The following is a 120,450-nucleotide window of genomic DNA, read 5'->3' on the forward strand; positions in this document are numbered from 1 at the left end:
AGTTATTATGGATCTAAGAGGGGTGGAGGATGTAAAATAGCTTGTGAACACTTCTCCTATATGGCTTATCTGATAGATTTGAAACTTTGATTATGCCTCATTGTCATTTGTAGATGTGCATATTATTGGGACAGAAGGATCCAATTATTTTCCTAAAAGTTATAGTGGATCTAAGAGGGGTGGAGGATGTTAACATAGCTTGTGAACATTTTTCCGATATGGCTTATGCGATAGACTTGGGACTTTGTACAATACTTCAATGCCATTTACAGATGTGCATATTGTAGGGACAGGAGTATCCAATTGTTATCCTTAAAGTTATAGTGGATCTGAGGGGTGGAGGGTGTAAAATAGTTTGTGAACACTTTTATATAGCTTATTGGAGTTCATAATGTCTATGTTCCTGTACATGTTTTTACCTCCTCCCAACAAAGTTTTATGTGGATTTCTATCTCCTCCCAACAAAGTTTTATGTAGGTTTTTATCCCCTCCCAACAAAGTTTTACATGGATTTTTATCCCCTCCCAACAAAGTTTTATGTGGATTTTCATTCCCTCCCAACAAAGTGTTATGTGGATTTTTATCCCCTTCCAACAAAGTGTTATGTGGGTTTTTATCCCCTCCCAACAAAGTTTTACATGGATTTTTATCCCCTCCCAACAAAGTTTTATGTGGATTTTTATTCCCTCCAAACAAAGTTTTATGTGGATTTTCATTCCCTCCCAACAAAGTGTTATGTGGATTTTTATCCCCTTCCAACAAAGTTTTATGTGGGTTTTTATCCCCTCCCAACAAAGTTTTACATGGATTTTTATCTCCTCCCACTAAAGTTTTATGTGGATTTTTATCCCCTCCCAGCAAAGTTTTACATTGATTTTAATCCCCTCCCAACAACTTTTTATGTGGATTTTTATTCTCTCCCAACAAAGTTTCACATGGATTTTTATCTCCTCCCAACAAAGTTTTATGTGGGTTTTAATACCCTCCCATCAAAATTTTACATGGCTTTTTATCCCCTCCCAGCAAAGTTTTATGTAGGTTTTTATCCCCTCTCAACAAAGTTTTACATGGATTTTATCCCCTCCCAACAAAGTTTCACATGGATTTTTATCTCCTCCCAACAATGTTTCACATGGATTTTTACACACACACACCCCTCCCCCAACCAAGTTTTATGTGGATTTTTATCCCCTCCCAGTAATGTTTTATGTGGGTTTTATTTCTACCAACAGTATTTCACAGGATTTTTATTCCCTTCCTCTAACAGTTTCATGTGGGTTATTCCCCCTTCCATTGAAATTTTCCATGGGTTCATGCCCCTACCAACATTTTAGCTTTACTAGGTTTTATCCACCCCCACCCCCCAACAAAGTTTGATGAAGGATTTATTTTCCTAAGCAACAAAATATAAGACTTATGTCAAAGGTTATTTGTCAAAAGTAAGTGATATGTAGAAAATTATATTATTATTAGATTATTCATGAATATCATAAGTGCTATTGTGAAGAAGGACCTTCAGTTCTAAGTGTAGAGGTCAATGGTCAGGCCACAGTAATCAAAATGCTAACTTGCAATATAAAATTTAAGTTGAATGAATGATGCCATGTTCATGATGTTGCATAAGAAATTCTGTGCTGCCCTCGGCATTGAGAATGTACTTCACCAAACTGAAAAAGCTCCCAGAGGTAAATAAAATCTACTGGTGGGAGAATTGCTTGTAAAGATAAGAACTTTTGATATCAGCAAAATGAACTGAAATCATGATTTCTTAATGTTCAAATATATCCAGAATCAATGAAAATTATTCAATCTATTCATCATCGTTTTTCAGCAGTGTTTGCAGGTTCCTAAACATGACATTTAATAACATAGAATAAGAATTCAGGATTTTTAGGTGGGTTTTACAATTCACAGAGTGTGGTTTTACAAAACACAGAGTGTGTGGGTTGAGTATAAAGCAGCATGGAATCTGCAAATCAACACCGCTGAGTCAGATAAGCTTGACAATAAATAATGGTTGTAAAGGTTGCATGCACATTGTGTACAATATTTTCAAAGTTGACTCATCAACAGAGTCCTCAGGTTAGGTAATCTTGTAGAGGAGGTATATATCAAAGGTCGGTAGGACATTTGTTCCTCCAGACCACAAACAAAAGTATTCCAACCATCACCATGAATTGGAATACTGTATTCATCCTATTAAGCACCAGAAAGCGGGTGGATAACTTAGTACTGTTCAAATATTTGTAGGGAAATTTTGACTTTATACTTTCCTTTATGATGATATAATCCACCCAGGTCTTGTATGTTATTTGAAATCGTCAAAACAACATAGTAGAGGCACAAAGATATAGTAATTATTACTGATATAAAGTAAGTTGTACTGTATTTAAATAGGGGGCTCTTCAATTTTGAGAATTGAAAATGTCCCAAGGCCACCTTGGTTGATCATATATTGTTTAACGTCCCACTCAAGAATTTTTCACTCGTATGGAGACATCACCATTGACGGCAAAAGGCTGAAAAATTTAGGCCTATGCTTGGCGCTTATGGCCTTTAAGCAGGGAGGGATCTTTATTGTGCCACACCTGCTATGACACGGGGCCTCGGTTTTTGCGGTCTTATCCAAAGGACTGCCCCATTTAGTTACCTTTTACGATAAGCAAGGGGTACAAAGGACCTATTCTAACCTTGGAGCAGACATCTTCAATGATGGACATCATGCTCATTTTCTCCTTACTCGCCTCAAAAATGCAACCAGTGCAGCCATTTTGAATGAACTTAGCAACAGTCTTAAAAAGTTAAGACAGCTCAAAGGCAGTCTTAAAATTTAAGACAAAATACCAATCTTAACTCTTAAATGATTTCTTTGTGATCCACTTTAAGATCAGTCTTAAAATTTAAGTGCAACTTTATTGATTTAAGACAATCTTAAAGTTTAAACAGTTTCATGATCACTACCCTGATTTTGACATCAAAGCAAATTCCAGAATGCTAGATGTGTTTAGAGTTTTTCTTGCATTCTGTAATGACCACCAAAGCACAGCTGTAACAAAAGTCTCATTTGGAGCCCTATTTAAAGGGTCCCCACAGTCCTGTTGAGATTACCAAATTGTCCTTTGGCTCCAGTAAATTCTCATATGAAAGGCACCAACCCATTTAGGCATAATTTTTTTATCTTTTGAAAATTTGACACCTTTTGATTTAGGATACAATATGTCACCTAAGCTGAGAGCTCAATTGAAATTTTATAATCTAGAACTGAGAGGGCAATTTCAACCATTCTTGGCACAAGCATTCTTAGATGAAGGGAATTTAAATTTGTTTAAATGAAAAGATGGGCAAGGGAAGATGATTAAAAAATTGTTAAAACAGGGTGGTTGACCAAATTTAATAATCTCAAGAATTACAGAAGTAGGAAGGTCAAAGCTTCCTTATATAATGTAGCTTTATATTTATTTCACATAAGCTTACCACCATACAGTGTTACACACTAACAAATACAGCAGAGGAAGAACATGAAGAATGTCATAACTTCAGAGGATTTTTTTTCCTAATTACCATGTGGAAACCATAATTTTGGGAGACATGAGTGCTAATTGACATTGACAGTGACTATACTGTAACAGAGACCATTATGGGAAGAAAAGGGTTGGAGTAATGAATTGTGACAGAGCTTTTTGCAAATTATTGTGCTCACCATGATATGGTTAATAGATGGAACCTTTTCCCCACATAAGACCTTCCATAAAACAACTTGGGTATCACCAGATGGACTGAATAGAAATCAGATTGCGGTATTACCATTATATATAGTTAGAAAATGGAGGAAGACCCTATGAGACACAAGGATGTACATGATTGGACATATATTGGTTCAGAACTTGTCACCAATCTAAAGATCAAAATAGCCTTTGTGAAGGATACAGAAACCTGATTCAACATTATATAAAGCTTCGTGCAGCTAAAGGCAAATTCAATGTAAAATTAGCTAGACATGCCAGGCTGATTGCTTGTAAAAATTGTAAGCCCTAGTTGCCAAAGACCTACTAGCCCTGGGAAAATAACTGCCAATTTTAAAATTACTTTCATTAATAACCATGTTCTAATTAAAGCGATATGTAACTATTCTGCATCTTGTACATTCATGCGCACGGTTATTTCAAACACGATATAAAGCTACAAAATTATTTTCAAGTCCTAGCAACTATGGATGATGGCTTAATTAGGGATGCAAGGATGGGAAAGAGTAAAAATAACATGTATTGATAAAACATGTGAGGAAGACCTTGTCCACACAAGGAGAAAATACAAGATCTGGCTATGTGGAGGAACAATAATTAAGCTATTGAAGAATGCAGAAATAGAAAAGAGAAGCAAAGTTGGACAAAGACAAGGTTAGACAAAGACTAGAACATTGACACAAAAATTAGAATGAGTATTTGAAACTGCTTAAAGAAGTTAAGGAAGTATGCTAGGTACCAGAGAAATTTGATATGGATGAAAAGTGGAGGATATTTACAACAATATTTTGAAATTGAAAACTTTAAAATTTACTTTATTTAGTCAAGAAATGCAGTTTTAGTAGAAAGCAATCTGAAAAAAATTTAAAACCCCTGCTGGACTCAAACCCGCGATCTACAGTTCAGTAATCGACGTGCTAACCTACGGAGCCACTCAGCTAGGCGATAAAACTTCAATCCAACTCCTTCCACTTCCTAACAAAGTTGTCTCAAGAATGACATTGGAAGGAACTAAAACTGCTTAAGAGATGAAAAGCATGTGGGCATTTATGCAATCAGATTGGCAGTTATGCACAGATCAAATATAACCACTCTTAAATGAACAGTCACTAGTGGCTGTCTCCACTGTATAGCAATATTTTGTTGACTTTAGAAAAGTATTCAACACAATAGACGATCCAAAATCTGGAGAATAGTAATATTGTAAAAGTAATCCACTAGTTGTATAATAACAAACAAAAAATGCCAAGTAATCTACAATGCAGCACTGTCACCACCAAAGGTAAAGGCATTGGGGCATGCCAAGGGTGTCTCCCACGGGCACTGGAAGTAATGTAAATATATTATATATAATTGTATAAAATTTTTATACATACACATACTATATATTTACATTAACTTCCAGTGCCCGTGGTGTCTCCTATCTCCAGTCATGACCAAACTCGAATCTATATAACATAGGGATGCTTCAATGTCAATATTACTAACCTAGCCTTGCTGTTCTAGAAAAGGAGTAATCTCGGTTGAGATGCGGCTTGGCTGAATATTTGGACTGACGCCGGTGAAGTCGTCAGTCCAAATATTCAGCCAAGCCGAATCTCAGCCGAGATTAGAAAAGGAGATTTTTTTTCCCTATATTGAAATGTCATGAAAAATTTATACCCCAGAGTCCATCATTTGAGGGGGGGGGGGGATTGAATCCACACACAACTTGGGAATGTTTGCATATCAATGATTTAGTTATCCCTGCTACTCTTGTACAGATTTTTTTTTTTTAATTTCCTACTTATTCTCATGTGAAACTTTAAATCCCTATTTTAACCCCACCATAAACTCATGGTTGGTTGGTCGTTTGTTTTGCGTCCTGTCGAGAATTTTTCACTCATATTGAAACGTCACCAGTAGTAGTGAAGTACCACAGATCTATTGCTTAGTGTTTCCGGCTGTAGAAGTGATTGTTATTAAGGTGGTACTCTGCATCGTCATAATGGCTCACTTCCTTTTAAAACATGGAGGAAAATATAAATATCAGCAATATTTGTTTATTCATTTAAAATACCATTGCCTAGCTGAATAGCTCAGTGTTGTTAGCACGTCAACTGCTGAACTGTAGATCGCGGATTGGAGTCCAGCAGGGGTTTTAATTTTTTTTCAGATTGCTATCTACTAAAACTGCATTTTTTGACTAAATAAAGTAAATTTGAAAGTTTTCAATTTCAAAATATTGTTGTACATATCCTCGACTTTTCATCCATATCAAATTTCTCTGGTGTAGCATACCTCCTTAAATAATGTTCCAACGCCTTTCTCCGTTAAAAAAAAGTCATTTCGAAAGACCCGTGATTCTCACTTCTAAATGCCGAGCGTTTAGCGAAGGAACAATTTTAGCACTACCTATGTATGATTACGTCTTCGGTTTGACGCGGCCATGGCACGAACGGGGCTCGAACTCGCAATATCCCGGTTACGAAGTGAACGCTAGAGACCACTGATCTACCACGACAGATTCCCTATTCATCTGAGCCATGATTTAATCAAATACGAATATGACTAATCATGACCAGTGGTTCTTTTAAAGATATTTTTTAGATATCTAATCCCATCTTGAGGCCTCTGTCAACCTCCAAGATCCATGTTCAAACAAACTGAGGATATTACATACTAAACTTGACCCTGTTCTTGAGAAAAAGATTCTGAGATTTTCTCCCCATATTCTCATAAAAAAAACTTACTGTGGTTCAAACCTACAACAAAGATATTGATTTTAACAAGCTAATCTACACTACCTGAGGATGCTTGAATAAATCCTGGCCCAGTTCCTCTTGAGAATAAGATTTTCTCCCGTAGAATATTATGTAGATCTTTGATCCTCTTTTGCGGCCCCAGCCTAACATATATACCCTCCCGGACATAATTTGAACAAACTTGAATCTACCTGCGGATGCTTGCATATATATTAATGTGACTAATCATAGTCCTTCTGTTCTTGAAAAGAAAATTTTTTCCTATATATTCCCATGTAAAGCTTTGACTCTCTATTGTGGACCCACGTACCCTACCCCTGTGGCTATGATTTGAATAAACTTGAATCTGCACTACCTCAGGACGCTTGCATACTAATATGACTAGTCATGTCTTGCTGTTCTTGAGGAGACAAATTTTAAGAATCATTTCCTAATATATTTTATGTAACACATTGATATCCTATTGCGACCCCATCTATCATCAGACCATGATTTGAACAATTTGGAATATACAGTATGTCATAAATATTTCACAAGTTTCTTTGGAAGATTTTTTAATTGCTCCATCTATCTTTTTTTTCTCATCTTTTCTTCATTATTTTCTATTAGAAGGGGACATGCTTCTTCATTTGAACAATTTTGAATAAGGATGATCTGTAACAAGATTGGTTAAAATAGACCCGCGGTTCTAGAGAAGTCGAAAATTTGTTGAGTTTTCAGACGAATGGAAATACGGACAATGGGTGATCAGAGGAAAAAAATCACTTGAGGTTATAGCTCAGGTTGGCTAAAAAGAAAATGCCCTGCAAGTCAATATGCAACAAGACTCCCCTCTCATTTTGGAAACCAGGTACATTTTGGTAGTAGACAAATTCACTCATCTGGGAAACAGCACTGATATTTCGAAATGGAGACGAAGAATATAGAGCGCCAAATTAACATAAACTCAAATAATTGAAGATATCTTCAATTATTTGAAGATAACATCAATTCATTTGATGCGCGCAACAATTTAATTAAAGATCTCTTCAAATAATTAATGATATCTTCAATTCTGAATTATTACGCGCATTAATTGAATTCATGATAGCATTAGTTCTTCAGCTGAATTGATGCGCGCTTTGATTGAATTAATCATCTCTTTAATTAAATGAATTAATGATATCAACAATTGAATGCGCGCTACAATTCAATTGAAGAAAGCAATAATTGATATTATGCGCGCATTAAATCAATTGATGAGAGCAATCATTGAATTGATGCGCACATTAATTCATTTGATGAGAGCAATAATTGATTTAATGCACGCATTAATTCAATTATTGCTCTCATCAATTGAATTAATGACATCTTTAATTCATTTGAAGAGAGCAATAATTCTTTTAGAGAGAGCAACTAAATAATTAAAGATATCTTCAATTCAACATATCCACAATTGAATTAATGATCTCTTTAATTAAATTGTTGCTCCCTATAAAAGAATTGATGCGCGCATGAATTCCTTATACAAAATCATTGTAAATAATTAAAGATATCTTATTATTCATACCGAGCTCTATATCAATTATTGCGAGCAATATTTCTACGAAAGTGATGCTCTCATCAATTGAATTGAAGAGAGAAATAATTGAATTAATGCGTGCATCAAATCTATTATTGCTCTCATTAATTCAATTAATGCGCGCATCAATTGAATTGATGCGCGTGAATTAAAGCGCGCATTACATCAATTATTGCTCTCACTAATTCAATTGATGCGCGCATTAATTCAATTGATGCGCACATTAATTCAATTGATGAGAGCAATAATTGAATTGATGCGCGCATTAATTCATTTGATGAGAGAAATAATTGATTTAATGCGCACATTAATTCAATTAAAGAGAGCAATGATTGAATTGATGATATCTTAAAATAATAGAAGATATCTTCAATTATTTGAGTTTATGTTAATTTGGCGCTCCATAGAAGAAGAGATCAAGAATAGAAATTCCATGCATTTGTCAAAGACCAATCTGGGAAAATAGAAATATCAGCTTAAAGACTAAACTAAGATTTTTCCAAGATAAACGTAGGATCGATCCTTCTTTATTGGTCAGAAACATGAAAACAAACCAAACTGACAGAGAACTATGGAGCGCCAATTTAGCAAACTCAAATAATTGAAGAATATTTGAAGATAACATCAATTTATTTGATGTGCGCAACAATTCAATTAAAGGTCGATTCAAATAATTAATTATATCTTCAATTCTGAAATGTACTGGAAGGGCTGGAAGTTTCAAGCACGCAGCCCAAAGCCAAAAAATGGATGGCTGTTGCCAAGGTCATGTGTGCCACCGGGAATGAGCAAGTGAAATGGAAGTAGCATCTCACGAGTTGTCATGTGAGTAAGTTTGCTTTTGTCGCTGTTCTTAACATTATGTGTGTCTAAATGAAAAATTTGTATGAAATTGATCAACTTTATATAACACAATGCATGAAAATCTTTATCACTCTCCGGGCGCTTCAATTGTATCAAAATTTGGTTGAAGGCTTACAGAACACGTTATTTTTATGTACACAGAGATACGTTATGAAATCAGAAATAACACGTTTTCAGTAGATGACCCATACAGCCTAGCCATTGAACCTGAATATGGTCCAGAAGCCACGAATTTCACAATGTCGGTAGAGGTTTGGTTCGCCCGAATATAACCCAATTACATTTTAACAAATATGTAAAAGTAGATATAACTATGTTAAGATCAGTCCAAATTCTTCTCCTCCCGCTTCCAATCTGATTTCCATATAGGAATCAAAATCCTGAACCGGGAATGTTGCGCCACATAACGTGTTAGAAAACCTATTCGAATACCCTAACACACAAGATTGCAGGCACGTAAAACCGGTGCCCCACCTGTTGTGACAACGTTCGTATTTTGTTATTTGTGAACAAAAAAGTTAGATGTTTTCACATGCAAAGTATGGCGTATTGGTTGAGTGCCCTCTCCCTAGCTGCAATAATGTAGCCCTATCTGATTTTTTTATTCTGACGTTCGGAGAGGGCTACATTATTACAGCTACCCCTCCCCCCAACATTTTTTATAGTAATGGTAAGATTGAACCTACGTAGTGAAGGGGTGGGGGTCCCCTATTTTGATTTTAAATTTCGAACAAAAGAAAATCTGTGAGTTTTTGTTTTTAGCCTTGTCCTCTGCCCTCACGATTTATTTTTTATATTTGCTTGTCTAGAATTTATACAATTGTGACATACATCAACTCCCCCCCCCCCTGTCCCGTGGAGATTCGGGTTAGAATATATCCCCAGTACCCCTTGCTTGTCGTAAGAGGCGACTAAATGGGACAGTCCTTCGGATGAGACTGCAAAAACGGAGTCCCCCGTGTCACAGCAGGTGTGGCACGATTAAAATCCCTCCCTGCTCTAATGCCATTTGCAGCCCTCCACCGGCATTGGTGACGTCTCCATATGAGTGAAATATTCTCGAGAGGGGCGTTAACAATATACAATCAATCAATCTTCTCTCCCACTCTCCGAAAAACGATGTTACATGCCTGAATCAGTTTGTTTTCTCTTTATTCGGGATCTGAGAGAATCATTATGAATTGTATACCAATTTCATAGATTTCACCCATAAATTTTTTTCCCCATTCCCCCAGTGAAGCTAAATCTTAAAAATCTCCAATATTGAAAAGGTCAAACAGGCAGATGAAATCTGACCAGAAAAGTTCATTTGAGCTTTGGCTAAGCCGAGCGAAACATTCCCGTCCTCTTACAAATACCTAAAATAACGACAGCTTTCAAGACATGTTGCTGGCATGGAAAAATATTTGGGAGAAAATAATGAGCATATGATGGAATCATTACACAACCAGAGATATTATCTCTCAAAAAATGCCTCGATGAATCGGTACTCCCAACAAATTTCGGGGGAAAATAAACGCGTTCCGCAGCGGAATGGAGAGACGGTAGACTGCGAAGTGAGCAGGCGACTAGGGAGAAGAGAATACTGCTAACGAACGTTGAGTGGGAAGCCCTTTGTGCTTCGGTCACCGTGGAATGTTTTCATTGAAAAGTGGATGACCAGTGTAAATACAGGCGATAAACACAAGATATCGACCCATGGAGTACTATTGACCAATATAAACTTTGGAACCCTTATCCTTGGAGTTTGATTTTCCCCCAATTAATATAATCAACGGAATGGCTTAAATATATCAAGTGGTATATTTTGTATTGAACAAGTGTATAGTGTGATAATATGGATTCCATTCAATAAAGCTATGTAGAACGCCGTGACATCGAGACATGGAGGGGACAAGGATTTATAAGAACTTCCATCAGTGGCTGCTGCCCCCCAGGGCTGTGGTGGGCATACTGGGACTGGCCTCTGTCTTCGTGTTCGTGGGCATTGTACTGTTGGCCATTGGAAGGTAACGAAGAAGTTTGAATTCATCTTCATACACGATAAATCCTATTAATTTACATGTTATATTAATAATGGTGTACATTCCTGCTATAAGACTGCTATGTGCGAGATATCGATTCAGTCTCTGTTTGGTATGGTCACCGTCTTGTTGCCTTATATAAAATGCCTGTATCAAATTTCCTTCAATGTACAAGAAGACTCCACCCGAAATTCGATGCGCAATAAATGACAATGGCTAGCAAAAGTAATCGTGTTTGTATATTTGGTCAGAAGTTCCAAATTAAGAACCAATTACTTTAATTGCCCACAGGATCCATATTCTTTAAACAAACCAAGGCGGAACGGCGAGAGTATACAATAAAAATAGGTCAATTACTCGTGGTCAATCGGTCTGCTCATCTGCCAAGTTTGTAATGAGGGTCAGGAAAAGGTAGAAATCATCTGCTTAGGGTCAGATTTAAATAAACAAAGGAAACGGACAATTTACACAATGTGTTACTATACAAGTGTATGTTTAAAATAAAATAAATACAAAATTGAAATAATATGCGACAGGCAGAGATTCTCGATATGTCTGTATGTGTTTGATAATCTGACATCATTTAATACTATAATGCTTCATATTAATTTTATCTCTGAACATTCTTCGCCGTTAACAGTTATCACGGGATAACATTTGGTGAACACTACATGCCAATTATTTGATCTATTTCCAGATGCATAATATCACTAGCAATTCGTGAGAGCTTTCTGTGAGGCTAGCAGTTTTTCTTTGGATAACTAATTGCTTTTTCTAATGTTCTCGCTGGTTGTGTCTAATAAGTTTTAAGTAAAATAATTGTTTCATTGACTTCTTCGATCCACGGAGCAAACGCTTTCCACAAGAACCGACTTCATTCTTATTAAATTATTATTATAACCGAGTTCAGTTGCTAAAAGTAAACAATTGGGTCGAACGCGGACGTCTTTGAAGTCTACGTTACGACGATAACGGACGTCGTAATAGAAGTCATCCATCGCCGGCAATATTGGATCGCACAACGTCATTCCCTCTGCATTTTGTCTTGCCATAAGCATATTTGTTATCATGCCAATTAACATGTGTTACTTGTTACAAAGTCACTACCAGTCTTGTGCTACAACTCAGCTGTACACAAATAAAGACAATGATACTGTGTGCCAATGTACATATATTATCACAAAGTACATGCACCTTTAATTTGTCGTTTCATTGTTTTCAGGAAAAGCTTGGAAACATCCCGTAGAGTTTTGCAACAGATACATATTACACGTATGCAGAGTACTAACATTGAACGTAATAGCCAATGAAAGAAGTCGATCTTAAATGAATTAACACAGTAAAGATTTATTTTAAGTTGATTGGAATTCCAGATATAAATGGATTTTACGAAAAATATATAATGTTGCCGATGAATTTTAAGACAAGAAATATGTTCAGCTAGATTAAGTTTAATAAAGCCTGCACCTGTTAATTCTGAATATTTTACTAAACATTCTTTCAAAATATCTGGCTTATCAGGAGATAAATTTTAGATTTAACATAAAATATAAGCTCTGCTTCCTGGAACTATAGATGCAAGAAATTAAGCCCAACGCTCAGAAAGAGGAAATAAGGAATATGTGTGATCTGTCAGACCAATTCGTAGTCAAATAGAGTGCCTTCCATGAATACTTCAGGAGACATTACGCATTAGTAGAACCGTGCAGGATGACACAAGATCTAAAACAAAAGCTGTTTTCCAAGCTAAACATACCTGATCGTTCAAAGAGCTAAAAACACGTGCAAGTAATTTGTGCATGTGGTTCGTTAAGAAATCATTAACTTTTTAGTTCAATTCTTTATTTTATGGAGAATCTGACATCTGCTGAAAAATATAGATTGAGAATGTTGACTGTAAAGTAAGCACGTCGTTCCCTGCTGTATCATCTGTTCTTTACTCCGAGTCTATAGGCCATTCTAGAGATGCCACATGGTATTAACATTAATTCATCTTTTCGGGGGAAACGTCGATTGTTAGTGGATTTCTATGAATGGATGTATTTATTCATCTGTTTAAGAATAAATCATAACACTTGAATTTAATTAAACATACGGTAACTAAATCTATAGGATGTTTAGGAGAGAGAAAAAACTATATGATAAACAATAGTTGATATTGCTAAAAAGACAATTTGAAAATCAAATTGAATCACCATGGAAACCAATTAACTTCATTTCCGTTCTCCTGCGACGAAAAATATATTAAGGTTTATGAGCTAGTTGATTATTTGAAAAGATTATATACATGTATGACGGTTGCCCGTTAAATCTTAGTGGCAAAATGAAAAGAGCGGGATCCTTGTTTCTCAATCATTGAAAGATTAGATTTGTAATGCAAAATAAGCACGAATCCGCATAAAATGTTCCGCGTTAGAAATCGGCTAAGTGTAAAATACTGACCCTGGAATTTGGAGGGTGGAGTAACTGTCAAAACTCAATCACAACCCTGTTTTCCCGTCTTATTCTCTGCGAAAGAGGGACTTATCTTAATTTACATATAAGTTTTACAACACATACGTTGCATATTTGAATTTTGATGAATTTTCAAATCAGGACGTGTTATAGGAATGTTGTCAATTTATCTAGAACTATTAAAGTTTGTTCAAACTTGTGAGTTTTTTTTAGATTATTAATTTGATGGGGGAAAATACAACTGTAATCGTTTTTACACACACAAGTGTTTTCTCTTTTGACATGATTAAATTGTGATAATTAATGTATATATATATGAAAAGTAAAATACATCTGAGCTATAACTGAATCCAACATAGTCTCCATCCCTACATAACTTGAACTTAGTAAAGCATACAGTGACTGCGACTGAATTTTGACAATAACTCTGCCTCTCCATAACGCCAGACTCCAAAATCCATGGTCATGATTTTACACTAAGCCCTAGTAATCAACGGAGCTGCATGAGGAAATCGATTCTAACATCAGAATTTTTTGTAATTCTACAGTGATATCAACGAAGAGAGAGAAGGGGGAGAGAGAGAATTGCTATTCACCGCTATCATTAGTGTTCATTTAAGACTTGACGTGTGGTATGTTCAGTAATACATTGAAATCTCAGTCAATGACCACTGTTTATCTGTTTGTTAAATTTTTCAGCTCTGGTTTGACAGTTGGAGGAGCTTTATTCTTCGGCATTGGCCTGATCCTCATTCTGATTTGTCTGCTGCTGTGCATGCACGCCTGTTTCGTTTTGTATGTCAAAGACCAAGGCACGCAAACCCAAGCAGTAAGTTTTGTAAGTCCCTTCAAAGCAAGCGTAATTGCTTTTTAAGCATGCTAACGAAAGTTTGAAAGGGTGAGGCCCTTAAGCAAAGGTTGTGTTCATCTAGCGTAGAAAACATATATCGCATCATTATTTTGAACAGGCAATATATTATTTCTTTTTCAGAATGCTAACATTACTTCGTCTGACAACAAAAGGGAATCAGATTTTATACCAACATACGCTGTTATTGACAAAAAACCGCCACCCTCTCCGTCCAGTGTTCGAAACGGCCGAATTGGTGGGGGAGCGGGGGCACCGAAAAAGTTTGTGACCCTTAGTGGGGATACCCCTCAGAGCGCGACTGTAAGTTATCAGGAGAGAGGAAATACAGTGCAATATCAGCCACACATGACGTATTCCCCGACGCAGGAAGGAAGTAATTTTAAGTACTCGTCATACAATGCCGGACAGTCTCCATACGAATATCAACAGCAGCAACATTATCAACAGCAACACAGAATTGCACAGCAGCAATACGCATTTCCGATCAATTCAGCGCAGCCGACTCCTTATAGCACCTTAAGTTCTAAACAGATACAAAATCCGAGTGCCATTCAAGTTTATCCAGGATTCCGTCCGCGTTATGACGAAGATTATGACAATCCTGGGGAATCTACGCCAATTATGAACCATCAGCAGCACTCTTCTCAGTGGACAACGAACAAATCTTTAGCAGACGAAACCCCTGAACCTACACCTTTAGTGCACCCGTCTGCTAAGCGACCTATGACATTTGATCAGGTCTCATCATCAAAGATGAGTATTTATGACAATGTACAATTTGGTCTGAATAAACTCGATGAAGAAGAATGATTGACTTTGTCCAAAATATTATGAATATCCAAGAATTGTTATTACTTTTTGTTGTGTGTAATGTAGCATTGTGTTTTGCATTTATTTTTGTTATGTTGTACTACAATATTTTCATGTGACATGCTTTAAAAATGAGATATATGTATTTTTTAAGTATGAAACATTTAGCTTTGAAACTGAAATAAAATGTACCGAGCCAATGACATTATTGATAATTAAAAAAACCACCAAAACATATGCTGTTGTTGATATTTAGTAGCTGGCTGCTCTCCAATGATCAAAGATTCTACCACGGTTATTACAATGATCAAAGGAATGCCGCGGTCATTATTCTGCGATTTACATCCATACGTAATAACTGATTGGGAGAAAATTGATACTCATCTCGCTTGCACTTCGTATTTTGCTGATACAATAATAAAGTCCATAACTGATAATTCAACTTTATAATCATAAAATTCAATCCATATATGTTGTAAAACAAACTTGTAAATGTATGTTGTCCGGATAGGGCCATTTGCAAACGCGTGACTGTGCGTTAGTCACGACACGCCGTCACGCCAACAAGCAACGCACCTTCGAGCTCTCACGCCAACAAGCAACGCGCCGTCACGCCAACAAGCTTCGCGCCGACAAACAACGCGCCGTCACGCTAACACAACTCGCCTTCGTGTAGTCACGCTAACACAACTTTACACAGCTCGCCTTCGCGCCAACAAGCAATGCGCAGTCACGCTAACACAACTTGCCTTCGCGCAGACAAGCGTGACTGCGCGTTGCTTGGTGGCGCGAAAGCGCGTTGCTTGTTGGCGTGAGAGCGCGAAGGTGCGTTGCTTGTTGGCGTGACGGCGTGTTGTGACTAACGCGCAGTCACGCTTTTGCAAATGGCCCTATCCGGACACCATATAAATGACTGAAGAGCATTAATCAATCGTCTGCATTCCGAGATCGATACAGATGTAAACATGTTGGTGCACAAACAGGAATACCATCGTTGCAAACCACGGTTTTGAGTCCACACATGCTCCCTCAATGCTTGATGATGGAGAGAATCGACGAGAAACACCCGTGGGTGACCGACGATGCAGGATAACCTCATGGGTTTCGAAGTGTTGTTTGAAATATAAAAGTCTCGGCTTTTACATTTCAAAACAACATTTCGAGACTCGGATAGCGGTTCGGCTTTTACTTTTCAAAACAACATTTTGAGAGCAAGGGGTTATCTTGCAACATACACGAAAACGCGATCATTATTTCTTAAATAAATACCCCCAACAACAACAAACAAGAGACCCATGGGCCACATCGTTCATCTGAGTCACTTTGGCCCATATCTAATGATTTTCCATATACATGTATATTTGTATGTAAAACCCCTATTGTGGTTCCACACTACCCCCGGGGGCTATGGTTTTTATAAACTTTAATCTGCACTACGTCAAGAAGCTTTCATGTAAATATAAACTTTTCTGGCCCAATGGTTCTTGAAAAAAGAATTTTAAAGATTTTTCCTATATATTTGTAAGTAAAACTGTGATCCCTTATAGTGGCCCCACCTTACCCCCGGGGGCCATGATTTTAACAAACATGAATCTGTACTATGTCAGGAAGGTTTCATGTAAATTTGTACTTTCCTAGCCTAGTGGTTCTTGAGAAGATTTTTAAAGATTTCCCTATATATTTGTATGTAAAACTGTGATCCCCTATAGTGGCCCCACCTTACCCCCGTGGACCATGGTTTTAACAAACTTGAATCTGCACTTTATCGGAAAGCTTTCATGTAAATGTAAACTTTTGTGGCTCAGTGGTTCTTGGGAAGAAGATTTTTAAAGATTTTCCCTATAATTATATTCCCAAGTAAATCTTTGATCCCCTATTGTGGCCCCACCTTACCCCGGGGGCCATGGTATTAAGAAACTTGAATCTGTACAATTTCAGGAAGCTTTCATGTTCATATAAACTTTTCTAGTTTATTGGTTCTTGAGAAGAATATATTTAAAGATGTCCCTATATATTTGAATGTAAAACTTTGATCCCCTATTGTGGCCCCACCCTACCCCCGGGGACCATGGTTTTAACAAACTTGAATCTGCACTAAGTCAGAAAGCTGTCATGTAAACACCTTTTCTGGCCCGGTGGTTCTTGAGAAGAAAATTCTTAAATGACCCCACCCTTTTTTGCATTTTTGTGATTATCTCCCTTTGAAGGGGGAATGATCCTTCATATGAACAAACTTGAATCCCCTTCATCCGAGGATGATTTGTACCAAGTGTGGTTGAAATTGGCCAATTAGTTCTGGAGAAGATGATTTTCCTATATATCAGCATGTAAAACTTTGATCCTCTAGTGTAGCTCCACCGTACCCCCGGGGGCCATGATGTGGACAAACTTAAATCTACTTTATACCAGGAAACATTCAGGCAAATCTCCACTCTTATGGACCAGTGATTCTTGGGATTTAAAGATCATCCCGATATATTCGCATGTAGAAATTTGATTCCCTAGATTTTTAAATGAATCCACCCGTATTTTTGCATTTTTGTGATTATCTCTCTTGAAAGGGGACGTGGTACTTCATTTGAACAATAATGAATTCCCTTCACCCAAGAATGATTTGTATCAAGTTTGGTTAAAATTGGGCCTGTGGTTCTGGAGAAGTTGAAAATATGTCACAGTAGGGCTGTCACAAGTAGGTCTCCAGTGTTATATTTAATATTTCAAAATACACGAGGGTATGAACTGCAACGCCTCACGCTGGCATACTTCATGGGGCATGTCAGCGCTTCACGATAGGTAAGCAAGGGTCACTATTTCATGTTACACCGGCGTGAAGAATTGCATTTCATACCCTCGTGTATTTTCATCAAAAATGAAATCTATTTCTCATATGTACATTCTATCGGAAATTCCAGCCAATAGAATTGACGAACTATATCTGTATTCATAGAAACATTGTTTACCACTGATATTGTGTTCATGAGGAAATGGCTATCATTACAATTTGTAGAGATACCAAAGGCAACAACATTCAAAATGTAAATATTGGAAATGATTACCTCCACTATACATTAGATAACTAATTTTATATATAGATAGTGTCTTTTCTATCCTTACAAAAAGACGAGCAAATACGTTTGCTGACTAGCCCAGGATGCATACAGCTGACTAGCCCAGGAGCATATAGCTGACTAGCCCAGGAGCATATAGCTAAGTAGCACAGGAAGCATGTAGCTGACTAGCCCAGGAAACATGTAGCTGACTAGCCCAGGAGCATATAGCTGACTAGCCCAGGAAGCACATAGCTGACTAGCCCAGGAAACACGTAGCTGACTAGTCCAGGAAGCATGTAGCTGACTAGCCCAGGAAACATGTAGCTGACTAGCCCAGGAAACATGTAGCTGACTAGCCCAGGAAGCATGTAGCTGACTAGTCCAGGAAGCATGTAGCTGACTAGCCCAGGAAGCATGTAGCTGACTAGCCCAGGAGCATATAGCTGACTAGCCCAGGAGCATATAGCTAAGTAGCACAGGAAGCATGTAGCTGACTAGCCCAGGAAACATGTAGCTGACTAGCCCAGGAAACATGTAGCTGACTAGCCCAGGAGCATATAGCTGACTAGCCCAGGAGCATATAGCTGACTAGCCCAGGAAACATGTAGCTGACTAGCCCAGGAAACATGTAGCTGACTAGCCCAGGAAGCATGTAGCTGACTAGCCCAGGAAGCATGTAGTTGACTAGCCCAGGAAACATGTAGCTGACTAGCCCAGGAAGCATGTAGCTGACTAGCCCAGGAGCATATAGTTGACTAGGCCAGGAGCATATAGCTGACTAGCCCAGGAAACATGTAGCTGACTAGCCCAGGAGCATATAGGGAAGTCAGGAGTTTATTATACCGGCACGAAATTCGTAACAATGTAACTGAACCAAAAACAAAATGTTTTTAATGTTTAAAATCAAAAATGCTAATTTTTTCTTCTTCAAAAATCGTGAACCAGACCCTTTCTTAACATGCCATATTGATACAGACATCCATTTGATGTAGTATTTATATCAAGAAGAAAAATTAGTCCATTCCAGACTATCACATCGCACTTGTTAGAGCGATATAAAGAATAGAAATTTTCAAATACTTAGGTTTTTAATTTTTGAACTGACATTATTGTGGACGCTTACTGGGGTGACATCAATGATTGTTGGTTTTTTTAAATCTGATTTCACCAAACATGTTGGCAAACAATCATAAGAACACAGAATTACAAACAGAAATACATAATCAGACTAAGAAGTTTACAAGTTGTAACAATTACAAGTATACCACTAATATTGCAATATTAATGCAATATTGAGCTACAAGTTCAAATGTAGCCTTTTATCATAGACTATTTCTCCAGAGAAAAGGGCCTGCTTAATAATTTAGTCAGTGTATTTAATAGTATATCTGAGCTATTTTCGATAAACTCGTTAAGTAGGAAGTCATTGCCTGTGATGTACTAGCGTTTCAAGTTTTCACTTCACTGCAACGTACTGGAGTGATACTACGACTTTCAGATGAATCAACCCTTTATAGAGAAGTTATCTGAACTAAATTCAAAGCTAAATCCTGGTATTTCTACAGAGTAAAGCACCCGATTGAATTTAGTCCGTATCTTTAGTAGCATGTATCTGAATTACAATCGATCAATTCATCGACTATTATGTCATTGCCTGGTTATATTGCCGCATTTCAAGTTTTCTGAGTGTGACGTCACTGCAAGTAAAAGGACATCTCAAAAGAGTACTATAATTAGTACATTAATAAAAAAAAATATATAGTGATTTCAACTTACAAACATTCAATTGCATATAGCCGAAAATCTAACAGACTGCAGGAAACTCTCTAATTTGAATAATTCAATACATTGCACGAGGCATGCCAGTGTAGCATTAAATAGTGACCCCGTTGAAAAACGACCTCAAGGGTCATTTTTCAACGGATGTTTGGTCAGTCTTCAACGTTGAAAATTGATTCAGACCCTCCCAAGCGTGAAATGTTGACCCTTGTTACAAAAAGACCGCTAGAGATAATTTCAGGTGGGGATTAAATGATCCTCAATAACCCTCAATGTACAAAATGCTTTCTGTACAGTATATCTCGGACAAGTGGTGGGGGTTATATTTCAGCATTGGAAATTACCCCAAATATACACAATGTTTCTGTGCAATATCTCAGTCAGGTAGTAGGGGGGGGGGGGTCATACTTCAACATTAAAAGAATGCTCCTTGGAAATAAACGAAAGGGTCTCCGTACAGTCTATATTTAAGTGGTGGGGGTCATATTTCAACATTGAAAAATGACCCCAGATATACAAGATGTTTCTCAAATACAGTATAAAGAATTCAGTTTGTATCAATAATTCATTCCTTCACCGAATCTCGGAGAAATAATTCATGTTCCTAATTCCTTAAAACAATTTACTGTCTTTTCCTTCATCTCTTCTCTAGGCTATGATTTTATCAAAATAAGAAAAGGGCATTACACTGTACAAGTAAAGAAATTTTCAATTCAATATTCAAATTCATATGTACATTTATGAAATTGCAAAAATCTTTGCTCGAAAGAAAAACGAATATGCAAAAGATGTGGAGAGGTAAATCACTTTATGCATTATGTACAGAGCGGTGAAATACAGGAAATCATGAATTTTTTTTCATGAATTATAGCATTTAGATGTATTAGACAAAATATTAGAAATTCACGCCCCCCCCCCCCCCACACTCCTCTGCTCCAACGCCCATGGTCTAGCATAGAAATTCATTGGTCTGGTATGATAATGATAATCAAAATGTCAAAATCCCCTAAAATTTACTTATGACTGCATCATTTTGTACTTCATTTCTCGATAATTTTCTGGGAGAGGACCCCATACCCTCCTCGACTTATTTCAGACAGTGATAAAATACATGTACCCCCCCCCTCCCTCCCACGTCGACTCCCCAACCGAAGTCATTACAATATGATCGTTTTTATGTTGCCGGTCAAGCGACAAGTGGGGATCACTAATGGAGGCTTCAAAACATTTTGGGTACATGCCTAAAGCGTGCCCCATCCCTCTAACGTGAATTTTCTTAAAGCTGACATGAATTAATAGATATAGTATAATTCTATATGTCCGCCATATTTCTTTGCTAATCCGCCATATTAGTTGGATATTCTATTGTTATATGTATCAGGGTTCGCATGGTATATAAGGGGGCGAGTTTTGCTACGCTTCACTTCACATCAGTGTCTTCGATTTACCTATGCGGGTAGCTTCGACAGGTTACACGTACATCTCCGATACTAATTTATAGGACATCAAGAAGAAATGAAATCACGTTTTGAAAAACCATGCAGTGCTCAAAATTACAATAAACATATCGCACAGTAGTAAATCATTCTAAAAGCTTTGGATAAATAAATATAGAATGCCTTTTCTTTACGTGAATGTGCGTACATTTGCAATGAATATGTCAAAACTATACAAAAACGCGGAGAAATATTTCATTTATTATCTAGATCTATTGATGAAATGGAATAAGCAAAGGGTATAAAATCTATACCATTCACACTTACTTCAAGCAAAATGCAAATACAATGTACATAAATGCTACTGTACGTATAAAGAAGACATGGTCATGTATGCTCGCCATGAAAAAGCATCGAATGCGGATGACTATTTACCTGGGTCTACTCGTAATATCAGTAAAGGACCGAAGATGTACGTGTACACTTGTCGAAAATACTCAAAGTAGTAGTAAAAATCCCTTTATTAGCATAATCCATGAAACAAAACGATACACACCATTTGTATTCCAACAGTAAACAACATTGTCCATTGTACAGACTGCGACACACTTAGCCCGTGCCGATCAACTATCTTCAATCAGGGGAAGTATCAGAGTATAATATTTACCCTGTATTGTGCATGAATCCTTATACAGTATAATTTACTTGTCAGAGTATTGCAGATTTATAAATCAGGAAACCATTTAGGTACATAAATTGTTTGTGCATAGATAATTTGCACATACAACACTGCGCGAGTGTATGGGAAGAGAGAGAGAGAGAGAGAGAGAGAGAGAGAGAGAGAGAGAGAGAAGGGGATTCAAACGATGATCTTGTAATAATCGCGCTCTTATTAAGACAAATGATATCTTTAATTCAATATAAGAGAACAGTAACTCAATATTGCTCTCATTAATTAATAATACAGATTTATTTGATTCATTTAAAGCACGCAATAATTAAAAATTAAACATATCTTTAAATAATGTTATTTTCAATTACTTCATTTTATGCTAATTCGGCGCTCAATAGATTTTATATATCTATGCCATTTTGCTTTATTACATTCTGCGTTGAACTCGACGCAATTGTAGTAATGCAAAATGTAATAACTGAGTTTATCATATGCGTAGTTATCAAGCACATAGAATTTTTTTTATTTAAACATATTTTATTGAGAAACTCAACAGGATTGGGCAACAGGCATAGCCTATGTAGGCCCTAGCTCTCCCAAATACAAAGATCAAGTACAATGGTACATAGAATCAAGGAGAGGGGACAAGAGTGTCTGTCCCCCACCTTTGATAACAATATCCATTTTGTTGTTGTTGTTATTTTGTTTGTTTGTTTTTTGATGTTTTCCGCCACACTCAACCAATTTTTCAGTTATCTGGTGGCGCCCAGTTTTTGTTGGTGGAAGAGAGAAACCAGATACAATGTACTTGGAAAGAGACCACCGACCTTCCGAAAGTAAACTGGGAAACTTTCTCACTTACCGGCGCGAGCGGGTTTCGAACCCGCGCCGACAGAAGTGAGAGGCCGTTATTTTGTAATGCAAGTAAAAAATATATTGGGTGACACCCCCCCCCCCCAAATTTAACCCCAGCTTGAAAGTTCTGATATAATAGTAGAAGACACACACCACCACCAATTAAGAAAATGAAGATATTATGAGGCACTCATAGTAGAGGACTCTAACCACCCCATCCTACCCCCAACGATGGAAGAAAATGAAGTGTAGGGGGAAATTATTGAGACAGTCAAAGTAAAAGACTCTTTTAACCCTTCACCCCCACATGACTTTGAACATCGGATAAAACATCTTGGTTTGTTTGGGTTTTTTGTTTTATTTTATTGCTGTTTTCATTCATCTTTTTTAATTATTATTTTGAATGGCAAGAAATTTTTAAGAATCCAATTTTCCATTTTTTTTCTTCCTGTTGTACCCCCCCCCCCCCCCCCCCCACATGAAAAATGACGATACATGTCTGGTTATTACATGTACATTTTGCTTTTCAACAGATGCATGCATACTAATTGTATGGTGTAGAATTGCACCCTTTACCAAGTTTTCCTTCATTTACACAGTGTAAGGAATGGTAAACCAAAATCACAAAACAAAATGCATAAAGGCCAAGATAGTTTTAAGCGTAGGAACTTCATTCACGAATACATAAATACATGTATTAAAAAAAAAATCGCATGCATGCATTGCAGGACTATAGCATATGTGTGTTTTAACGTTTCTGTAACATGCCATAAGGATTATTTTCATTTCGTAGATCTGGCGCAATGGATATATTCTGAAAATAGACATACCGCTGTACGTCTAAATTTCAAATTCAAATGTATTCGATAAGATGTTAGTATTCATAAATCAGTAAAATTCGTGTTGAGGTTTTATTTGATATGATACAGTGTCAATCTACTGTAATGCATTAGTAGGATATGCAAAAGGCAAGAGCATAAACATTTTCTAGTATCGATATCTATATGACCACGAAAAAACACTATATAATTTATATCCGGATTCATATGCCGATTTAGATATCAATAAAAACAAAGCTGCATAGTTTGGGGGGTTGGGTTCTAATGAGTCTGATGAAATTAAAAGAAGGAACCCCACATTTGCATTGAAACTAGATGTACTTCAAAATGAATTCATTTCTGCTCTGACTGAAAGCATGATTCTAAATTCGGGAACGAATCTTGCATACAAAATAATTAATAGGGGAACACATAAATTCGAGCTCCTTTGGGATTTAATGAAAAGCAGATATGCACCTTTCTTTCAACACGAATTGATATGTTGTTTCAGGCACGTACACAGGGGGTTGGGGTGGGCAGGGAGGCTGGGCTGGTCTGCTCTCCCCACTTTTTTGACAATTTACTTTTTTCCGTTATTCTAACATACAAAGTCAGTATTTTCTACATGCACAGTTTAAACTGATATTTTTTTTCCATTTGTAATGAATTCAATTATAAACATCAACTCCTGTAAGTTTTTAATATATTGTCAATAACAAATTTTTAAATAGCTGGAATGTTTTAATGCTTGTAAGCTTACCATTATATCAGTGATCAATTTTCTTTCCTTCTGTGAAATACTCTCTCTCTCTCTCTCTCTCTCTCTCTCTCTCTCTCTCTCTCTCATGGAATGACAACGTGTTGTAAAGTTCTAACGAGATACAAATGGAGTTTATCATTTTGTTTCGTGGATTTATCAGAATAAAGAGAATCTAATATTTTCGGTAAGTGCACATCTCCGATACCTGTTGAATAGACGTCCGTATTTGATACGGTTTTTTGTTTTTTTTGGCGAATACGCCATGTGCATTACATATAATGCATATGGCATGGACCTGTATTTTGCAAGAATTGATATAAATAATATATTTTATGCTCTTTGCTTATTCCATTTTATCAGTATGTAATTGGCAAATGATTTCTCCGCATTTATTTCATAAGAAACTGCAAATACTTGCATGCACTTGCAAGTATACAAGAAAAGTTTGGGTTTTTTTGCATTTTTTTTTTTTTGGCATTTTTTCCCTAAATTATCTAAACTTTCGGAATGTTGCATTGGTATACAATAAATATTTTGTAATTTTGAGCAAAGCATAATGTTTTAAAATGTGATTTTATTTGTTTCGCATTCCCTATATATTACTATCGGAGATGTGCACTGGTCGAGTCCACCTAGAAAAATCACTCAGGTGTGACAATCACATTTGGGGTATATACGGGTTGAGTAAATTACGCTACCCGAGAGAAATATGGCGGAAAAGATAAGGTGTACGTATTTATTAATTCATGTCAGCTTTAAGGAGGTATAGTATATCACCACAATAGGCGACTTCCCTTTAAAAGAAGTTAAAATTTAAATATCGATGTTTGTTTAATCGAAACGGATTCGTATAATTGTTAAAAAGCAGCACAAGATATCTACATGTATGCTAAGGTTACATATGTATATACGATAGATACATCATAAACCAAAAAAAAAAATCAGTTTTAAATACCGAGGAGAATCGTTAACCCTTTTAAACACTGACGCAAAATTGAGAAATTCTCTTGTATTCTACATATTCTTTACAATGAAAAAGTTTAAAAGATGCGACTACTAGAATACATGGCATAATGTAATGTCATTAGGTATTCACCCATCCTTACAAATTCTAAGAAACCGAGTGGTACTTCAGGCTTATTCGCCTCGAAACTCTTGCCGAGTAACAAGTATACAAATGTTTGGTTTATGGAAATTTTATTTTTCAAAGCATAGAAGTTTTTGAAAGCACTACAAAGGGTCAATGATTTGTTATGAATTGTCATTTTCACACGGTTTGGATATCACAGGTCGATACTCCGTACATGATACGGTCTAGGCGTCTGTGTCATCAACATTCCCCGTTGAATTCGGTGCATCTACCCTTGGAACGTTCGTTATCGGTATTTTTGTTCCCTATTTGTCCCATTTCCATGCTGTTGTGGGTAGTCCCAGTATTGAGGAATTCAAAAATGGATTGCAAATACTGGAGTTGATGCGGTGCTGCAATTGTATGTATAGTCAAAGCTTCATATTTCCTCAATCAAACTAAGCTCAATATATTATGCATAGTAGTATACAGCTTTATTCAAATCCTTACCGAGAAATTGGGACATGAAATTCGTGATGTCGGCCGTATTTCCGCTGGTCACGTGGTTCTCCACTTGTTCGAAGTGCAATATGGCCAATTTGACGTAGTCTTTGTACATTTGTAGGATGGCAGTAATGGCGGGGGTGGCGTCTGTAGTCATGTATGTGGGTAGGACTTTCTTTAGCCAAGCCTCCGTCTCAGCGAATGGTTTGATTTCGGATAACCTGTTTCAAATTTAGGCTATTTTAAGTTACATTTTCAAAAACATTCAACGGAACCGGTACATTCATATAGGAAGTCGGTTTTACCAGTGAATCGGAAATTTAGCAATAGAGAAAAATGTAATATTAAGACGAAAATTGTATACTTTAATCTTTACCTATCTTGAAAACGGCTAACAATTGTTTGGTGGAATTCCCATAGATCATGCACAGTCGGACATTGGAAGACAAAATCAAAGTCCGTCAGAAGTTGATTCAGTTTCTCATGGAACACGACTGGTGTCCATTTATCCTGTTCAGCTTTCCCGATGAACATTTTCATTTTTGCAAGGAATTCTACGATATCTGAAACATTGTAACAATGATAGTAAAACCACGCTTACCTAAACATATCTGTATATAGTATCCAATTAGCAAAGATTTACAAATACCATTAAGTTTGAAATATTCAATGTGCTCCATAATGTCCCCGTAGGCATTTCTATGCGCTGCCACAATTTTCTGGGCGACTTTGTCCACAACGGCAGTATCCGTTATCAAATTCCCCAAAACTTTCCCCACGCTAGTGTTCATTTTCCAGTCATCTTTGGCCATTGCACGTATTTGATCCTTGAAAACATCTGGATAAATCAAATTTATACAATAGTTCTTAAATACGTTTTTGTAACAAAACATAGGATTTAAAGCGAAAGGACAAAAGGCAATGCATCATTCGATGTTTTTTTTTTCACTACGTATTTCATTAAACGCCCGATATAATTCAGGAATTAAAATGAATGTAATAAAATGTTTGCATTAAAACTTTTTCTAATCAGTTGTTGAAAAATAAACATTCAAACTCCAATGTGTAGAGTATGGTTCGTCATTTTATTGTGGACTTAAATTGCAAATTAAAAAAGCAACCATGAAATGCTTACATGTTTGCATCTTGTATTTCTAAGAATTGAACCAAAATTAACTTTTTAATGCGTTTTTTTCGATGAAATTTTGAAAATCAAAATGTCGCAATATTTTTCCTCTTACTGTAGCATGAAAGACATTTACAAAGTACATATAACATTTCTTTCATACGAGTATCACGCACTTATCAAATTACAGCTGCCAAAATTTTAGAGAAAGCATTTCGGTTTAGGTCAGGTCAAATATCAATACACTACAGCTATACTCACAGAAAACTATTTGGTTGATTCTTGTCGTTGCACACTGGAAATGGGCATCCAAGAGCTCTCTGGCAACGTTAAAGAAGGTTTGTTCTTTGGTCATCGTTTGGTCATCGTTGCTATACCATGCATTCAGCATTGCAACAACATTACGTGGTGTTAACTGCATCTCCGCTGAAAATCCAAGGAACGTCAATGAAATGTCGAAATGTAATACACTGTAAATCAACAATTACCTATAATTTGAAAGCATTTCATGCTGACTTGTATTTTGAACATTGCACTTACATGTATACAGTCCTCTTGGGAAACTGCTAAAGTATGGCTTCAGAAGCTTTCCGAACATTTTGTATGTTGGAGAGGAGGGGTCAAGTTCATTATCGAGCCCCCAAGGCACGAGTGGTCTGGTACCAGGGATTGGGAATTCTGACATATACCCGCTCAGTGGCACATCGCTCATAGAATTCTCGGGCCTACTACCGCCAACTACATACCGTCTTAAGCTTGCTGAGAGTCTCTCTAGTTTTCCGACGATGTCGCGTAGTTCGCCCTCCGTACTCACTGGGTTTGATAGGGAACCTGTGTAAAAATAAGATACACAGTTCAAGTAAACACAGAAATCTTCTGCATGTTATTCAAATAGATTAGCAATACGTGCACTCCATTTTGTGTGTGTTCGAATGGTTTACTGGTTATCCCTTACAAGAGCTCGAAAATACTTGCCAATACATTTCGATCTCGATGTTCACCGTGGAAAGGTTAAGACAAAACATTTCCATGAAAAAGTCTTACCGTGCGAAACTACGATCAAAACCACTAGGACTTTCAAGAACTCCATGCTTTGTTTCTGGGATGTGATTCCAATTATACCTGTCGTCTCGAAGTACACGCACTCACCCGCTCTGTCCTTATATACCTACCCGACGTCGTGCTGTTTAGCAATTGGCTGTTAAAATTTGATGACACACGTATTTTGGCTGAAAGTATGGTGTCTGATTTGTGCCATTTTACAATTTGTCGTCTTTTCATTATTTCGAGGCAAAAAAAATGAAAAGACGACAAAACGATAATTAGCGACTTTTCGCCCCGAAATAACGAAAAGTCGACAAAACGAAAAGTCGTAAAGACGACAAAATTCCAAGCGAAAAGACGACAACTTATGTCGCTAATTTGCGGGTTTAATTTTATTGTCGTCTTTTCGCCTCGAAATTACAAAAAGACGACAAATTGTAAAGTGGCACAAATCAGCCACCATATGAAAGGGATTTCAAAGAATTGACTTATTTATTCGTCTGATTCAAGTTTTAATACAGCTCATAGCTTACTACAGATAGTATGAATATAACACTTGCAATAGTTTAGATGACAGTGTATATATATATATATATATATTGTAATAGTATTATATGAAAGGAGGCACGTGGGCCATAACGCTCACACGAATTTCCTTGGATCTGTTGAAAATTTAAAAAGATTTTCCTCTCTTTATTCCCACCAAACATATTGAGGTACTGACTGAACCAGAAGTGAATCTACACAACATAGGAATGCTTCAATATCAAATATCATTAACATAACCTTGTAATACTAGAGGATAAGGTTTTGAAATAGTTTCTCCCCGATATTCATGTATTATGTAAAAGTTGATCCCCGATTTTAACCCCCATCCTAACCTCAGGTTAAAGAAAACAAAAACAGCCTGAATCCACATAACTTGGAATGATTGCATGATTCTGTGATTTATTATGAAATGAGCAGGAATTTAATGCTCTCCGGTTGGTCCAGACGTTCTTTTCTGGTGCGTACATCACCGAGTTCACCTCACTATTAACTTTGGGAGGTTTATCAGGGATTTCCCTCTTCACCAACTATAGATTTGCTGACATTTTATCGACCAATCAGATTGCGCGTTTTAAAGGGGCATGGACACGATTTGAGCTTAAAATTTTCAAATTTTATTTTTCTATTTTTATTGTTTACATTGCTTAACTAAAGTATTCCTAATGGTCAACCAAAATTTGAATAGCAGGTGCTGAGTTACAAGTGAGATACAGCACTCACAATTCTTTGTTATGTAAACAAGGCTCCTGTCATGTTTTGTTTACATTTAAATTGCTTAATAGAAAATAGCATGTTTACAACAAAATGAGAAGTGCCAACACTAGAAACTATTTAAATGTGTTCAGAATTTATTTGTAATTTGAAAAATTCTGCTTTAAATGAAACTTTTGGTGGTATATTCAATTTATGTAGACAAAAAACATGGCACGGGCCCTGTTTACATAACCAAGAATTGTGAGCTCTGTACCCCGCGCATCAATTGAATTAATGAGAGCAATAATAGATTTGATGCGCACATTAATTCAATTATTGCTCTCTTCAATTCAATTGATGAGAACATCAATTTCGTAGAAACTCAATTCTTTTAAAGAGAGCAACAATTCAATTAAAGAGATCATTAATTCAATTGTGGATATGTTGAATTGAAGATATCTTTCATTATATAGTTGCTCTCTCTAAAAGAATTATTGCTTTCTTCAAATGAATTAAATATATCATTAATTCAATTGAAGAGAGCAATAATTGAATTCATGTGCGCATTAAATCAATGATTGTTCTCATCAAATGAATTAATGCACGCATCAATTCAATTATTGCTCTCATCAATTGATTTAATGCGCGCATTATATCAATTATTGCTCTCTTCAATTGAATTGTAGCGCGCATTAATTCAATTGTTGATATCATTAATTCATTTGAAGAGAACATTAATTCAATTAAAGCGAGCATCAATTCAGCTGAAGAATTAATGCTATCATCAATTCAATTAATGCGCGTAATAATTCAGAATTGAAGATATCATTAATTATTTGAAGATATCTTTAATTAAATTGTTGCACGCATCAAATGAATTGATGATATCTTCAAATAATTGAAGATATCTTCAATTATTTGCGTTTATGTTAATTTTGGCGCTCCATAGAGATGGAATCAGGTGCCTAGGAGGAGTAAACATCCCCTGTCGACCGGTCACACCCGCTGAGAGCCCTATATCTCGATCAGATAAACGGAGTTATCCGGCCTAACAATCGGTATGAAACAAGTCAGACAGTATATGATCCAATGGTAGGTTGCATTGGCAAACTATCAAATTATTAAAGATGTGTTTATTTAGTTAAATTCTGGTCTCTATCCTTCAAGTTATGGCCTACATGATATGCCATTTTTATTTTCAATGATTGAAATCCATACTCCATGCAAAACCTACATGTAAGTTTTGCAATTTTATTCACAGCTGAATACTTCATTTGTTATTTTTAATTACATGTTTAAATATTAAAAATTTTCAAAGGTCCAGTATTTTATTGCGAATTGTCTCTAGTATATTCAAATTGGACATGAAAAAAGCATGCATACAATTCAGTTTGTAAGATAGTTTAATTAAATTTTGAAATACTTTATAATATTTTTTGTTCATTGATAAAGAAATATAGCTGTCCTATCAGTATTAAAAATTAAAAAAAAGTTATTGTGAAGATAATATAAATGTGAGTCCTATTGCAATTTGCAGAAGACCCAACTCCCCAATGAATATTGACCGGTCCCTAAAAGTCCAGATTGGTACCCAAAATGGCCGAGTAGTTTGGCTAATACTCTATACTTTCACACCCCCCTTCCTTTCGGAAATCCTGGCTACATGACCATAAACTGAGAAGAATATGTATTTACATTTGCCCTGTTAAGTTAATTTTGAATCACATTTAAGATGTTATCTCAGAATGAATTTCATTGACTTATAAATGAAAGAACAGTGGTCATCTCATAATTTAACTCCCATAAGCAATACAAAATAGAGAGTTGGGCACACACGGACCCCTGGATATACCAGAGGTGGAATCAGGTGCCTAGGAGGAGTAAGCATCCCCTGCCGACCGGTCACACCCGCCGTGAGCCCTATATCTTGATCAGATAAACGGAGTTATCCGTAGTCAAAATCAGTGTGCCAAGAACGGTCTAACAATCGGTATGAAACACGTCAGACAGCATTTGACCCAGTGATAGGTTGTATTGGCAAACTAGATCGTTATAACGACCATAGAATTCGCGAAATGCCGACTTTAAACGAGACTGTTGAAACCCCTGTACCATCATCTTGTTTGTCAGTATCCTGCATCGATTTAAAAACTGACCATACGCAGAACAAGCTCTTGCGTGTCAAATCAGGTGAGAGATATATAAACACGTACAACATGCAGGTGATAATGGAATATTGCTACATAAGTATGGGAAGTTGACGACGAAGCTGAAATCATCCCGTTTGTCATAAAATTGATTTTTTTAGTTTGCCGTTAGTATCTACTTTTAATAAAATATCTAAGTATGAAGCAGAAGTGGACGACTCTGTGGTGTCCTTTATTTCAAGTTCACATGGATATCGAATGAACATATGAAAGTTATTATTGTTAATAGATAAAACGTCGTTGATATATCTAAATGTCTAATTGAAGACCACAGCAAGAGTTTTTTTCTTCTCACCTAATAGTTTTTGAATAAATTCTACTTCATAGGAACATAAAAACAGGTCAGCGAACAAAAAGGAGCCTAATTCGTGCCCATGGGGATTCCAACAGACTGTTGGAAGACCTGATCACCAAAGACCACAAAGATATTGTCAATGAGGAACTCCAGCGTATTTTTTATTTCAACTTCAGAGCACCTGTGCATGGAATCAAAGTGGTGTTTAACAAAGTAATTTTTTGGATGACTGATCACAAGATATTAATATTTGCGTTGTCCATTTAAGTTGAAGCAAATGTCAATGATGTTAAAAAGTCTACTCTTTAATTTATCGTGAGGAGAGGTCGTAGTTGATAATATCAGTATTTCATGAATAAAATGAATTGAAAATTTGACGTATTCTCAGTTTCTGGTCATGCCATGGCATCATAACAGAAACAAATTTAAAAAAAAAACCAACCGCATCAGAATATTTATACAGTTTATTGTGTAAACAGACAAAAATTTCACCAATTAATCATTAAAACAGAAACATTAAAAACACCGCTCAGTTGTTTCATTTTAAATACTGTCTACAATTACCAGAGCTAAGTCTAAAACAGCAACTCCTGCAACATAGTGAATTCATACGATGACTTTGATATTGGAAGTGAAGAAATGGAGGCAGAGTTAGATCTGTAGGACTATATGATGATGATAACCTGTTGTTTCCAAGCAACAACTATTACGGCCATGACTCGGCATGAGTGAGCTGGTTTTGAGGCTCGAAAAATGATGCCCATGTCGGGCAACGCTGCTAGTCTCCATTAAAATCCTAATATGTTCAGGATTTCTCTATATGTAAACATTTGCCAATATCACAAAGACTTTGGATCGTGTCATGTTTACCCAAATGAGATAAGCCAAGACAGTTTTTTAAAAAAAGGCGACCAATAACTCTTTAAAAGGTTTTTTTACAAATTAATTTCAGAATATAAATATTCCATTTTAAACATTTACATCATGTATGTAACATTTAAGTAGCCGTTAAAAATGACCCCTTTACTGATCAAAATTTAACGTTGGTGACTTTTCAACGACCGTTTTTGACCAAAATTTAACGTTCTTCTTCCTTTAAAGTGCAGGGCCTTGTGAAAAACTGGTTAAAAGAGTATTTTCACCTTATGTTTACTAATCTTTGCCAACCAGTCAAGGAATTGGACTCCTGTGACACTAGGAGGTAATGAGTTCCACAGGCGGATCTCAGATAGAAAAAAAAACATCCGTTGAATGTGTCTGTTCTGGCATAAGGGATATACAGTCGATATTGATGGCCACTAATAGCAGCACCAACACTTACAGGGTGGAGGAAAGATGAAGATGGAATGGTTACTAGGGAGTGTAAGGTCTTATACATCAACATGCACTGCATGCTTTTGCTGCTTGTCTGCTTTGTTGAAGTGATTCCCATCCCAGCTGCTGACATCGTCGCAAACCGTGGCCAATATGTACGACCCTCTTACATCTGTTAGGAGAGCTATATGCGGACTCCGGACCGTGGCTTGAGACGATGAGCTGTGGTCTGGTAGTCGGCTAGCATATATCTGGGACAGCATATTGATGTTGCACTGGGTATAGGAATCCCACACAGTACAAGTGTAATAGAGTGAAATTTTACATGTTTTCAAATACTTAGTTTAGGAATTTCATTTGAAATAGATTGCTTTAATTCAATTTATTTACAGAGTCTTGAAATTTGATATGAGAATAGTTTTATCTAATTGAAATAATTACTAACTATGACTTGTGTTTGTCTTGTTATTTCAATACTTATTATATCTTACTGCTTACCATGCAGAACAGGTTTTTCTTTAGAATAATTGTTACTATTTATAGATCACTCTGGTCTGGTCAAATGGTTTTTAGGAAGGAAATATTTTTTTTAAGCAGAACAACAACACACTCTATAAAGTAGGGGGATTGTTTTGTATCTGCACCGACCTTTGCACCTCATGGGAGGGTCATGCATCAATAACTTTTTAAAATTACATCGCCACAATAAAGATACAACCCACAACACCGGAGTTTATGTTATTATTCCACCCGGTTACACACGCATATTCCACTTGAGGTCTGACCATTGATGTGTAGCACGTCTCCTTGGTGTTCCGGGGACAGGATAGAAGATTCCTCCGCAGAAAGGCTGTGAAGGGGATTGCCTTCTTACACACCTGGTCTCTGTGGTGGTTCCAGCTAAGATTGTTGGTAATAGTTAAATTTTAAATTTTGATCGGGGTCAACTTTTAACGTTAAGAAATAACCTGTTGGGTGGTTTTTCAGTGGGATCACAATGTTACACCGACGTGAAGTGTTGCACTTTAAGAATCAACCTCAGAGACAACAAATCTACAATCGGAACATCACTCGGCCTATTCCGGTTTATTCTCCGGAATAGGCCGAGTGATGTTCCGATTGAACAAATCTAGTGTAGCAGGGCCCCTACTGGACAGTCTGTATCGTGGATAGGACTTCATGCATGACTGACTCCCTATTGAAAAACAAATGGAACAATAAACATCAGAAATACATTCTTTGTTCTTTAAAACTCGATCATTGAACTGCTTAGCTCAACGAGTAAAGCGTTGAGGTGAGACTAACGATCCAACTCTTGTTGCCACCTCCCCCCCCCCTCCCCTCCCCCCAAAAAACCTCCGGGGAATGGTGATTCCAAGTTCAGAAGTTACTTTCTATTTTTATTACATACAGTATACTTAAGGTAAATTCTAAAAGTTTCAATTTCAAATTATCATGTAGTATATATTCTCCAGTTTTTGTTTGTAAGAATTTGGTATAATAACCCATACTCAAAAAAAAAACCAAAAAAAAAAACCAAAAAAAAAAAAAAAACCAGTTGAAATAAAATTAATGAAAATACAGTATCTAGATATTTCGAAAATGTCACAAAAGGAAAAAAAGATGTTCTGCCCTACCCCAATATTATGAAAGAAAATGTCACAGACAAGAGAAACTATATAAAGTATTACAACCCCGTGGAGAGCAATAGGCCTATATTCCATTTATTCATTTGTACAACTTTTCCAAGAAGATATTATGCCGGTATTGTAACAAAATTAACACTGATAATGTCGACATAACAATACGATAGCAATTTTTCCTTGGATATCACTGAAACGTCAAACGATTCTCTATTTCTTATGTTTCATCATTTGTCAATCATTGATTAAAAATATTGTTTAGATGTTTTAAAAATCTAAGAACCCGAGTTCACAAAAATATGCATTCGGAAAACCACTAGAATATAGCCTAATTTACGTGAAAACCCATGAGCTTCCAGGGACCCCCTGTCCCTATCAGGGCTCTATCCTGGACCGACTGGGGTTTAGAGCAGCCCCACACTCCACCTTTTAATCTTGCTGTACACGTATTTTACTTTATGCCCATGCTGAGAGTCCCCTTTAGAACGCCATTTACAAAACACGGACAAGTCACGGACGCACGGATATAGAAAAAATAGTACAAATCACGGATTCATTTTGCACGGATAATAAAATTGTCCGTGCATTTTTTAAATTATAGAATCAATTGATTTGTGACTTCGAATATACTTGGAATTGTTTTATGTACATCCCAGGAAATAACTATGTAGCTAGAATATATCAGTCACGGAAATTTTCAGTGCATTGTGACGTCACCGTAATTGTTTCGTCACAAACATTTGTCCGTCCACGTGATTTTGTATGCAATATTTCTTCATTACATTATAATAAACATGTAAAAAACTATTGTATATTTTTTTCATAATACAAGTATTTTATTATTTCATATATATTTTTCAATTTACAGAATTTCCGTAAACTATGGTATCCGTGACTGGAAAAAAATTTGTCCGTGATTTGATAAATAATACAAATTACGGATTCATTTTGCACGGATGATAAAAATTTCCGTGAATTTAAAAGAAATGACGATTGAAATAAAATATTGTTCTTGTATTATGAAAGAAATATAGTCTTCTGTCTGTAATTGAGTTAGAGCGTGTTTGATTACAACAAAACTGGATTCGGTTTTTGAATCTGGTTTTGTAAACCAACTGCTTGTAATCAAACGCTCAAACCGAAACTGGATTTTAGCAAGATGGCTGTCAGTAATGTAGAATGCTATCCATGGCTTGAGTTTTTGTTTGAGGATGAAGGAATTGACCTTTATACGTATTATTCCCAACCTGTTGTAAATTTCTTTCGATAGCCGGACTGATTTGGGTACGGAACGACCTGTGATTTATTTCTTCTTTTTATTGAATGTTAACCCTAGCTAACGTGTAAATTTTTATGCGTTTCCATAACCAGTACACATGTATTTACAGGGAACGTCTAGGCCATGTGCGTCTTGCTTTGGTTTTCCGTCTGTTTGGTAATTATATAGGTAAAACTGTCCCAAAATAGCATTCTGTTGTTGACATTTGCACGTACGCAAACTATCTAACAATCTATAAGGATTAACAAATAACAAAACTTCAATAATGAAATGACAAAACTTATGGAACATTATCGGCCGCCATCTTGAAACCAAAAAATCCAGCCTCAGAGCAGGATTCGCGGTTTCTCGAATCTGGTTCCGGTTTTGCAGAAACAAACGACACGGTTTACGAATCCGGTTTCGGTTTGCTTGTAATCAAACGCGCTCTAAATTTCTCTAGCCTGGTACCCGAGGCCTTCCGATGTTCAAAGAACTTCGTTCTTTGAACATCGGAAGGCCTCGGGTACCAGGCTAACATATTCCCTACCTACATGCACACAAAAAAAAAATTCAATGTATGTTCGAAGTCACAAATCAATAGCATATTCTATGTTCTATGTTTTAAAAAATGCGCGGAAAATTTTATCATCCGTGCAAAATGAATCCGTGATTTGTACTATTTTTATCTATTTCCGTGCATCCGTGACTTGTCCGTGTTTTGTCAACCTCCTCTTTAGAATAACAAAATCTCCCTCTCATTCTTTTTTCTGTAGGAGGTTGAAAGTCACCGCTCCACCTCTGGGTCTAGTACATTGCTTGGGATATTTGAGATGAAATAGGAACCATCTTCGGGAAAATAGCGAAGTTAACTCATCGTGACAAGTACTTCGGAGTTACCTTTCTTTGATTACTCTCTTCTACCTACCCGGAAGTGGTCAGGTCATGAAAATATGGCGTCTGCAAGTTTACCAGCTCGAAGTAATCGAGATGACTCCATTAAAAGAACGAAACGACAGACCGCCCAAGACACATTGGTGTCAATGGGATTTCCTAGAAATCGAGCGTAAGTATTTTCGATCAGTTATGTTTCTGTCTTTCACAAATACACACACCCAACAGGTACGTGAATTCAGAGTGAATCATCAACATGAAAATGAATATAAACACAAATAAGGAAACCCTTGATATTGATATTCTTACATTCAATTAAAAGTATTTGATAATCATCCATTTGTTTAAAGCCCTAATTTATCTTAAACATACTATTCAAGTGTTTATATTGAGACCGAGGGGAACTTGGATCAGAATTTGTATTCACAAGGTCTAATGTTTTTTGTTTTAAGAAGGTGTCCGTTCAGTTATGGATGTCGAAATCACGGGCATACCTAATTGAAGACCAACGGGAAATTGAAGACCTACAGAAATGTGGGTTATATACATAAAAACTGATATGATTTTCTGTTAAGCATGTCTGAAATATCTAATAAATACAAACAATTTTGATAAAAATAAGTTTGAAAGTGTATTTCTAAAGCTCAGTATGGGGAACTAATGACTTAGTGCAAGAACGATAACTCGCGTAAATATATCATATCTTAGGGCTGAAACGATTCACCGAAATATTGATACTGTTCAACATAAACACTCCATTCAATGTTCCATTCATTACTTCGATTTTCAGTTCGATACGTTTATTACAAACGGGTTCAGTAAAATATATTAGGCTCGGTCTGTACTTATTATTTTTACCTGCATGAGGGACAAAATAGTGTCAAATAATGTTCAGACTGTTGTTTGCCTTGAGGTTGACGAAAATAATAATGAAGTTCACTTTATCAGTTTAAACTATTATAGAGGCAAAAGGCATCTTACCGTTTGGCAGTTTGGAAACATTTTGCTTTTAAAATTATGATTTTGAATCATGGTAATGATTTTCAATGTTATTATTGGTTTCTTCTGTAAATTGTATCGTATTGAAAGTATCGAATCTCGGCATAAGTATTGCAATATATATCTTATCATGAAGGGGGGCGTATCGTTTTATCCCTATCATATATACAAATCAGCTGTTCAATTGTTAATCATTACATTTTACTTTTTTTAAAATATACAATTTTGAAACATTTTCCTGATCTTTTAACAAAAGAAATGTAGGTATGACATTTAAGCGAGTTATCGTTCTTGCGCTAGATCGTCTTAGAGAGAAAAATACCGAGCTTTAAAAATACACTTTAAAACTTATTCCTATCAAACCTTTTGTGCATATTAGATATTTGAGAAATGCTGAATCAGAGAATCATATTAGTTTTGATGTATATAGGCCATATTCTTTTAAAGCTGTATGACCCGATGTTCATGTATTATTTTTGTACATAATTACTTTAAAGCAGATTAATTACTTTACAGAGTTACTAACTTTCCCTTTATTACATGCTTGAAAACATCTGCATGTAAAGGAAAACAGTGAGAATATTATTTAGAAAGTAAATATAGTGTGGTACATATATAAATCATCCGGAACACCTCGGGCCTTTCACCCAAAACACGGTGTTTTCGGTGAAAGGCCCGAGGTGTTCCAGATAACGCATAGATTATACAGTGTTAGACGTTTATAAATAGACCCACGTGCATCAGGGGAATCCCAACATGATGTATTAACTCGTACACAGCTGCCTAGTTTTAAGGCTGAAAGAGCGTAAAACAACGAAATACTAAAAGGTATTTGATATTTTTATTTCTATTAACCTTATGGCACGGTACTGTTGTAACAAAAGACACAGCTTTACACAGATAAGACTACCGATGATCTGAAAGTTTGAACTGGTCACGTGACTGTCACCTGAAATGGCAGAGTAAACATCGATTTAAAATCAAATAATTTTGGTTAAAACAGGTGGAATAATGTATGATATGTCATACAGCCTCATACCTACATACGTGCGATAGTTTAATAGCGTTTTTAAGAGATGGAAAAAAAATGTTGTAATTCGGACCATACTTTTGTTGGTCTTCATTGACCTGCAGGTCTTCAATTAGGCAGGCCACAAAATCGCCAACTTGACTGTGGATTTCATGAATCAAAATCATTTATTCTTTATATTTATATGCATATTTAATGATTTTATATTCTTTTATAACTAGGGTAATGTATCCTTTGTAATACATTGCTGGTGTTTAGAATTCTCCATTTGAAGTAATATTCACATCCATGTAGGCATAATTTACAGTCTGGTGTGTTTGTGTGTGTATTTATACAGTGCTGCCTCGATATTTTGCCAACTTTTGTTCAAGACGAATTTGGACAATAAAGCAGGGGTGGCAATATAACGAATTCACCATTATGGACAATTCACTGAGCAGTCAAAAGAAATTCAATACCATAATGTTATTTGGACTTCATTCTGTGTAAACATTTAGATTATCTTGAGTTTAATTCAGCAATTATTAGTAACCTGACCTCTTGAATACCTTGTCCAGACTGTCACACTTCACTGCACCGCTATTGAAGTACAGGTGCGATTACCGATGAATGTTAAGTAATTGGCATTATTATCCAGGGTAAACCCTTTAAAATTTGACCATTTGTTTGTGAAAATTAGTGGCGTATGGTATTATGCGGGGTTGGCATTATAACGGGGGTGTTAACATGGGAGGAAATCTGTTCTTTAGAATTTTCAGGCAATAAGTGGGGGTGGTATTTTAATGGGGGGCAATATATTGAGGGAGCACTGTATATATGTGTGTGTGTGTGTATATATATATTCACTTTTGCTAAGGTTAACATTTATTGTTGAAATAAAAATTATTAAATACTCTGCAGAGAAAAGGCAGTTGCTGCTACTGGAGACCGGGGAATTCAGTTGGCATCAGACTGGTGAGTCATTTATCATAATATCATACAAATAATGTCTGATGAGACCAGGCTGGTGAGTCATTTATCATAATATCATACAATAATGTCTGATGAGACCAGGCTGGTGAGTCATTTATCATAATATCATACAAATAATGTCTGATGAGACCCATTTACACCTGTTCTCCATCAAAGTGCCCATTTCCGTCTGAATGTTGTCGCTAGAGTTTTAGAAAAATATAGGCAAAAATATTTTGAAATTGTATGAATCTTAGATAATAAGGCCCATCGTGTCAGCTTTTACACAAAACATGATGGATGAAAAATGAACCGTTTTGAAATGACATTGAGTCATTGATGAATACACCTAATATATACGGATATAATTGTGCCCCTCAATGACATGTTAAAATTCAATTTTTGGTATTTAAAAATATCTATATTGATATAATTTTTTTAGTTCATGTGTTTTTAACCCAGAAATTTTCTAAGAAATCTGTTTGTTATTGTGTAATAGATGTAAAATACTTCTGAGTTGACTACAGTGCTTGACTACATGCATAACATCAAATTAACAATGCATAGCATGGAAATGAATTATGTTACAGGATGTGTTGTATTTCTGTTATAATACTGGATATTCTTCCTGTAAATCAGGAATCAAAGGATTTAGAAAGATCTCTCAAATGTTGATTTTTTTCTCTTCATTTAATGATTTAAATGTTCTAATAACAGTATGGGAGCCCTTCTGATTCAGGATGTAAGCTACTGTTAGACCCAGAATCCTTGTGTACTTATAACCCACAGTTATATATGAGTAATAGTTTTGATATGTAGATTTTAAAAAGTGGTCATGTTTCCTTTGATGAAGGAAAATGCTGTAGTCAACAAACTTATCACTATTTACTATATATACTGATTATCTGTGTGAATACAGAGTTTTTATACGCCCGTTAAAGACGGACGTATTATGGTATGGCAGTATACAAACTGAACTGTTGGGGCTAGAACCATCAAATTTTGTACACAAACACTTTATGCCAAGTGGAGGATGCTGTTTCCAAAGGTCAAGGTCGTAGTAGCAGGATGCAGACCGATCGTTTGGGCAAGGACCATTAAACTTGGTACTCATACATTTTATGCCAAGTGAAAATATTGCATAGAGAGTACGTGATTGTCTTGTTTTTTCGATGAAATAAAGTATGTCACACCTTGATGATTGGTGATACTACTAGAAGCCAAGTTCTACAAATCATTGTGTAAGAAAAACACCCTATTTTAGCTTTTCACGGGTGTAGTATGTACCGTTGGCGGTTCTCTTTGTTAGCTCACCTTAACTTAAAGCTCAATGAGCTTTTCTGATCGCCAGTTGTCCGTCGTCTGTCTGTCTGTAAACTTTTTACATTTTCAACTTCTTCAGAACCACTTGTCCATTTTGAACTAAACTTGGCAAAAAGCATCTTTGAGTGAAGGACTTTCAAGTTTGTTTAAATGAAGAGTCATGCCCCCTTCAAAGGGGACATAATCACAAAAATGCAAAAATAGGGTGGTGTCATTTAAAAATCTTCTCAAGAACCAGTGGGCCAGAAGAGCTGAAATTTCATGAAAGCTTCCTGATGTAGTGCAGATTCAAGTTTGTTAAAATCTTGATCCCTGGAGGTAGGATGGGGCCACAATAGGGGATCAAAGTTTTACATACAAATATATAGAGGAAATCTTTAAAAATCTTTTTCTCAAGAACCAATGGGCCAGGAAAGTTTACATTTGCATGACGTAGTGCAGAATTTATGGCCCCCGGGGTTGGGGCTACAATAAGGATCGGAATTTTACATGCGAATATGTAGTGGAAATCTTTAAATATGGGCCAAGGTGACTCAGGTGAGCAATGTGGCCCAATGGCCTCTTGTTGTAGCTTACCAGAGCTCATTTTTTATCAAAATTTGTTTGCTTCCATCTTGTCTGTCATCTGTAAACTTCTCACATTTTTGTATTCTTCTCAAGGTCCTTAAGGGCTAATTTCAGCCAAATTTGGCACAAGGAATATTTAGAAGAAGGGGTTTGTTAAAATGAAGGAGCACACCATGCCCCATTCCAAGGGGAAATAATAATAATAAAAAAAAATAATAGGTGCTGTACTTTATTTCAGAAAAGTGAATTGACAGTGCAAGTAAATCAAGTGTGCCCTATAATCAAATTTATTCATACTACAATATACCATGACCCCCTGGCACATGGTGGAACCACAAGAAGGGTTAAGATTTTATTTATTCATACTACAATATACCATGACCCCCTGGCACATGGTGGAACCACAAGAAGGGTTAAGATTTTATTTATTCATAATACATGGGAAAATTCTTAAAAATCCCAATCTGAACCATCAGGGTTTTGTATGTCAGATTTATATACAAGCATTCTCATGTTGTGTAAAGTCATGTTTTAAATTCACACCTTAAACTTTGGATGTTTGGGGGGCTCACAGAAGGAGTTTTACAGAAGGAATTTAGAGGAAATTTTTTTGAAATCATCTTCCCAAGAACTACAAGAATACATTATGTAGTATAGATTCAATTTTGTTCACACTATGGGACAATCCAGGTTCCATGACCACAGCAGGGGTTCAAAATGTTACTTATGAATATACTGTAACAGGAAAATTCTTTAAAGATCTTCTCAATAACCACAAGGGTACTGTAGGGGTTGATCTGCAAGCATCATCATGTAGTGTAGATGGTTACACCATGGCCCCTGTGGTTCTGGTGGGGCCGCAAGAGTTACATAGGAAAATTCTTTAAAAATCTTTGAAAGAACCACAAGTGTACACGATGGCCTACATTTCTGCAGCTATTCCCCTGACACTGGCCTACATTTCTGCTGCTATTCCCCTGACGCTGGCCTACATTTCTGCTGCTATTCCCCTGACACTGGCCTACATTTCTGCTGCTATTCCCCTGACACTGGCCTACATTTCTGCTGCTATTCCCCTGACACTGGCCTACATTTCTGCTGCTATTCCCCTGACACTGGCCTACATTTCTGCTGCTATTCTACAGGATTAGATAGTGTCAATCCACAGGATCACCAAGTATGGAAAGAAAGACTTCAATCTTGACAGGACAGCCAGGCCTCACCCTTGCAAAGGGATTGATAAAGGGCCTGGATAATAAAAATGGATGATGAATCATAAATGTAGTCAATATATGTTGCAAAACGAATTCATAACTGACTGAAGAATCTTTTGTCATTCAATATAAATTAATCATCTGCATTTCTGAGATTGATACTCATGTAAACAACCCTCTTCCACATATGCATAGTTTTCTTGAACTAGTGTGTATTCAAAGTAGTTGATATAATCGGTCAACATCAAACTAAATACTTGAAACTCGTGACATCATGGTGACCCAATTCGTAGCTATATAGGTAAACGAATCGATTGTATATTTCTGAGTTGTAGTAGAATAGAGATATAACTTTCTTGTCTATGGATGATGCAGGCTAACCTCCTCAGTCTTGAAATGTTGTTTGAAATACATTTATAACGAATCAACATTTTCTCGACCTCAGAGGGTATCCTGCATCATCCACGAAAACGTGAATGTTATATCTTAAATAGATGTATGATTTTTGTATTTAAGAAAACGCTGGAAGCATACTAGTTTAATTTCTATAATCTGCAAAGCCAATTATACAGAAATTACCCCCATGCTCTGTATCAATGTAAACAGACTAGAAATTTATTTCTCATTTTTCTTTCGTAATACACCTTGTTTATTAGATATAGGTACATGAATTATGATGAGTTGCATAGACACCCCACTTTCTGTTAGAATTTATATGAAGGATGATAAAAAATGAAACTTCAAACATTTATGATTAATAATATAAAATGTAAATATATAGGAAATGGGAAAAATATGTATTTGTGTAATTTAAAACATCTTTTCCACAGGAACCACTATATCAGAAATTTTAGAATTAGTATGTTATAGTTCCCATATAATAGTATAGAATCAAGTTTGTTCAAATCAGAGCCCATCAGGGGCAGAGTTGGTCCAAAGTTTTAAAAAAAAAAATGAATATATAGGGAATTGTTTTAAAATCTTCTCAAGAACAAGAAAGTTACAGTTGATGCACATCCTCATGTGGCGTATATTTGAGATTGTTCAAATCATGACCTACATGGGTCAAGAGGTGCTTACATACAAGCATTCCATGTAATGCAGATTTAAGTTTGTTCAGACCGTGATCACCGGGATTGGGCCACACTAGTTTCATGTAGGAATAAATAAGAAAAGTTTTTTAAAACTCTTCCTCTCAAAGATAACAAGGCTACAATTTGTCAAAATGATATTCAAGCAACAATCTTCATGTAGACCAGTGTAGATTCAATATTTTCCAAACTATGACCCCTGTGTTGGGATCACAATTGGGTTGCAAAATTTGACATAGTTGTTGTAATGGATAATAATCCAATGCATGTAAGATACACATTTTCTAAACACGCTATAATCAGAGAATGGCATTGATCAAGTTTCATTGTGACTTTGCATAGCTTACAGCCTAAGAGTATGAATAGGACGAAGGTCTGTTTAAAAGCTTTCAAACTATTCATCTTAAATGACAGATGCTTTTGAAATTTGAGTGGGTTTTTTTATTCATCGGAATTGTCAAAGTTTTGCATTTAAATACTTTATCTATATTTAAAAGTAAATGTGGATCATTTTACACCATATGTATGCATATACATGTAAAAGGAATGAAAAATGTTGAAAACATTGACTTATACCTTTAAAATCTACACAGCTATTATAGACAGACATTACTTCCTTGTTAATATCAGATATATTATCAACTATTTACTTAACCACATATATACCAACAGTGGGCATGTTAATCATTCCATCCTTGGGGACTATGCACCTTTGCCATTTACACTTTATATGTTAATTTATCGCTTTTTCCCAATTATGGAAAGTTAATTGCTTAGCATTGTGACCGGGTGCTAGTTTTATATTGGGTAAAGCAATTATCAATACTGGGCAAACATTTCTTACCAGGTTGGATAAGACACTGCAGGGCTAGTACTCTATTTGTCAAGTACTCTGATGCTAGTGAGCTTGTCTCATATAGGCAAGCACTTCTTGTCCTCAGCCTTCATCAGATGCTAGTGAGCTTGTCTCATATAGGCAGGTTTCCTGCCCTCAGCCTGTGGTATCAGTTAGGCACATATAGAGAGTACTACAAAACTTGAGGTCGTTTTATCGATAAATAAGCTTGCTTTTGAAAAAACTATGTACAGTGACAAACAGTAAGAACACTCGAGGACAATGGATACTTGATAATTATCATAAAATGATGCAAATGAATAATCAATCGTCTGAAATTGTGATTGGAAAATTTTTACTTGACTGTAATATATACTATGGCCATTGGCTTGTACACATTGAGTTATGGAATAATATGCCAGAATGTTAAAGATATTTGAAATATTGAAATAATTTACAAATTCATCAATATAATTGAAAGTATTTAATTACATTTTCAATTCAATTGACCCTATCCCTGAGAAATATTATCATTACAATTTATAGAAAACATTTCTTTTGAATATTTTGCCATTTTCTCACAATGGTAATTAAAATGATTGACATCTTTTGAACAAAACTATAGTTATTCTTGAGCCCCTAATGATTCTGACCTTCTTAGTTGTCAATGCAGTTCCTAAGCATTAAGTACATGCAGTGGAATGGATATAAAATGCACACTCATTTGTTTTGTATGAAATTGAAAGTACCCACTTTTGTGATGATTCATTACTGAAAGGATCAATTCAGGCTAACAAAAGGAAAGACCTATAATCTGGAAAAAGTAACATTGTTATATCAAGTTTCTTTTGTTTTTTTTAAGCCATATATGTTTTTGAATTTTTCAAAGTTACAACTTGGGAAAACAATTTATTTGAAAAAGTCACTTTGTCATATCAAGTTTCTTTGTTGTTTTTTTTTGGGGGGGGGGGGGATACATATGTTTGAATTTTTCAAATTTACAATTTGAAACTAAAATTTATTATTTGCGATGCTGAAATTAACCACATAACTCTGTAATAGAGGGAAATTTGATGCTCATACATCATAAAAGGAATGACAGTGGCCTATGGTATATGTTATGACTTTGTGCCATTTGAAAAAAGTTGAAAGTGTTTGTCTCTGCCATAAATAAGTGATATGGATAAACATTGGAGATTCATACTTGGTACAAAGAATGTTTATAACAATAGTGTGAGCAAAAGTGAAGGTCCCCAAAGAATTATTTTTAGAAAGGTCCTACCTAGAAGTTTGTGATAGGCTCATATTTGGAAGACAGTGTACTTTTAGTCACAAATGATTTGTACTGACCATTAGAATACTGTATTAGATTTTTGTGCACAATGACAATGAAAATTGTTTGCAAATTTAAAGTAAAGAACATACAATCTATTATTTCAAAAAGTTTAAAAAGTTTCACAACTACAGATTTTCCTATTTAGCCTGTATCACTTATTTGGGATTGAACAGATATTTCAAAACTTTCCTATTAATTTTGGGTTCACATGGTCAAAGTTCAAGGATTAAACTGGACATAGTAATTATTGTCTCTTCAATATTTTGAGAATCAATACCAAACTTGGTACAGAGTAGCTGACCCCTATTTATTTTGAAGTCACATGGTCAAGGGTCAATCCACTCTGGACATAGGAAGATATTGTCTGCTCAATATCTTGAATTGTTTTGGCACTACTTTGAATTAAGTGATACATGATGTGTATAACCCTTTTCAATTTTGCACCACAGGGGCATGCATGTTTCTGAAACATTTCTTGTTTTAAAAAATGCAATGTCTGTTAGGATTGTCAGTTACCTAACTACAACATTTCATGCATGTGATTAATTGGTCAGCACACAGAAGCATTTAGTACACACTGCAATTATCATATTGATATAAAACTATATTTTACAGGCTTCTATCACATGTAGAAGACCCCACCCTAGACGATGGAACCCGTAGAGAATATGTGCTGTACCTTTGTCCTAATGGTAAATTACAGGATGAACTGAACAAGTTCTGGGAGAAAAGCTTGTCTCAGTGTGGATGGAATGGGGCCCATTCCTACTTCCCACACATCACAATGTGTCCCTTCTTTACAGTGAGTTCTGAACCTTTTGATATGTTCATATTCATACCCACCATTACTCATTCTCTCTGAATATTTTTTCCTCTGCATCTTTTGTAAGATGTAGCCATATATTATCCATGTTCCCAACTTTTAATGTATTGGTGACATTTTCATTGTAGGCTGATGATAAAAGTGCAGGATTTTAATGTATTGGTGACATTTTCTTTGTAGGCTGATGATAAAAGTGCAGGATTTTAATGTATTGGTGACATTTTCTTTGTAGGCTGATGATAAAAGTGCAGGATTTTAATGTATTGATGTCACTTTCTTTGTAGGCTGATGATAAAAGTGCAGGATTTTTGAGTGATAGCTTCCTAAAGTTAGAAAGCAAACTTCGACAGGCCCCAGACCACCTGAAGTTGGATTTCTTTAGTCAGATGAATTTTGTTGGTTTATTTGTGAAGGATAACATGTATGATTTCCTACAAGAATGTGTCTCAGTGTTCTGCAAAGAACTAGCTAAAGGAGGTACGGTGTATTAAACAATTATTTTATTGGGGGGTTCTGAAAATTAGCTGGGCTCTTCAGTAATGAATATCTGTTTGTTTGTCTGTTCACAAACTCCTTACAATTATCATGTAGTATTCAAATTTGGTATGGTGTATCAGCAGCAAGAAAGACCTTAGTTTTTAGCTCACCTGAGCTGAAAGCTCAAGTGAGCTTTTCTGATCACCCGTTGTCCGTCCATTTGTCTGTTCGTCTGTCTACAAACTTTTCATACTTTCAGCTTCTTCTCCAGAATCACTTGACCAATTTCAACCAAACTTGGTACAAATCACCCTGTGGTGAAGGGGATTCAAGTTTGTTCAAATGAAGGACCATGCCCCCTTCAAAGGGGAGATAATCACAAAAATGCAAAAGTAGGGTGGGATCATTTAAAAACCTTCTTTTCAAGAACCACTGGACCAAAAAAGCTGAAAATTTCATGAAAGCTTCTTGACATAGTGTAGATTCAAGTTTGTCAAAACCATGATCCCCGGATGTAGGATAGGGCCACAATAGGGAATCAAATTTCTACATGCGAATGTATAGGGAAAATCTTTAAAAATCTTCTCAAGAACCACTTGGCCATAAAAGTGGAGATTTACCTGAAAGCTTCCTGGTATAAAGTAGGTTCAAGTTAGTTCAGATCATGGCCCCTGGGGTAGGATAGGGCCACAATAGGGGATCAAAGTTTAAATAGAAATATAAAGGGAAAATCTTCTCAAGAACCACTGGACCAGAAATGTTTATTTTTACATGAAAGCTTCCTGACATTATGCAGATGTTTGTGAAAACCATGATCCCGGGGGTAGGATGGGGCCACAATAGGAGATCAAAGATTTGCATGGGAATATATAAGGAAAATCTTCAAGAACCACTGAGCCAGAAAAGTTTACATTTACATGAAAGCTTCCTGACATATTGCAGATTCAAGTTTGTTAAAACCATGGTCCCTGGGGGTAGGGTGGAACCACTATAGGAGGGTCAAAGTTTTACATACAAATATATAGGGAAAATCTTTAAAAATCTTCTTCTCAAGGGCCATTGGGCCAGAAAAGTTTACATTTACATAAAAGCTTCCTGACATATTACAGATTCAAGTTTATTAAAACCATGGTCCCTGGAGGTAGGGTGGAACCACAATAGGGGATCAAAGTTTTACATTCAAATATATAGGGAAAATCTTTAAAAATCTTCTTATAAGAACCACTAGACCAGAATAGTTTACATTTACATAAATGCTTCCAGACTTAGTGCAGATTCAAGTTTGTTAAAACCATGATGCCCAGGGGTAGGTTGGGGCAACATTAGGGATCGAAGACTCATATACAAATATATAGAGAAAATCTTTTGGGCCAAGGTGATTCAGGTGAGCGATGTGGCCCATGAGCCTCTTGTTCTGTCATTATTGTCTGCCAAAAGAGCTATGCTGATCATGCAGCTATAAAATTACTACATCATGATGATAATTCTTGAATGGGTTAAAGTGGCCAGTCAGATTTATAAATACAAGGGTGGGATATTACAATATAATTCATCAATGACATTCCAGCATATAAAATCAGTAAGAAAAGTTTAAATATGTAGATGTCTTCTAAATAAATTTTATGATGAATGATTCCAACCTGTGCTCACCATTCCCTGCTATGCAGCCTTAATCAGGGTCCTTTTTACTAGTTTTATTCAGGAAGAGTTTATGCTATTTTTTTCACCAATACATGTTTGATATTGCTTACAAAATTCTTGTAAGTAAATCATTATGAATTATCATACACGCCGCAAATGAAGTTGAGGGGGTATACTGGAATCACCTAGTCCATCTGTAATTTGTTCAGAGTATATTTTTAACACTGATGAACAGATTTGATTAAAGACTTTGTATATATGATATCTTGTATGGATAATGAAGTTGTGCACTTGTTATTTTGATTTTGATTTTTTTTTAACATTTAAGGAAGTTGTGCATATTTTTGGACTTAATTAACTATTTGCATTTTTTAATGTCCTCTTACAGATATTACTGCATAAGTTAAGGGTACAATTCTGTCTGTAGGCGTGATTTTGTCAGGACATATTCTGAGAGACAAACACAATGATTTTTCTGAAAATATACACTCTTTATTCACCATAATTATAAAGATGTGCATTTCAAATTTTATCATGACAGGGCTATTTTTCTTCAACTTTATGGACTTTGTCATTTTAAATAGTTTTAAATTTTGGAATGACATGTTCTCTCATAGACTACTGTATAAGTTCATAAGGATAGTGTATAATGAAATCATTGTGTCAGTTTGTCTGTTAGTCTGTGGATATGATTTTGTCCAGATATTTTCTAAGAGGCTAGTGCATGGATTTCTCTGACAATTTTCACTCTTTATGATCATTGATAAATATTTAGATCAAAGGAATTTAGTGTATTCTGTAACTTGTATTCAAATGAAACATGAATAATAATAATATTGTAAATCATGTTTTTCTGGCCTTCAGCTATACAATATTTCAAATATACCCCTATTTCGATGGGGGTAATAGTACCGTACGTTAGGACAGTTCTAGTTTTCATTAGGCCAAAAATGAAAAATGCTGTGTTTCCATTAACGGTGTCAAGGTATGTTGCAATAATTTTAAATCTTATTTCACCTTAGTTGTACTGCTTTTCCATTAGTAGAATGTAAAGAAAATGCACTGCAAATGCTTTCACTAATGCTCTCCTCTTTTATCTCACTTGAGCTGAAAGCTAAAAGCTCAAGTGAACTTTTCTGATCACCAATTGTCCATCGTCTGTCCGTCTATCCTGCCATCCGTCTGTCTGTCTGTAAACTTTTACATTTTCGACTTCATCTCCAGAACCACTTGGCCAATTTCAACCAAACTTGGCAAAAATCATCCTTGGGTGAAGGGTATTCAATTTTTTTTCAAATGAAGGGCAATGCCCTCCAAGGGGAGATAATAGCAAAAATACACTGACAAATTTTAGAAATAAACTCCAGAACTAGCAGGCCAACTTCAACAAAACTTTACACAAAGCATACCTAGGTAAAGGGGATTCAAGTTTGTTCAAATGAAAGGCCATGCTCTTTTCAAAGAGATAATCATAAAAATGTAAAAACAGGGTGGGGTCATTTTAAAATCTTCTTAAGAACCACTGGGCTAGAAAAGTTGAAATTTATATGAAAGCTTCCTGGCATAGTACAGATTCAAATGTGTTCAAATCATGGCCCCTGGGGGTAGGGTGGTGTCACAATATGGGATCAAAGTTTTACATGCGAATAAATAGGGAAAATATTTTAAAAATCTTCTTCTCAAGAACCACTGGGCCAGAAAAGTTGAAATTTATATGAAAGCTTCCTGGCATAGTGCAGATTCAAATGTGTTCAAATCATGGCCCCTGGGGGTAGGGTGGTGTCACAATATGGGATCAAAGTTTTACATGCGAATAAATAGGGAAAATATTTTAAAAATCTTCTTCTCAAGAACCACTGGGCCAGAAAAGTTGAAATTTACATGAAAGCTTCCTGACATAGTGCAGGCTCAAGTGTGTTCAAATCATAGCCCCTTGGGGCCACAATAGGGGATTTTATGCTTTTATATGCTTATATAAATAGGAAATATCTTTAGAAATATCTCTTGAACTATTTATGCTAGGGCTTTCATATTTTGTATATACAATATTTATGGCAAGGCCTTTTATGTGATCCAATGGTGTGTGTTCTTGTGACTCAGACCTGGAAGTTTGGCCTACTTTTAATAAAAATCTTACCTATTCAATATGTCCTGAACTATCTAAGGTATATCTTTTATCTCCTGTATGTAAATTTCTTGAGGCAAGGCCTTTCATTTCATATCATGTCCTTTGACAGTGAACTCTGAGTTTGACATACTTTTAAGAAATACCTGTTAAGTGTATCAGAAACTATTTTAGGTAGGGCTTTTATATTTGTATAGAGATTCTGTATGACAAGACATTGTAACACAATTATTTAAGGTAGGGCTTTCATATTTTGTATATCGATTCTTTATGGCGAAACTTTGTTATACTTTGGTGTTGACCTTGAACAACGGCAGGGCCAAGGTGACTCAGGTGAGCAATATGGCCCATGGGCCTCTTGTTTCAAATGAAGTATTTGCTGATCAAAACCACAAATATACTGATTAAAACTGTAGATAAACATAAAATCTTTAGGGTTGGTACTTAAAATAGGGTAGGTTGGGTTAAAGGAAACACAGCAGTTTTTGTACGCCTGTCTTCAGATGGGATGTAGTATGAATCAGGGGTGTCTGTCTATCCATCACTTTAGGGTTTTCTATTTCTTTTTAGCTCTTCTGAGCCGAAGGCTCAAAGAGCTAATCATATGGCCATATGTCTGGCGTGTGGTGTGCGTCAACTTTTTGGAAAAAGGGCTATATCTCAAGAACCCCTTGGCCAATTTTTGTCAAATTTGTTACAGGGTATCTTTGGCCCAAGGGCTTTCATTTGTACTAAAACTAGGGTTGTGACCCTTTAACAAGGGGAGATAATTAGGAAAATGTAAACAAAAGTAGTGGTTGCTAAAAAATCTTCTTCTCAAGAACCACAGGGCAAATTATCACCAAACTTATGCATAAGGATGAGGATAGGTTGTAGATAAAAAATTGTTCAAGGCATTATCCTGGGGCAAAGGGTGTGATCTCAAGGTCAAAGTTGATCTTAAATTTTGTTTTGTTAAAACTTTGATATTTTGCTTAGTATAAGGACTAGGATCATCAAATTTTGTCAGTTGATGCATCTTAGGACCTAATATCATGTTGTCTCAAAAGTAGGTCATGGTGACCTACTTCATGAATTTCTCAGGTAATTATTATTAAATGGATTTTGATGCATATCTTGGACACTTTTGAGCCTATCATCATCAAAAGTTGTCAGTTGATGGATCATGGGATCTTGAACTGCGTCATGTGAAAAGTATGTCACCATGACCTACTTTCTGAATTTTATGGCTTATCATTTATGAATACATTTTAGGTTGTTATTTCAGATACCGAGAGGTTTAGAATCATCAAACCTTGTAAGTTGATGCGTCTAGGGGTCCTCGAAACATATTTATAAAAAAAAAGTAGATCACAATGACCTACTTTTTGAACTTTGCAGACATTCAAATTTCACATTTTCAATTTTAGATGCATATTTTGGACACTATGAAAGCTAGGATCATCAAACTTTGTCAGTTGATGCATCTTGAGTCTTTATAGTTTGTTGACGGCTATATTTTAATATTTCAGATACTATTTGACTTACAATTATGAAACTTTGTCAGTTGATGCATGTTGAGTCTTCAGAGTGTGTTGACTAAAAATTAGGTCACCGTGACCTATTTTTGGATTTTGACAGCTATATTTGAATATTTCAGATACTATTTGACTTACAATCATCAAACTTTGTCAGTTGATGGGTCTTGAGTCTTCAGAGTGTGTCGACCAAAGAGTAGGTCACTGTGACCTACTTTTGGAATTTGACGTTTATATCTGAATATTTCAGATACTATTTGACTTCAATTATCAAACTTTGTCAGTTGATGCATCTTGAGTCTTTGGAGTGTGTCGACCAAAAAGTAGGTCACTGTGGCCTTCTTTTGGAATTTGACGGCTATATTTGAATACTATTTGACTTGTCAGTTGATGCATCTTGAGTCTTCAGTGTGTCGACCAAAAGTAGGTCACCGTGACCTACTTTTGGACAGTTACATTTTAATTTCCATGTACTATTTGACTTAACATCATCAAACTTTGTTAATTGATGAATCTTGATTAGTGAGAATTTTTGCCTGTTCTACAATGTATCAGAAGAGCAATTCTAGGCCCATGGGCCTCTTGTTTTTCATTTCTCAGTCACACAGCTGAAACTTGCTGCATAGATTCTGTCTGAGATACTCTAGATTTGTTTGCAGTTTTGATCCATTGCTACCTCTTTTGTAAGAGTTTTGTCCCATTATTTTAAATTTAATGTTATGTGGATGGTTTGTCCATCTAACTCCTCCCACATTCTTCTTATTCTACAAAGTGTTTGTAATAATATTGAAAAGGTGCATGTGGCAAGGATTTTGATTTTCTTGAATTTTTTAAAGAAAATTACATATTGTTGGATTTAGTCAGTTGTGTGAAAAAATTAGCGGATTTTTCCTGTGAGGTGATAATTTTGGTTTATTTTAGTGGTTTGGTGTCATACTGACAAATTTTTGATAGTTAAATGCATCCAAATGTGCAAGAAAGGAAATAGAGTGAAATTCATAGTTACTTTTGGTAATATAGATTATGTGTCAATTGAACCATTCAATTGCAGACCTGTGACAGAATTGTCATGCCACAACTGGAGATTTGAAAATTTTCAGCTTGAGTTTTGGTCTGATAACTGGAGATTTTTTATCGACATTTTTTTTTACCGTTTTTGTGTGTTCATTGGCTAATGAAATCATGCTACTAGTAGGTTTTTTTTGTGTTACAAGTGTCTGAGTTCATAATCATCAGATCCTTTTTGTGTTGAGAACATTGATAATTCCTCTTTTGTGTTAAGAACATTGATAATTCTTAAGTCAATACCTTAAAAACCACAATTAAAAGAAAAAAACTTGTTATATTTATATATTTATTACAGAGATAACAAGTTATAACAATTATCACTTTTCAGAAAAGTTGACCAACATATTAGTTCTAGGCCTACTAACAAATTTAAGCTCACTTGAGATTTCAGCACTGGTGAGCTAAATAATATAAAGAACATGTTCTCACGTAAAAGAACTACATTGCATATATCTGAAAACGTTTTTTCAGTGAAACGTGTAGTGAACAAATATATGTTACAAGACTTGGCCACGTACTATTTATACATGTATGTGTAAATAAATATTGAGAAAATTCGAACTGTACACACCCCATCGTCGTCTTGCCGTATCCATCTTTGAATATACAGTTCAGTTAGAGATAATCCATTCTAATACAATTGTGTCATTCTGTCCACACATTTTACGAACATCTTCAGTGCCCACTTTCTTTTCCCACCTGCACCTTACCAAGTTTTCAACAGCATCAAAGATCGTCCGACTTGATGTTTTTATAACAACTTCAACTGTCAGTATCACTTCCTAATCACCAGAGCGTGTGCCAAAAACAATCTTTTTAATCATCCACTAATTGTTTATTATCACTAATTGCTATGTAATCATAAATAAACTCCTCAAATGGCTTCAGTAATTACTGTACCCTCGTTAATTGACATTTACCTGTTTACCTGTGCAGTCCTGTGACAGAAAAATAGATGACTTTCGATTGTCTCGGGGTTTTTCCTTATCAATATCGAAAAATGGCGCTCAGAAAATTTTTGTTGTTGAAAATTTGAAATGACGGAAGATTTTACATTTGAACGGAAGGGGGGCTCAAATTCGGGAGATTTTGTCTTCCGACGGAAGAATCACAGGTCTGCAATTGGACTTATATTACTAAAACAAAAAATACTACTCTGGAGATGGGGGATGTTTGGGGAACATCTTTAACACCCCTGTTACAGTTAGCCTTAGTTTTCACTATCATTACAGACATTCTAGATTTAAATTTAGTATCACCCACACAAGGGGTATATGGCATATATGTTTCTAAAACATCTCTTGTTGACTTTTGATATTCTCTTTTCTTTCAAGGAATCAAAATAGAGCCTCACAAGAAACAGCTCCACCTTACTCTAGCATACCAGTACCCACCAGAGCAGCATGACAAGCTCCTTAAATTTGCCAAAGAAATTGACCTCACGGTTGATGTACGATGGGATCTTCGCTTATATTCACGAGATCCCAGGGCAGGCAAATGTGAGGTAAAAATATATATCGTAGTTTTTCATTGCAGTCTGTTTAATTTACAGCAGTTATAATTTTATCAATGTGTAAGCTTCAAAACCCAAAGTCTTCCCAGAAACTGACCATCTATATTAATCATGTTCCCCTTTAAGCACACTTTATTCAACATTCCTACAACACAGTTTTTATTTCTGTTCTGTTGGAGTACTGATAAGTTTAGTAACATCTGTAGTATTTATGTCTCCTCCCTTTCATGGGGAGACATATTGTTTTTGTACTTTCTGTCTGTCCGTCCGTCCATCTGTCTGTCACAAAATCTTGTGAACGCTTCTCCTCCTATATGGCTTATCGGATAGACTTGAAACTTTGTACAATGCTTCATTGCTATTTGTAGATGTGCATATTGGTGGGACAGGAGGATACAATTATTTTCCTAAAAGTTATAATGGATCTAAGAGGGGTGGAGGATGTTAAAATAGCTTTCGAATGCTTCTCCTCCTATATGGCTTATCCGATAGACTTGAAATTTTGTACAATACTTCAATGCCATTGCAGATGTGCATATTGCAGGGACAGGAGGATCCAATAGTTGTCCTTTAAGTAATAGTGGATATGAGGGATGGAGATTGTAAAATAGTTTGCGAACACTTCTCCTATGTGGCTTATCAGAGTTCATAATATCGATGTTCCTGCTCATGTATTCTCCTCCATGCCATGCAGTACATGAAGGGGAGGAGTTTCATTTTGGAGCACTTCCAATTTGGGGAGCTGGAGAGACATTTGTTTTTCATAAAAACAATCTCTAGTTCTACTCTATGATAATGATTTTGGTATCATCCGTAAAATTATTCTTTAACAATTTTTAATTCTATTCTATGAGAGGGATTTTGGTAGCATCTTTTCTGTGATAGTACTTTTGGTAACATCTGTACAGCTATTCTGTAAGAGAATGAAAAGCATTAAGGGTACATAGTATACGAGTGACTTTATTTGACATTAAAAAGTTGCAGAGTTAACAGTATATGCATTTTTTAGCTATATTTATGCAATGTGGTAAAATTGTACAATGTGATAGAATTTATTATGGCGGTGGGCTGGGTTTGATCACTGGTGGCCAGATAGTTTTGTTATTTGAGCACTTGACCAGAGAATCAGGGGGCCAGAGTTCAAATCCCGGTCTGGTTCATTGCATTTTCTCTCTTCCTGTTACATTTGTTTCATTATGATATGTTTATTTTTTTATTATTAGATTCGGAAAGTGGTAAAAGCCTACACTCCTCAAGTTGGAGATGAACTGGAGCTCATTGATGGAGATTACATTTTTCTTGATCCTAAAGAACTTACTAAAACCAAAGATGGCTGGTATCCTGGAGTGTCATGGCTGACTGGGGTACTAGGAATGTTCCCTGGAGTCTACACCCAGAAAACAGCAGAAACATGGACCTGGGCACTTCACAGGTAAAGTCATGGAAATTTTCAATAAGGCCAGTTTTTTAAATTTTTACTTTTATGAAATATTAAAAATTTGGATAGGAGGAGGGTAAAAAATATAATAAAATCTTAAAAATTCTCTGTTGAATAAAACCAAAAAAAAACAACCCCAAATTTTCAATTACTTCCGTTCTATTTTGTTTTCTGGTTCCCCCCCCCCCAGACATTTCTAGTCACAACAGCTTTTCCTGCTTGTATGCAGGTTCATTCAAGTGTCCTGACCAGTCTCCATAAGATGCCCCCCACCAAATCTTTTCTTTGGACTTTTACGAATTGTTTTGTAATTCATACCTCTGATCAAGACATCTAAAATTAATTTTATAAAAACATGAAACATGCAGATGTCCTGACACAGCCATTTATGCTAGCTTCATATACATGCACGTGTATTTTAAGTGCACATTTAATGTGACATAATGGTTATAGGTTATATTGACAAGGATTTTATTTTTTCCAGCAAGAAAATTATTGGGTCGATCAGTGCAAATTTTGAAAATAAAAACAAATTTGGCCACTTTTATTCTTATTTTGATTTTCAAAAAATAAGATTGGCGGGTTTGTAAACTGAAAAAGCAAAAGATGGCGGGTTTGTAAACTGAAAAATCAAAAGATGCTTGATTTGTAAAGCTTTGATGATAACATGTACATTTGGAATATTTTAACATGAATGTTTTCGAAATATACTGAAAGTTTTCAAGCATGTCTCTGCAACTAATCAAAATTATTGTCAGTATATAGAACATGTATATAGTCCCAAATGATCAAATGTAAGGATGGAATATTGTCATCGGGCAGAATAGATGATATGTGCCACAGTACTATTTGCATGATATTCTGAACTTTCTATCCCTCTTACAGCAATTTTAAATGCCCTACCCCAAATCCTTTCTGCCCTAAGCATTTTGACCTTGAACTCTTGAGTTTTTTAAGGTAGATTTTTTTTGTACATAAATTTCTTATGGCAAGACCTTTCATATCATGTCCTTTGACCTTGTGACCTTGAACTTGAAGATTGACTTATTTATATGAAAACACAAACTATTAAGTATATCCAGAGCTGTTTTATGTAAGGCTTTTATATTTTCTCTATTATAGATTCTTTATGGCAAGATCTTGTGATAAAATGCTGTTTGATCTTTTGACCTTGGAGTTTGACCTACTTTTAAAAAAAAAACACCCTGACCTATTCAATATCTCCTGCACTATTTAAGGTAGGGGTTTCATATTTTGTATATATATTCTTTATGGCAAGTCCTTGTTATATTTTGGTGTTTGACACCCTGTGACTTTGACCTGGAAGTTTGACCAACATTTAGTGAAAATCTGACCTATTCAATATCTCCTGAACTATTTAAGATAGAGCTTTCATGTTTTGTATATATATATTTTTTATGGCAAGGTCTTTCATATCATACCATGATCTATGACCATAAGACATCCAGAAAAGCAAGATCATGTTAGTCATATTGATGTTGAGGCATCTCGGTATTCTCTGAATTCATTTTCAAGTAATGTGTGATCCTTTAGGGCCACAGTATGGGGTCAAAAATTTTTATGGGAATAAAAATTGATAAAAAATCTTTTAAAAATCACGACAGATGGACAACGGTAGGGCCAAAGTGACCCGTGTGAGTGATGCGGCCATGGGCCTCTCGTTGTAATTGCAATTGGTCATCGCCCATCATCATGCGTTAACAATTGAACATTTTTGTCTTTGTAGCTGCTTCATACCAAATTTGAAAAGAATTGGATTCTTTTCAAATTAGGTATGAAGCATCTTTGGGATAAGGGGGACTTCAATTGTAAATTTCAGGACTGCACCCCTGGGACATTAGGGGTGGGGCAGAAATTGATCAATTTTCAAAAATTATCTCTACAACCACACATCTGTCAGAAGAACTAAATGCATAGTGATGTAGAGCAGGAAGGCCTTTATCAAAATTATAAATTTCATGATCCCAGGGGTAGGGGTTGTGGTATCAGGGTGGGACCAAAATGGTCAGTGATTAAATGTGTAAACAATTGAACATTTTTAACTTCTTGATAACTACTCTTTCAATTCTTTTCATATTTGGTATGAAGCATCTTTATTACAAGGGTGACATAAGATGTAAATTTCAGGACTTCTGCACCCACAGAGCCTTGGGGGAGGGATAAAAACTGTCAGACATTGACCAATATTTAAAAAAATATTCTTCTCAGAATCTCTACAACTGCACATGTGTAAGAAAAACTAAATGCATAATCATGTAGAGCAGGAATGCCTCTACCAAAATTGTAAATTTCATTATTCCCTTGGTAGAGGTTCTGACTCTAGGGCAGGGCCAAACTTGACTTATAGTTTTTATGTGTGAAACATTTAAATATCTTCTCTAATGCTATTGATATTTAGAAGGAGCAGGTAGTCCTTACCAAAATTGTAAATTTCATGATCCCAGGGGTAGGGGATTTGGTTCCAGGGTGGGGCCAAAATTATCATAGTGATTTTGAAGTCAGTCTTTAATTTTGCTGATACTTTATAAAAACTAAATGCATATGTAGGAAAAGCAGAAAAGAATGTACCAAATATGTGAATTTTGTAACCCCAGGGTTTTGACTCTAGGACAGGTCCAAATTAGTCATATTGTGTTAATGTTACCTATATATTATGAGAAGTCTTTCATGAGTATTGACACTTTTGGGGGATTTAAGTTTTAAGAACACATCTTGTTTTATACTGTTGCTGAATATCAGAATTTAGCTTGGATATGCAGAACAGGAATTTTTTTTCTAGATTTCATAGCCCTTGGGGGTAGTGGTACTTTTAAATATTTTAAAATACTCAGGGGACTGATAAGGCCTTTTGGCCTCTTGTTGAACTTAGTCAATTTTGGGGAAATATTTTACATACAGAACTCTTGGTTTGTCTGTCTATACCTTTATCAAGTTTTTAAGTTAAAACCTTTTATTAAAAAAATGCAAAAGAAAGTATGTCACAACTTGATGATGATACTACCTCAAGTAAAGTTCTACAACTCATTGCTTTTAAAGAAAAAAAAACATTCTACAGAAGCTTGTGATGGACATACTATGTACAGTTTCCAGTACTCTTGTGATGGACATACAAGGTACAATTCCCAGTACTCTTGTGATGGACATACTATGTACAGTTCCCAGTACTCTTGTGGTGGACATACAATGTACAGTTTCCAGTACTCTTGTGATGGACATACTATGTACAGTTTCCAGTACTCTTGTGATGGACATACAAGGTACAATTCCCAGTACTCTTGTGATGGACATACTATGTATAGTTCCCAGTACTCTTGTGGTGGACATACAATGTACAGTTTCCAGTACTCTTGTGATGGACATACTATGTACAGTTTCCAGTACTCTTGTGATGGACATACTATGTACAGTTTCCAGTACTCTTGTGATGGACATAATATGTACAGTTTCCAGTACTCTTGTGATGGACATACTATGTACAGTTTCCAGTACTCTTGTGATGGACATACTATGTACAGTTTCCAGTACTCTTGTGATGGACATACAAGGTACAATTCCCAGTACTCTTGTGATGGACATACTATGTATAGTTCCCAGTACTCTTGTGGTGGACATACAATGTACAGTTTCCAGTACTCTTGTGATGGACATACTATGTACAGTTTCCAGTACTCTTGTGATGGACATACTATGTACAGTTTCCAGTACTCTTGTGATGGACATAATATGTACAGTTTCCAGTACTCTTGTGATGGACATACTATGTACAGTTTCCAGTACTCTTGTGATGGACATACTATGTACAGTTTCCAGTACTCTTGTGATGGACATACTATGTACAGTTTCCAGTACTCTTCTTATATAGGTTCAGGGCTGTCACTGTCCTTTTTGGTACAGGGTCTGGGTCCCATTAGATTGGGAAAATTATTGACGTTTTGGGTCAAATTGGGAAATTTTACATTGTCTAAAATGCGCCAAAAGTCATAAGTAAAAACGAAACTAACACGATTTAATTTTTAGCTCACCTGAGCTGAAAGCTCGTGAGCTTTTCTGATCGCTTTTTGTCCGTCGTCTGTCCGTCTATCTGTTAAACTTTTCACATTTTCGACTTCTTCTCCAGAACCACTGGGCCAATTTCAACCAAACATGGCCAAAAGCATCCTTGGGTGAAGGGCTTTCAAGTTTGTTCAAATGAAGGGCCATGTCCCTTTCAAAGGGGAGATAATCACAAAAATGCAAAAATAGGGTGGGGTCATTTCAAAATCTTCTTCTCAAGAACCACTGGGCCAGAAGAGCTGAAATTTACCTGAAAGCTTGCTGACATATTGCAGATTCAAGTTTGTTCAAATCATGGCCCCCGGTGGTAGGATGGGGCCACAAGGGGGGGGGGGTGTCAAAGTTTTACATACAAATATATAGGAAAAACTTTAAAAATCTTCTCAAGAAGCACTAAGCCAGAAAAGCTGAGATTTACATGAAAACTTTCTGACATAGTGCAGATTCAAGGTTGTTCAAATCATGGCCCCCGGGGGTAGGATGGGGCCACAAGGGGGATCAAAGTTTTACATACAAATATATAGGGAAAAACTTTAAAAATCTTCTTCTCAAGAACCACTAAGCCAGAAAAGCTGAGATTTACATGAAAGCTTCCTGACATAATGCAGATTCAAGTTTGTTCAAATCATGGGCTCCAGGGGTTGGATGGGGCCACAATAGGGGATCAAAGTTTTACATACAAATATATAGGAAAAATCTTCTTCTCAAGAACCACTGAGCCAGAAAAGCTGATTTTTACATGAAAACTTTCTGACATAGTGCAGATTCAAGTTTATTCAAATCATGGGCCCCGGGGGTAGGATGGGGCCACAAGGGGGATCAAAGTTTTACATACAAATATATAGTTAAAATCTTTTTCTCAATAACCACTGAGTCAGAAAAGCTGATATTTACAAGAAAATTTTCTGACATAGTGCAGATTCAAGTTTGTTCAAATCATGGCCCCCGGGGGGTAGGATGGGGCCACAAGTAGTGGGGGGGGGGGGGGGGGGGGTCAAAGTTTTACATACAAACATAGGAAAAAGCTTTAAAAATCTTCTTCTCAAGAACCATTGGGCCAAAGAAGTTGACATTTACATGAAAGCTTTCTGACATAGTGTAGATTCAAGTTTGCAAAGGTTAGTTTGGGCCATAATAGGGACTAAGGTTTTACATGCAAATATAAATGGAAAGTCTTCAGATATGGGCCAAGGTGACTCAGGTGAGCGATGTGTCCCATGGGCCTCTTGTTTTTATAAACACAATGTAACAGTTTGTGATATTGGGAATTTCTAGATAAGTAAATTGGGAATTTTGGTTTTTTTCCCCAATTGGAAGGGTCCATTTATCGGACCCAATTCAAAGAGATAGACGACCCTGAGGTTCTACAGATTTTTTAGATCTACTTATTACTGTAAGAAAGTTTTAATTAGATAATGTTCTGCTTACACACTAGATCTTTACCATTACAAGTAAGGCCAAAGTCAATGGCCATCACCAATGGAATCATTGTAGAGGAAGATTATGATGCAATATGGCACGATGACAAGGATTATGCTAAGGTAAGATTCAGTTATTCGTGTTTCTATAGCCACCACTAAGTATACAGTTATGTATTCTCTTGAACGTGATACTGTATAAGTGGAATATTTAGGAGTCACAAATTTGGCAATTTTCCCATAACAATGAGTATATATATTCAGTGAGAGCTAATTTTAGCGACTTTAGAATTCCAGGAAAAAGTACTATTACCTATGATACGGAATTAATTGTTAGCGATATTCAATTTTAGCGATCTCAACACCCTGACAAATAATGCCAAAATTAAATCCTCGCTAAAAAGTCTGCTTATACAGTATTGTAACTTTATTGCAAATACTGGATTTATAATATAGGTCAATAAAGTCTTCATAAAAGAGAAAAAACATCGCATTACTCCTGAGGAAAAGCGAGAGCAAAGAAAATTGATTATCTGTCGCCATGGAGAAAGGACTGACTTTGCAATGGGTAAAGGATGGTACGACATGTGCTTTGATGATGATGGTAAGAAATTCTTTATTTTATGTTTTTGTCAAGTTGTTTGGTCGTTCTTAGTCAGTCAGGTGACCTTTTACTATTGGTCTGTGTCAGTCATCATGTGTCGTTTATCATCTGTTACAGACCCTGAAGCGTACTCTACACCACTTGCACGAAATGGTGCGAAACGATTCTTGCACAGAATGGCGAACGGTTTGCATGAAACGCTGAATGATCTGCATGGAACGGTTTGCATGAAACGCTTCACACGAAATGCTGACCACTTTGTAGGCGTGGCTTGCACGCTTTGTGAACGGTCTGCATGAAACAGTAGGCGTGCGTTGTATGCTTAGATTTTTTCGGTATTATTTGTTTCATCATGGGATTAGTTTAAACAAGGAATAGTTTCAATACAATAGCAGTATTCTAGATATTAAAAAAGGTTTAGAAAGAAATGATAATGATTCATTTCAAAACGATTACTCATGTACAACACGATAAATTTCATTTTTGCGTCTAGACATCATATTATCCAGTCAATAAGAACCTGTCACCTTGGATTAGAAGGGAAAATTACAAAACAAAAAGAAACAATCAAAATATTATTGAAATAGATTGAGAAATAAATCAAACATATAAATGAATCGATAAAACAAATAATGACTAACTACACTTATAACAGTAATGATCAACAGATATGCGAGCGGATCTACCATCCAATTTTAATTAAATTGTTGCATTTGCCTCAATTTTATACCTATAGAAAACTGCATTCACTTTTGAGAGACAAAAGATATAAACACCTCGTTTGTCATGTTTCAATTGCCCCCTTCGACTTTCACACCTTCTGTACGAATGTTAATTTCAAATACCCGGATTAGCTGACCTCTATTGTGGTAAAAAAAAAAAAAGCACAGTGGAATTTGCATAGAAGTTATACACAGGTTGATCTTTGCATTATACTGACAGTTCCGATAAACAATCATTCAAAAAGAGAAACTTGATCATATAAGTGTAACAAGACAACAAAAATTATTCATTTATATTCATATATATATATATATATATATATATATATATATATATATATATATATATATATATATATATACACACAGTATATAATCTGTCTAAACCGGCTGTGTGTGGTTCCAAAGAAATTGGCCGGTTTACACAGAGTCTGGAGTGCAGAATGTTGAAAAGTATGAGAGTTGCTTCCCTTGTATTCGCTGTCAATTATGCATACGTGTGTAACGAATGCTAATGTTTTATTATATCACAAAAGAATTCAGAATGTGAAAATATAGATGTCAGTATTTTATCGTCGTGTTCTTTTGAAAAAGTTTCAATTTTTATTAAACGGTTTAAAAATCTGGGAATCATTCGCGCACTTTTCTGTGAATAAAATGTCGATTTCGTCTACATCATCGCCATCTTCAGGTGCTACATCATGTGCGTTCGTCAAGTTTGTGTTGTGTTCGTCTAAAATTTCTCTTTCCAAGTTTTCGTCTTCAATGGAAATATCGCATTTAATTGTCTCAATTTGTGGAACGGAAACTGATGTAATGCCAAGTGATCGACCGGATATGGCGAGTTGAGCTAACTTAACTGTATATCACCACTGTCTGACTCGTCGGAGAGCCCAGAGAGGTATACCCTGCTTTTGGAAAATATGACTGTGTTGTTGACGATTTTGTTTCATTCCAAGAATGTATCGAATTCATCGATTAATTGAACTTTGTCTGTTGTTGTCAGTTTTCGTCTCTGTCGTTTTGGGGGAGGCCCGTGCACCATTATCTCGTGCGTGGTGCTGTCAAAATTGAAAAGTGTATCCCCCAAAAACCAGCTTTTATTTTAAACTGATTAGGACTCGTCGCCAGTTGAACTGTTTTCCTTACCTGAGGCTTCCCTTGAGACGACACCCTTTGTGTACACCGCGTGTGATCGACCGAATACCGACAGGTTGGTCATCGTGGGGTGACTGGTTTTAATATACGATAATTAGAGCTAATTACAAGCAGTTGGGACCTCGTGTAAACCGAATACGATTTACTGTAACAATTAGGTTAGTGTATCATCGAGGGGCAGGTTTAAACAGGATAATTAGAGTTAATTAATAGCAGTTGGGACTGTGTAAGCCGGCCGATATACAGAATACGCAGTATCTGGAGTACAGGGATTTATTAATAAAGGATTTGTTAAAGAAATTTTAGGGACTCTATTTTGTGACCGGAATTGACAGAGCGCCGGAGTACTCAGAGGCCGGTTTGGACAAATTATACTGTATATATAATTAAAAACTACAGAGGGCAGAGATATACATGTCTCTGCATTTGATAGAAACTACCAAGGGTGATAAAATGGTATTGGGTTTTGCTCTGCCTGGTGGTTTTATAATAAACTGTTTTCTTTTGATTATTTGCAGATTTTCACTGTTGAAATGAAAGCCTGTCTTAGAGACATTTTGAAATAATTGCTCAAATTCCCAACAATGTTTACCTGTCCTACATCCCATTCGGAAATTACTTGCACGGTCTGTACGTTTGTAAGGGCGTGGTTTGAACGATCTTCACGTTTCTATGGGCGTGGTTTGATCATGCACGGAACGATTCTTGCAAGATTTTCACGGAATGCTGAACGGTCTGCATGAAACGCTGAACGGTTCACACGGAACGAAACAAAATGCATTGGAGGTGTAGCACGCTTCAGGGTCTGTAACAATTGAACATTACGTATAAATTGGTTGCTTTTTTCAGATTAATTTTGAAGGTTTTGTCGTTGAGCCGCTTATAAGTTGGGTCACTTTTTCACAACTGGTCTACAGATTCATACCATAAAATTACCACATTTCACCATCATTATACATTGTAATTTGTAAATTTCAGGACTCCTGAACCCTGGGGGCCTTAGAGTGGGACAAAAACTGCCAAAAATTGAAATTTTTTCAAACATCTTTTCTATAATCGCACATGTAAGAACATGCAAAGTGATGTAGAGCAGGAGGGCCTCTACTAAAATTGTAAATTTCATGATCCCCTGGGTAGAGGTTCTGACTCCAGGGCAGGGTCAAACTTGACATATAGTGTTTACATGTGAAGCATTAAATAACATCTTTAATACTATTGATACTAATAAATTTAAACTAAATAAATATTTAGAAGGAGCAGGTACATGTAGCCCTTTGCCAAAATGGTAAATTTCATGATCCTAGGAGTAGTGGCTTTGGTTTCAGGGTGGGGCCAAAGTTATAGTGATTATTGTCTTTAACATTTGAAAGACTTCTTTAATTTTGTTGATACAGTATCAACAAATTTAAAGAGTTCTGAAGTGTTGCAGTGAACAATGAAATTTGTCCAAATAACCATGTCCAAAGTAATTATGTTTGGAATTCTTACAGGTGCCACCTTTTCACATGTTTATTTTTAGGTTTTATAGTGTTTTATAACTAATATGAACAATATCTTAAAAAATTAACATGCCTTCAAGTTGCAAAAATTTCAACTTTCATATATTTGATATAAGGGAATCCATAAAATATGTGAAATACATTCATTTCTATTTTGTCATACAATTCCTGAAGTATTTTCCATAAATTTAGATTTACAGATTTACTGTGATCACAAGATTTTATAGTAAGCAGCATTGCTTCCTGTAGGATAGAGTAGTCTATAAAGCTAACAAAGACATTACACAACTAGTAATCCTAATTGTTCGCGAACAATTAGAGGGTTTTCCACCTACAATGATTCAAAAAAAAATATTTAAGATGATGTTAGAAACTCAAAAAGATCTTGAAAATAAAAATAATAATTTTCACGATGACCTTGACCTTTGACCTTGACCTCATTTTGAAGGTCAAAGGTCATCGGTCTTCATGCAAGTGATCCCATGTCTCTATCTATATTAATGTAAAAGCTATAACCTTAAAAATGTTAATCAAGGCATTCAGGGGCAATAACTTTGTTTAGGGGTTTTCGGATCCTTTCGGTTAGCTTCTCAATGCTAAAAATACTATGAAAGACCTTGAAAATGAAAAAACAATAATTTTTGATGACTTTGACCTTGACCTCATTTTAAAGGTCAAAGGTCATCGTTCTTAATGCAAGTTGTCCCATGTCTCTATCTATATTAATATAAAAGTTATAGGCTTAGATAATGATATTGGAGACTTTCAGGGGCAATAGCTATGCTTAAAAGTTTTCGTATCCCTTTGATTAATTTTTCTTTGCAAGAGGGTTTCACTGTGAATTCATTAGCGAAGGTTTCGTTTCTGATGACTTTCCGATAAGTAGGAGTAGCGATAACAAGGTTTTCAACCCGAGTCTCCAAAATTCACAGAAGGGTCAAAGTTCAAAGTTATAATGCATACTATCAAAACCAATCAAGAAGTCAATACTTACCCATATAATATTTCAAAGCTATCTTAAGCAGGAAAGAGAGTATAAAAAGTGTTATTTTTTCCTTTTTTCTGATGACCTTGACATAATTTTCAAGGTCAACGATCCTATTCCAGTTGGTCCCATGTCTCTACCACAAACCGTTCTCAAGTTCGACATGTTTTACGAATAAATCGCAAAACATAAAGAGGCGTTAACTCCCTTTAAGGGACACCGAATCCCTTCATTTGAAATTCTTCGCTTTTACTAATTGCCCTTTATGCTTTAGAAAAGGTTTCATCCTCCTATCATTTACGGTTGAAAAGTAGAAGCGATAACAATGATTTCTGCAAAAGGTCCAATAACTCCGCAAGGAGTCAAAGTTCAATTACGCAAGGTGAACTGTATTGGTTTCTCAAGAAGTACTATATGATGGACTGTAAAGTTTTTCGATAAGTCTTAAGACGAACATTTTTTTGACGGCAGGAAAATAATAATAAACAGAACAATATCAATAGGACTTTCCACAGAAAGGTGGAAAGCCCTAAAAATATCTGAATGTACAATGCTGCATATTGTTTGTTTTAAAAATACTCTTCTGAAGGAAATGCCACCCAAAGTTATAAAATATCAATCGGATACTATTATACCATCCCAAAGATACATTTTCTGACATAGAAATTGTTTTTTTTGTTGCAGGTAGATATACCAGGACTAACTTAAATTTACCAAAGAAGATGTTGATTAGGTTTAATAACCTTGAGTACATAAATGATCCACCTCTGACAGAAGTAGGAAAGTTACAAGCACAGCTGACAGGTACATTGAGCATGCAGCCATTTTCCTTTAGTTTTATACCCCCAACCCCTTCCCCACATAAAAAGCTTTGGGAATATATAGGAATCATCCTATCTGTGCTGTTTGTCTGCAAGTTTGTCCAAATCTGGGACATGATTTTGTAATCAAAAAGAAAAATAATTCTTGCACAAACTGTATCCTAAGAAAACAGAGATGCCTTTAAGCACATTTGACACAAATATTGTTCTCTACCTGATTGTAAGCCAAGGGCATTTGGACAATGTCAAGGTCATAAAAGTACACACACACACACACACACATATATATATATATATATATATGTATAGAAAGGAAACTCAAATGCTGCGCATTGCAACAAAGATTAATTTGTTAGAAAACAGACTTGTACATGTATTTTTGTTTTGCAAGATTTTCCTGTGACCAATAAGGCCAATGGGCCTTTTATCTAATTTGCATTCTGTGTTTATGTGAAATGTTTTAGTACTATTTTTTCTTTTTGTATTCATGATAAAAAGAAAAATGACAGAATTGGAATCTTTTGAAGAGACTTGTTTGATTGTGCTTAATGGTCTTTTCATAAGTCAACACATTGCAATTATATCTTGCAGCTGAAATGCTGATGGAAAACAAAGTGTTACTAACTGCAGTGTATACCTCCCCTTCTCTGCGTTGTGTTCAGACAGGAGCAGAAATTCATCAAGGTAACTACATTTTTAGCTGAGTTGCAACGAAGTTGAACTCGGCTATTGGTTTGGTGATGCGGGCGGTCAGTTGGGCGTCAACAATTGGTTTCCGGATGATAACTCGAAAAATTTACAATCTTTTTTTTTTTTTTTTTTTATAATTTTTTATTTTTGTGCACATACCGGTATATCAGATATACAATAATATTATATTATTAAAATTTACAATCTAATCAAATGAAATTTTGATATATTGTTGGGTACCCGGTAAGGAAGACCCCTATTGATTTTCGAGAAAATTGGTCAAAGGTCAAGGTCACAGTGACCAAAAATAGAATGAAAATTTCAGAAAAATTTGATTTCCGGATGATAACTCAGAAAGTTTAAATCCAAATCAAATGAAACTTTGATATATTGTTGGGTACCAAGTAAGGTAGACCCCAAAAAAATTTGGAGAAAAAAGGTCAAAGGTCAAGGTCACAGTGACCGAATATAGATTTCAAATTCCAAAAAATTTGGGTTTCCGGAGGATAACTCAATTTTTTTTAATTTGAATCAAATGAAACTTTGATATATTGTTGGGTACCAAGTAAGGTAGACCCCAAATAATTTTGGAGAACAAAGGTCAAGGTCACAGTGACCGAAAATAGATTGAAAACTTCAGACAAATATGGTTTCTGGACAGTAACTCGAACAGTTTAAAACTGAAATTAGTTCTTCACAATTATGAATATGCCACATCATTCCTGACTTTACAATGTATCCCATGCAACTCGGCTCATGCACCCCTGGGTGCATATATTGATTTTCTATTATTTGATGGTCTGGAATGAAGAATTTTGCCGATCATTTCAAATGAACAACATAAAAGACTGATCTTTACCAGCTTTTAGCTCACTAAAAAGCACCTGTTGTCTGTCGTCTGTCCGTCTGTCTGTAAACTTTTCTAATTTTCGACTTCTTCTCAAGAACTACTGGGCCTATTTCAACCAAACTTGTCAAAAAGCATCCTTGGGCAAAGGGCTTTAAAGTTTGTTCAAATGAAGGGCCATGTCTCCTTCAAAGTGGAAATAATCACAAAAATAGGGTGGGGTCATTAAAAAATCTTTTTCTCAAGAACCACTGGGTCAGAAGAGCTGAAATTTACATGAAAGCTTCTTGACATAGTGCAGGTTCAAGTTTGTTAAAATCATGGTCCTTGGGGGTAGGATGGGACCACAACAGGGGATCAAAGTTTTACATAGAAATATATAGGGAAAATCATTAAAATCTTCTGAAGAATCACTTGGCCAGAAAAGTTTACATTTACATGAAAGCTTCCTGACATAATGCAGATTCAAATTTGTTAAAATCATGGCCCCCGGAAGTAGGTTGGGTCCACAATGGGAAAAAAGTTTTACATGCGAATATAATGGGAAATCTTTAAATATGGGCCAAGGTGACTCAAGTGAGTGATGTGGCCCATGGGCCTCTTGTTTTTTGGTGTTTTTTTTTTTTGGATTGCTCATGTCGGTATGGTGTAATATCTGAATCCTTCTTAAAACTTCAAATGATTTGTGTATGGTGGTGTACACTGAATATCCTGGGCTTGTTAGCAATATTGATATATTGCAGTATAATTACAAAAATTCTCATATTGCAGTTTTCAAATGAGCATGAAACACTATGAAATCGTATAAAAAATCTTGTCTTGTACAACATCAGTCTATTAATCTGTCAATACCTACAAAATGTATAGTTGACATTATTTATGAAAAATTTAGAATTATATTTCTATCCTCCTCAGATGTCCTAATTTAATGTGTATATATCTATCCTCAGATGTCCTAATCTAATGTGTATATATCTATCCTCCTCAGATGTTCTAATTTAATGTGTATATATCTATCCTCCTCAGATGTTCTAATCTAATGTGTATATATCTATCCTCCTCAGATGTTCTAATCTAATGTGTATATATCTATCCTCCTCAGATGTTCTAATCTAATGTGTATATATCTATCCTCAGATGTCCTAATCTAATGTGTATATATTTATCCTCAGATGAACTAATCTAATGTGTATATATCTATCCTCAGATGTCCTAATCTAATGTGTATATATCTATCCTCCTCAGATGTCCTAATCTAATGTGTATATATCTATCCTCCTCTGATTTTTGTTCCTATATAGCAGTTTGAACCATTTCTCTAATTTTACTATCTATGAACTGTACATTTTATATTATTAAAAGCATGGTTTGTATAGATTGTCTCTGTACTGAGTGGAGATTGATTAAACACTGATAAGTCACAGTTTACATGACGATTCAGGAAATTCATACAAGGAAACACGGATATTACATCAGTAACCTTGAGATGTATCAATACTAAAATACTTCAACTCGACATTAGTTCCTTGAATTTTATCACTTCCTATGCATACGAAATGCAACTATGATTCCCAAGTTAGGTATTTTTCAGATAATGGGAATATATTGATTAAATTTACCTGATGCTTATTCATAAAAAATGTATGATATAAAGTACATGTCAAATGGCCCTAAAAGTACCACATTGATATTGATGTACATGCATTTATATATGACTTATATTCCTTTGTCATGCAGTGAAAATGATTTGGGGGAGGCGCAAACTTTTCTCAAAACTGTTTGGTTAATTTTCTATCCTTACAATTCATAACATCCAGTAACAATACATGTACAACACAACTGTCAGTGCATAGTTATATCCATGTAAAATCATTTAGGGCTGTTGATCAGTATATCATGTGTTGTACATTTTGAATGTCAGCTGGGTCAACCAAGACTGCAATCACTGGGGGTGTTGTTGATTATCTTTCTTACCTAGGAACTGTTTCGGGTCGTACTCTGAATAATTCTTCAAGCAGACTTTTGTTTGTCTATAATAAATGTGGATGAACTCCTTGCTGAATTATATATAGTTCTTCAACTTGGTTCAAGATGGTGGACTATCACATTTAATTAATTGTAAATTTCAAGATTTTACCTCTTCCCCATTCACCAAAAAAAAACCCTGTTTAATATATTAATTTGGAAAATAATCCCTCAATCTAGTTTATAATGTCTTAATTAAACAGCTTCCGGTATGTAAATAAAATTCTGATTATAATTAAAAGTTGTAAATTGTAATAGAATTGTGTTAAAGGAGAAATCATAATATTGGCGCAAGTGCTATTTGCAATCAGATCAATCAATTTCCATCCATGGGAAATAAAAAGTTTCATTCTGAAATGTAAATGCATCCCTCTGCCAAGAAAGCTCACAGAATTTAATTAATGTATGCAAAACAGTAATCACCAATCAGAGTCAACCTTATGAAAAAGAGGTGGGGTTTGTTACCATCAGAGTGATTTTTTCAATGTTGAGAAGGCCACCTTGTCACATATTGGAAAACATCTTCACTGAGCACAGAGATTGGAACAAATACCATACTGAAATTTCATACTCATCTGAAAACCGTAATATCACCTTGTGGATTGTTTTTTATATCCTTAACATAGATCATACTGTGAAATACATTTTTATGACAATTTTCTTTTTCTAATCCACTGAATTATTGAAATAATATTTTATTTTCATGACAACAATTTAATCTTGTAGATATCTGGCCTGGATTTCCCGAAAGAAACTTTAATCAAACTTAAATTTTACTCAAATTTTGACTGCTCAAATAAAAGAAAACTCAAACTTAAGTTTGAGATTTTTTTGAGAAATCCAAGCCAGCTAGAAATAGTCATCTTTTATTTCAATATTGATTGTATTTATTGAGTAGTGTGTCAAAATGTCTTTTCCTACATTTACTGTGCAATAGTTAGATAAATTCATCTATATTACAGCACTAAAACTCCAAAGCAAAATGAAGATTGAACCAGGCTTGTTTGAGTGGACAGGTCACACTAGTGTTGTGCCAAGATGGATATCTCCTGAAGATTTGGCCAGACAGGGTTATGCAATTGACACCACATACATCCCCCAGGTCCCACGGGACAAAATAGAGGACGGGGAATCAATCGGTAATCTGTACGCTCGGTCCACGGAAACCTCCCGACAGATCCTTAAACTGTATGAGAATAAAGGTATTGAACACAGCAATGATTAACTGGCTTGTACTTTACAAGCAGTTTTTGTGATTGTTGTTTGTTTTGAAAAATCTATAAGAGTAACGAAAATCCACTTAATTATTTTTTACTTCTGGTGTAATTTATGTTGTGGTCCTGTGGTTTAATGCTATTAATTTATTGGCAAAGTTATTGTCATTGGCAAGAATGACAAAGTACTAAGAACAATGCATACCACAGAATTTGTCAATTTATGTATAATACAGATAGTGTAAAGGATTTTATTAAAGAAATAAATTAAATTTTTGAAAATACATTAGGGTATTAACTGTGATGTTCCAAGCTGGCATACTTATTGAGGCGCTTCGTGAAAAGTATACCTATGTGATGTGCTACAGTTCATACCCTCATGTATTTTTAAAAATAAAATTCATTTTTCATATTTACATTCTACTTTCATCTCTGTAGAAATTCTCAGAGGTTAAAATAGATGAACTATATTTATCAAGATTCATACTCGCATTGTTCACAACTACAACGCATTCATGGACCCTTGGGTCCATTCATTCCTACTCACTCGTTCTCATGAATAAGTATTTAAAAATATCATCCAATCAAAGTAATTGTAATAGTAACGGAACTCTTCTGTTTTAAAGGTAGCATCAACTTAACTTTGCTATCACAATTGTATACTGAAATTGGGCTGAAAGCGTCTTGTTGATTGGACTAATCCGCTTAGGGTGTACCATGAGCGGCCAATCAAATTGCCTCATTAATTATTCATGAGAATGAGCGAGTAGGAATGAATGGACCCAAGGGTGATGGAGAGAGGAACGAAGCGTAATCAACCGTGGGTTTCCAACGATGAGGGAATGTAAATATGATAGAATGTACTGCAAGAAAAGTTTGACATGAATGATGTTATGGAACATAGCACTCATGTAAAAAGTAGATCTAAATGCTTTTTACTCGAAATTCTCACATACTTGTACAGGATATAATTTGAACAGTGAAATTTTGTCACTATATGGATAAAGTCTTTTCTTTATACAATACTAGGTGGCAATATTTTATTCGTTGGTCACTCTGGTACATTGGATTTATGCACACGAATCATCACTGGACAGACCCCACGAACTATGACCTCGTACCGAGAATTCCTACCTAAGGTGCCCTACGTGGCTATGTGTGCTGTCGAGGAGGATGTCATCACTGGAAAGTGGAAATTCATAGATCCACCTACACTGCCTATATCACATGGACGCAACATTGTGCAGAACGTCAGAGATATTCTCAATGGATGAGCTTATCTTAGTATGTAGATATTGTATGTGCCAATAATAACAGGTAGCTCACAAATGAAAAAATGCAGTTCTTGTTGATTTTTATAAATATTTGTATAGACATTGAAACTAGCTCAAGTTTTTCTCTTATCCCAGTGAAAAAATTGCCATTGATTGGACTTTTATCCAGCTGTATGTATGTTAATAGCATCAATTTTCTTGATGACAAATGTGTACCTCCACAGTTAGTTATAAGTGAAGGATGGAAACACATCATTACTTGTGCTGAGATCAGTACCACAATAGAATAAGGTAGCTCCTGTTGCAACAGGACTTTCTTAATAAGATAGCATAGTCATAGATAAGCTGGGAATTTTTTAAAGTCACAAACACACTTTTTATTATCAAGTGATTATATTCCTGAAAAAAGAAATTAAAATTTTAGACGTTTGAAATAGGATTTGTTAAAATAAGCAATATTTCTGATGTTTGATAATTCTATGCTTTTTGACTAGGAAGTCTGCATTATTAGGGCAATGCTTTGCAGATACGGATTGAAGCACGCTCCTAACTGCTGTGTCTGTTATTGTGTTTATATCCTGTATTTTTCTACCTAAAAACTTCTTATTCAATATACGAGTGTTTAATAGTCAGAAAAGCTAGAACACTCATAGATTCTAAGGCCGGAACAAGTTTATGATGCGGATTAAGGACACACACACGATGTTTCTCAATAATATATAATTTTGTGACGTTTGAGGTACAATTCACTTGCATCCTATCTTGTTTCTGAAATAAAAACTTGGGGTATATGTCCAGGTTTGTTTTAGAGTTAGCATATTTTAATAGCTCATGGTTGTGGCAATGTGAAATCATTCGTAGCACAGAAGGTTGAAAATATGAACATTACTAAGCTTTTGTAGGAAAGCAGCAGGGGACCAATCAGAAATTGAACCTGTAACCCTTACATTACTAGTTAGGTTGCAGAAAAAATTCATATGCAAATTTTTTCTGCAATGATTGCTACCTTCATCACCCAATGAAACAACAAAGAAAGACATTTTATTGTTTATATTTATATTTTTATGTATTGTTTTAAAATATAAACTACATTAAAGTACTAAAATATCATATGGTTGACCCATTTGTTACATTAAATGGAACACCTTTGACCTTGATGACACTCCATATTTAGTAATGATTACACAGACAGGTGGTACTAAAACATTGGATTGAACTAGTTTTCAAGAAACGTACTTTCATTATCGTAGATGAAAACAATGCCAATTTCAACGGAAATAAAAGAAAAAAGATTCAGTGAATGTAAATAAAACAATATAAAACCTATTTCAGGAATCTTACAAAAACTCCTCATATGGAGATGAAAAAATAGTTTTGGAAACAATGGCAGAAACATCGTGTGTGACCTTAAGTGACAAAAACTGGACTATTTTTCAATCTGAAGACTTTATTTGGTACAAAGGTAAATGTAGATGATAGAAAAAGGAAGATACATATATATTTTTGGGTCAGTCAGGCTCACAAGTCATTACAAGTCACAATGACATGGATTTGAGCTTATTGCAGGGCATAGCTTGAATTACTGGGGCACCTTTTGATTTTATTAAAAGGATTACCACCAAGTATGTACAGTGTATAACAAAGATTTAAAATTCATGAATTTAATTTCATTTATAAGACAATTTTATTGGGTTTTTTTTTTGGTCACCTGAGTCACTTGAATGACCTATTGTGATTGGTAATCTCTTACAATTTACAATGAAATAACATGACTATTTTTCATCAATATTTTGGTGTAATAGGAAGTAGATTTGTGAATTTCTTGATCACTGGAGCCTGTGGCATGGGGCCAAAACCTTACAAAATGATGCTATCTTTTAAAATCATCTTTACTCAGGGACATCTAGCAGAAAAGCTGTTGATATATCCATGACAAGCAAGGATCCCTCTACCAAAATTGTGAAAATTATGGCCCCTGAGTTAAGGGTTCTGGTGCCAGTATAGGCTCTATGGTTCATGTTTGATGAAAAGTTCAATGTTTGACAAAAAACTTAATTTGCATAGTTTTCATCAAGAGTTTTCAGGCTAGATATGATGAATATTGATTGAAATCAATTATCAAGTACAGGTATTAATAACAATATATACTTTTATACTGTGTATTTACAAATGAAAGTGTACATGTAGTCTTTAGATGTCACTTTAAAAAGTTCGTTCTTGGTGGGGAAAAAAACTCCAAAAAACAAAAACAAAACCCCAGAAAAAACCAACTACATACACATGTATGTACTTCCAAAAGTTGGGAATGTTAAAGTCAAAATGCAGTACATGAATTGTCATAAATGCTGTTCTTCTTGGACATTGGGAAAAAAAATGAATTTGGAAAGCTAAGGACAATTTATTTTCAATTATCAAAAATGACCTAGTTTGATTAAATGGTCCATGGAAGAGTTATGTTACTCTGGTGACCATTAAGGCCCTTGGTGCCTCTTGTTTGACTTTCTCAACATTCTTATATGTTGTATAAAGTGAGTTGATGTTAGGTCGTATGTACATCCTGGTAATATTGTCACAATACATTGAGCTCCTGTTTCCAGTTTGTTGTTACAATATTGCTCTGCATCGCATGAAACTCAAAATTACTCTATAATTATTTGTCAAATTACTTCAAATGTGTTTTCAAAGATTAAATTATAAAGAAAATAAAATTGTTTATCAGAAGTAGTAAACCACCTTACTTTATATGGTATGAGTCAATATTATTTTCACTCCTAAACCTCTCGAACATAAATCTTGAGGAAAATTATTTCAATGAAAGTCTAGCTGCCTTACCTTGCTGGAGATTTATCCTATCCTTGTAGAAAGGAGATGGTCCTTGTTAAGATGAAGGGTTTTTAATTGGCAGGGACCAATCTGCAGTCTCAAGTAAATTTACTAGGTATTTGATTTTTGTAAAAATATTTTCATTTGTAGGAGTATGTCATTTGTTTTTTTTTTTTTTTTTTTACTTTTGACATGATGAGTTCAACAGAATTCTTGAAAACGTTTATGCATAGCTATTAAAATTCCTTGTTATGGAATCGAGTTTTTCAGAACTGTTATATTTTTAGACTTATTGTTGTTGGTTACTGTTGAGAATCTTTATGGAATGATTTTATGAATTTGTTTACTGTATATATTCGTTTTTCAATTGTTGTCAATACTTGTATAAAAGATATTGTTATTTCTTTATAATGAAGAAGTTTATTTTGTATGATCTTTGTATGTTAATACTATATATACCCACCACTTATTAAACCAGCCAAAAAATTCTTTGTCAGCAAAATACTCCCTGCACTTTCACTTGCATTCATTAGCAAGCTTATGATCGATAATTTATTTTTCACTTGCTCATATTACATAATCATTTGTAGATATTTTCCTTTTCGAAAAAAAATATCTTAATGAAATCACTTCAGTCATACAAATACTGTAAGTAAAGTTTTATTCGCATTTTGATGTTTTTGGTTTGTCTGTCTGTTGCAACTTTAAACTACGATAACTTTTTTTAAAACTACAATATTTTTAAATTAGGATAAAGACTTCATACTTAGTGAACTAAAAGGTCAAGTTCATTCATCAAAGTCAAGGTCAAATTTATCTTAATTGAATGTGGCCTTGCTTGGGGCAATTTGTGATTGACAAATGAAAGGTGAAGATAATGAACAGTGATAAGATATAATTTGTTAACGTTATTTTTTTTTTTATTTTTTTTACAGTAATTCAGAATTTTGTTAGATTGTGACGTAGGTATTGTTTTTAGTTCCTTGGAGGATATTTTCTACTGCTTGATATCAGTCCTGTGCATATTGAAAGTAAGCCTCATAAAAGAAATGTCATGCACAGTCTGAATTTTGTCAACAGAGATTGAAGACTGATTGTTAGTGAAGTAATCCACTGTCAGCTGAAAAATGCTTAAGAAATATACAAACAAAAGGATGGAATAGACATCCCTAAAAATGATTATACGTGGTATTACTCTTGCATGAACATTCTTTTTACATTGAAATTTGTTCAATGGTTTTTGTATAAGTTCTGTTTGTCATGATATAGTTAATTATTAAATTCCTACGGGATCAGACGGCCATCTTGTGTAGTTAATTGCAATCCAGAAAATTTTAAATATGATCTGACACTTGTAGCATCATTCAATTCATTAACAAAATCAGATTTAGAATTTCAAAAATTTTATTGATTTATTGTCAGAATTAATACCTAAGAAAGCACATCCTGAACATGACATAATTAATATTTAGTAAGTTGCATATACTTCCATTCATTGTCATGCTGCCACCCAAAAGAAGCAATAGTAATTAAGCTTTATTTACATTCTAATTTTGTCTCAGCCAAGATTGGTGAATTTTATACATCATCAATATCTTTATATATTTTTATTGATACCTGTGATTGTTCAAGAATGTTCAGACTACTTTGGACAGATGCTTTGGGCTGTATGCATGTTCCTTGAAATAAAGGACTGTGATGTCACAAAAGGAATAATTTCATGCAATTTCTGAAATACAGTCAAAAGTATACAATTATCACAGCCATTCTAGAACATTTTCTCTGAGGGGCTATGACATCCCCTCTTTTGTGAAGGCTGAGGGTATTTTCTAACATAGACAGTTCCTTTAACTGTTGTCCCCAGTACATGAAGGTTATAATTTCCCCATGATAGTTATAGGGTATCCTATCCTATTATAAGTAGGTATGTACTGCACAACATTTACATACTGTCCCTAAAGACATCCTATGATCAGTAGGTGTATTCCACACAACATGTATATACTGTTCCTAAAGACATCCTATGATCAGTAGGTATGTTTCACACAACATTTACATACTGTCCCTAAAGACATCCTATGATCAGCAGGTCTATTCCACACAACATTTACATACTGTCCCTAAAGACATCCTATGATCAGTAGGTCTATTCCACACAACATGTACATACTGTTCTTAAAGACATCCTATGATCAGTAGGTCTGTTCCCTAAAGACATTAGGTGCCATAAGCATAATAATTATATTTTTAGCACACCTGAGCTGAAAGCTATTCAAGTAAGCTTTTCTGATCAAAATGTGATAGCCAGTAGTCTGTCTGTTAATCCTCTCAAGAGCCACTAAACCATAGAAAAATCTTATATGATGGTTTAATATTGATCATCGTTTAAATTTGTTCGACTCATAACCCCTGGGGTTTGAAGTTTCACATTGTGAAGAAATCGTAGAACCACGAGGTGCAGTTGTCATATTTACATGCAAGTAGTGTAGATTCAATTTTTTCAACAATGACTCTTGGAACCAAGGCAGGGCCACAATAGTCATATCAACAGTTAACCAAAGTTATGTCCCTTGCCCACCATCTTGTGGAGAGAACCTATTTTACCCATATTGACCGTTGTAGGTTTTCGTTCTGTGTCCATCTATTTTAAATGAATTGTAGATTTACACCTTGGCTATCAAACATTTTTACAAAGGGACGCACAAAAAATTCTTAAGTCTATTCACAATCTAACTAGATTGATCTTTTCAAGAACCGCAAGTGTACATATTGACAATTAATATGCAAACATCCTCATATAGTGTATATTCAAGTTTGCAATTACTTAGGTGAGCATTGTGACCCATGGGCCTTTTGTTTATTTTTTTCCTCTCTAGTCATAAACAGCTTTAGAAGATATACATATTTGAAATCATGATAAAAGTGAGATTTTAAATGAAAAGATGTAGTTATTTTTACCTATAGTTTTAATGAGCAAGACTTTGTTAATGAGTGTTACTTAAACTGATCAAAAAAGTACATTATAAGTTAACTATGTGAATATTTGATACATAGTTCAACAATGTATATATGTATATATATTTTTTATATTTCTGTTGAATTATTGTTATGTTTTATGATAAATCACAATTTCTGTCTGTTTTGTACTCAAACATTGACATAGTGTAAGTTGTACATCACTCCCTGGCTAAAATATTGTTTTCCTTGATTTGATCTTTAACAGCTAGCTATTTCCTCAGTGATGTGGCATCTATCAGAACATCCACCATTCAGTGCTTGAGGATCGTTAAAACTGGTCTTAGATCACTATACAAAATAAAATGTTATATCATGGTAATTTTGATGTTTGGTTTTTTATTGGGGAGGGGGTATTGATTTCTTTTAACTTTTTATCTCGGAGTTATTTGATAAAAGCAAGTGCAGCAAGTAGCCGCTTGTGTAGCGAGCTACTGCTCTTGTATATGTAGCTTGAAATTTCTGTTAATGCCCATCTTTTTTTTATCTCACTAAATGTCATATCTTGTCATGAAATTAGTCTAATGATCCCCTGCACAATGCAGTGAACCATTAGAGATGAGTAAGCCTAAGTATGTATAACAAAATGTTGTAGTAATGATGACAGATGTGATGTCATAGTATTCGTTTTTGATGTCATAATACATTTGATGAAGTGGCAAATCTAACTGAGGATAAAGACTGTTTTGTGCAACAGGAAAAACAAATCTCTGGTTTTTCCACATGTTAAAATAGCAACTGTTTCCAGATTCAACTCCTTGGTATGCCTGGTGATGCAACACATGGTGATAATCCCTTTTCTTCCCCTCACCCCTCCATTGCTTTAGAGTTAAGTTTAGCTTGCATACCATTTTATTTATTATGACAGAGAAACAGTACCTATGGCCATGTAAATATCACAGGCACTTGTTTCTGTGAATAAGTTATTACCTCTGTATACTAATGATAACAGGTTTTATTATTAGTATACAGAGGTCATAACTTATTTACAGAAACAAGTGCCTGTGGAAAATATGTACAACTGTAAGATTGACATTGAATAATCATGATCAGTTTGATTAATTCTAGGCCTTTAATGGATCTCAATGTATTGCTAGCAATGAAAAAGGAACGAGAGTACCGCAAATGGTACAATATATGCCCGTCGGACAGTGAAATTCAACCTGGAAGCATATGTGCACTCTGAATAAAAAAATTGAAACCACAAAAACTAATAAGAGACCCATGAACCACATTGATCATCTAAGCCAACTTGGCTCTGCCGTTGTTAAAGGTCACAATGTCAAACACTAAGCATAACAAGGTCTTGCCATAAAGAATCTCAACAAAATATGAAAGTCCTGGCATAAATTGCTCAGGAGATATCAAATAGGTCAGGTTTATTTTTAAAGTGGGTCAAACTCCAAGGTCAAAAGAACAAACGTCATTGTGCCATAAGGTCTTGCCATAAAAAAAAAATTATAAACAAAGTATAAAAGCCCTACCTGAAATAGTTCTGGATACTTAATAGGTTGTATGTTCTCTTAAAGTAGGTCTTAAAAGTAGTTTAAACTCCGAGTTCAAAGTCACAGGGTCAAAAACATGATATGAAACGAAAGGACTTGTCATAAGAAATTGATATGAAAGATCTATCTTTTAACAAGAGCACCGCAAACAGTACAATATATGTCCGTCGGACAGTGAAATTCAACCTGGAAGCATATGTGCACTCTGAATTGATACAACACGCATTCGGAATAGAAAAGCTTAAATGTGGGTCATGGTACATCAATCTATATGACATGTGAACTGATTATGTATTTCTCTGAGAGGGAGGTTGTGACAAAACGTTGGTGCAATATCTATGATGATAAAAAGTCTGGCCAGGAAACCATTTGATCTACTTTTAGCCCTGAAGTAGGTCATGGTGCACCAATTAAATTGAAATGTGAATTGATTATGTCTTTCTCCGAGAAGAAGGTTGTGACAAAATTTCAGAGCAGTACCTGTTACCATACTGGAAAACTGTTTGATCTACTTCTACCCCTAAAGTAGGTCATAGTTCACCAATCCAGCTGAAATACTAAGTGCACTTGTATTCCTCCGAGAGGAAGCCTTTGACTAAATATCAGGGCAATATCTGTATCCGAAATGAAAAAAGCCTGGAAAACTGTTTGACCTATTTTTAGCCCAAATGTAGATCAAGGATAGACCAATCCAGATGAAATGCTCACTGAACTTGTATTTCTCCAAGAGAAAGCCTTTGACTAAATTTCAGCGCAATATCTGTATTTGTAATGGGGGAAAAGCCCAGAAAACTGTTTGACCTATTTTAGCCCAAAAGTAGGTAAAGGATGGACCAATCCAGCTAAAATGCAAACTGAACTTGTATTTTTCCAAGAGGAAACCTTTGGCTTACTATCATGGCAATATCTATAATGGTAAAAAGCCCGAAAAACTGTTTGACCTATTTTTAGCCCAAACGTTGGTCAATGATGAACCAATCCAGCTGAAATGCACACTGAACTTGTATTCCTCCAAGAGGATGCATGTGACTAAATTTCAGCGCAATATCAGTATTCTTAATGAAAAAAGCCCAGAAAACTGTTTGGCCTATTTTTAGCCCAAAAGTAGGTCAAGGACAGACCAATCCAGCTGAAATGCAAACTGAATTTGTATTCCTCCGAGAGAAAGCCTTTGACTAAATATCAGGGCAATATCTATATCCGTAATGAAACAAGAGGCCCATGGGCCTAGAATCGCTCTTCTGATACATTGTAGAACAGGCAAAAATTCTCACTAATCAAGATTCATCAATTAACAAAGTTTGATGATGTTAAGTCAAATAGTACCTGAAAATTTAAATGTAACTGTCAAAAAGTAGGTCACGGTGACCTACTTTTGGTCGACACACTGAAGACTCAAGATGCATCAACTGACAAGTCAAATAGTATTCAAATATAGCCGTCAAATTCCAAAAGAAGGCCACAGTGACCTACTTTTTGGTCGACACACTCCAAAGACTCAAGATGCATCAAGTGACAAAGTTTGATAATTGAAGTCAAATAGTATCTGAAATATTCAGATATAAACGTCAAATTCCAATAGTAGGTCACAGTGACCTACTTTTTGGTCGACACACTCTGAAGACTCAAGACCCATCAACTGACAAAGTTTCATAATTGTAAGTCAAATAGTATCTGAAATATTAAAATATAGCCGGCAAACTCCAAAAGTAGGTCACTGTGACCTACTTTTTGGTCAACAAACTATGAAGACTCAAGATGCATCAACTGACAAAGTTTGATGATCCTAGCTTTCATAGTGTCCAAAATATGCATCTAAAATTGAAAATGTGAAATTTGAATGTCTGCAAAATTCAAAAAGTAGGTCACTGTGACCTACTTTTTTTGATAAATATGTTTCGAGGCCTCTAGACGCATCAATTTACAAGGTTTGATGATTCTAAACCTCTCAGTATCTGAAATAACAACCTAAAATGTATTCATAAATTATTAGCCATAAAATTCAGAAAGTAGGTCATGGTGACATACTTTTTACATGACGCAGTTCAAGGTTCCATGATCCATCAACTGACTACCTTTTATGATCATAGGCTCAAAAGTGTCCAAGATATGCATCAAAATCCATTATATAATAATTACCTGCGAAATTTAAAAAGTAGGTCACCATGACGTACTTTTGAGGCAACATGATATTAGGCCCTAAGATGCATCAACTGACAAAATTTGATGATCCTAGTCCTTATACTAAGCAAAATATCAAAGTTTTAACAAAACAAAATTTAAGGTCAACTTTGAAGTGACCTTGAGACCACACCTTTTGCACCAGGATAATGCCTTGAACAATTTTTTTTATCTACAACCTATCCTAATCCTTATGCATAAGTTTGGTGATAATTTGCCCAGTGGTTTTTGAGAAGATTGTTTAGCAAAGGGGTTCTTGAGATATAGCCCTTTTTCCAAAAAGTTGACGCACACCGCACGCCAGACATATGGCCATACGATTAGCTCTTTGAGCCTTCGGCTCAGAAGAGCTAAAAAGCTTGGCAAACTGTGACCTATTTTTAGCCCAAAAGTAGGTCAAGGACGGACCAATCCAGCTGAAATGCAACTGAACTTGTATTCCTCTGAGAGGAAGCCTTTGACTAAATATCAGCACAATATCTGTACCCATAATGAAAAAAAGACCGGAAAACTGTTTGACCTACCGTTAGTCCTAATGTAGGTCACAGACGGAAGGGCCAATCCAGCTGAAATGCAAACTGAACTTGTATTCCTCTGAGAGGAAGCTTATGTGTATATTTCAGGGCAATACCTGTATCTGTAACGAAAAAATGTTCGGTAAACTGTTTAACCTATTTATAGCCCTAAAGTAGGTCAAGGACGGACCAATCCAGCTGAAATGCAAACTCACTCTTACACTTCTTGAGGGAGAAATTGTGACCAAATTTAAAAGTCGTACATGCATCTGTTACATGTACGTAAAAACGTCCGGAAAACATGACATCGGACGGACAGCCAGACAGGCGCACGGAGAGCGCCATAACATAATAATCACGGGCGTATAAAAAAGGGGGGAGGATCTCACATATAACAATTTTTTTTATGTGCTTCAATTTGTAAAATACTAAGTCTTAGTTCCTAATATAGATTGGATTCAGGACGCCTGGAAAAATTACATTTACGGTACCCACTCCCTTTTGAATATTTTCTTAATCCGTGCATGTATATTTACCTGCACTTGCTCTAACGTTGAATGGTAGTACCGTCAGCATATTATTGAACTATGTTTGTGACAAGCTGTGCTCTGTATAGAAATGATATATACCTTTTAGTTTTTACCTCGCCTGAGCTAAAGACTCAGAGGGGGGGGGGGGGGGGGGGGGGTGGGGGGGGGGGGCGTAGCTATTCTGATCAAAGTCCATCTTTGCTGTTGTAATGGGTAAAAACTTTTCACATTTATGATTTCTTTCTGAAGAAGCACAGGGTAATTTTCAACCAAACTTGCCACAAAACATCCTAGGGTGAAACAATCTAACTAGAATTAGATCCTTTGATTCGCTCACCTACGATCACTTTGTAAATCAAAGGATCTAATTTTAATTAGATTGAGTTATCATTCAATACTATGATGGAAAAAAATATATGTGCACCATGTATGATGTTTTTCTTCTGAAACTATATGAAAATATATTTCTATCATGCGCAAAGGTTAATTTGATAAAGATTTTTGCAAAAACCTATGACATCACACGAGGATCGTGATTGATTGATTGTATGTTGTATGCTCGAGAATTTTTCACTCATAAAGGCTGCAAAATTTAGGCCTATGCTCGGCGCTTACGACCTTTGAGCAGGGAGGGATTTTTATCGTGCCACACCTGCTGTGACACGGGGTCTCGATTTTTGCGGTTTCATCCGAAGGACCGCCCCATTTAGTGGCCTTTTACGACAAGCAAGGGGTACTGAGGAACCCGGATCCCCACGGGATCCTAAAAAGAAGACAAAAATAACAAAGTTAAATTGTGATATAATTAGCACAACAAAAGTCAGTAATAGAAGGATAAAACTGTTGAATAAATGACAAAAAAAAAAAGAGGCTGGATTCTGATTCATATCATATTTATGATACGAAAGACAGACTATAGCCTATCTGTGAATTAAATTCTTTTGTTCTCCATCTGCACCTCATTTCCACTTAGCCGACACATTTGGATTTGTCTTAAGCAAAATGATAGTCTTCTTTTAAAAACTGGTAGATTTATTACGTTTTAAAGTGAATTATATATTCAATAAAACATTTTTGTAATGAAACAAAAACAATTCTGCTCTCTGTTTCACATCTTGTTTAAGGAGGTATACTACATCGTCATATAATGGCTAACTTCCTTTTAAAACAGGAGTGGAAATATTAATATCGACAATATTTGTCAATTCCGTTTCAACTTAGTTGCCTAGTTGAGTGGGTTAGCGTATCATCTGCAAAGTGGGTTCGAGTCCATTAAAAAAATCATAATATTTTCTACTAAAACTGCATTTTTTGACTAATTAAAGTAAATTTGAAAGTTTTCTATTTCAAAATATTGTACATACCTTTCGCTTTTTATCCATATCAAGTTTCTTTGGTGTAGTATTCCTCCTTAATGCAACACGACCTCTTGCCAAACCGAAGTTGATAATCGTGGAGGTTAATAGGTATGTAGTGCGATATGAAAAATATACGCTTTACATTCAAAGTATTAACAAGAAACAGAGGTGTTTTAAGTTTATAGATATACAATAAAGTTAGATACATAGATTTGTAAAATATATTCAAAATAAGACCAATGCATTAGCCACTGGGAATATTTTATATCAACGACACACTTGGCTTTCGATGTTATTCTCAATTTATTAAGGTGATATTGACGTTTCTCACTGTCAAAGATAAAGGCATGGGTTTTAAAACTTGTTTTATGTGTCGCACAATCCACCAGAAGCCACTAAAATAACACTGGGTATCATTACGTATTACAGTTTCTATGGAGATATATATTAAAGGATTTACCATGAAATATATTGAAAATATAGTTAAACTCTGCTGCTGATGTTGGATACATTTACTCTTTCAAAATCATAACAGGTTGATTTAATTTTCCAATTTTGGTAATCTAGTGGAAGGCTTTGTGACCGTTTATACTTCAATCCTTCTATAAGGGCCAAGGGCTAAAAACGATGATTTGCTATCTGCAATTAACTCAAGACATTCTCATTTCATTAGTTAATTGGCCATTCAATGAAAAAAATGCCAATCATATATTCAAGAGACATTTGATGTTAGACCCTTCGGAGTTCTCCAAACATCTTGATTGTGCACCAGTGCTTTTCTCAACGCAGGGTCGACTATTGGTTCAATCAAACGAACTCATTTGGTTGCCGGACCGTCCCTAATAACGAAGCGTTGTTTATAAGAGGCGCCTGGCACTTCTACACACACAGTTTTTTGTTGGAATGGACAAAATGATGTTTCCCGTACTTCTTGGTTTGACAGTTTTAGGCTTTGTTACGTCAGGCCTTCCGGTTAGAGAACCAAAACAGGAACTGTACCCAGGTTTACAAAAGGTGAGAATTATATGCATATTTATGTGGTTTGTCTTCTAAGGTGAGAATTATTTGCATATATACGTGGTTTGTCTTCTGAGGTGAGTTATCTCCATATTATATGTGGTTTGTCTTCCTATTTACAAAATCTTATTACAAACGAATCAATGCGTCCTTATGACAACCTCAAGGAGAAACTATGCTGACTGCATCCAGTTTTAATTTCAACTACCATGACCAATATCGGCACTCTAGTCGAATGCTAGCATTAGTAGTATTTCCAATAGTACACTTTATTTGTAGAAGTAGGATATTCCTCTTTAGGTGAGAAATCCCGAAGGATTAGGAGGGATTTTCTGTGGTTTTCGTTAAGAGTATAGTCATACATGTATTAGTGTCATACATGTATTAGTGTCATTAGCATACACGTTTCTGAGAAGTCTAAATATTCCATTATTTTTAACTGGGTACCTGTAAAGTGCGAAACGAAATCGAAACGAAACGAAACGAAATCTACCGAAACGAAACGAAACCTACCGAAACGAAACAAAACGAAACAGATTGTACAACTTTTATAATAATTAAAAATGGTATCTTAGGCCCCTGTGAAAGTTACCACATATAAATAAAATTCGCCTTATTATCATAATTTAAAAAGTTCGGTTATACATGTACAATGTTTCGTTTCGTTAGGTTTCGTTTCGTTTCGGTGGGTTTCGTTTCGTTTCGGCATATTTCGTTTCGTTTCGGTAGATTTCGTTTCGTTTAGGTAGATTTCGTTTCGCACTTTACAGGTACCCTTTTTAACTGGCCACAGAACGTACGATGTTGTACACTTATTTGTTGGTGATGCATGTAGATTATAGGAGAACCTACACCAAGTGCATTACATGAAATCGTTAAATACGCTAAATTGTAAGTTGTAAAAGGAAATCGTCACGGTTTCTTTCCAGAGGTCCAGTAACGGCAATCCACACTGGCAGGAAGTTGCTAATAACTTGTTACTTCGTTTGATGGTCGTGGTGGAGGACACTTTACAAGAGTTAGGGGCTAGTCAGACAGATCTGATGGAAGTCCAGAAGAAAAGATCTCGCATCACAGCCTGTTACTTCCAAGCCATCACGTGTTACTAATTCAAGTCTGGAATTTATGTGCCCGAATGAAAATTTATGAAATTTACTAACAACATATAACAACTTATCAATTAAATGAATCTGCCTTAATTGTCTGTTGGTTTGTTTAAGCACGGGATGTTTATTGTGCTAATAAACGCTGACGTGCGCTTTCAATATGTCTGTACATGTACACACCGCTGTGTTCTATCAGCAATGAAGTTCATTTCTGTTGGAATTTCGAGCCATGAAATGACATACTATAATATGCACAATATCAACATTTTCAATGTTCCTGATGCTGTTGCTTTCGATATCTACCAATATTAATTATAGTTATTTCCCCACGAACGCGTTGCAGTGTTAACAATGGGCTAATGAATCTTGATGAATATGTACTTTATAAAAGTGAAATTTATTTCTTAAGGTAATTCCATCCTTTTAGAATTATAGGTTCAATCTTATATTTGATTGTCGATTCTTCAAATAATATATCTTGGTAACAAATAAAAGTGATAAAATAAGTATGATGCGGTATTAATAATTTTTTTATCAATTGGCATAATATACCTGTTATCAACGTCAGAGAATTGCAATTTTCATTAAACAGCATTATCAAAATTCTCAAAAACGGATTGTAACGATATAATAGTATTCATAACAATTTCATGAAACTGTTTATTCAAAATTATACAAAATTGTTGTGAAAAATAAAGGAAATCTATAGCACAATAGACTTGATAAATAATTTAATGAAAACAGAGTTATTGCCCTTGGATTCAATATTTTGAAACATATAATTGATTATTCATATATAACTTAGACTTTTGAAATATTTTATGGTTAACAAGATTTTTTATAATAACCATTGAAAAAGACTCTGACAAAATTTACGTTTCTGTCATGCATAAATCTTGTTATATCATTGACTTTGCAAAATCTTATGACGTCACAGGAGGGTGGAAATACCTTAATTGTTGTGTCTTAGGGAGGGGGGCTAACCATTACCAACAGTTTCTTGCAAGCAAAAATGGCGGGGGGGGGGGGTGTCATACATAGAAAAAAGGGGGAGGAGCATCGTCGGATACCCACGGGTGATCTCGTTTTTTACTCATCACCCGTGGACAAACGCGCCAGAAAATCATTGTATGTAATAAAATATGCGCGGGTCATTTGATTGGCTGTTGCACAGAGTCGCGATGGCAAATCAACGAATCAAAGTTTATGTTACGTATGTATGTTCGGCAATGACAAAAACTTTTCCGTAGTTAACACACCGATTGCAAATAAATCCACTCACCGGTGCATTTCGCAGTTTGATCTGAAAGGTACTCCTATATAATTATTGACTGGTATTTGATGTAAGTGACCTGTAAGACTTGTCTTTAATCGTTTTAAAACAAAATTTGCATGTTTTAACAGGCGTCAAGATATTTAGCATAAATAGCAAACTAATAAACGTGTTCAAAATTGAAGAGTTCCAAATTTTTTGATTGGTTGTCTATAATCAACAAATTTGCATATTTTACGACGATAATTCGGGAGTTTGCCCACAGGTGATGTCAGAGTAAAAAACGAGATCACCCGTGGGTATCCGACGATGGGGGAGGAGTATATACATGGGTAACTTTCTGTTGGTATATATTCAAATTGTAACGATTTGAGCTGCAAAACAAGCAAGAAATATGCACCTAAAAACCTGAAAACATGGAACACTAACAAAGAAGACAAATAATAATGACGCATGTACGCTATGATAGGCGAAGATAAAGAACGGTGATCAATCTCACAACTCCCACAAGGAATATAAAGTAAAGAGTTGGGCAAACACAGACCACTGGACATACCAGAGGTGGGATCAGGTGTCTAGGAGGAGTAAGTACCCACTGTCGACCGGTCACACACTCTGTGATCCCTATGTCTTGAACAGGTAAACGGAGTAATCCGTAGTCAAAATCAGTTTGCCAAGAACGGCCTAACAATTGGTATGAATTAACACGTCAAACAGCATTTGACCCAGTGATAGGTTATATGGGCAAATTAGATCATTATTACGACCATAGGGGGGGGGGGGGGGGTGTCTCCGTGGCGTAGTGGTTAGAGCATCGCGCTCAAAACCACACGGCCTCTCGCCTCTGTCGGCGCGGATTCGAATCCTGCTCGCGCCGGTAAGTGAGACAGTTTCCCAGTTTACTTTCGGAAGTTCAGTGGATTGTATCTGGGTTCTCTCTTCCACCAATAAAAACTGGGCACCACCAGATAACTGAAAAATTGTTGAGTGTGGCGGAAAACATCAGTCAATCCAAAGGAGATATCTCTCAAACAGAAGATATACCTTTCCAAGAGATAGGGTTTTTTAAAAATATGAATATTATGTTAACTAAAGTTAAACTTGAAATTGCACCACTACTAGTCAGTGAAACAATTACTACTGATCTACAGGCACAATGATATTGGTACAATTTATATATTCAAGTACAATATATATAAAATTTCCTATCAGTTCCTAATAAAAATGAAGGGAATCAAAATCCTGGTGTAATTATCATACAAATTGCTAGGCTCAGCCTGACGACAACTGATTAATGCTGTCCCAACGATCTCCTCAATTCTATTTCACTTTGAGAGATATCTCTTTTACATTGACTATGAAAAATCTCTTTACGGTAAGTACAGAACAATATCTCTAAAGGATAAGAGATATCTATTTTTTTTTAAATTAAGTTAAAGAGATATCTTTAGAGGTTAAAGAAAGATCTCTCTAGCTTTACCAGATGCATATAGTAAAACAACTAAATGGGGCGGTCCTGCGGACGAGACTGCAAAAACGAGGCCCAGTGTCACAGCAGGTGTGGCAAAATAAAGATCCTTCCCCGGCTGCTCAATGGCCATAAGCACCGAGCATAGGCCGAAATTTTGCAGCCCTTCACCGGCAGTGGTGACGTCTCCATATGAGTGAAATATTCTCGAGAGGGACGTTAATCAATATTCAATCAATCAAAAACATTTCTTAAGGAATACCTCGTATTTAGAAGCTTAACATACTTAATCACGATTATATGGAGCGCCAAATTAACATACACTATCTTCAATTATTTGAAGATGTCATCAATTCAATTATTGCTCTCTTTAATTGAATTAATGCGCGCATTAAATCAATACGCAAGATCGTAAATTATACCGAGTTGGGGGACCTCTCTTGTAAAGAAGTCCGGTAAAGCGTGTCGATCTTAGGCATTTTTTGTTTATTCAAAACATGGCATCGGAAGACGATTTAACCTGCATGTGCTTTAAATGAAAGGTGTGTAAAAACGTCTGGATACAGGAAAAATGAACTTCTGAATTTAGCTCGCGAAGCTATATATTTTGACGCAAGTTCTTCTCAGCTTTGAGAATTTCCTGGCTGGCAGCAGTCGGAAAAAATCCACCACATTTCCATTAAAATATATCAGTTGTGGATATTTCTGCGTATTATGTTTCTTTCTTGAATCATTACTATAGGATACTGCAATGCAATGATAGTGCACCATTGTTAAAATCGGGTGAATCAATTACGACAAAAGTTGCAGAACTGGTATTATTTACCAACATGCTCAAATTCTCGCATACTCTGGGTCTCGCGAGACTTTGAAAGGGGAAAGTAAAATTTAAAACCAAGACGGAAAAAGTAGTCGCGATCTTGCGTAGCTGAAGAATCTTTTAAAAATGCTATCATCAATTCAATTAATGCGCGCAATAATTCAGAAATGATGATATCATTAATAAACTGAAGATATCTTTAATTGAATTGTTGCGCGCATCAAATGAATTGATGATCATATCTTCAAAGGCCAGTCCTTCGACTGAAAAAATATGCTGTAGTAGAAACACTTGTATCCCTGATCAATGAGGTACATGTACATATCCCATTTCTGACACAGTGCTCCTCTTTTGACTTTAAATAGGCCTAAAGGTTTTGTAGGAGAAGAAAAATTCTTTTTTCTGTGCTCAAAAGTCAAAAGGAGGAACTTGTTGATCCACTCCTTGCGGTCAGAACCGTGCAGAAAGAACTATATAAGATGACCCCACCTTGGGGGTAGAATCCACATCTTCTTCTTACAGCACAGTAATCATCCTGTTCAACTTCACCTGGACATCAGTGGCTGAAGTATGGTCATTGATGACCCCCCCCCCCTTCCCAGTTTATTCATACAATTTACGTAGGCCTGTACTGTACGAGTAAAGGGCGAGAGATTCGATTGCATCTGCCCTTCTAACTAGGACAACGTAACTGCCCTTTTAGCACACTCGAGAAAAAACGGACTTGATGGAAAAAGTCCATCATTTATGATTTGCACAATCTCTCATACAGAGTTGTCGATCCTTACAGTGCTCACTGTACATTTCTCAATATGACGTCATCATTCATGACGTCAAAAAAGCCATGAGATGAGGTTCGCCTTTTTGTTTGTAATCAAGGTCCTTTGCTTCTGCTGGGTTTGGGCCAGTGATAACGAATAGTAAGTATTTCTCACATTCAGGATATCAAAACGTTAGCTATCTGACATCCGAGCCAAGCCAAATGAAATTTACAGCTGATAAACTTGGCCCTGAAGAATATATCCTCGCGCCTCTTGCGCCCAAATTTTGACGGTTTAAATAAAGATATATCTACAGACTTAGAGTCCTAGATCTAATGGAAGGCACTAAACCACTAGACTATGTATACCCCCTTTTTGTATTAGTTGACCGTTCTCTTACTATAAAATTATACATACTCACCCACTGGACTTTTAGCCCCCCCCCCTCCCTGATCTATGTACAGTTTTAATATATAGATCTACATACATGTAGATCTATATAAACATGTACAATGAGTAACCGATTATGTAAATGAGTCAACTTTGTTGTTTTATGTTTTATATCTGGACAAAGTTTTAGCCTCCATATCTTGTACGAGTAAGAACAAAAACATTGAGTGTGTTCAGTTATATAAGTGCAGACGGTGTGATTAGTGTCTCATGTAGTCATCTTGCACTCTCTTTGAAAATAATGACAAAGATGACTTCTACTCTACTTTAAAATTATAAAAGTATTTCAAATCTTAAAGTAAGAAAACAGTCGACTTTTCTTGTTAGAGTGTAAAATGATTACATTGTACATAATTTGAAACATGAATCATATAAGGGGAGGATTTTCATATGCATGTAATCTTTTTAAATTATGTCACCGACATAGATTTTGATGGGGATTATACAGAGGGAGTAGGGGGATACGGTCTAGCGGTCACATGCTGGTCATTGAATATCTTCGAAACGAAGTTATCATAAATAGCCAACATTATTAATGTTTAGGAAAGTTTTACAAATTTTCCTTATCATCGTCAACTGCTGACTGAAAAATATATTAACATGTCTGTCCTCCATATTTCTCTAGATGTCAACTGATGATACTAACATGCCTGTCCTCCATATTTCTCTAGATGTTAACTGATGATACTAACAAGTGTGTCCTCCATATTTCTCTAGATGTCAACTGATGAATTTTTACGTGTACTATGTATATTGATTATTTGTTACATTATATTGTGTACCTTATGTACCATTTGGTGGTTTGGGCGAAATAAACGAATTGGAAAATACAGAAATGGGATAATAAACGGTCCAGTGGGCTTTCACTCTATTAATCACGGATCTGTAAATATTAATAAGAATTATTAATCAAACGTCGGTAACATCGGGGTACCTGTAAAATGTGAAACGAAATCTGCCGAAACGAAACAGATTGTAAAACCGAACTGTGTAATCATGATAATAAAAAAAATGGGATCTCAGGTCCCTGTGAAACATCTAAATGAAATTCTCTTCCCTGTTGATGAGATCTTACGGGTTGACTGGTAAATTTTTAAGCGGCGAATCGGTTAGCATCAAGCATTGTTCGAAGACACTGGTGTCTGAGAAAGTTGAAAGCAGGAAGAAGTTTAACCTCTTATTTTATCTCTAATTGCTGAGGTGCGAGTACTTTTAACAATGGAAAATATTAAATAGCATACTTCCCATATCTATGTAGCAATATTCCATTATCACCTGCTTATGGTGTTTATATCTCTCAACTCCCCCTTTCCAACTTTAATTTTTTTCTTTTAAAACTTTGTATCAGTCAACCCGAAAGCCTACATCAAAGGGGAGGCGAATTTTATTTATATTTGGTAACTTTCACAGGGGCATGAGATACCATTTTTAATTATTATGATTAAAAGAGTTCGGTTATACAATCTGTTTAGTTTCGGTAGGTTTTGTTTCGTTTCGGTGGTTTTCGTTTCACACTTCACAGGTACGGGTCCGTAACATTGAGGAATATTGGTATGCTTTAGTACACGTTATATACCCGTTGCCTCATCATTTGATCACAGCGTATTCAAACTTTCGTGTTTTTACGCCAAACATTTCATTGTAAAATAAATCATTCTGATCTCATTTTTTCTGTAATTTTTATGAAATCTAAAGCATTTGTTACAAAATATCAGAATGTAAATTCTATTATTTTGGAAACTTTGACCAAAATTGAAGAAATGTGACTACTTTTACATCAACTTTTCGCACTCTATTTCCTTATCTATAATCCTTTTTAAGAGTGGAACAAAGACCTTGAATGTGGTGTTCTTACAGTCTGCACCTGCTGATGGTTTCATTCCGTTTTAAACTCGCCCATATACAGTTATGAGAGAGAGAGAGAGAGAGAGAGAGAGAGAGAACAATTTCGTCCGGTATCAAATTCGCCCACTGACAACAAAGGCGAAAGGGACGATGTATGTTTGACTGTATAGGAAAAACTTACTGAGACCAGAAACTTAAGATATTTGTATTGTTAAAGGTGCAAACGATAAAGTGACGCTAGATAATTTTATGAAAATGATTTGGAAAATTAATTATATAGTAAAAATAATAAAATATGACTCCTTTAAGGCACTACGGTGTAGTTTACAAGCGGATCTAACATCTAATTTTATTTTTCTTTATTACTAAAGATTGATGAGGCTGATCAGACATCTTTTAAACAAAAAGGGTTGATTTTTTTATATTCTAATATTCTTTATTTTAAAAAAAATGTCATGCTTGTTATCATACCGTGGAAATGACTGACTATTTTACCTTTAACCTTTGTTTAACAGAATCTGCATTACATACCATTAGTGCATGTGACTGATCTGATGGGATTTTTTTCCCCATTCTAATTACTAACTCCATGACGTTTCTGTTTTCAGCAACGACTATGATGTAAATCTCTCAAATGAAATAAGATTGGAGGAGAAAAGAAACTTCAATTCCGGAAATCCTGGTAGGTTTCAGTCGAATATAATCACATTGAATGCACATTACATCTAATGAAAAAAAAATGCAAAAAAGCTTAAGTAATTCTGGCTCCAAATGTTATGGCTTGAATGGGGAGTTTTTATCGGAATCTCCAGGTTAATGGTCTGTTGATTTAACAGTATGTGGTATTTCTCGTTCCACTCAACACTTTGTTATACTTTTTATCTATTGTTTAATATTTCAACGCTGTAGCGTGTCCCCTTTTACATTTTACAGATGAATCAGAAAATGAAGATGACGAAGAAGGACCCTTTACCAATTTGTTGTCCGAGCTTGAGACCGACATTGGAGAACAATCTGACTTAAAGAAGAGGAATAATGGCGCCGGTTCCGGACTATCAGCTCAGCAAAAGACAGCTGTAATTCAAAGTCCGACTCAAGCCAATGCCACAGTCAACGGAAAGCCAGCTACACAAAATATCACAGCCAATGTTACGTCTAATTCAAGCAACAACCCGGTGGACAACAAAACAGAAAAATACAGTGATATCGAAAAGAAACAGAAAGAAGATAGTCATAAAAGCAAGCAAAATCTCAAAAAGCAGAAAAAGGTTGATGCAGTCCACAAAAAAAGCCAGAAAAAATATAATGAACCTCGCAAAATAGAGCACGCGACAGACGCTGTTAATAGACAACAAGAAGAAAAGAAATCGAATAAAAAGAACATTAAAGAAAAAAAGAAAAAGAAAAATCGGTACCAATCGGACAAAAACAAAAATGTAGATCAAGTCTCCTGTAGTAAGGCTAAGAAGTACCCCACATGTATGCAGATATACCGTGGTTGTATGCGCGAAAAAAGCCGTTGTAATCAGGTAAATTCAAAAAAGAAAAACGATCGTATTCATCAAGAGAAAAATTCAAATGAAAAAAGCACGGTAAAAGATATTAAGCGCTTGAAGACAAAAAGTGATAGAAACAGTGGAAAGAAAGAAACTCACAGGAACCATCGAACCAATGCTCAACACACCCAGTACAGAGGTAAGATTGTGAAAGGAAACCATAAAGTGTCTGATAATTCTGATTCATCCAAACTGTGGACAAATGGTGCGAAAGACAGAAAACGTCCAATCAGCAAACACCATGGAGGCAAAAAAGTGTCACCGAAGAAACCAACCGCAGAAAAAAGGAAGAAGGTAGATGATGAGATACGTGGAATGTTGAGATACCTTGGGAGAGTTAAGGGACATTTGTCTGATATCAAGCAAAACAGTGGAAAAAGAGGACACTGAAAAACAAAGAAACAGAAGCGAGATTCCATGTGATTATCCTTTGCGACCTAGTCTCCTGCTATGTTTTATAATGAAGATTAAAAACTGAAATGTCAACTTGTCAAGAGTTAGATGAAGACAATACTCCGATACAACGTTAATTCCTTCTCGACCTTCTGTACAATTAGGATTCCACTAACTCATTCAGCACTGCTTATATTCGGCTGCAGTTGATACAATATACATGTATACATTTACAAAATGTGGTATCATAAAATCGTTTGCGTTATCATTTAAAGTGCGATAAAATCACAACAATATAGACCGGAAGCTAGAGTGCTTAGCTTAGCAGATAGGAAGCCTTTTAGGGTAAAGTTCACTGAAGGCTGTAAGCGGGGTTTTCTGTTCAAAGTTTTGCCTGTCTCAGTCTAATGTAGACTTCTTTACAATCTGACTAATGTATACGTACAGACCTTTATTATAAATATATAATATAGGTCTGTACATTAGTCAGATTGGACTTCTTTACATTTATATTGACCTCTCTAGAACACATGCTTTTATTGCATAGCTATCTTTAGAACGTGTGTGGTTACATGGAACCATCCAAATTCCAACATGGCTTCTGAAAACGATGTCTTATTCATAACTGCTGGTGTGTCCTCTACCTTAAAATATTTCTCTACTCTAACATGACAGCAGAGGTTTAGAATCTTTCCTTTGGAAAAAAAAAACAACTCTTTTAAGGTATTTCAGACGTGCAAATGCTCCACCCGTACATGTAGATACCAGGTTTTGAACATATCCGTCATTGTTTATGATTTTCTTTACCAATATCGATTTCTTCTATATGTTTCTATAGCACTTTATGACAAGTCCATGGTGTGTACACCATTTTTAGCACAAGCGTTAGATTATGGAGCACCAAATTAACATAAACTCAGTTAATTGAAGATATCTTTAATTATTTGAAGATATCAGCAATTCATTTGATGCGTGCAACAGTTCAATTAAATATATCTTCGAATAATTAATGATATTACACCCGTTTCGAAATAAGAGCTTTTCCGTGTAGTTGGTGAATTTAGTGGAACTTTGAATACCTAAGTAGGACGGAGTGGAGCTACAGTCAGCGAGGAAGACGATAAAATGTATTTTGAATATATAAATGTAGGAAATACTATTGAAAAAAATATTTTACTACAGTGGAAACAAGCAATGTCATATTTTTAAGTAATATGCTGGATATGATACGTATGTACGAGCAACGAAATATCGTAATATAATAAGAATCCCATGTATCATTTACTTTGTGTATATAAGTCGAATTCTGGTGATGAAACTGCGTATGAGAAACTTACTTAGCACATTAACTTAAATGCAATGATGAATATTTTTCACACTCCCGCATGTAAACAAGTTGTTTCGCGCCTTAATATAAACGTGAGTTCTCCAAAGGGAAATAACTCGGACGTATCTCGAAACTGGCGTATTCTGAGTTACTGCGCGTACTAATTGAATTGTGAATCGATTATATCAACAATTGAATTCATGACGTGTGCTACAATTTAATGGAAAAGAGCAATAATTCAATGCGCGCATCAATTCAAATAATGTGCGCAATAATTGAATTAGAGCTCTCTTCAATGGAATTCTAGTGCACATTGATTCAATTAATGCGCACTATTATTAAAGTATTGCTGTCTTCAATTGAATTGTGTGTGTGTGTGTGTGTGTACACTGTTCGATTTGCAACCGAAAGGTCCGGCACCGCATCCAATCTATGACATTAGAATTTAGTTGTGACGTTCTATTTTTGGAACGTTTCATTACTTATAAGGGATTTTCGAGTTCTTCTGTTCAATGCGTATTTTGTGTTTTGGCATCTTCGCTAGCCAAGGGATTACGATCCGCTCCGCTTTTCTACAAACCCTTGGCAGATTTAGTGCAATTTTCGTAGCTTTGAGTGGTGCCCTCTAGCGGATGGAGAAAACAACCCTGTTTGGATTACATCATGATTATCCAATGAAAATGCGTGTTTCAGCTATTGTTTAAAAGTTGTTTAGAAATGGCTGCGCTCTTTGTTTAGAAATGGCTGCACTCAGAGAGTAGCGCAGTGTGGTATGCAAATCAATCAAAATATTAATAATAAATTCAACTATCACTTAATTGCATACTTGAAAAAGAAATCAGTGAGAATATTATTTAGAAAATAAACATGTGTGAACCCGTGAAATATATGTAGTCGTTGGGTCAACGTCTAAAAATAACCCCACGTGTATAAGGTGAATTCCAAAATGAGGAAAATAGCCCTGACGCAACTGTCTAAATCTGGGATAGATAGAACATAAAACAACGAATTACAAGAGATGTTTGATATCAAACTTATGGTACGGTACTGTAGTAAATAAAATGCACTTCTTTACGCAGATACGAGTCTGAACTGCGCACGTGGCATCATTGGTTTGGATATGTATTTGATACACGGCCGAGTGACAATTGTAGGTATTTAAATTTCTTTACTTTTTTTCACGTGATCTAACGTAACACGTTCTCTGATTGAGCAGTGGACTTTCCCTGCGTCCAATCATATGCTGAAAGTTGAGGCTACGAAAATCACACTAAATCTGCCATGGGTTTGTAGAGAGGCGGAGCCGATCGTAAACCCTTGGCTAGTGAAGATGGTGTTTTGGGGGTCTACCTAAGTCACATGATTTGGTGATTTGTTAGGCATGCTTACTTCTTTATTCCAGTTAAGCTAACAATAAGATGATTTCGTTCATTTTTTTACTTACTGGTTTCAATGCCAAAATTAAGAACTGTATTATGGGGTTGTAGCGTAGAGACTCATTCGAACCAATGACATAATTTTAATGCCTGCATGACTTTTTCAAACCATATTTGCTACCAAATCATCCGAATCATAGTAAAGCAAAAGTAAAACCATTTTCATTGAAATCTATGGAAAAACATTTGCACGCTCAATCAAGCGAAGTGTCGCATTGTTATTGAACGATAGTGCCTTTCCGTGTCATGGCAAGCGGCGACAAAGATTTTCTTACGGAATAACGAGTTCCGTGTCTTTTGTTTAGTTAAAAGCAAAACAATTTTTCAAATATCGTAAGTCCGTATACATGTAGAATCTTTCAGATACAATTTACATGTATTAGACAGTTTTGTTAAAAAATGAAACTGAATTTTCACTATCTACATAGTATGCCTGGGGTAAAGAAAAAGGTTATATCACAATAAGCGTGTCGCACTTTTATTACCTCATTACCCTTTTTATCGTCCTTCCCTAGGAACTTGGTTAAGATGGCGCTGACTTCTGTTTTATTCCGCATTGACTGCAATCGTGGTGTTGGTTCTCTTTTTTTCTGTGTTGATTGCAAACTCGTCGTTTGAAGATCCATCTGGAGGTTGCTCGGATGCCTCGTCATCCGTTCTCCGGATATTATACGTGAGCTTTTCCGATCACCCGTCGTCTGTCTGTCTGTAAACTTCTCACATTTTCTCCAGAACCGCGGGGCCAATTTCAACCAAAATTAGCGCAAAACAAAATTGAGTGAAGGGCTTTTAATTTGCTTCAAATGAAGGGCCAGACCCCTTCAAAGGACAGATAATCACGAAAATGCAAAAATAGGGTGGGGTCATTAAAAATCTTCTCAAGGACCACTTGGGCAGAAAAAACAACAACGAAATTTACATGAAAGCTTTCTGACATGGTGCAAATTCAAATTTGTTAAAATCAAAGCCCCCGGGGGTAGGATGAAGTCACAATAGGGGATCAAAGTTTTACATGCGGATATGTAGGTGGAATCTTTAAAAATCTTCTCAAGAACCACTAAGCCAGAAAAGTTGAAATTTACATGAAACCTTCCTAATATAAAGTAGATTCAAATTTCCTAAAATCATGGTCTCCGGGAGTAGGGTGGGGGCCACAATAGGGGATCAAAGCAAGATTAAAATACAGATCTCTCAAATAGCGCACATCGCAGAGAGATCTGACAACGACCCACAAAGGGTAATGTTCTGTGACGTAAACATTACCTTTGTTTTAGCTAATCAGATTTGAGCTTATCACAATCAGAAAGTTTATGATGAAAGGTGAAGATAACGAACAGTGATCAATCTCATAACTCCTATAAGCCATACAAAATAGAGAGTTGGGCAAACACGGACCCCTGGACACACCAGAGGTGGGATCAGGTGCTTAGGAGGGGTAAGCATCCCCTGTCGACCGGTCACCCCGCCGTGAGCCCTATATCCTGATCAGGCAAACGGAGTTATCCGTAGTCAAAATCAGTGTGCCAAGAACGGCCTAACAATTGGTATGAATATATATATATATGTGAATTTCTTTTAAAAATATATCTTGAATTATTTAAGCTAGGGCTTTCATAGTTTGTATATACATTTTTATGGCAAGACCTTTCATGTGATACAATGGCGTGTGACCTTGACCTGAAAGTTTGATCTACTTTGAATAAAAGTCTGACATAATCAATATGTTCTGAACTATTTTTATACGCCCGCCATTAGACGGGATTTATTATGTTATTGTTATGGCGCTGTCCGTGCGTCTGTCTGGCTAGCTAGCTGGCAGGCAGGCTGTCTGTCCGTCCGTCCGAGGTAAAGTTTTCCGGACTTTTTTCCGTAACAGATGCATGTACGACTTTGAAATTTGGTCACAATTTCTCCCTATACAAGTGTAAGAGTGAGTTTGCATTTTAGCTGGATTGGTCCGTCCTTGACCTACTTTAGGGCTTTAAGTATGACAAACAGTTTTCCGGATATTTTTTTTTTCTCGTTACAGATACTGATATTGCCGTGAAATTTACACACAAGCTTCCTCTCAGAGGAATACAATTTTAGTTTGCATTTCAGCTGGATTGGTCTGTCATTGACCTACTATGGGCTAAAAATAGGTCAAACAGTTTTCTGATCTTATTTTCATTATAGATACAGATATTGCCCTGAAATTTAGTCACAGGCTTCCTCTTGGAGGATAATTCAGCTGAATTGGTGCACTATGACCTACTTTTGGGTTAAAAATAGGTCAAACAGTTTTCCGGGCTTTTTTCATTACGAATTCAGATATTGCGCTGAAATTTAGTAACCTGCTTATTATTGGTGGAATACAAATTTAGTTTGCATTTCAGCTGGATTGGTTGATCCTTGACCTACTTTTGGACTAAGAATAGGTCAAACAGTTTTCCGGGTTTTTTTTCATTACGGATAAAGATATTGCCCTGATATTTAGTGAAAGGCTTCCTCTCGGAGGAATACAAGTGCATTTAGCATTTCAGCTGGATTGGTGCACTACGGCCTACTTTGAGGGTAGAAGTAGGTCAAATAGATTTCCAGATTTTTTTTCGGTATGGTCACAAGTATTGCTCTGAAATTTTGTCACAACCTCCCTCTCAGAGAAATATACATAATCAGTTCACATTTCAACTTAATTGGTGCACCATGACCTACTTTAGGGCTAAAAGTAGATCAAATGGTTTCCTGGACTTTTTATCATCATAGATAGATATTGCACTGAGGTTTTGTCACAACTTCCCACACCGAGAATTACATAATCAGTTCACATGTCAGATGGATTGGTGCACCATGACCCACTTTAAGGCTTTCTATTCAGAATGTGTGTTGTATCAATTCAGACTGCATAATATGCTTCCAGGTTGAATTTCACTGTCTAACGGGCATATATTGTACCGTTTGCGGTGCTCTTGTTAAAAGATAGATCTTTCATATCAATTTCTTATGACAAGTCCTTTCGTTTCATATCATGTTTTTGACCCAGTGACTTTGAACTCGGAGTTTAAACTACTTTTAAAACCTACTTTAAGAGAACATACAACCTATTAAGTATCCAAAACTATTTAAGGTAGGGCTTTTATACTTTGTATATATTTTTTTTATGGCAAGACCTTATGGCACAATGGCGTTTGTTCTTTTGACCTTGGAGTTTGACCCACTTTAAAAATAAACCTGACCTATTGATATCTCCTGAGCAATTTATGCCAGGGCTTTCATATTTTATGTTTAGATTCTTTATGGCAAGACCTTGTTATGCTTAGTGTTTGACATTGTGACCTTTAACAACGGTAGAGCCAAGTTGGCTTAGATGATCAATGTGGTTCATGGGTCTCTTATTATTTTTTGTGGTTTCATTTTCTTTTTTAATATTATTTTTTTTCCTTATAAATTTGGATCGATAATTTTGCAAATCAAAATATGGATGAGCAGACAAAAAATGCGAGAATGAAAAATTAAATAAATCCATTTATTCGATGTCAACGTAGTATTTTAACACATTTTCTTTAAAAGTAGGGTCGATCCGCAAAAAATAATAAATAATAATAATAATAAATAGAAATATAATCAATTGAATGATTTTGATATCTGCATCCTTATATTCACTATCGTTGTTATCAAGCATTTCTAAATATGCATTAGAAATAACCGAGCGGCAGTTGCTTGTAAACACCGATTTGGAACCAAATAAATTTGGTAAATCTCGTTAAAGCAGGTGAAATAATGTTTGACGTGTCGAACAACCTAATAATTACATGCGTGCGATAATTTTAGTGCTTTTACAAGGTCAACAAAATTTGTCGAAATTCGGACCGTACAATTTTAATTAATTTATATAGCTAGAGTAGTAGCATCCATAAAATATCGGATTACATATTGCTGTTTTATGTTTATCAGCTTCTATTACCCAAACTCTGCTCACCGTAGCTCGTTTTTGCTGTCATAAAAAATCTGAACAAAAGAATGATTGAGATTGAAAATTTGTCATTTATTACAATACCAAATGACGAAAGAAATCTTTAACATAAGATTTTGGGGGAAATCAGATAATACATTCTACATGAAAGTACCTGCAAAGCTAAATTACTCAAAGTCTGATTTCCCCCAAAGAAGACAAAATAACTTAAATAATGCTACGCTATAAGATGACAAATAAAAATTCATCAAAACAAACCCAGAGCAAAAAGATGGCGAACAAATAAGGTCAACCCAAATGACGAAAAAGCCTATATAAAAAGATTGCATAGCACCGGAGTAAACCTCCATATTGAGGACGGAAAGTTGGGGTGGTGGAGGGTTGAACAAAATGAAAAAACTTTGATCCGCTTTACAATTTGTATTCACTGAATCCCATGTATATGAAAAGGCTAACGTGTGCAAAACACAAGCTATCGCGTGCCTATCCAAGCCATTGATTGGCTAACAAACTTGAGGCCCCCAACGGGGTAAAGTTATACGAGGTCCCCAATAGGGCAAATGACACATATATACGCTTTAAACATAAATGCTATTATGTTCCATAATATTGATTTCATGTCAGTGTTAACTAGCGTAGCGTCCAAATGACAACTGGCTTGGGTAAATTTAAGGTAGCTCCATCCTCATGTGACTTATCAATATTAATGGTTGAAAGTGGAAAAACTGTATTTATTTCCACTCAATATAGTTAGATGGATAAGCCAGGGCAGTTGGAAAAAGGTAGAAGAGAGGCGAGTTCTAAAGGGCAAAGTAGAAAGTGCAAGATCAGAGAGATTAAGAGCTAGACTAAAAGAAAAGTATGGGGACAAAGACAAAGAGGTGAAAAGAAGTTTTAGAAAAGACAAACGACAATGGGTAGACGACATGGCGAATGAGGCACAAGAAGCAGCAAACATCGGAAACATGAAAACTGTATATGATGTAACCAAATTATTGTGCAACGAACGTCCAAAAACTGTTGAGGCAGTAAAAAACAAGGAAGGAAATCTCTTGACTAAAGAGGAAGATATAAGAAAAAGATGGATGGAACACTTCAGCGAAGTGTTAAATAGATCAGACCCTATTGATCCTGCTGAAATACTAACAGGGGAGTCCATCGAATTAGACATAGAAACAGGTCCACCAACAGAAGATGAGATAAGGAGAGCATTGAAAGAAATGAAATTAGGAAAAGCTCCAGGTGTAGATAACATCACTGTACAAATATTGAAATCAGACATAGAAACAACTGTCAAGAAACTACACAAACTATACAACATTGTCTGGACAACTGGAAAAGCTCCCAAAGATTGGAGAAGGGGACTTATAATAAAGTTAGCAAAGAAAGGTGACCTGACAAACTGTGGAAATTGGAGAGGAATCACACTAATAGCAACAACTGCCAAAAAAATGGGGAAAATAATAATAAAAAGAATTGTACTTGGTGTAGACAGACATTTGAGAATGGAACAAGCTGGATTCAGGGCAGGAAGAGGCACTACGGAACAGATATTTGTCCTACGTAATATTCTAGAACAAGCCATAGAATGGAACTCCAACCTCTATCTATGCTTCGTCGATTTTGAAAAAGCCTTCGACAGCGTACACAGGGAAATCCTTTGGGAGATCATGAAATCTTATGGAATACCAGACGTAATAATCAGTATGGTTAAATTAATGTATGAAGACAGTGAATGCGCAGTTGTTGATGGGAATGGTACAACAGAATGGTTTAATGTTAAATCTGGTGTCAAACAAGGATGCAACATGTCGGGTTTCTTGTTCCTCCTGGTAGTTGACTGGATAATGAAAAAGACAACAGCAGATAACAACTCAGGCATAAGATGGAGTATGACAAAATTAGACGATCTAGATTTTGCAGACGACATCGCTTTATTATCCAGCAGCAAAGATCAAATACAACAAAAACTGAACTCTCTAAACAGATATGCAGCTAGAACAGGTTTAAAAATCAATACAGGAAAAACCAAAGTTATGCGTCTAAATGCTGCAAACATCACACCAATAACCATCAATGGGAACAACATAAACGATGTGGATGAGTTCATTTACCTCGGAGCAACAGTAAGCAAGACAGGAGATACTAATGAAGATATAAGAAGAAGAATTGGCCATGCAAGAGTAGCATTCCATAAGCTACGCAAGATCTGGAACAATAACCAACTCAACAGAAAAACAAAAATGAAGCTTTTCAGCTCAAATGTAATAGCTGTGTTATTGTATGGCAGTGAGACCTGGAAAATGACAAAAGGGGACGAAAAACTTGTAGATACCTTCCAGCACAAATGTCTTAGGAAAATCTTAAAGATCTACTGGCCAATGAAAATATCAAATGTAGCAGTTAGAGAGATAACAGGAGTAGCAAAGATCAGCACTATGATAAAAACACGCAGATGGCAGTGGATTGGACATGTGCTACGGATGGATAAAAGAACACACCCATATGTAGCCCTTAGTTGGACACCAGAAGGAAAAAGAAAGAGAGGAAGACCGAAGGAAACGTGGAGAAGAACAATAGAAAGAGAGAGAGGAAAGAACTAGGTTTTGGGTCATGGACAGAGGCAGCAAGATCAGCCCAGGATAGAAGTGAATGGAGAGGACTTGTTCATGACCCTATTCTCCACGAGGAGAGAAGGAATTAAAAAAAAAAAAAAAAATAGTTAGATTTAATTAATAACCAAAGAAAATGTGTATGTTGCCACCTTTTTAAAGATGTCAGACATACAAAAACAAAAGTATATGTCAACATCAGAAAATCAAACATTTTTGTTATACAGAATAATAAGAATAGATAAAAATTTGTTGAAATGACAACTTTTAAAAGCGAACAGTTTAGAAAAACTGCTAATTCATAAATATGTCTAAATTAATAGTGGTATTAGGGAAATCATTGTATAATAGACATGCAGTAGAATAAATCCCAGCATAGGAGTTATTGCCCTTGACAACGTTTTTGAAATTATTGTAACGTGTAATGTGGGTTCAAACCACGGATAACAATTTTTCTTAAACGTTTCCTACGTTTCTAAATGATTGCATTAAACTATAGTTCTAAACAAATGATAATAAATCAATTTGAATCAAACACTGTGATTATTTCCTTATTGATTTATTATATGACTTTCCTCTAACTATTCCTTGCCTAGTTTAAACACTCGTGTTTCAGCCTCTGGTCTGAAACCACCGTTTCAGACGCTGTTTCAAACTACAAGTTTAAACCCTTTATTTATTTGAGCTCCAAGGCTATCTTCTGAAGGAATAATGTCTCAAATGGTCCACCCGCAGTAATTTGAGGTCCCGCATACGAGACAATAAACCTTACCTAAATTCTGGATGTGAGATACGATCTTCTCTCTTCTCCGTCTACCAGCAAACTAACTTAGATGCGCAGGTATAAAATATATATACCTTGTATTCTATTATACCGGTAGAAGGCCAATATCTAAAGCTTACAAAAAGCATGAAATAATTAAATAAATCGAAAGAGGGATGAGATAAACAGGGAATTCATAACTTTCAGAGAAATTACATCTTTGCAAGCCAAGTGTCCGATTTGCTTACTGTAAGCGAATCGGACACTTGGCTTCCGAAGATGGAGAAATTATTGCCACAAAAAAAATAAATAAATAAAAAAATGGGGGGGGGGGGGTTAAGATAGAATACAAGGTATATATATTTTATTATCTCTAAAGCTTATAAAAAGCATGAAATGATTACATAAATCGAAAGAAGGACGATAAACAGGGAATTTACACATTTCAGAGAAATTATTGCCACCATCCATACTTCAAGTGCCTGTGAATTTGATAAGTACATTAAAGTCAACAGTTGACATTAATTTCGAAAATTTGTAAATTATAACAATATTTTTGATACAAATATTATATTTTTCCCGTCATTCTTTTAAAAAAAGACTCGAGAACATAATGACATTGATTGGTGATGCATCTAATTTAAATCAGCACCTGTTTTCACTAGCCTACTGAGAGAGCGCGAGTTGGTATTTATTACATTATTTTGAATGAATAAACATTACCAAATCTAAAACTTAACCCAATTGTACAGTACAATATCAATATTTAACAGTACAGCCATACAGAGTACATACACACTGTATATGTTTTAAAAGTACATAGTATGAATTGTATTGTGCAATTGTTATGAGATACATAGTATTTTAATTTTTATAATGTTTAGTGTTATGTATTTGCTAATATGTATCAAAGTATTTTTAATACAAAACATAGTAATGCAGCATTCTTCTTTATTGCTATTGGTATGAAAGGTCATAAACTTTTATATATTAAAAAATCAAGGCAATCCAGATATGCTTCACTTATTCGGACGATTTGGCCGGGAACCAAAGCGTCCGGATAAATGAGGTTCCACTGTATAATGTAAATATAAACCTCGTAGCCTCTTGCAATGCCCTGAACGAAAAATCGTACACAAATTAACTGCACGACAAATGTAACCAGGCTTTAGAGAATCTTTGCTTATGAATATATGTTTTTATGTCACATTGAATTTGACTTGTGTCTCACAGTGCCTTCGTTGAGAAATGTAAACAATGACACATATGCTTATTACAGACACAAAATTAGTTAATGCAAGTATAGATATTTGAGAATCTTTACACCTGTTATTCTTATATCGTCGTTATCAAACAACATGCGGGTCAGCAAACTACGGTGTATATATACTCTAATAATTAGATCAGTATTGCAAAATGACAAGAGTCTTTTCTGAGGTCTGTTCTTGTTTTAACTGAAAGATGTGGTCAATATCCACTACTATTATTCTTATATTACTGACGACAATTTCAAAGCTGTCATTTGGTAAGTCATGTGAAGAAAGACTCAATAATCTTGAAGGAGTTTTAAAGGAGCTCATTTCAAGAAACGAAAAAAGCGTTGTTCTAGGTGACCTGGTAAAGAGCATCGTAGAATCTACCGTTACACAGCAGTTGGAGGCAAGATGGCAGCGCTTGGAATACATCATGAAAAGAAAGCTGGAGGATTATGGGATATCTCTAGAGGAAAGATTGGAGAGTACGCAGGACATTCTGGGAGCACGACTAAAGCGACTGGAAGATATATTGGAGGGAAAATCAAATACCGGGATCCAAAACAAACTGAAGCTTTTTGAAAAGCAGAAAACTATAAATGAGAAACTGGATGCTAGGACAACCGAATTAGATACGAACAGTAGGTCAAAAATCGTGTTTAAAGATGTAGAAGAAAATCAGAAATTTACAGCTTCACAAATAAACCTAAACCTATCAAAAACAAATATGTTGCAGAAAGGGTTTGGGAATAAGGAAATAGATTCCAAACAATTTTCTTCACAAGATGCGTTGACAAAATCAGACAGTCACTTCGGGGAAAGGTTTGCAAATAAAACCGAGAAGACAAATTCACCCGGGATTAAAACTCAAAATGGAGAAAAATCACTGGGAATATTAGTACCAAAGCGAGATTTGAGCGGTAAGATAGGCGTCTTGTCTAATTTGAATTTAAGGGCTGTTTGTTATATCTGCTTAATACATGAGCTATTTTTGTAGAATTTCCCTATGTAGCTGCTCTATATCACATTGTTCGTATTTGTCAACATTCACACATTTCCTGGTTGATTTCTGCAGAGACATTTCTCGACTCCGACACATTGCCTCCGAAACTAGTTCATTAGAAATAAAATAATTTTGAATACGCTACTGATTAAATTACTATTATGATTTTCATGTTTCGAAGAAACGTGTTTTTTCTTTCAGGAATGCACCCCACAAAACTCCCTACGAATCCCCCCGTTCCTGTTCATGAGATAGCGGCATTTTCTGCCTATATTTCCGTATATGAAACCCGGCTGACAGAGGCCGTAACTCTAAAGTTCGACAGAATTGTCACAAACATTGGAAATCATTACAACCCATACTCTGGAACATTCATCGTCCCACAACATGGCGTCTATGTTTTTACGTGGGGCCTCTACTGCCATACAGAGGGACATATATTTTCCCAGTTAGTGGTGAACTCAAATTCTGTGGGAGCCACGTATACGTCAAGCGAGGGGTCCAGAAACATTCGCATTACGACAGGGATGGTAGTGGTGGAAGTCAACGTAGGTGACGTAGTGTTCGTCCGTACCCATCCTACACGACCCAACGCAGGAAGTCTCTATAGCGGAGTTGATTTCCGGTCAACATTTAGTGGATGGAAATTATACTAATAAAGCAGTTTTTAAAGGCCTTAATTCATATTTCATTGAAAGATCCCGTGATTACGCGTAGAAACGACTTTTTAAATCGTAGAAACGATTTTCTAAATCGTAGAAACGATTTTCTAAATCGTAGGAACGACTTTTTAAATCGTTTCTACGATTTTCTAAATCGTATAGAAACGACCTTTTAAATCGTTTCTACGATTTTCTAAATCGTAGAAACGATTTATTTTTTCTGCTTGGTTAAATTGGCACGAATACGCCGTCGTAATTAGGCAAAGAAAGGCGACAAACGAGACAATGATTAAAGAAAGGTTTGTTTTTTTTTATATTCACAATGAAGTGAGAATTAGAATGAAAAAATATCATGAAGTATAAGAATATTTTCAAGTGGTTTTACAAGGGTCATTTTGAGAATACTAGTATTCTTAGCTGAGAAATTTTCAAGAGTTGATTTTCTTGTTGAGAATTCTGAGAGTTTTATGACGGCAGGGCCCTTTCAGAATATTACCTTTTGAAGATGTGTGGCATACGTTGTACAGCTATAACGATTCACTCCTACCAGTAATCAGAGCAAGAAGTAGAAATCATCTTAAATTTTAAGAGATTGCATATAAATAGCAGTTCTACACTGCATACTAAGTGCATAAAGAACAATTCGGATTTTCCCCTCCATGTTTTAGAATTCAAAATGGACTTTCTTATTGAAAAGAGTGAGGAATGTACTACGTATACAATTTGATATTTTATAAATTTTCGAGAAATTGGGTTGATATATTGTGTCCCAAACTTTTGTGAATAGAACTTTGTTGCTAAAAGTCTAAATTAGCTATTGACTAGAAAGGATATGGAAATTCAAATTCAATATTCGATTTATAGAATTTCAATCATATTGAGACATCGCCAGATGTAGGCGAAGAACCACAAATTTAGACCTACGCTTATGGCTCTAGCAGTGATGGCTCTTTAACGTACCAACATCTGCAGCTACACGGGACCTCCGTTTTTAAGGTCCTGTGATTCTCACTTCTAAATACCGAGCGTTTGGCGACCCATGTTTACAGCTTAGGTTTGACGCGGGGCTCGAACTCACGACCTCCCAGTTACAAAGCGAACACTAAACGCCACAGTTTGATTTTCCAAGATAGTAATAAGCAATGTACAAATATCGTAGTAAACGCTTTTACTCGAGTCGAATATGTTTTTCCTGCAAAGTAGAATAGAAAAAAGCACTATATTGTCAGGGATGTTTGGAGGAGAATCTTTTCAGTGTTGCTGAGGAAAACAAAAACATCCCTTTCAGCTTGATTTCTAGCTCTCTTTTTTTTTTTTTTATCATATTTTGTCCAACGTCAGTCCGTCCATACACTACATGTATTAACATTTTCGACTTCTCAAAAACTACAGGGCTAATTTCAGCCAAAACTTGCCACAAAAGCATGGTAGGGTAAAGAGAATTCAAATTTGCTGAAATGAAGTGTCAAGCCCTTTTTGAAGTGGAGATGATTAAGAATTAGTAAACATTTTGGGGATTATTTAAAAATCTTCTCAAGCACCACTGGGCCAATTTCAAACAAACTTGGAACAAATCATCCTTGGGTGAAGGGCATTCAAGTTGGTTCAAATAAATGGTCATGCTCTCTTCAAAGAGGAGATAATCATGCAAAAAAGGATGGGGAAATTAAAATTTTTCTCAAAAACCACGGGGCCAGAAAAGTCTTTTTCGTGAAAGCTTCATGACATAGTGTAGATTCAAGTTTGTTCAAATCATGGACTCCAGGAGTTGGATGCGGCCAGGAGGCATAAGTTTTAAATGGGGATATTTAGGATACATCTTTATAAGTTTTCTTCTCCAGAACAACAGGGCCATGATTTCTCATATTAATACGCAAGCATTCCCAGGTAGTGCAGATTCAAGTTTGTTCAAATCATGACCTTCGGGAATAGGGTGAGGCCATGATAGGGGATCTAAGTTTTACATGGGAATATATAGGGAAAATCTTTAAAATTATCACTCTCAATAGCAGCAAGGCCATAATTAGTCATAATAATATGCAAGCATTCCCAGGTAGTATAGATTGAAGTTTGTTCAGATCATGACCTCGGGGGTAGGAAGGGGCCACAATAGGGGATCAAATTTTATATGGGAATATATAGAGTTATGTAACATCTTTAAAAATCTTCTCAAGCATCTTCATGTAGTGTAAATTTAAGTTTGTTCAATTCAGGGGTCCCATAAGTAGGTAGGAGATCAAAGTATGATATGGGAAGATGGAAGATACAGGAAATCAAATTGAAATACAAATGTTTCTAAGTTGCCTTGATCCAATTTGTCAATTTGCCCCATGACAAAAGTCAGGGTGTATTGCTTTTGTACTGTCTGTCTGAAACTTGAACCTTGCTCATGACTATGGTGAGTGAAAAGGTTCTCATATTTCGTATCTGTATTCCTTGTGACAATACCTTTCTTTCGGTATCAAAGTTTTTGACCTTGTGATCTTGGCCTTTGACCTACTTTTAAGAAAACCTAACCTAGGCAATATCTCCTGAACTATGTAAAGTTGGGCTTTCATATTTAGCATATAGATTTCTTATGGCAAGAAATTTGATTTGATGTCATGATATTTGAACATGTGACCTTGGTCTTAAAGATTGACCCGAATTTTCAAACCATAACCGAAACTTTAACCTTGTCCATAACTTTTGAATGGTGAGTGATACATCTTTCATGCATATGAATTCTTTGTGACAAGACCTCTCTTGTTTACTGTGTTACATTGACCCTGTATTTTGACCTACTTTTAAGAAAAGTTAATCTAGGTTTTATTTATAGATTCCTTATGGCAAGACCTTATAATTTTTATCCATTTCTTTCTATTTTGTGACATTATATCATGGTTATGTCGTAAACGTTATTGGTAGCATATCAATCATGGACAAATGTCCGGGATTTACTCCCTGTTTTTAGGTTCTTATACTCCCTATACATACCCAATACAACGTGTTTGGTATTGTGGCGTTAAACATTATGTAATTGGTTTATGTATTGATCTTTGATACCTCTGTGTTTAATTTCTTGAACATCATTTTGTGCCATCAATTGTCATATAGGAGAGGGCGTTCTAAGTTTTAAGAACTTGTGCCTAATCCTCCGGACTATAAAATATGTTCAAATGAAAAATTATATTTTTGCAGGGTCCCGTTGTTCAGTTGGTTGTAAACATCAAATGATGAACTATTCTGCTAGGTAATACAATAAACCTAGACCTTGCAAGTCCCACGGCGTATTCATTTGTTTAAAAGGCCGGCATAGCTAAATTCCTGCGTCTGTATTTTCCTTGAAATATACAAAACAACAGTGTTTTCATACAGCGGAAGCTGCTTTCTATAATTACCGGTGAGGGTGCTGAAATCGCGAGGAGATACTTTCCAAAGAAATATAAGCATGATGTCACCAATCGGCGGTCTCTTTCCTTTACGTCTATGATAGCTATAAGCATTTTCTCTCCCAAGTGTTCTTTTGTATATAACCGGCTTCTTTGTGATATCGCAATTTATATGTTGTTGTTTTTTAATTGTAAATCTTTGTTGTTTGTCTTCAAGCAATCAGTCCTAATGGATAATAATATGGTCTACAACATTCACCAAAATGACATCGGGTTCGTTGAACCTGTGATAACGTTGGTGACCCATGAATAACGTTTCTAACGTTATTTGACGTGGTATAGGGAATTACTAAGAAAGACTCTAGTATGGGAACCTGGGAATATTATAAGAAATGTCACTTTTCCCTACTTCTTACATTTTGATGATGGACCGTATAAATGTATATATCTGATATAGCACAGGAATGCAAGCAGATCACAGAATTTTTACCTCATGAAGTTGATATGAGTTACAAAAAAGTGACATCTTATATGCAGTTTTGATATTGATCTGTTGTCCGTGGGACTTCGCTCCAATTAAAATGTGTCTTTCGTCTTAAAGATTTTGTTGATCATTGACATACTCTTTTTAATCTAATCTAATTGTACATTATGTTTAACAATTAGCATTTCGTATCCTCCATTTTTATAGGAATATCTACATTTCCCATGTTTTTGCCTTTGATATCTCTAAAAATTGTAATGAAAGCCATTTCCTCAAGAATGCTCGTATGCATACAAATAAAGTACGTCAATTTTAACTGTTGGGAATTCCGACAAAAATGAAAGGTGAATGAATATATATGAAATAAACTAACGCGCTTCGTGAAGGATCACTGTGTACAAGCCGATGACCGTATTATATGTTACGGTCATCTAAAAATGGCAGCTGACATCATCGGTCAGAAGTATGCCGATGTGAAGCGCCGCAGTTAATACCCTCTTGTATTAATTATATAGGAAACATACGTGCATAATAAACGTATCCATTATATGATCAACTTGGGGTATATAGAGAAAGTATTTTAGATATAGTATATGTATTTGTTGCCATAGTAACCATGCTCCAAAAATCAAGAAGGTTCTCGTTTGTTCCTTCGAATTCACTTATCTTTAGCTAAAGCGGGAAAAATTCATTATTTTTATCAAAGAACTGTTCAGAGCACGTGAATATCAACACTGTGTTTATCAGGAGCATGTGAATATCAACATTGTATTTATCATAAGCATGTGGATATCAACATTGTATTTATCAGAAGCATGTGGATATCAACATTGTATTTATCAGGAGCATGTGAATATCAACATTGTATTTATCAGAAGCATGTGGATATCAACATTGTATTTATCAGGAGCATGTGAATATCAACATTGTATTTATCAGAAGCATGTGGATATCAACATTGTATTTATCAGAAACATGTGGATATCAACATTGTATTTATCAGAAGCATGTGGATATCAACATTGTATTTATCAGGAGCATGTGAATATCAACATTGTATTTATCAAAAACATGTGAATATCAACATTGTATTTATCAGAAGCATGTGAATATCAACATTGTATTTATCAGAAGCATGTGAATATCAACATTGTATTTATCAGAAGCATGTGAATATCAACATTGTATTTAGCAGAAGCATGTGATTATCAACATTGTATTTATCAGAAGCATGTGAATATCAACATTGTATTTATCAGAAGCACGTGAATATCAACATTGTATTTATCAGAAGCATGTGAATATCAACATTGTATTTATCAAAAGCATGTGAATATTAACATTGTATTTATCAGGAGCATGTGAATATCAACATTGTATTTATCAGGAGCATGTGAATATCAATATTGTATTTATCAAAAGCATGTGAATATCAACATTGTATTTATCAGAAGCAAACATCATGTACGGTATTATCCATTTCCAACGTATATTGTGATATCTTTTGTACATGTATCATTATACTTTTAATTTCACGATTAAGACAACTATTTTACCCTACACGTAGTAAGTATACTACATTGATTTTAGCCTCTATTCAAGTGTAGTATTTTAACAAAATAATAATTACAGTTATCAGAGTTATCACTCTTTTATTTACTCATCATTAACGATTTCGGCTTAGGAATTCTGTGGAAAATAAGCAGTGAGGTGAACGACCTAGAAAGAGTAGCGACAGAAAAGGCAAAAACCTGATGCACCTAGTGGAGACAGAACGTAGAAAGAATTTGATAGACACAACAAACCTTTAAGATAAAAAAAAAAAACCTTTGAATAAAAAAAAAACAAGTATGAAAATTAGTGAATCGACTTATAAGAAGGGTCATAAAGAAAAAAATATGTATAAGTGATATATATAGCAAGCCCTTTTACTATTTATTCGTAAAATAAGAGATATCTTAAATAAGAGATATATTATCTCTTTACACTAGAGATATATCTCTATTGGTTGTAGAGATATCTCTGTAAGTTAGAGAGATATCTTTTTACGCTAGGGAGATATATCTTTAACTAAAAGAGATATCTCTTTAACTAAAAAGATACCTCTTTAAACAAAATATATCTCTTTACGTTAAGGATATATCTCTTTCTCTTTGAGATATATATCTTAAAGCATTCTTGATACCATCTTCACAAGTCAAGGGTTTATGATTCGTTACCTCGCACTAACCCTTGACATCAGTCACCATTCAAAACATGGGTTTGGGACAGATGATGACGCAATAAGCTAAAATTAGATAATCCAATGAGATCCCTTGTTTAAGACGAAAGTTTGGTAAGAGCAAAAACAGAAAGTAAACTATGGTGTTTGTGGGGTACTTTTCTCAACATCGTGAAAATTCCGTGTTCATTTTATACGTAGCTTAATTGATAATTCACATTTTCGTCCCTTAAATGTTATAGTTATTTATTAATGTAAAACTTATACGGTACCAATTTTGATGCAACAGATGCATATTTCGACAAATAATGTCTCTTCAGTGATGCTCAAGCCGAAATTTTGGAAATCCGAAATAACAATAAACTTGTAAGAGCTAAAAGGAAAAACAGAGTTCCAAAGACTGGAGCCAAATTCGTCTAAGGACTATGCATGAGGGAGATAATCCTTAGCTTTGAAATGAATTTCTAAATCTTATCACAGCAATTAAACATACATTCATATTTTCAAGCTAGTAACGAAGTACTTAGCTACTGGGCTGTAGAGACCCCCGGGAACTAACATTTATTTAAATTTTTAATAACTTGTTCAATTTGTTGAAACACATTCGACAAACATACTTGAGCAATCTGTCGTTTTCATGCGGCTCGCATTCTAAAACTTCGTCTAATTATTTCTTTTTAAAAAAAAAGTTTCCGAAAATCAATCGACGGTCACAAATTCTACATCATGTTGCCGATGTCACGCTATGCGTGTTTAGTTTCGTTTTCGATCGATTATAAAAGCCGTTGTCTGATTGGCTCCACGCTACACGCTGCAAACCAATCATATGCTCCGTCTCGAGCCAATGATTTGAATGATGACTGATGTCAACGGTTAGTGCGTGGGAAAGAATCAATAACCCTTGACTTATGAAGATGATTTATCTCCTGTAGTTTGTGTTGTATAAATGTCTTAGATATTGTATGTAGTTTTAGTTTTTTGTAATATGTTATATTTTTATTGTAGTGTTATGATATAGATCTATGTCTAGTCGGTAGATAGCTCTGTAAAGAGTGTGTTGTAAACATGTCCGACTTAAAATGAAAATTATTTGAATTTCAAGCAAAGAGTATATGGATGTATATATCCATTTAAATTCTTTGTTTACGGGAAAATGTTGACCTTTGAGTGTACATATCGCTTCTACAATAGAAATCCAATAATCAACAATGGTGAATTACATTTCTTTAAACACAGCACTGAAATTCAACATCCAGATACCTAAAAGTGTCAGATCCTCATAGTTGATAAAAGGTCGTTATTATTATTATTTTTCGATAAGTCATAGGGACAAACGAAAAAGTTTTACTAATAAAATATAAATGAAGGGTCGGGCGAACACGGACCTCTGGACGCACCAGAGGTGGGGTTAGGTGCCTAAGAGGAGTGAGCATCCCCTGCCGACCGGTCACACCCGTCGTGAATCCGATAAGATAAGTCGTCTCGTACATTGAATTTTTACCACCAAATTAGATTTGTTTAGAAATACAAAAATTACGGGCAAGAATCCGGAACAATATACAATTATGATATGATCTGAAAACTCGAGGCCGATACGAAGTTAGATGAGTTGTGCTTGAATTGCTGATTCAAAAGACGGAAATGTCATTATTTACAAAGAGTTGTCGTTCCCGCTACGCTCCACTAATACCTCTGTCTACGACTAAAAAAATATATCAAAGTGTACTAAAATTAACTTAGCATATCAAATTGTAATGACAATATCTTAGCAAATCAAACACTTGTCTGAATTTTTGAAAAGCAGAAGATGGTAAATATGAGACACCAGAGTGAATTAAAAGGTTTTATATAAATATTCATTCATTCAATAATATACTAAAATAATCATGGAATTCGTTGTTTTTGTGAACCTACTTTAAGATTTAAAGCTTAAAACTAAAACTTGTAAAATTATTGTTCATGATGCAATAGATAAAAGTAAGTTTTGCCAAGAACGTTGACAGCACAGGCACCTGAAGTGTGAATAGTTTGTATAGATCTTATGTACATAGCCCTGTTACCTCAAATCGTCGCCTGTCCTAAATCGTCGGCGGTGACGATTTGGGCACAATCTCACACCCCAAATTGTCGTCCCCCTTGCTGCAACTACATGTATTTGGAAACATCGTTCACATACAAACTGGCCCTGTTTGTTAACTCCTTCTCCTCTTTCTTCTTCTTTTGTAGTCCAGCTATAACCGCAAAAGGTTCTCTGGACCTAATGCTTTTACGTTCATTGACAGTCGTGACATCACTTTGCGTGTCGCGTTATGTAACACAAGTAGAACTACATTAGTCTGACGAGATATTCGCAGAAATTCCTTCGATATTGTTGGTTTATACCCCGTGAATTCCCTGTTTGTTTACATGATTTCTTGCACACCTTTGCATATATTAGTATCTCACAAATGGTCATCTCAAAAGCTTACAGAAGGTACAAACTGACTATTCAGAACGACTTATGAGGGTGATCAGTGGGGAAATATACGGAAGAATATTAGGGCCGCAGCAGTATCATTTTTAAGTTTGTTATAACAAATTAATAAATTGTTATAACAGATTACTAATTTGATATAACACATTACTAATTTGCCATAACAGATTAATAATTTGTTATAACACATTACTAATTTGCCATAACAGATTAATAAAAAATATGCTGCTGCGGCTCTAATATGCTTCCGTAGAAATACCATATTTTGGATAAATCATTGGTTCTGTATAAAAATAATTTCATTTTACAAGGGGGGATATGTACATAAGATATATATAAGCTATCCACACTTCAGGTGTCTGCAGGGGGTTGACAAAGGTGTTGTATATGACAAGCCCTTTTACTATTTATTCGAAAAATAAGATTCTCTTTAGATTAAAGAGATATCTCTTATTTTAAAGAGATATTTCTTCAAAATGAGAGATATCTCTTAATTTTAAGAGATATCTCTCTAAAAAGAGATATCTTTTTCACTTAGAGATATATCTCTTTCACTTAGAGCGATATCTCTTTTACTTTAAGAGATATCTCTTTCAATTAGAGAGATATCTCTTTCAATTAAAGATATTATTATTTCTTTTACTCTGAGAGATATATTTTTTACTTTGAGAGATATATCCTTCACTTAAAGATATATATCTCTAAGAATTCCTAGAGAGATATCCTAAAAGTATAAGAGATATCTCTTTAATCGTTGAAAAAGAGATATCTCTCAAAGAGAAAGAGATATCTCTTTCCAATATTTTTTATTACATGTAGTTTGAATACTTAAGGAATACTTTCTAAACCGGAAGCCCGCCAAAGGAAATCTTACCATGATGGCTGCAACCCCGGGCAAATATTTTGCTTTTACCGCATGTGAAGTGTATAACAGGTAACAAAAAAACAAACAATGAATTGATGAAATATGCGAGCGAGACTAGATTTATCCTCTCGGCAACTTGATTATGTTACCCTAACCACCTCCTCAACCTTTTCCGCCATTTGTACACTAGAAGTATTTTGATTGGTTAAAAAATAGGGTTACATCATTTCAATTTCAATGCAACAGGGAGAAGTCATTATGATCACCGGGGGTGGGTGGGTCTAAAGAGATATCTATTTAAGTTAAAGAGATATCTCTTTTTGAACATTTAAAGAGATATCTCTATCTCTTTAAGAAATATCTCTTTTTACATTGATAGAGATATATCTCCTTATGCTAGAGAGACTTCTCTCTGAGAGATATATCTCAAGCTTTAAGAGATATCTCTAAAAGAGAAAGAAATATCTCCTAAACGTAAAGAGATATCTCTTTTGTTTAAAAAGATATCTCTTTTAAAAAAAGAGATATCTCTTTTGATTAAAGATATATCTCCCTAGCGTAAAAATTTATCTCTCTAACTTACAGAGATGTCTCTTTAACCAATAGAGATATCTCTCTTATTTAAAGAGATATCTTATTTTACGAATAAATAGTAAAAGGGCTTGCCATAGTTGTAGCGTAGCGTAGTACGCCCTCTGGTAAGAGTTTGCAGAAATACATGAAAAGAATTAATGGTGATACGATTTAGAAACACAAGGTCCATACTCAAGGCCGAAACGAAGTAAACTGAGTTACACGTTCTTTCTCGTCTTCCAAAAACAGTGTTTCAACATAGGTTCAAAGCATGACTCAACAATGAAACTTAGATGCATGGTGGCCGATTTGTGCTACAAAAACGTTTAAGTGCCTTGTGTTGTTCACTAAACATCAACATGTCGATATCAAGAACTCGATTTATTATATGATTGAATAATTCCTAGCTCTCTCATTGGCTGAGATCCAACAATGTAGAAATCATACTACGTTATGTTTACCTGCACGTGACCTTCCAGGTGAACATAAGGAATTATTTTTTCCACATAGGACCAAAAATAG

The 120,450-nt window shown here is 35.5% G+C and overlaps 5 protein-coding genes across 6 annotated transcripts; 4 read left to right on the forward strand and 1 right to left on the reverse strand.

Annotated features, from left to right (window-relative positions):
• The first annotated feature begins 8,842 nt into the window (after window positions 1-8,842).
• LOC125650361 (uncharacterized) lies at window positions 8,843-15,306 on the forward strand. The gene is made up of 4 exons (XM_048878604.2): window positions 8,843-8,873; window positions 9,090-10,921; window positions 14,090-14,219; window positions 14,382-15,306. The coding sequence occupies exons 2-4, from the start codon at window positions 10,797-10,799 to the stop codon at window positions 15,069-15,071; spliced, it is 945 nt and encodes a 314-aa protein (XP_048734561.1). The 5' UTR covers window positions 8,843-8,873; window positions 9,090-10,796; the 3' UTR covers window positions 15,072-15,306.
• Window positions 15,307-25,622: 10,316 nt separating this feature from the next.
• Window positions 25,623-28,338, reverse strand: LOC125650309 (uncharacterized). Of its 2 annotated transcripts, none has more exons than XM_048878489.2 (7): window positions 28,186-28,338; window positions 27,682-27,972; window positions 27,403-27,567; window positions 26,665-26,853; window positions 26,392-26,578; window positions 26,022-26,236; window positions 25,623-25,924 (listed from the first exon to the last, which is right to left on the reverse strand). In XM_048878489.2, exons 1-7 carry the CDS (start codon window positions 28,229-28,231, stop codon window positions 25,773-25,775), a joined length of 1,245 nt encoding a protein of 414 aa, XP_048734446.2. In that variant the 5' UTR covers window positions 28,232-28,338; the 3' UTR covers window positions 25,623-25,772. The 2 variants fall into 2 exon arrangements, with proteins under 2 accessions (XP_048734446.2, XP_048734452.2); XM_048878495.2 differs by having other exon boundaries at window positions 26,392-26,569; window positions 28,186-28,316.
• Window positions 28,339-36,708: 8,370 nt separating this feature from the next.
• On the forward strand, window positions 36,709-80,477 carry LOC125650257 (ecdysteroid-phosphate phosphatase-like). Its single transcript, XM_048878387.2, has 12 exons — window positions 36,709-37,210; window positions 39,968-40,021; window positions 47,000-47,186; window positions 47,492-47,684; window positions 55,370-55,539; window positions 56,772-56,980; window positions 62,496-62,601; window positions 62,935-63,082; window positions 68,131-68,250; window positions 68,859-68,951; window positions 72,792-73,031; window positions 74,073-80,477. The coding sequence occupies exons 1-12, from the start codon at window positions 37,098-37,100 to the stop codon at window positions 74,315-74,317; spliced, it is 1,878 nt and encodes a 625-aa protein (XP_048734344.1). The 5' UTR covers window positions 36,709-37,097; the 3' UTR covers window positions 74,318-80,477.
• A 12,274-nt stretch (window positions 80,478-92,751) lies between these two features.
• Window positions 92,752-97,186, forward strand: LOC125650330 (uncharacterized). The gene is made up of 3 exons (XM_048878519.2): window positions 92,752-92,848; window positions 95,593-95,666; window positions 95,918-97,186. Exons 1-3 carry the CDS (start codon window positions 92,778-92,780, stop codon window positions 96,928-96,930), a joined length of 1,158 nt encoding a protein of 385 aa, XP_048734476.1. The 5' UTR covers window positions 92,752-92,777; the 3' UTR covers window positions 96,931-97,186.
• An 11,212-nt stretch (window positions 97,187-108,398) lies between these two features.
• LOC125650322 (uncharacterized) lies at window positions 108,399-109,959 on the forward strand. Its single transcript, XM_048878506.2, has 2 exons — window positions 108,399-109,196; window positions 109,481-109,959. The coding sequence occupies exons 1-2, from the start codon at window positions 108,485-108,487 to the stop codon at window positions 109,933-109,935; spliced, it is 1,167 nt and encodes a 388-aa protein (XP_048734463.1). The 5' UTR covers window positions 108,399-108,484; the 3' UTR covers window positions 109,936-109,959.
• The last annotated feature ends 10,491 nt before the right edge of the window (window positions 109,960-120,450 follow it).

Source organism: Ostrea edulis, chromosome 1 (assembly GCF_947568905.1).
Source record: "Ostrea edulis chromosome 1, xbOstEdul1.1, whole genome shotgun sequence".
Lineage (NCBI taxonomy): Eukaryota > Metazoa > Mollusca > Bivalvia > Ostreida > Ostreidae > Ostrea > Ostrea edulis.

Excerpts from the sequence above, each read along its gene's own strand:
- LOC125650361 (XM_048878604.2), top strand. The coding sequence starts at position 10,797 with ATGGAGGGGACAAGGATTTATAAGAACTTCCATCAGTGGCTGCTGCCC. Across the intron at positions 10,922-14,089 it reads GTACTGTTGGCCATTGGAAG|CTCTGGTTTGACAGTTGGAG; the intron begins GTAACGAAGAAG and ends TAAATTTTTCAG. Across the intron at positions 14,220-14,381 it reads AAGGCACGCAAACCCAAGCA|AATGCTAACATTACTTCGTC; the intron begins GTAAGTTTTGTA and ends TTTCTTTTTCAG.
- LOC125650309 (XM_048878489.2), bottom strand. The coding sequence starts at position 28,231 with ATGGAGTTCTTGAAAGTCCTAGTGGTTTTGATCGTAGTTTCGCACG. Across the intron at positions 27,568-27,681 it reads CCCAAGAGGACTGTATACAT|CGGAGATGCAGTTAACACCA; the intron begins GTAAGTGCAATG and ends TTGGATTTTCAG. Across the intron at positions 26,237-26,391 it reads GTTAGCCGTTTTCAAGATAG|GTTATCCGAAATCAAACCAT; the intron begins GTAAAGATTAAA and ends AATTTGAAACAG.
- LOC125650257 (XM_048878387.2), top strand. The coding sequence starts at position 37,098 with ATGGCGTCTGCAAGTTTACCAGCTCGAAGTAATCGAGATGACTCCATT. Across the intron at positions 40,022-46,999 it reads ATTCAGTTGGCATCAGACTG|GCTTCTATCACATGTAGAAG; the intron begins GTGAGTCATTTA and ends TATATTTTACAG. Across the intron at positions 55,540-56,771 it reads CCAGGGCAGGCAAATGTGAG|ATTCGGAAAGTGGTAAAAGC; the intron begins GTAAAAATATAT and ends TTTTATTATTAG.
- LOC125650330 (XM_048878519.2), top strand. The coding sequence starts at position 92,778 with ATGAGGTTCGCCTTTTTGTTTGTAATCAAGGTCCTTTGCTTCTGCTGG. Across the intron at positions 92,849-95,592 it reads TGGGCCAGTGATAACGAATA|CAACGACTATGATGTAAATC; the intron begins GTAAGTATTTCT and ends TTCTGTTTTCAG. Across the intron at positions 95,667-95,917 it reads CTTCAATTCCGGAAATCCTG|ATGAATCAGAAAATGAAGAT; the intron begins GTAGGTTTCAGT and ends TACATTTTACAG.
- LOC125650322 (XM_048878506.2), top strand. The coding sequence starts at position 108,485 with ATGTGGTCAATATCCACTACTATTATTCTTATATTACTGACGACAATT. Across the intron at positions 109,197-109,480 it reads ACCAAAGCGAGATTTGAGCG|GAATGCACCCCACAAAACTC; the intron begins GTAAGATAGGCG and ends TTTTTCTTTCAG.